General features: G+C 44.8%; 3 protein-coding genes and 1 pseudogene across 10 annotated transcripts; 2 read left to right on the top strand and 2 right to left on the bottom strand.

Moving 5' to 3' along the window:
* The first annotated feature begins 44,401 nt into the window (after positions 1-44,401).
* On the top strand, positions 44,402-51,378 carry LOC126086234 (sialic acid-binding Ig-like lectin 11). Its single transcript, XM_049902397.1, has 11 exons — positions 44,402-44,480; positions 45,246-45,848; positions 45,943-46,227; positions 46,527-46,574; positions 46,711-46,974; positions 47,216-47,263; positions 47,379-47,636; positions 47,721-48,005; positions 48,205-48,304; positions 49,193-49,274; positions 51,193-51,378. Exons 1-11 carry the CDS (start codon positions 44,402-44,404, stop codon positions 51,376-51,378), a joined length of 2,238 nt encoding a protein of 745 aa, XP_049758354.1.
* A 5,735-nt stretch (positions 51,379-57,113) lies between these two features.
* On the bottom strand, positions 57,114-116,340 carry VRK3 (VRK serine/threonine kinase 3). Of its 7 annotated transcripts, none has more exons than XM_049900375.1 (16): positions 116,242-116,340; positions 112,704-112,766; positions 105,004-105,176; positions 102,157-102,306; positions 100,722-100,781; positions 98,257-98,487; positions 95,415-95,491; positions 90,059-90,125; positions 87,067-87,151; positions 86,420-86,525; positions 84,297-84,389; positions 82,243-82,375; positions 75,835-75,955; positions 61,256-61,314; positions 59,781-59,940; positions 57,114-57,472 (listed from the first exon to the last, which is right to left on the bottom strand). In XM_049900375.1, the coding sequence occupies exons 3-15, from the start codon at positions 105,140-105,142 to the stop codon at positions 59,792-59,794; spliced, it is 1,470 nt and encodes a 489-aa protein (XP_049756332.1). In that variant the 5' UTR covers positions 105,143-105,176; positions 112,704-112,766; positions 116,242-116,340; the 3' UTR covers positions 57,114-57,472; positions 59,781-59,791. The 7 variants fall into 7 exon arrangements, with proteins under 7 accessions (XP_049756332.1, XP_049756331.1, XP_049756329.1 ...); XM_049900374.1 differs by having other exon boundaries at positions 59,768-59,940; positions 105,004-105,143; XM_049900372.1 differs by having other exon boundaries at positions 105,004-105,143.
* Positions 116,341-116,730: 390 nt separating this feature from the next.
* Positions 116,731-136,413, top strand: ZNF473 (zinc finger protein 473). 2 transcript variants are annotated; one of them, XM_049901307.1, is made up of 5 exons: positions 116,731-116,943; positions 121,033-121,195; positions 125,993-126,119; positions 128,189-128,278; positions 132,150-136,413. In XM_049901307.1, exons 2-5 carry the CDS (start codon positions 121,187-121,189, stop codon positions 134,555-134,557), a joined length of 2,634 nt encoding a protein of 877 aa, XP_049757264.1. In that variant the 5' UTR covers positions 116,731-116,943; positions 121,033-121,186; the 3' UTR covers positions 134,558-136,413. The 2 variants fall into 2 exon arrangements, with proteins under 2 accessions (XP_049757264.1, XP_049757265.1); XM_049901308.1 differs by lacking the exons at positions 116,731-116,943; positions 121,033-121,195 and adding an exon at positions 125,224-125,312.
* Positions 125,123-125,612, bottom strand: LOC126085705 (60S ribosomal protein L29-like; annotated as a pseudogene).
* Positions 136,414-144,179: the final 7,766 nt, after the last annotated feature.

Here is a 144,179-nt window from a genome sequence, read left to right as displayed (position 1 = left end):
GGCAGTTCTACTCTGTCCTATAGGGTCGCTATGAGTCGGAATCGACTCGATAGCAATGGGTGTGCTTTTGGATTTTTTTATGTCCCTGGTGAGATATAATCCTAAGTATTTTATCTTTTTAGAGCCTATTATAAATGGCATTGATTTCCTGATTTCCTTTTTGAAGTTCTCTCTGTTGATGTAGAGGAATCCAGTTGATTTTTGTATGTTGATCTTGTGTCCTGCTACTTTGTTGAATTCTTCTATTAATTCCAGTGGCTTTCTTGTATAATCTTTGGAGTTTTATATGTATAGGTTTGTATGATCTGTAAATAGGGAGAATTCTACTTCTTCCTTACCTATTCGGACACCATTTCTTTTTCTTATCCCATTGCTTTAACTAGCACTTCCGGCAAAATGTTGAATGAGAGTAATGATAAAGGGCACCCTTCTCAAGGGGATTTCTTTCAGTCTCTCTCCATTAAGAAAAATATTTGTTTTTTTATAAACATCTTTTATTGTGTTGAGGAATTTCTCTTCTGTTCTTATTTTGCTGAGGGTGTTTATCAGGAACGAGTGTTGGACTTTAGCAAATGCCTTTTGTGCATTGATTGAGAAGATCATGTGATTCTTTTCTTTTGCTTTGTCTATGTGGTGGATTACATTGATTGATTTTGTAATGTTGAACTGTCCTTGCATATCAAGTCTATTCTGACTCATAGCGACCCTATAGGACAGAGTAGACCTGCCCCTAGGGTTTCCAAGGCTATAATCTTTACAGAAGGAGGATGCCATGTCTTTCTCCCGTGGAGACCTGGTGGTACAGTGGTTAAGCACTTGGCCGCTAACTGAAAGGTACCACCAGGTCTCCTTAGAATTCAACAGCTTATCAAAAAAATAATACATCATGACCAAATGGGATTCATACCGAGTATGCAAGGACAGTTCAACATTACAAAATCAATTATCACCTCTTCAATTTCTTCTTTTATTATTGGTCTTTTTAGTTTTTCTACCAGTTTGTGTTAGTTTAGGTAGGTAGTGTGTTTCTACAAATTCGTCCATTTCCTTTAGGTTTTCAGACTTGTAGGAGTATAGTTTTTCATAGAATTCTGTTAGGATTCTATTTCAGTTGCTTCTGTTGTGGTATTACCACTCTCTTATTTGGGTTATTTGATTCCTCTCTTGCTTTTCTTTTGTCATTTTGGCCAGTGGTTTGTTGATTTTGTTGACCCTTTTAAAGAACCAACTTCTGGTCTGGTTGATACTATTGTTTTTTTGTTCTCTATTTTATTTCTGCAGCAATCTTTATTATTTCCTTTCTTTTGGTGACTGTGGGCTTCTTTCGCTGCTCTTTTTCTATTTGTTTGAGTTGTAGGGTTAATGTTTTGATTTTGAAGCTTTCTTCTTTTTTGATGAGTGCGTTTATCGCTGTGAATTGACCTCCAAACACTGCTTTTGCTATGTCCCAAAGATTTTGGTAAGATATGTTTTCATTCTCATTAAACTCTAGGAAATTTTTCATTCCATCTTTTATTTCTTCTGTTACCCAGTGGTTTTTAAGGGAGATGTTGTTCAGTTTCCATGTATTTGGCTTTTTTCCTCTTGCTATTCCTGTTACTGATTTCTACTTTTAAAGCATTGTGTCAGTGGGGGTTCCAGGACACCCCACAGGAAAAATCTGCGGATGCTCAAGTCCCTTATATAAAATGGCATGGTATTTACATATAACCTATGCACATTCTGCCATATATTTTAGTTCATCTCTAGATTACTTATAATAGATAATACAATGTAAATACTATATAAATAGTTGTTATACAGTACTGTATTGCTTAGGGAATAATGACAAGACACAAGGCAAACAATGCTCAAAAAATGAGTGCTGTAGTATCTGTGAAATGATGGGAGGCTACAGCAGGGTATGCCTACATATCATTTCATTCAGGTGGATTCAGCACAGTGCTTGGCGTGAGGTATTTTGCTTTTCAGAACCTTCCTTTTTTTTTTTTTTCAAATATTTTCAACCTGTGGTTGTTTCAGTCTGCAGATTTGGAACCGCAGCTATGGAGGGCCTACTTTTATGACATTATGGTAAGAGAAGGTGCTTTGCATTATTTCAGTCTTTTGAATTTCATTAAGGTTTGCTTTGTGGCCTAAAATGTGGTCTATTTTGGAGGATGTTCCATGTGTTTTGGAAAAGAATGTATACTTTGCTGCTGTTGGGTGGAGTGTTCTATATATGTCTATGAGGTTGAGTTTGTTGTGATGTTTAGATCTTCTGTATCTTTATTGAGTTTCTTTCTAGACTTTCTGTCTTTCACTGAAAGTGGTGTGTTGAAATCTACTATTATTGTGGAACTATCTATTTGTATTTTCAATGCTGTTATGGCCGTGGCTTGACCATTTAATCATTATATAGTGTCCTTCCTTATCTTTTATGCTGTATTTTGCTTTAAAGTCAATTTTATCAGATTAATATTACCATGCCTGCTCTTTTTAGGTTATTGCTTGCTTGTTATATTTTTTCCATTTTTTGAGTTTTAGTTTGTTTATGTCTTTGTGTCTAAGGTGTGTCCTTGTAAATAGGATATTGATGGATCATTTATTATTATTCATTCTGCCACTCTGTCTCTTTACTGGTGCACTTAATCCATTTACATTCAGTGTAATTATTGATAGGTATGAGTTTACTGCTGTCATTTTGTACTTTTTTTGTGGTGTCGACATTTTCTTTGTTCTGCTTAATTTTTTGTGCTGAGTTCTTTTTGTTTGTGGATTTTCTTTTCATTTCTTTTATTATCGATTTTGTGTTTACTGAGTCTTTATGCTTTTCTTCTTTTTTATTTTGATGGTAGGTTTGTTAACTTTCTTTGTGGTTACATTGAAATTTACCTTTATCTTCCTAAGTTCAAAATGGTCTTTTATTTCTTGATATCACCTTGACTTCCCCTCTATATGAAAATTCTATAACTACACTTTCGTGAATGGAGATCTAGTGTACACACACTGGAAAACACACCACAACCTTGGTCTCATGGTTAAATCATGCAAACTGTAAGTTCCAGCGCCACCCCTTATGTTCCGCTTAACTACCACAAGACAATGAAACATAGGTAAAAGAAACTATAGTCTGTGGGGTGAAAATGAAGATTTTATTCCCTGTGCCACTCCTTCATAGAGCTTCATGTGTGAATAAGGAGCCCCTAATACATCTTCCCCATGTTGATGTTCTTACTAGGTGCTGTCAAGTCATTTCTGACTCATATCAACCTCATGTACAACAGAACCAAACATTGTCTGGTCTTGTACCATCCTCACAATTGTTGATATACTTGAGCTCATCATTTTAGCCACTGTGTCAATCCATCTTGTTGAGGGTCTTCCTCTTTTTTGCTGAGATGAAGTCTCACCTTCTTTGCTTCTAAGGAGTATTCTGGCTGTACTTCTTGCAAGACAGATTTGTTCCTTCTTTTGGCAGTCCATGAGATAGTCAATATATACCATAATTGGCACATAATTCAATTTTTCTTCAGTCTTTGTTATTCGTTGTCCAGCTTTTGAATGCATATGAGGTGATTGAAAATACCATGGCTTCAGTCAAGCACACCTTAGTCTTCAAAGTGAGGTCTTTGTTTTTGAACACTTTAAAGAGGTCTTTTGCCATAGATTTGCCCGATTCAATATGTTGCTTGATTTTTTGACTGCTGTTTCCATGGGCATTGATTGTGGGTCCAAGTAAAATAAAATCCTTGGCAAATTCAATGTTTTCTGTTTATCATGATGTTGTTTATTGGTCCAGTTATAAGGATTTTTCTTTATATGGAGGTGCAATCCATACTGATGGCTATAGTCTTTGATCTTCATTAGTAAGTGCTTCAAGTCCTCTTCATTTTCAGCAAGAAAGGTTGTGTCATCTGCCTCTCACAGGTTGTTTATGAGTTTTCCTTCAATCCTGATGCTGCATGCTCCTTCATCTAGTCCAGGCTCTCAGATTATTACCCAAGCCATGGTGTTTTCAATTGCCTCATATGCATGCCAAAGCTAGGTAATGAATAAGGAAGACCAGAGAAGAATTGATGGCTTTAAATTGTGGTGTTGGTAAAGAATATTGTATATACTATGGACTGCCACAAGAAGGAACAAATCTGTCTTGGACGAAGTAGAGCCAGAATGCTCCTTAGAAGCAAGTATGGTGAGACTACCTCTCATATACTTTAGACATATTATCAGGAGGGATCAGTCCCTGGAGAAGGACATCAAGCTTGGTACAATACAGGGTCAGCAAAAAAAGAGGAAGACCTTCAATGAGATGGATTGACAGTGATTCCAACGATGGGCTAAAGAATAACAACGATTGTGAGGATGGTGCAGGACAGGCAGTGTTTCATTCTGTTGTACATGGGGTTGCTATGAGTCGAAACTGACTCAATAGCACCTGATGACAACAACATATAAATTGAATAAGTATGATGAAAGGACACAACCCTGATGCACACCTTTACTGACTTTAAACCATGCAGTATCCCCTTGTTCTGTTTGAAAGACTGCCTCTTGGTGTATGTACAGGTTCCTCATGAGCACAATTAAGTGTTCTGAAAATTCCGTTCTTCATAATGTTATCTATAATTTGTTATAATTCACAGAGTCAAATGCCTTTGCATAGTCAATAAAACACAGACAAATGCCTTTCTGATATTTCCTGCTTTCAGCCATAATGCATCTGACATCAGCGATGATATCTTTCATTCCATGTCCTCTTCCGAATCTGGCTTGAATTTCTGGAAGTTCCATGCTGATGTACTGTTATAACCACTTTTGAATGATCTTCCGCAAAAATGTACTTGTATGTGATATAAATGATATCGTTTGATAATTTCCGCATTCCATCGTTTTCAACAAAGGAGTGCTGCACTGAAAGTGCCCACTTGCCTATGTCAAAAAATTTGGAAGACAGCTACCTGGCCAACCGACTGGAAGGGATACATATTTATGCCTAGTCCCAAGAAAGATGATAAAACCGAATGTGCAAATTATTGAAAAATATCATTAATATCACATGCAAGTAAAATTTTGCTGAAGATTATTCAAAAATGGCTGCAGCAGTATATTGGCAGGGAGCTGTCAGAAATTGAAGCCAGATTCAGAAGAGGGCGTGGAGTGCGAGATATCATCACTGATGTCAGATGCATTATGGCTGAAAGCAGAGAATACCAGAAAGATGTTTGCCTGTGTTTTATTGATTATACAAAGGCATTTGACTTTGTGGATCATAACAAATTATGGATAACATTGCAAAGAATGGGAATTTTAGAATACTTAATTGTGCTCATGAGAAACCTGTACATAGATTGAGAGGCAGTTGTTCAAACAGAACAAGGGGATACTGCATGGTTGAAAGTCAGGAAAGGTGTGCATTAAGGTTGCATCCTTTCATCATACCTATTCAATCTGTATGCTGGGCAAACAATCTGAGAAACTGGACTATATGAAGAAAAACAGAGCATCAGGTTGGAGAAAGACTCATTAACAACCTGCGATATGCAGATGCCACAACCTTGCTTTCGAAAGTGAAGAGGACTTGAAGCACTTACTGACGAAGATCAAAGACCACCGCCTTCAGTACGGGTTATACCTCAACATAAAGAAGACAAAAATCCTCATGACTGGACCAATAAACAACATCAAGATAAAGGGAGAAAAGATAGAAGATGTTAAGAATTTCATTTTACTTGAATCTACAATCAAGACCCATGGAAGCAGCAGCCAAGAAATCAAAAGATGCATTAATTTGGGCAAATCTTCTGCAAAAAAGATCTCTTTAAAGGGTTAAAGTGTAAAGATATTGCCTTGAAGACTAAGGTGCACCTGACCCAAGCCATGGTGTTTTCAATCACCTCATACGGATGCAAAAGCTGGACTATGAATAAGGAAGACCGAAGAAGATGCCTTTGAATTGTGGTGTTGGCAAAGAATATTGACTATACTGTGGACTGTGGGTGGACTGTCAAAAGAATGAACAAACCTGTCTTGGAAGGAGCACAATCAGAATCATCCTTAGAAGCAAGGATGGCGAGCCTACGTCTTACCTACTTTGGACATATTATCAGGAGGGAGAAGGACATGATGTTTGGTAGAGGATCAGTGGAAAAGAGGAAGACCCTCAATGTGATGGACTGGCACAGTGGCTGCAACAATGGGCTCAAGCATAACAACGATTGTGAGGATGGTGCAGGACTGGGCAGCGTTTCTTTCTGTTGTCACTATGAGTCTAAACCGACTCAACGGCACTTAACGACAACGTAAAAATGGTTAGTTTCCACAATGAGTTGCTCTCTTATATAATCAGTTTTAGAAATTTAGAGACCAAAATATGGACTCTAGGTCCATATATCAGGTTCTTGTTGCTGGGGTTATATTCTCCCTAAATCATTTCAGTAGATAAAATTAGAGTGTGTATATATGTATATGTACACATTATTCATAATAGCCTCAAACTGGAACAAACCCCAATGTCCATCAACTGGTGAATGGATAAGCAAAATGTGGTACATTCATACAATGGGATAGTATTTGGCCACTGATACACACTACAACGTGGATGAACCTTGAAAACATTATGAGAAAAGACAGCTATGAAAGATCACATTTTGTATGATTCTATTTATATAAATTGTGCACGATAGACAGGTCCATACAACCGGAAAACTGGTTGCCCAGAGCTGGTAGTTGAGGAGGGAAGGGGAGTGACTGCTAATGGGCACAGGGTTTCTTTTTGGTGATGAAAATGTTCAAGGTGTGGTGATGGTGCTTGTTGCCCCACTCTGTAAATAACTCGTTTATTTGTTTTTAACATTCAGTTGTCTACTTTAAATGGATGAATTGTATATTGTGAGAATTGTATCTCAATAAAGCTGTTATTAAAAAACTGAACCTTTAGAAAAACTTGCAGGGCAGAACACATGAAAGTTAGGGGTTGGGCAATTATTCATTAACCTAAGAGTTTGAAAGGAATAAAAATGAAAAATTTAGGAGAGGAAAAAGATTAGAGCTCTCCTACAAGAGAATTTTTTTTTTTTTCCAAAAGAGAATTATGTTGTGACAAAGCAAGGAAAAAAATCACATTTGTGGTGGTATCTTTCAGGTTGGATTCTCTAACATAGAAGTTATTATTTCTATTTTTTATTTGAATACAAAGGCCTGAATCAAAAATAAAATAATTCTTAAAATCCAGAACCCTGCTACTCTAGGCACACACAAAAATAACATCCTATGGATTTTTCTTAAGTCCATAATCTGCTAAGCAGTGGATTCAGGTCTGCAAATATCTGTCTTCTGATGTCCTCATCTCCATATTAACATTATGAATCTCACAAAGCAGTAATCACCATTGTGTTTGTATCTGTTTAAACATAGTGTGTGCAATGACAGAAAGTTCAACTTAAATTGACCTAATGATAAAGAGAGTATCCTGGCTCAGGTGAATGAATGGGCAAGAGATAGGACTGACTTTATATGAGGCTGATCCATTGGCTCATGTGATGATGTCACAAGGATTCAGTATCACTCCATGTCTCCACCCTGCCTTCCATAATGTTGTCTTCATTGTCAGAATCTACATAGTCTAAAAGGCAAGCCTCACATCTCACAACAGACCACCCAGAGAAGAAAGAGAGCATCTTCTGATACCTCCCAGTGAAGAGAAGGCTCCTCAAGTTGTCATACTGACGTGGAATTGATACAAGCTCATTTCCTGGCCACTCCTGTTGCCAGGAGGTTCAGTGAGGCAGACTAGTGTAAATAAATCATGTCCAACACCTGTAGTTGCAATTCAGGTCAAACTCGACTAAAGAGTATGGTTAAGAATCAGGTAAAAGTGAGTTCATGAAGGAAATTCAAAGAACTTCCCTGTAGGTGGTGGTCTCTATACTTCTTAAATATGTAGGGCTCTTGAGCAAGAGATGTCATCTGTTGCCTGCAGGATAAAATCTAAGCTCATTAGCTTAGTGTACAAGACTTTTCACAAGCTAGCCCCAGCCTACCTCTTGAATCAACTCCTCATCACAGCCACCATGCACACTGCACTGCATCCACACTCTTTCCTCCCTCTTTTCCTATTTCCCTGGTGTTGTCTGGGCTCTAGAACCAAAATCCTACTCCTTCAGACCCTTCTTTGATACTAACTCTTCTGTGAAGACTTTACCAGCCTCACTTGCCTCCAAGGTCTAATTATCTCCTCCTTTGTGATCTGAATACAATTGTTACATTTCTCCTTTATAGCATTTATAATAATAGCAAAGATGATGATGATGAAGATGACAATGGTAATGTAGGTAAATGCAATTTATCAGACATATCTAGTATGATAAATATTCTGGGACCTGTATGTGTGCTTTAAATCCATCATTTAATTTAATGTTGTCAGTCCACTTTAGCTGGGCTACAGCTGAGAAACATGGAGTAGCATCAGGGTAAACACGGAAGCATTCAGGAGTTAACAGTCATGTATTGAGTATCTCTGAGCACACAATGACGCACATAATAGACACAGACCCTGCCCTCATGGGGTTTATAGTCTATCAAAGTGACTAAAATGAAACTAGAGTTTTTTTATTCTAGTATAATATATATAACAAAAAATTTGCCACTTCAACCATTTTTACATGTACACTCAGTGATACAAATTTTGTTCACCGTATTTCACAAGCAGCAACACGGTGATTTTTTAAATACAACTATGATATGTGTTCTAAGGAAAAATTTGGGGGATTTAGGAGTGTCTATAACAGAATCCTTTGACCTAAACTTGAGGGAATGAGAAAGTCACAGAGAGCATTCCTGAGAAAGTAAAAAAGTGAAGTTCATGTCAAGGTCAGAAGATTGATGAGAAGTTGCTAGACAAATGGGAGGTGCAGAAAAAAATCCAGGCAGAAAGAAGAGTTAAGAAAAATAAATCTTTTTGTGGCAGTAACTTCACTCAAATTTAGGAAATACTGAATATAAAATTTCAATGAATTTTTCAACATAAATCCCAAGACTTCACAGCCTTGAATTATAGCCCCAGATAACACGGCATTAATTATCCCTGCCAGTGTTGTAATAAAAGAAGTTTGCGAGGAACCATCTGAATGTAAAAAAGTAACCCCTCTCTTAGCGAAAAAACAAAGGTGCAGGGAAGTGATTTGACTTGGCCAATGTTACATAGGGAGCCACTATGAACCCTAAGTCTGCATGATGGAAAAATGCCATGTTTTTCCCCAAAGGTTTCTCTGTTACCCTGTGTGGTAGCTCTTCATTTAAATTTCTTCCTGCACAGCTTAGCAGAAAAATCCTTGAGAACAAGGAACCTGCCAAATCCATCTTCATATCTCCAGCATCAGGCCCAGCTTCTGATCGTTTATGGACTTGAATGTTTCGGTTGTATTGTTAACAGTAACGAATATATGAATGTACACCAATATAGGGACCAGTCCAGGGTTTAAATGAAAAACAAAAACTAGGAAAGGAGAAGCTGTCAAAGCTCATAGGGGAGAGAAGCGATTGAGGAAGTCACATTCATTGAATGTGCCTAAATTCATGGACCACTGTCAGTGTACTCTTTACCTTGTGAATGTGTGGGTGTAAGACAAGCAACAATATCCCCACCCCAGATAAATGACTTTTGTATGTACATATGTCCTGAATCGCTTATGTACGTTGTTCCTGTCTGAGTCTGCAATCCTTTCTTCCATCCAGGAGCAGCCTTTGTGAAGGAGCACTACTGGCAACTCCAAGCCAGGATATGGGACCTGGGTGGGGTTCTGGACAATCTTCAGAATAATGAGGTCCTCACGGAGAGTGAGAAGGAGCTGGTGGAACAGGCACAGACACAGCAGAAGAAGAACGAGACCCTGTTAAGCATGGTACAGAACAAAGGGGAACGAGCCCTGGAGTTGCTCTACAGGAGCCTCAAAGAAAGAGACCCTTACCTTGTGACCGACCTCAGACACCCAGACTTGTCACCTGACTCATGTTTGGTTTTTGCCTCTGATTCCTGGCAAGTAACCTCTAAGTCCTTGGAATATCCTATTTCATATGAGTGTCTTTGTTTACCTGGAGGCCTTGAATCTGCCAGAAGGTCCATGATAGCTTTGTTACTAATGGTGGGGACTTAGGCCAATGGGGTATCAGCTTGAATTCTGGAGTGACTGGAGACTAAGGTCATCCATCTGGGTCTACATGAGCAACCTCCAGTAAAAACTCTGGACATCAAAGTTTTCGGTGAGCTTTCCTGGTTGGCAATACTCCATGTATGTATGATTCTACTGGGAGAGGACAAGTGGCAGCTCCACAGCTGGAACTCTCCTGGATCAAGCTGTGGCCTCTTGCAAGTTTTTAAGACCCCAGGTACTACCCAACAAACTGGGAGGTGGGACAGAAGCATTAAACATGTTATTAGGCCAGTTAACTGAGATGTCCCATGAAGCCATAACCCTAAACCTCCAAACAACAGAATCAAACCCCATGAGGTATTTGGTTGTACATAATCAGCCTCAACTGCTATTCTTTTTTTTTTTTTTTGTCATTGTTGCAAATATGTCTATCACACAAATTTTGCCAATTCAACTTTTTGTAGGTGTCGAACTTATTGATGGCACTTTGTCTTAGTTATCTCATGCTGCCATAACAGAAATGCCACAAGTGGATGGCTTTAACAAAGAGAAATTGATTTTCTCACAGTCTAGTAGGTTATAAGTCCAAATTCAGGGTGTCAGCTCCAGGAGAAGCCTTTCTCTCTCTGTCGGCTCTGGAGGGAAGTCCTTGTCCTCAATCTTCCCATGGTCAAGGAGCTTCTCAGGTGCAGGGATCCCAGGTCCAAAAGATGCGCTCTACTCCTGGTGCTGCTTCCTTGGTGGTATGAGGTCCCCAACTCTCTGCTTGCTTCCCTTTCCTTTTATCTCTTGAAAGATAAAAGGTGGTATAGGCCCCACCCCAGGGAAACTCCCTTTACCTTGGATCAGGGAGGAGACCTGAGTAAGGGTGGTGTTACAATCCCACCCTAATCCTCTCAACATAAAATTACAATCACAAAATGGAAGACAACCATACAGTACTAGGAATCATGGCCTAACCAAGTTGATATACGCATTTTGGGGGGGGACATAATTCAATCCATGACACACTTAAAATAACTGGCTGTACAACCCTACCCTTAATCACTGTGATTTTTCTGTTCTCATAAACTGCAACTCAGTGCTCCATAAGCAATAACCCTCCCTGTTCCCCTCCTTCCCACACCTGGTAACCACTAATAAACTTTGGTCTCTATATGTTTGCCTTTTCTTGTCTTTTTATATACTTGAGCTCACACGATATTTGTTCTTTTGTGATTGACTTATTTCACTCTGCATAATGTCTTCAAGTTCCATCTATATTGTAGCAGATTTCTCCTACTGGTTGAGTAGTATTTCAATGTATGTATGTACCACATTTTTTTTATCCACTCTTCTGTTGATAGGCATTTAGGTTGTTTCTACCTTTTGGCTATTGTGAATAGTGCTGGAATGAACATTAGTGTACAATGTCTGTTTGAGCCTCTGCTTTCAAGTCTTTTGTGTGTTTACCTAAGAGTGGCATTTCTGGGTCATTCTGGAGCCCTGGTGGCACAGTGATTAAGAGCTTGGCTGCTAATCAACAGGTCAGCAGTTCCAATCCAGCAGCCGCTCCTTGGAAAGCCTATGGGGCAGTTCTACCCTGCCCTACAGGGTGGCTATGAGTCAGAATTGACTTGATGGCAGTAAGTTTAGTTTGGTTTTTTATGGTAGTTCTATTTTTAGTTTTTTAAGGAACTGTCAAGTGTTTTCTACAACAGCTGTGCCATTTTACATTCCCATCTGCAACCATAATGTTGTTCTCCAGAGATTGATACCTCTTGATAACATGTCCAAAATAAGCAAGATGAAGTCTAGGCCACCCTCACTTCTAAGGTGCATTCTGGATGTACCTCCTCCAAAACAGACTGCCAAAAGAACTGCCAGGGGTATTGGATTGGCCACTGAACATTCTTGGAGAAAAGGTAATTCTCATGCTTGAAAGATAAAAAGTAAACTTGGGAATAATTTTATTATTTTTGAACAACATGAAAGGGCAGATGGTTGGGTAACCTGATGAAATGATTCCAGTAATGCTCTCCGTTCTTAGGTTTTTCACAGATTCACGATATGAGTTAACGGAGAGGCAGCTGTTTATACAGTAAAACACAACAAAGCAACTTACCAGTCAGAGGATGCTGTGAGTGGCTTTGTTTTCACGAGATAGCCCAGAAGAGAGGCTGGTGCTCTGGACATGCTGGGCCCTCCTGTGGTGTCTGAAGAGAACACTCACCATGTGGACATGGATCCAGATCATGAGGATCACAAAAAGGAGATCTCGAATCATCATGGCACTTACACATGCTACCGAATGACCATGCTCAAAATCGTTATCTTTACAGTATACTTAATGGAACCCAGACCCAGCAACAGTGAGACTTGTATTGGCTTCAATGCTTATGATGATTCTGATGTAGATCAGCATGTTGATGATCCAGAAGAAAAGGAAAGAGGGAAAAATGAATGTGGCCGTGTTTACCATAATGGACAGCAGAGTCAAGACAGTAATTAGAACAGTCTGACCCATATGGACTTATGGTGTTGGCTGCTTAGTCATGGTGTCCCTAGGAGTAAAATAGATAGGAAGTCTACCAGGTATTTACTTGATGTGTGCAAACAGATGAGTTTTAGGTCAAGTGAACAGCAGTCAAATTAAAATCACCAGAATAGAGAGTCACGGCCCCTCAATCAATTCCCAGACTTGAGTGAGTTTACAAACCCACAACCACTTGACTGAAGGTGAGACTGGGTCCCATTGAGGAAGGACTCCAATACACTGCCAAAAACTTAGACTGTTAATCTTTCTCCCAGGCTTCCTCAAAGGAATCTATGGCCTTTTACAAGAGTGATTGTTCTTTGGGGAAAAGGAAATAGTCAGATTTTTCAGGGATTATTGGATACTGGCTCTGAACTGACACTAATTCCACCAGACCCAAGATGTCACCATGGCCCACCAGTCAGAGTGGGGGCATATGGAGGTGAGGTTGTTAATGGATTCTTAGCTCATGTCAGTCTCACAGCAGGTCCAGTGAATCCCCAAACCCATTCTGAAATGATCTCCCCAGTTCCAGAATGCATAACTGGAATAGATATACTCAGCAACTGGCAGAACCCCCACACTGGATCCCTGACAAATGGAGTTTAAGGGCTTCTTTGGAAGGAAAAGCGAAGTAAAAGCCATTAGAACTGCCTCTACCTTGGAAAATAGTAAACCAAAAGCAATATCACATTCCTGGAGAGACTGCTGAGATTACTGCCACCATCAAGGACTTGAAGGATGCAGGGGTGGTGATTCCCACCACGTCCCCATTCAATTCACTTATTTGGCCTGTGCAAAAACAGATGGCTCTTGGAGAATGACAGTGAATTATCAAAAACTTAACCAGGTGGTGAGTCCAATTGCAGCTGCTGTTCCAGATGTAGTCTCATTGCTTGAGCAAATTAATACATCTCCTGGTACCTGGTATGCAGCTACTATCTGGCTAATGCCTTTGTCTTCATATCTGTTTCAAAAGAACATCAGAAGCAGTTTGCCTTTAGCTGTCAAGGCCAGAAATATACCTTCAGTTGCCTGTCTCAGGGTTACATCAACTCTCCAGCCCTATGTCATAATTTAGTCCTCAGGGACCTTGATCGCCTTTCCCTTCCATGAGACTTCACACTGGTCCATTACATTGATGATATTGTACTGATTGGACCTAGTAAGGAAGAAGTGCCAATGACTCTGGACTTATTGGTAAGACATTTCCACACCAGAGGGTGGGAAATTAATCTCACAAAAATTCAGGCACGTTCCATCTCAGTGAAATTTCTAGGGGTCCAGTGGTGTGGGGCATGTCGAGATATTCCTTCTAAAGTGAAGGAGAAGTTATTGCATCTGGCTACTCCCACAACTAAAAAGAAGGCACAACGCCTGCTGGGCCTCTTTGGTTTTGGAGGCAGCATATTCCTCATTTGGGTGTGCACTCAAGCCTATTTATCAAGTGACTCTAAAACTGCTAGTTTTGAGTTGGGTTCAGAACAAGAGAAGGCTCTGCAACAGGTTCAGGCTGCTGTGCAAGCCACTCTGCCACTTGAACCATATGATCTGGCTAATCCAATGGTGCTTGAATCTGTGGCAAATAGAGATGCTGTTTAGAGTCTTTGGCAGGTCCCTACTGGTGAATCACTGCACTGAACCTTAGGATTTTTGCGCAAAGCCCTGCCATCCTCTGCAGATAACTACTCTTCTTTTGAGAAACAGCCTTTGGCTTGTTACTGGCCTTAGTAGAGACTGAACGCTTAACCATGGGACGCCAAGCCACCTTGCAACCTGAGCTGCCCATCAGGAATTGGGTGTTGTCTGACCCACAGAGGCATAAAGTTGGACACGCACAGCAGCACTCCATCATTAATTGGAAGTGGTATATACAAGATCAGGCCTAAGCAGGACCTGAAGGCACAAGTAATTTGCATGAGGAAGTGGCCCAAATGCCCATGGTCTCCACTCCTGTCACATTACCTTCCATCTCCCAGTCTGCACCTATAGCCTTGTGGGAAGTTCCTTATGATCAATTGACCCAAGAAGAGGAAACTCATGACTGGTTGACAGATGGGTCTGTGTGATATGGAGGCACCACGAAAAAGTGGACAGCGGCAGCACTACAGCCCATTTCTGGGAACTCCCTGAAGGACAGTGATGAAGGGAAAATCCCAATGGGCAGAACTTCAAGCAGTGCACCTTGTTGTTCACTTTGCTTGGAAGGAGAAATGGCCAGATGTGTGATTGGGTACTTGTTCATGGGCGTGGCCAGTGGTTTGGCTGGATGGTCAGGGACTTGGAAGGAACATGGTTGGAAAATTGGAGACAAGAATTTATGGGGAAGAGTTATGTGGATAGACCTCTCTGAATGAGCAACAGAAGTGAAGATATTTTTGTCTCATGTGAATGCTCACCAAAAGGTGGCCTCACCAGAGGAGTATTTTAACAATCAGGTGGATAGGATGATGTGTTCTGTGGAAACCATTCATTCTTTTTCCCTAGCTACTTTCATCATTGCTCAATGGGCTCATGAACAAAATGGCCATGGTGGCAGGGATGGAGTTTATGCATGGGCCCAGCGATGTGAACGTCCATTCACCAAGGCCAACTTGGCTACAGCCACTGCTGAGTGCCCAATCTGCCAGCAGCAGAGACCAACCCTGGGTCCCCAATATGGCACCATTGCTCAAGGTGATCTGCCAGCAATCTGGTGGCAAGCTTATTACATTGGACCACTTCCATCATGGAAAGGGAAGCATTTTGTTATTACTGGAACAGACATTTACTCCGGATAAGGAGTTGCCTTCCCTGCATGCAATTCTTCTACCGAAACTACCATCCATGAACTTACAGAATGCCTTATCCACTGTCATGGTACCGCATACAGCATTGCCTCAGATCAAGGGACTCCCTTCACAGTAAATGAAATGCAGCAGTGGCCCCATGCCCATGAAATTCACTGGTTTTTACCATGTTCCCCACCATCCTGAAGCAGGTGGCTTGATAGAACTATGGAATGGCCTCCGAAAACACAATTATGGCACCAGCTAGGTGGCAGTACCTTGCAGGGTTGGGGCAATGTTCTCCATGAGGCTGTATATGCTCTAAACTAGAAAAAAAAAAAAGAGTCCAATATATGCTGCTGTACTCGCATAGCCAGGATCCATGGACCCAGAAATCAAGGGTGGAGATGGGAGTGGCACCATTCACTGTTACTCCTCGTGACCCACTCACAAGATTTTTGCTTCCTTTCCCCACAACCTTATGCTCTCAGGTCTAGAAATCTAAGTTCCAAAGGCAGGGATGCTCCTACCTGGAGACACATTACTGATTCCATTGAACTGGAAGCTAAGAATGCCACCTGGCTACTTTGGGTTCCTTATGTCTCTGGGATCAACAGGCAAAAAAGAGAGCTTCAGTACTGGCTGGTGTGTTTGACCCTGATTACCAAGAGGAAATTGGATTGGTATTACATAATGGAGATAAAGAAAAGTATGTCTGGAATGTAGGAGATCCCTTCGGGTGTCTCTTAGTACTACCACGCTGTGTAATTAAGGTCGGTGGAAAACTACAGCAACCCAATACCAACATGAAGGAATGAAGGTTTGAGTCACTCCACCAGGCAAAGAACCACAACCAGCTGAGGTGCTTGCTGAGGGCAAAGGGAATACAGAATGGGTGGTGGAAGAAGGTAGTTCTAAATACCAGTTACGGTCACATGACCAGTTACAGAAACGAGGACTGTAACCGTTTTGAGTATTTCTGCTTTTTATGTGTGCATCAATATTTTTGTTTTCTTCACTTATAAAACATAAAATGTAAATGGAGATAGTGCATTTTCGGTTGTACCTGTGTTAGTTGTATCATGTTGGGTGCAAGTGTGACTTTGTAATCATTTTTATTCAGAGGTTACATATGGTTTGGGGAAATGTGTACAGGTGCCAAGTTCAGAAAGGGTGGACTATGATGGTTAAGATTATGTGTCAACTTGGTTGGGCCATAATTCTGAGTGTTTTGGCAGTTGTATAAAGCTGTAATCACTTCCCTGTTGAGATTTGATATGTGATCACCCCCATGATGGGATCTGCTGAGTGGTACCAGCAGGGGCGGTGCCTGTGATGGCTCACCACGCCTCAGCCTTCATCTACCCACCCACTGCTGCCTATATCTTCCTGCTCACCTTGCCAGGGCTTTTGCTTATTCTAAATCCTGCATATGGCTCCTGTTTGTCTGATCTCCATTTCTTGGGACTTGAGCTAGCAGCTTGCTTGCGGATCTTGAGATTTGTTGATCTTCAGAGCCTGCTACAGCCCTGCTCTCTGGCCTGCCAATCTTGGGTTCTCCAGCCCCTCCAGCTACGTGAATCGTGAATCGAGAGAATTGTTTTTCCTGCCCCATGGACTTGGGACATTATAGCCTCTAAAAACTGCATGAGCCATTTTCTTGATATAAATCTCTCTCTCTCTCTCTCTCTCTCTCTCTATGCTTTACGGGGTATATGCTTTACTGGTTTTACTTCTTTAGAGAACCCAGCCTAAGACAATGGGGTGACCCTGCTGGTATTTGAATATCAGTGGCATAAGCTTCCAGCATCACAGCAACATGCAGCCCCCCACAGTACGACAAACTGACAGATGCCTGGGGACAGGTGACCGTAGTTGGATGGATTTACATCTGGGTTCTCAATTCTGTTCCATTGGTCAATGTGTCTGTCATTATACCAGTACCAGGCTGTTTTGACTACCGTAGCTGTATAGTAGGTTCTGAGGTCAGGTAGTATAAGTCCTCCTACTTTATTCTTCTTCAGTAGTGCTTTACTTATCTGGGGCCTCTTTCCTTTCCATGTAAAGTTAAAGAATCCTGTTGGTATTTGGATCAGGATTGCATTGTATTTGTAGATTGCTTTGGGTAGAATTGACATTTTCAAAATATTGAGTCTATTTGTCCATGAGCAGGTATGTTTTTCTGTTTATGTAGGTCTCGTTTGGTTTCTTGCAGTAATGTTTTGTAGTTTTCTTTGTAAAGGTCTTTTACATCCCTCTTGGTTGATTGTGGCCTTTAGATCTTCTGTATCTTTGCTGAGTTTCTTCCTAGATGTTCTGTCCTTTACTGAGAGTGGTGTGTTGAAGCCTCCTACTATTATTGTGGAACTGTCAGTTTCTCTTTTCAGTGCTGTTAGAGTTTGTTTTATATATTTTGGAGCCCTGTCATTCAGTGTGTAGATATTTATTATGGTTATGTATTCCTGGTGGATTGTCCCTTTAATCATTATATAATGTCCTTCCTTGTCTTTTATGGTAGATTTTTTTTTTAAGACTTTTATCTGAGATTAGTATTGCCACTCTGCTCTTTTTTGGTTGCTGTTTGCTTGATATATATTTTTTCTATCCTTTGATTTTTAATGTATTTATGTCTTTATTTCTAAGGTGTCTCTTGTACACAGCATATTGATGGGTCCTTTTTTTTTTATCCATTCTATCACTCTCTGTCTCTTTATGGGTGAATTTAAGCCATTTACATTCATTATGATTATTGATAAGTGTGAGTTTATTGCTATCATTGTGTACTGCTTTTTTGTGGTGTTAATGTTTTCTTTGTTCCTCTTACTCTCATGTGCTGAATTCCTTTTTTGTGTGGATTTTTTCCCCATTTCTTTTGCTTTTGTAGATTTTGTGTTTACTGAGACTTTACGTTTTTCTTCTTTATATTGATGAGTAGGTTTGTTAACTTTCTTTGTGATTACCTTGAAATTCACCCCTATCTTCCTGAGTTTAAATCAATCTTTTATTAGTTGATATTGCCTTAACTTCCTTTCCAATTGAAAGTTCTATACCTACACCATTTATTCCCTGTTTTATTGTTCTGACATTATTGTCACTTACAGGTTGACCTCTCTGGTTCCCTGTTGTAAATCTTTTAGTTTTGTCTTATTCTTGAGAGCTCATTACCTAGCTTGGTATCTGGTTGATGCTATCTTGTGTCCTAGATTCAGGTTGTTGTCTGATGTTTTTGGTTCTCTAACCAAAGGACTCCTTTTAATAATTCTTGTAAGTTTGATTTGGTTTTTACATATTCCCTTAATTTCTGTTTATCTGGAAATGTCCTAATTTTGCCATCATATTTTAGTGAGAATTTTGCAGGATATATTATTCTTGGTTGGCAGTTTTTTTTTCTTCCAAGGTTTTATATAGGTCATCCCATAGCCTTCTTGCCTGCATGGTTTCTGCAGAGTAATCAGAGCTTAGTCTTATTTTTTCCCTTTTGTATGTGACTTTTTGTTTTTCTCAAGCTGCTCTCAGGATTCCTTCACTGTCTTTGGTTTTAGCGAGTGTGATTACAATATGTCTTGGTGATTTTCTCTTGAGGTCTATCCTGTATGGGTTTGTTGAGCTTCTTGGATGGTCTGCTTTTCATCTTTCATGGTATTAGGGAAGATTTCTGTCAGCAAATTTTCAATGATCCTCTCTGTTTTCTGTTTTTTCCCTCTGTTCTGGAACTCCAAGCACATACAAATTTTTGCTTTTGGTTATGTTCCACATCTTTCTCAGAGTTTCTTCATTTTTCTTCATTCTTTTCTCTGATTTTTCTTCAAAGAAAGTGGTATCCAAGGATTTGTCTTCAGTTTTGCTGATCGTGTTTTCAATTATTTCAAATTTGTTCCTAAAGCCTTCTATTGCCCTGTCCATTTCTGAAATCTTGTTTATCTTTTTTATTTTCTAATTGCTGTCTTTGTATGATTTCTAGTTGTTTATTTATTTTGACATTTTGTTTCTGCATTATTTTCTTGAATTCCTCCATTGCTTCATCTGTGTTTTCCCTGATTTTGTCTGTATTTTCCACGACTTTGTCTATTTTACTCTTTATTTTTGTCTGCATTTTCCTTCATCTCTTAGAGAACTGTGAATATTAGTTTTGAATTCCCTATCAGGTAGTTCCAGTGCATTTTCTTCTACCGGAAGGTCATCTGGTGTTTTATTATGATCACTTTCTGGAGCTATCCTGTCCTGTTTTTTTATGTTTTGATATTGTCTGCTGTCTCCGGGACTTTCAGGAATTATTTTCTTCATTTATTGATGGTAGATTTGTTGTTTCATTTTGATTTTTTGTCTTATTTGGTTATGTCTCAGTAGGCAGGCTGGGTATGTTTTGTTGCTAGCTCACCTGTGGCATAATACTTCTCACCATCTTGTCAAAGTAGGCAGGGCTGGTCACTTAGCTATGGTGCAGTAGAGAGGGTAAGTGGGGGTGGAGGGGTGGGGATGGGTAGTTTGTGGCACAAACTCTGGCCAATGAGGAGGTGCCAGGGAACAGTGCAGGGTGGGGCCCGGGGAACCGCGTTGGTGCCGCATGGGGGTGTGGCTCTAGGTGCACTGTGCAGATAGGCAGGAGAGAAGGGAGAGCATGTGATGTACAGAACTAAGCCAGTGATTGAAAGAAGAGAGAGAAACAAAACTGAAAAAGGCCAAAAACGGAGGAAAAAAGGTAAAAGAAAATAAACTTAAATAAAATGATGGCATGGTAGGATTCAGCAGGTGGGGGCAAGGCAGGCCTGGCAAAGCCTTGTGCCGGTGGCTTTCTAGCTGAGCGGTGTGGCTCAGCCTGTCAAGAAGGGGCATGGGTGGCACATGGGGCTAGGTGGGAGGGAAAAAGAAAAGGAAAGAGGGAAAAGAGAGAAGAAAAAAAAAAAGAATAATAAATGTAAATAAACAAATGAAAATGGATATCACAACAGAACCACCTGAAATTAAAAGACTCATATCAGATCACTATGAAAAATTGTATTCTAACAAATTTGAAAACCTAGAAGAAATGGACAAATTTCTAGAAACACTACTACCTAAACTAACACAAACAGAGGTAGAGCAAATACATGAACCCATAATAAAAGAAGAGATTGAAAAGGTAATTTAAAAATTCCTAACAAAAAAAGTCCTAGCCTTGACAGCTTCACTGGAAAATTCTATCAAACTTTCAGAGAAAAGTTAACACCATTACTATTAAAGATATTTCAGAGCATAAAAAGGATGGAATACTCCCAAACTCATTCTATGAGGCCAGTATACCCCGGATACCTAACCCAGGTAAAGACACCACAAAAAAAGAAAATTACAGACCTATCTCTCATGAACTTAGACACAAAAATCCTCAACAAAATTCTAGCCAGTAGAATTCAACAACATATCAAAAAAGTAATTCACCATGACCAAGTGGGATTCATATCAGGTATGCAGGGATGGTTCAACATTAGAAAAACAATTAATGTAATCCATTACATAAATAAAACAAAAGATAAGAACCACATGATCTTATCAACTGATGTGGAAAAAGCATTTGACAAAGTCCAACACCCATTCAGTATAAAAACTCTCAACAAAATAGGAATAGAAGGAAAATTCCTCAACATAGTAAAAGGCATTTATACAAAGCCAACATCCAGCATCATCCTAAACAGAGAGACTTGGAAAGCATTCCCCTTGAGAACAGGAGCCAGACAAGAACGCCCTGTATCACTACTCTTATTCAATATTGTGTGGGAGGTCCTAGCCAGAGCAATTAGGCTAGATAAAGAAATAAACGGCATCCAAATTGGCAAAGAAGAAGTAAAAGTATCTCTATTTGCAGATGACATGATTTTATACACAGAAAACCCTAAAGAAAACTACTGAAACTAATGGAAGAGCTCAGCAAAGTATCAGGATACAAGCTGGATTTCTCTACAGCAACAAAGAGAATGTCAAGCAGAAAATCACCAAATCAATACCATTTACAATAGCCCCCAAGAACATACTTAGGAATAAATCTAACCAGACATGTAAAAGATCTATACAAAGAAAACTACAAGACATTACTGCAAGAGACCTACAGAAGTGGAAAAACATACTTTGCTCATGGATAGGAAGACTCATTATAAAAATGTCTATTCTACCCAAAGCGATCTATAGCTACAATGCAATCCTGATCCAAATACCAATGACATTTTTTAATGAGATGGAGAAACAAATCACCAACTTCATATGTGAAGAGACAGAGTCCCTAGATAAGTAAAGCATTGCTGAAAAGAACAAAGTGGGAGACCTCACACTACCTGATTTTAGAACATATCACACTGCCACAGTAGTCAAAACAGCCTGGTACTGGTACAACAACAGATATATAGACCAATAGAACAGAATTGAGAATCCAGACATAAATCCATTCACATATGAGCAGCTGATATTTGACAAAGGCCCCAAGTCAGTTAAATGGGGAAAAGACAGTCTCTTTAACAAATGGTGCTGGCATAATTGGATATCCATCTGCAAAAAAAAAAAAATGAAACAAGCCCCATACCTCACACCATGCACAAAAACTAACTCAAAATGGATAAAAGACCTAAATATAAAATCTAAAATGATAAATACCATGGAAGAAAAAATAGGGACAATGCTAGGAACCCCAACACGTGGCATAAACAGTATACTAAACATTCCTAACAATGTGCAAACACCAGAAGAAAAACTAGATAAGTGGAGTTCCTAAAAATCAAACACTTATGCCCATAGAAAAACTTCACCAAAAAAGTAAAAAGATTACCTACAGATTGGGAAAAACTTTTTGGCTACGACAATTCCGATCAGCATCTGATCTCTAAAATCTACATGATACTGCAAAAACTCAACAAAAAAAGACAAATAACCCAATGAAAAAATGGGCGAAGGATATGAACAGGCAGTTCACCAAAGAAGACATTCAGGCAGCTAACAGATACATGAGGAAATGCTCAAGATCACTAGCCATTAGGGAAATGCAAATCAAAACTACAATGAGACACCATCTCACTCCAACAAGGCTGGCATTAATCCAAAAAACACAAAATAATCGATGTTGAAGAGGTTGTGGAGACACTGGAACACTTACACACCGCTCGTGGAAATGTAAAATGGTATAACCACTTTGGAATTGAATTTGGCACTTCCTTAAAAAACTAGAAATAGAACTACCATATTATCCGGCAATCCCACTCCTTGGGATATATCCTAGAGAAATAAGAGCCTTCACACCAACAGATATATGCATACCCATTTTCATTGCAGCACTGCTTACAATAGCAAAAAAACGGAAGCAACCAAGGTGCCCATGAAAGGATGAATGGATAAATAAATTTGGTGTATTCACATAATGGAATACTACACAATGATTAAGAACAATGATGAATCTGTGAAACATAATGTGGAGGAATCTAGAAGACATCATGCTGAGTGAAATTAGTCAGTTGCAAAAGGATAAATATTGTATGAAACTACTATTATAAGAACTTGAGGAACAGTTTAAACACAGAAGAAAATATTCTTTGATGGTTACGAGGGTGGGGAAGGAGGGAAAGGGGTATTCACTAATTAGATAGTAGACAAGAACTATTTTAGGTGAAGGGAAAGACAGCACCCAATACAGGAGAGGTCAGCACAACTGGACTAAACCAAAAGCAGAGAAGCTTCCTGAATACAACTGAACACTTCGAAGTACGGGATAGCAGGGATGGGGGTCTGGGGACCATGGTTTCAGGGGACGTCTAGGTCAACTGGCATAAGAAAATGTATTAAGAAAACATTCTGCATCCCACTTTGGTGAATGGCGTCTGGGGTCTTCAACACTAGCACGTGGCATCTAAGATCCATCAATTGGTCTCAATTCACCTGGAGCAAAGGAGAATGAAGAACACCAAAGAAAAAAAGGTAAAGATGTCCCCAAGAGACAGATATACCCACTGCTGTTGAGTTGATTTTGACTCATAGCAACCCTACAGGACAGAGGAGAACTGTCCCATAGAGTTTCCAAGGAGCAGCTGGTGGATTCAAACTGCTGGCTTCTTGGTTAGCAGCTGTAGCATTAACCACTACACTACCAGGGCCACATAAACCAGAGACTAGGTCAGACTGAGAACGGAAGAACTAGATGGTGCCCAGCTACCACCAATGACTGCCCTGAAAGGGAACACAACAGTGAATCCCTGATGGAGCAGGGGAACAGTGGGATGCAGATCTCAAATTCTCATAAAAGACCAGACTTAATGGTCTGAGTGAGACTGGAGGGACCCCAGAGGTCATGGTCCCCAAGCCCTCTGTTAGCCCAAGACTAGACAGGGATTGGACTGGACTATAAGACAAAAAGTGATACTGGTGAGGAATGAGCTTCTTGGCTCAAGGAGACACATGAGACTATGTTGGCAGTTCCTGTCTGGAGGCGAGATGAGAAGCCAGAGGGGGGCAGGAGCTGAATGGTTGAATGGACACAGGGAATACAGGGTGGAGAGGAGAAGTGTGCTGTCTTATTAGGGGGAGAGCAGCTAGGAGAATATAGCAAAGTGTGTATAAGTTTTTGTATGAGGGACTGACTTGATTTGTAAACTAAAGCAAAATAAAAATAAATAAAGCAGAAAAAAAATAAAACCAACGACACCTATACACACACACACACACAAACACACACAGGGGGAGTTAGCCATTGAGGGTGGAGTGGAATTGGGGTGGCAGTGAACTGATGTCTCTCTCACCAGGTGACACAGCATGGCCTGTCAGGAATGGGTGGGGGCAGAGCAGGGTCTAGGTGAGAGGGAGAAGGAATAGGGAGAAGGGAGAAGATAAAGAAAAATTAAAAATATCACATTGAGGGAGCTCATCTGTAGAGGTGGTGCAGACCCAGGGAGACCATGTGCCAAAGGCTCTCCAGCCAAGAGGCACAGCACCGCCTGCCAAGAATGGGGGTCTGGTACACGGGGCTAGGTGGGTGGGACAAAGGAAAGGAAGGAAGGGAGAGAGAGAGAAGAAACAACAGCAAGAAAAAACAAAACAATAAATTGATAACATGGTGCTGACGGAGCTGGTAGGCGATAGTGGAGCAGACCTGCGGAGGCCAGGTACAGTGACTCTCCACAGCTGAGTGCAGTATAGCCGCTCAAAGAGGGGCAAGGTTGGTGCACAGGGCTGGGTGGGCAGAAGAAAGGAAAAGAGAGAGAGAAGGAAAAGAAAAAGAACAAAGCAAACAAACCAAAAAATCACAGCCTGTCAAGAAGGGGAGGGGATGGCACATGGGGCTAGTTGGGCAGGAGAAGAGAAAGGAGGGAAGGGAGAGAAAGAGAAGTAAAAATAAATAAATAAATAACAAACAAAAAATGTTGCTGAAGGGGCTGGCCAGTGGGAGCAGGGTGGACCCAGGGGGCAGTTTGCTGGTGTCTCTCTGGCTGAACAACTATGGTCTGTGGGAAAGCAGTGGAGGCCTCATACAAGGAAGAAGGGCATGGGGGTTGGATACCATGTATCCCTGGGTGTTCCGTCTCCTGTTGGGAGCTCCATGGGGTTGCCTTCCCATACTCCTTGTCTGCATTCCTTGGTGACTGAGATTTAAGATGACGAGACTGCATTAGCTGGTAGGGACCTCCACTCCATAGCTCTCCTCATTCTCTGTTCTCTGTCACTTTCTTATTCCATTCAGTGCTGGATCGAGTTCTTTATTCCTTTATTTGATGCTTAGGGTTCCAGCATTGACGTCCGTATCTCTTTTACTTAGTTTTTCAGGTCTTTGCTGCAAAGGGACAGCATGGTCCCATGTTGGCTCTGCCTCTCTAAACGTAATCACTTTTGAAATATAAAAAGAGCAGATTAGGCAGAGAAGAAAGAAGCACAGATGGGGAAGACAGATGCCACATGGAGATCATCAAAACATGGAGGAACGGAGGCTGAAAAGATACAAGGATTTACCCCCAGAGCCAACAGAGAGAGAGAGAGCCTTCCCCCTAGAGCCAGTCCCCTGTATTCAGACTTCTAGCCTCCTAAACTGAGAAAATAAATTTATGTTCATTAAAGCCACTCACTCATGGTATTTCTGTTATAGCAGCACTAGGTGACTGTCATGGATTGAATGGTATCCCCCAAAAATGTCTGTCAACTTGGCTAGGCCGTGATTCTCAGTAGTGTGTGATTGTCACCCATTTTATCATCTGATGTGATTTTCCTGTTTATTGTAAATTCTATCTCTATGATGTTGATCCCCCACGAGTCTGTCAGTTTGTGGTACTGTGCGGGCTTTAATGTTACTGTGATGCTGGAAACAATGCCACCCGTATTCAAATACTAGGAGGGTCACCCATGGCAGAAAGGTTTCAGTTAAGCTTCCAGACTAAGACAGACGAGGAAGGACCCAGAGGTCTACTTTTGAAAAGAATTAGCCAGTGAAAAACTTTATGAATAGCAGCAGAACACTGTCTGATACAGTGCTGGAAGATGAGCCCCTCAGGTTGGAAGGCATTCAAAATATGACTAGGGAAGAGTCGCCTCCTCAAAGTAGAGTCAACCTTAATGGCGTGCATGCAGTCAAGCTTTCAGGACCTTCATTTGCTAATGTGGCATGACTCGAAATGAGGAAAAACAGCTGTGAACATCCATAAATAATCGAAACACAGAATGTACAAAGTGTGAATCCAGGAAATTGGAAACTGTCAAAAATGAAATGAAACACTGTCGTGGATTGAATTTTGTTCCCCAAAAATGTGTGTATCGATTTGGCTGGACCATGATTTCCTCTGTGTGATTGCCCGCCATTTTGTCGTCTAATGTGATTTTTTAATGTGTTGTAAATCCTGCCTCTATGATGTTAATGAGGGGGGACGGGTGGCAGTTGTGTTGATGAGGCAGGGCTCAATCCACATTGGATTGTGTCTTGAGCTGATTTCTTTTGGGATATAAAAGAGAGAAGCAAGCAGAGAGACAGGAGGACCTCATACCACCAAGAAAGAAGCACTGGGAGCATAGCGCCTCCTTTGGGCCTGGGGTTCCTGCACTGAGAGGCTCCTTGACTGGTGAAGATTGATGAAAAGGACTGTCCTCTAGATCTGACAGAGAAGAGAAAGCCTTCCCCTGGAGCTGATGCCCTGAATTTGGACTTGTAGAGTACTAGATGGTGAGAGAATAAATTTCTCTTTGCTACAGCAGCACTAGATGACTCAGACAAATGCATAAACATCGATATCCTAGGCACTAGTGAGCTGAAATGGACTGGTATTGGCCACTTTGAATCTGACAATCATATGGTCTACTATGCCGGAAATGACAGCTTGAAGAGGAATGGCATTGCATTCATCCCCAAAAAGAACATTTCAAAATTTGTCCTAAAGTACAATGCTGTCAGTGATAGAATAATATCCATAAGCCTACAAGGAAGACTGGTTAATAAGACTATTATTCAAATTTATGCACCAGCCACTAGGCCAAAGATGAAATCGAAGACTTTTACCAACTTCTGCAGTCTGAAATTGATCAAACATGCAATCAGTTTACATTGATAATTACTGGTGATTGGAACGTGAAAGTTGAAAACAAAGAAGGATCAGTAGTTGGAAAATGTGGCCTTGGTGATAGAAATGATGCCAGAGATCACATGAAAGAATTTTGCAAGACCAGCGACTTCTTCATTGCAAATACCTTTTTTAACCAACATAAACAGCGACTATACACGTGGACCTCACCAGATGGAATACACACGAAACAAATCACTACATCTTTGGAAAGAGAAGATGGGAAAGGTCAATATCATCAGTCAGAACAAGGCCAGGAGACAACTTCAGAATAGACCATCAATTACTCATAGGCAAGTTCAAATTGAAACTGAAGGAAATTAGAACAAGTCCACCAGAGCCAAAGTACAGCCTTGAGTATACACCACCTGAATTTAGAGACCATTGCAAGAATAGATTTGATGCATTTAACACTAATGACCAAAGACCAGACAAGTTGTGCAATGACAACAAGGACATCATACATGAAGACAGTAAGAGGCCATGAATAAGACAGGAAAGAAAGAAAAGACCAAAGTGAACATCAGAAGAGACTCAAACTTGCTCTTGAACATCAAGTAGTTCAAGCAAATGGAAAAATTGATGAAGTAAAAGAGCTGAACAGAAGATTTCAAAGGGCAGCTCAAGAAGCCAAAGTAAAATACTATGATATGTGTAAAGAGCCGGAGATGGAAAACCAAAAGGGAAGAACATGCTTGGCATTTCTCAAGCTGAAAGGAAAATGAAGAAAAAAATTCAAGCCTTGAGTTGCAATACTGAAGGATTCCACAGGGAAAATATTAAACGACGCAGGGAGCATCAAAAGAAGATGGAAGGAATACACACAGTCACTATACCAAAAAGAATTGGTCAATGTTCAACCATTTTAAAATAGCATATGATCAGGAACCAATGGTACTGAAGGAAGAAGTCCAAGCTGTACTGAAGGCATTGGTGAAAAACAAGGCTCCAGGAATTGACAGAATATCAGCTGAGATGTTTCAGCAAACAAGTGTAGCTCTGAAAGTGCTCACTGTCCATGCCAAGAAATTTGGAAGACAGCTACCTGGCCAACTGATTGGAAGAGATCCATATTTATGCCTACTCCCAGAAGAGGTGGTCCGAAAGAATAAGGAAATTATTGAACAATGTCATTAATATCACACGCAAGTAAAATTCTGCTGAAGATCATTGAAAAGCAGCTGCAGCAGTATATTGACAGGGAGCTGCCAGAAATTGCAGCCCGATTCAGAAGAGGATGTGGATCCAGGGCTATCATTGATGATGCCAGATGGATCCTGGCTGAAAGCAGAGAATACCAGAAGGATGTTTACCTGTGTTTTATTGACTATGCTAAGGCATTCAGCTGTGTGGATCATAACAAATTATGGATAACATTAGGAAGAATGGGAATTCCAGAACACTTAATTGTGTTCATGAGGAACCTGTACATAGATCAAGAGGCAGTTGTTCGAACAAAACAAGGGAATACTGCATGGTTTAAAGGTGTGAGTCAGGGTTATATCCTTTCACCATACCTATGCAATCTGTATGCTGAGTAAATAATCCCAGAAGTGGACTATATGAAGAAAACAGGGCACCAGGGTTGGAGGAAGACTCATTAACAACCTGCATTATGCAGATGACACAACCTTGCTTGCTGAAAATCAAGAGGACTTGAAGCACTTAGTGATGAAGATCAAAGACCACAGCCTTTAGTATGGATTGCACCTCAACTTAAAGAAAACAAAAATCCTCACATCTGGACCAATAAGCAACATCATGATAAATGGAGAAAAGATTGCCATTGTCAAGGATTTCATTTTACTTGGATCCACTATCAACACCCATGGAAGCAGCAGTGAAGAAATCAAAAGACGCATTGCATTGGGCAAATCTGCTACGAAAGATCTCTTTAAAGCGTTGAAAAGAAAAGATGTCACTTTGAAGACTTAAGGCACCCCTGGCCCAAGCCATGGTGTTTTCAATTGCCTCATATGCATGTGAAAGCTGGATGATGAATAAGGAAGACTGAAGAAGAGTTGATGCCTTTGAATTGTGGCCTCAGCAAAGAATATTGAATATACCATGGACTGCCAAAAGAATGAACAAATCTGCCTTGGAAGAAGTACAACCAGAATGCTCCTTAAAAGCAAGGACAGCAAGAGTACCTCTCACATACTTTAGACATGTTATCGGGAGGAATCAGTCCCTGGAGAAGGACATCATGCTTGGTAAAGTAGAGGGTCAGCAAAAAAGAGGAAGACCCTCAATAAGATGGATTGACACAGTGGCTGCAATAATGAACTTAAGCATGACGATTGTGAGGATGGTGCAGAATCAGGGAGTGTTTTGTTCTGTTGTACTTGGGGTTGCTGTGAATTGGAACAAAGAACAGCATCTAACAACAACAACAACACGATTTGATGAGGTGGAATTAGCAGCAGTTATGTTAATGAGGCCGGGCTCAATCTATAAGATTAGGTTATGTCTTAAACCAACCTCTCTTTTTTTAATTTTTTATTCTTTTGTCTTTTTTGGGTTATGTTTACTTTTTTTAGTGAAAGTTTATAGCTCAATGTAATTTCTCATTCAATAACTTACACACATATTGTTTTGTGACATTAGTTGCAATCCCCACAATGTGACAGCACATCCTTACTCCCACCCCGAGTTCCTTGTGTCCATTCAACCAATTCCTGTCCCTTCCTGCCTTCTCATCCTGCTTTTGGACAGGAACTGCCCATTTGGTCTCGTATATCTAATTGAACTAAGGAGCACATTCTTCGCATGTATTACTTTTTGTTTAATAGTCGTGCCTAATCTTTGTCTGAAGAGTGGGCTTCGAAAATCGTTCCATTTCTGGGCTATCAGTGCATTCAGGGGTTCCTCCTGTCTCTGGTAGACCATTAAGTTTGGCCTTTTTATGTGAATTTGAGTTCTGTTCTCCATTTTTCTCCTGCTCTGTGTGGGACTCTCTGTTGTGTTTCCCGTCAGGGTGGTCATTGCTGGTACCTGGGCACCATCTAGTTTTTCTGTTCTCAGGCTGGTGGAGTCTCTGGTTCATTTGGTCCTTTAGTCCTTTGGGCTAGTATTTTCCTGTGTCTTTGGTTTTTCTTCATTCTCCTTTGCTCCAAGTGGAATGGGATCAATAGATGTATCTTAGATGGCTACTGGAAAGCTTTTAAGAACCCAGATGTCACTCTTAAGCCAATCTCTTTTGAGATAATTGAAAAGCGAGCAGAGACACATGGAGGCCTCATACCACCAATAAAGCAATGATGGGGGTGGATAATGTCCTTTGGACCCGAAGTTCCTGCACTGACAAGTTTCTAGACCAAAGGAAGACTGACGATGGGGACCTTCACCCAGAGCTGATAGAGCTTTCCCCTGGAGCTGGTGCCCTGGTTTGGACTTCTAGCCCCTGGACTCTGAGAGAATGGATTTCTCTTTATTAAAGCCAACCACTTGTGGTATTTCTGCTATAGCAGCTCTAGATAACTAAGACACTAACTAAGAAAGAGCCCTGGTGGCACAATGGTTAATCATTCAGCTGCTAACTGAAAGGTTGGTGGTTTGAACCTATCCAGTGGCCCTGTGGGAGAAAAGACCTGGCGATCTGCTCCTGCAAAAATTACAGCCTAGAAACCTCTATGGGGCAGTTCTACTCTGCCCTATAGGGTCGCTATGAGTCAGAATCAACTTGACAGCACCCAACAGCAACATATCTCCTTAAAGTCCTCTTGACTGTGATAATTTCTCAAATGCTCCTTGTGGTTTTTGGTCCCCCCCCCCACTTTTATTCCTTTTATTATGATAAAATTATATATAACAAAACATTTGTCATTTTGACTTTTTTTTTTACCTGTGGTAAAAATGAACATAAGAAGAGATTTGCCAACTCAACAATTTTTAAATGTTTTATCAGGAGGGACCAGTCCCTGGTTGGTAAAGTAGAGGGTCCCTGAAAAAGAGGAAGACCCTCAATGAGATGGATTTACACAGTGGCTGCAAAAATGGGCTCAAAGATAGCAAAGGTTATGAGGATGGCACAGGACTGGGCAGTGTTTCCTTCTTTTGTATATAGGGTCACCAAGCATCATGTCTGACGCTGGCACCTAACAACAACAACAACTTCAGTGACACCGATTACATTGTTCGGTCAACATTTTTTTACGAGTACAATTCAGTGACATTAACGATGTTCACCATGTTTGTTTCTTGTTTTTGATGGCCTTGACAGTGTTGAGAAGTACCGGTCAGGGATACTGTAGGATGTTCCTCTACTAGGATTTGTCTGATGTTTTTCATCATGATTATACTGAGGTTATCGGTTTTGGGTGAGGAAAACCACAGAGGTGAAGTGCTGTTATCCATTGAATTATGTCCCCCAAAAAGATATGCTCATAGTCCTACCTGTGAATGTGACCTTATTTAAAACAGCGTCTTTGCAGATATAATTAGTTAGGATAGGTCATACTGGAGTAGGGTTGGTCCTAATCCAATATGACTGGTGTCATTACTGGAAGAGGAGACAGACATAGAGGGAAGACGGACATGTGAAGACAGAGGGAGAGACTGGGGTGAGGCATCTACAAGCCACGAAACACCAAGGATTGCCGGGAACCACCAGAATCTGAGAGAGGCCGGGAAGGATCCTCCCCTAGAGCCTTCAGAGAGAGCATGGCCCTGTCAACCCCTTGATTTCAAACTTCTAGCCTCCAGACCTGTGAAATGATAGATTTCTATTGTTTAAAGCCACACACTTTGTGGTACTTTGTTTTGATAAAAACAAAAACCCAAACCCATTTCCATCAAGTCGCCTCCAAATCATGACAACCCCAAGTGTGTCAGAATAGAACTGTGCTCCGTGGGGTTTTCTTGGCTGTAATCTTAGAGAAGCAGATCACCAGGCCTTTCTTCTCTGGCAACACTGGGTGAGACTGAACCACCAACCTTTAGGTTAGTAGTCAAGTGCAAACCATTTGTGCCACCCAGGGACCTTTAGGAAACTAAGACCTCACCTATTTCCCATGAGCGTCCTACTCCTGGGGCTCCCCTCGTGAGGTCCTGGCCCAGGGGGCCCCCTGCTGGTCTTGGGCAAGTTCCGCACCTCTCTGACCTATTGTTTCCATCTGCAGAAGAAGAAATAGGAAGAGGCAGGTGATCTCTGGGGAACCTTGGGCTGCTGAGCTTTCTCTTCTGCGGCCAATCCCTTCCCCTCCCCGCCTGGGGCTTCCTGTCAGAGCTTCCTTCCCAGACAGACAGAAGGACCCAGAAGCCAGAGGGTGCCAGGTCCAGCTCCTCCAACTGCAGAGGTGCCCCCGCTGCTGCTGCCACTGCTGCTGCTGTCGTGAGGGGTTGAGTGTGCTGACGGGTTGAGTGTGCTGGGGGCTGGGGGTCACAGGCAGGGTCTCGGTCTTCCACTAAAGCTCAGTCTCTCCCAGGGGCCCAGAGTATGGATGACAGATATCAGCTGCAGGTGCAAAAGTCAGTGATGGTGCAGAAGGGCCTGTGTCTTCATACCCTGCACCTTCTCCTACCCCCCAGATGGCTGGAACCACTCTGACCCAGTTCTTGGCTACTGGTTACAGAAAGGGGCCTATAACATCAATCACGAACAGGATACTCCAGTGGCCACGAACGACCCACGTAGGGAAGTGAAACAGACCAGAGACCGATTCCAGCTCCTCGGGGACCACTGGAACAGAAGCCGCTCACTGGTGATCAGAGATGCACAGAGGGAGGACAGGGTCCCATACTTTTTTTGGGTGGAGAGAGGAAATCATGTGAAATTTAGATTCATGAAATACACGATGTCCCTGGGAGTGACAGGTACAAAGCTGGCTTGAGCAGGGATGGGCTGGGGAGTCACTGTGGTGGATGGGCCCCAGTGTGGGGCTAAGATCCCCCTCTCCTGCCCCAGGCCTGACATAGAAGTCTATGTCCCTGAGACCCTGGAGCAGGCACACCTGGCGACACTGCTGTTCCCCAGGGATTTTCAGGGCTGTCCAGCCCCCACGTTCTCCTGGTCAGGGGCAGCCATTTCCTGCCAGGGAGCTGGACCACGAGCCTCTCTCTTATCAGCACTCACCCTCACACCGAGTCCCCGGGACCACGACATTGAGCTCACCTGTCGAGTCGACTTCTCCAGAAATGGCGTGAGCACCAGGACGACCGTCTGACTGAATGTAGCCCGTGAGTTTAGAGGCAGGACTCTGGGGGGCAGGACAGGCTAGGTGCACAGGGAGGTGAGAAATCACTGCGGCAACCAGCAGGGGGAGGCTGCCTTTGCCCTGGAAGTGACTGAGGTGGCTCTGGTCCTCTGGGCACAGCTGTGTCTGCAGGCTGGCTGTCCCTGGTCCTCCCTGGGGCATCACAGTGTCTTTCCTGAGGTGTTCTCTCTGATTGTGGGTAAAGTGCTCCCCTCAAAGCTGGCTCACAGTCTTGTTGCAGACGCCCCGAAGGACCTTGTCATCAGCATTTCTTGGGCTAAATTGTCAGGTACCAGTGTGTGTGTGGTGGTGGGGGGTAAGGGGAATGGTGATTTGAGTGGGAGCTGAACCAGCCCATTTGGGGGAACAAAAGGTTTTGGGGTGCCTAGGGAGCTGCTGCAAAGGCATTTGACTGCGTGGATCATAACAAATTATGGGTAACATTGGGAAGAATGGGAATTCCAGAACACTTACTTGTGCTCATGAGAAAACTTTACATAGATCAAGAGGCAGTTGTTCGGACACAAGGGGATACTGATTGGTTTAAAGTCAGGAAAGGTGTGCATCAGGGTTGTATTCTTTCACAATACCTATTCAATCTGTATGCTGAGCAAATAATCCTAGAATCTGAACTATATGAAGAAGAACGGGGCGTCAGGATTAGAGGAAGACTCATTAACAACCTGCGTTATGCAGACGACACAACCTTCCTTGCTGAAAGTGAAGAGAACTTGAAGCACTTACTAATGAAGATCAAAGACCACAGCCTTCAGTATGGATTGCACCTCAACATAAAGAAAACAAAAATCCTCACAACTGGACAAATGAGCAACATCGTGATAAACAGAGAAAAGATTGAAGTTGTGAAGGACTTCATTTTACTTGGATCCACAATCAACAGCCATGGAAGCAGCAGTCAAGGAATCAAAAGACACATTGCATTGGGTAAATCTGCTGCAAAGACCTCTTTAAAGTGTTGAAGAGCAAAGATGTCACCTTGAAGACTAAGGTGAGCCTGACCCAAGCCATGGTATTTTCAATCGCATCATATGCATGTGAAAGCTGGACAATGAATAAGGAAGACCGAAGAAGAGTTGACGCCTTTGAATTGTGGTGTTGGCTAGGAATATTGAATATACCACGGACTGCCGAAAGAACGAACAAATCTGTATTAGAAGAAGTACAACCAGAATGCTCCTTAGAAGCAAGGATGGCGAGACTGAGTCTTACATACTTTGGACATGTTGTCAGGAGGGATCAGTCCCTGGAGAAGGACATCATGCTTGGCAGAGTACAGGGTCAGCGGAAAAGAGGAAGACTCTGGATGAGGTGGATTGACACAGTGGCTGCAACAATGAGCTCAAGCATAACAACGATTGTGGGAATGGCTCAGGACCCGGCAGTGTTTCGTTCTGTTGTGCATAGGGTCGTTATGAGTTGGAACCAACTCGAGGGCACCTAATGACAACAACAGGGAGCTGGCGCTCCTCCGTGCAGCTCTCTCTCCTCTCTTTCTAGCTCTGGAACCCCAGGGAAATGTCTTACATCTGGAAAGTCCAGAAAGGCCAGTTCCTGCGGCTGCTCTGTGCAGCTGACAGCCAGACCCAGGCCACGCTGAGCTGGATCCTGGATGACAGCATGCTCTCCTGGTCCCCTCCTTCAGGGTCTAGAACCCTGGAGCTGGAACTGCCTCTACTGGAGCCCAAGGATGCGGGGCATTACACCTGCTGAGCAGAGAACAGGCTGGGCTCCCTGAATGCCACTCTGTGTCTCTCTGTGCAGAGTGAGCACCAAGGGGCTTCACAGTCATCCCCCTCCCCCAGTGACCTCCAGCTCACCTGCTGAGCAAACAGTCCCCTGTGGCTAAGCGGAGACCCTGCCTCTGGGCTTAGATGCCCGTGGGATCCAAAACCTCTGTCCACCTGCTGGACATCAGGGCATGGTGGGGTGAGGCCTGGGTGCGTGTGGTCCCCATGCAGTGATGCAGGAGGGATCTGGAGAACAAATGTCCTGTCCTATTGCGAGCAGGAAGGACCTAGGGATGTGGTGTGGGAGGTGACTCAGTCTTCCTCCCGCTCTCCCGCAGGGACACCAGGGCCCATGGCAGCTGCATTCAAGTCCCTGCTCCTCTGCCTCTTCCTCACCTTCTCCATGTGAGCACCACCCCAGGAGGAAAGGAGATGTGGAGAGGGAAGGGGCCAGGTAGCTGAACCCCAGAACCTCAGTTCTGGAGAGACCCCAGTGGGTCAAAGGTACCTGTGGCCTGGCAGGAGGATGAATTGGTGGTAAGAATTTCCCACGTCACCCACCTGACTCAAATGTCCAGGATGGAAAGTCCCAGCTCTCATCAGGATGTCTCTGGGGGAGTCTTGCCCTGTCCCACCTCAGCCACCTTCTAGCCCCTTGAAAGGGAACAGAAGGTCCGTCTACCCACTGCCCTGATCTGGCCAACTGAGAGGCTCTCTGCTCTCTTCACTCAGCGTGAGATCCCACAGGAAGACAGCCAGCAGTGGGCGTGGAGGACCCAGGCACCGAGGATGCAGACACATTCACGGGTTAGTCTCTCAGGTGAGTGACACAAGCGCCTTACCTCCCATTGTCCCAGCTGGACACCTTCCCCAGGAAGGCCCCCATGATTGCATAGTCAACATTGAGCTGCTCATCTTCTTCCCCAACCCACTGCTCCTGCTGGGTCCCAGCTCGCTAATGACTTGTTCGACCCCAGTCTCTCAAGATACAAACCAGGGTGTCGTTCTCCACTCTGTCTTTCCTCCCCTCTCCCAGACCCAGTGAATCACTCATATTGCCTGTCCTTCCTCCTCAGCATAGCTCATGTCCATCCTGACTCTGGTCATTCCTGCAGCTCCTAACTCTAACCCTACATCCCGTCTCCCTCCATACTATGATTCCAGGTGCAGTTATCGTTCAGTTCCTGCAAAGTGTGAACACTGACGTTACCTCTCCTTGGCTGAAGAGTGAGGAGCAAATGCCACATCCTGGATTTCAAGGCCTCACATGACCTGCCCCTGCTGGACCTCGCAGCCAGATCCTTACCTCCCCCTGCATCACCAGTGTCTCACCACACCCAACCCGGCCAAGCCCTCTTGTGTCTCTACGACTTTGCACTGGCAGTTCCTTCTCCTGAGATGCCCTTCCTTCCCCATTTCTGCCTTTGTCTTGTTTATCCTTCAGATTCAGTCTTCAATGTCAACCAGTTGTTTGTGTGTGTTTTTGTATGTGTGTATACATTCATATGTATGTATGCGTGCATGTATATGTATACGTATGTGGGTATGTATGTGTGCCTGTGTGTATATGTATGAGTGTATACGGATGTATGTATATATATATGCATATGTGTATGTATTTGTATATGCATATACTTGTGCATATGTATGCATGTATACGTGTGTGCATGTATGCTTGTATTTTCGCATGTTTATTTGCATGCATGTATGTGTATATGTAGGTATGCATTATATATGTGTATGTATGCATGTATATTTGTGTGAGTGTATGTGCATGCATGAATATGTATGTACAAATGTGTATTATGTGTGTTTATATGTGTGTGCATGTGTGTGTAACATTCCAGGTATGATTTTGATCAAAGGAGCGAAGTAATTTATTCTTAGACACCTTCAGCAAGTATTATTGAACACCTACTATGTGTGGACACTGTCCTAGGTGCCAGGATCGCACTGTGGACACAACTTCAGAAACCTCTGTCATCTAGTAGCTGTCATTCTGGAGACAAGGACAGAGATAAAAAGCAATAAATAATAAACAAAACTAGAGCTCGGTGGTTAATGACATGTTTGGAGAATAACAGCGCAGGGACAGGGGTGGAAGGCATATGGGGGGAGGAGGGTTCCATGTTCCATAGCACAGGGCTGAGGGAGGAGAGGAAGATGGCTCTGTGTGCCTAAGAGCAAAGAGTCGCAGAAGAGAGCAAAGAGGAAAAGTGGGTACAATCGCTCTGAGGAGAAGCTCCTGCCCTGCTGTGTAAATAAGCAGGGCAACATTTGAAGCAGGGAGGCAGAGGGCCGTGGGACGGCTGGGAGGATGGTGCAGGCCGTGAGAGGCCTTGATGGCCAAAGCAACAATCCAGCAGCCTTTGAGGAAATGTCATTGGACTTTCATTTTAACAGGATCCCCGTGGCTGCTCTGCTAAGAACAGGCCAGAGTGGGACAATGGCAGTCACAGAGACTGGAAAGGGGCTGTAGACCCAAAATGGAGGCGGCTCAAACCAAAGAGGCAACGTTGGTGGTAGGATATATTTTTGGATATAATTTGAAGATCAAGCTAACAGGATTTTCTAATGAATGTGGAGATTAAGGAAAGATAAGTGCACAAAGATGATGCCAAAAGTTTGCCCCTGGGCATGATTTCACACAAAATGGCAGAGTAGGAAGCTCTAAGAGCCCTGGTGGCACAGTGGTTAAGTGCTTGGCTGCTAACTGAAAGGTCAGTGGTTTGAATTGTTCAGTAAATGCCTGCTGTGGGTCAGACAGGTTCTCCCTCCTAGAGCTCACCTCCTAGATGGGGAGGACAGAGCATAAACCAGATTCCCGGCCCCTCACAGGGAGGCCTCCTGCCTTTGCTGAAGGGCCATGGCTCTGGGGTGGGCATCCTGGGTGTGGGTGGGAGGGGTCTGAATCCCTACCACCTGCCAGTTGTGTGATTTTGGGCTATTTGCTTAGCCTCTCAGTGCCTCAGTTTCCCCTGCTATAAAATGGGAACAATATCAGCACTTACCTCATAGGGCTCTTATGAGCCTATCAAGGATTTAATTGTGTCCCCCAAAAATAACTCTCAACTTGGCTAGGTCATGATTCCCAGTATTGTATGACTGTCTACCATTTTGTCATCTGATGTGATTTCCCTATGTGTTGTAAATCCTATCACTATGATGTAATAAGATGGATTAGTGGCAGTTGTATTGATGAGATCTACAGGTTAGATAGTGTCTTAAGCCAATCTCTTTTGAGATATAAAAAAGAGATGCAAGAAGAGAGACATGGCGACCTCATACCACCAAGAAAGCAATGCCAGGAGCAGAGCGCATCCTTTGGACCTGAGTTTCCTGCACTGAGATGCTCCCAGACCAATAGAAGACTGATGACAAGGACCTTCCCCCAGAGCAGACAGAGAAAGAAAGCCTTCCCCTGGAGCTGATACCCTGAATTTGGACTTCTAGCCTACTGAACTGTGAGAGAATAAGCTTCTCCTTGTTAAAGCCATCCACTTGTGGTATTTCTGTTATAGCAGCACTAGATGACTAAGACAGAGCCTTAAATGACTTAACATTTAAAGCACTTAGAAAGGGGGCCTAGCATATGTTTGTTCAATCAATTGTCAAAACCTTCCACTTGTGGACTGCAGGTCTAACTGCCTCCATGAACTACTACTTAATACCGCCTTTGCCATGAGACCAGAAAAATGGGATGGTGCCATCCTATGATTTCTGAACCCAATAGATGGCTCCTGGTCAAAGGGAAGAAAAATGAGGCACAGAATTTAAAATTCTTATGGAAACCAGACTTACTGGCCCTGTTGTGACAGCGGAACTGCCAAGTCTATTGCCCTGAGATAATCTTGAACTGAAACTATACCATAAAGTCACCTTTGAACCAAACAACAGTTTAACTCTACTAGTAAAGAATGTCTGCCCTGAGCAATGCACTCTTTTAAAGAATTATCTATATGAGATCAAACTGACAACAGTAACTCGGAAACACAGAGCAGAAGTTTAGGGGACAGAGTCTGATTCAATGGTGGTAAACAACATGGGCAGAGATAGTGAGACTGGTGACACACTACAAAGAATGTAACTGTCTTAGTTATCTAGTGCTGCTGTAACAGAAGTATCACAAGTGGATGGCTTTAAAAAACAGAAATTTGTTCCTTCACAGTGTAAGAGACTAGAAGTCTGAATTCAGGGAGTCAGCTCCTGGGGAAGGCTTTCTCTGTCGGTTCTGGGCGAAGGTCTTTGTCATCAATCTCCCCCTGGTCTAGGAGCTTCTCAGCCCAGGGACCCTGAGTTCAAAGGACATGCTCTGCTCCTGGCACTTCTTTCTTAGTGACACGAGATCCCCCTTCCTCTCTGCTCCCTTCTCTCTCCTTTAATCTCTTGTAAGATAAATGGTGATACAGGCTACACCCCAGGGAATCTCCCCTTACACTGGATCAGGGCCATGACCTGAGTAAGGGTGTTTCATTCCACCCTAATCCTCTTTAACATAACCTAATCTTGCCTCATTAACCACACGCAGAGATTAGGACTTACAATACATAGGAAAATCACAACAGATCACAAAACGGTGAACAACCACACAATACTGGGAAGTTGACACATATTTTGAGGGGACACAGTTCAATCCATAACAGTAACCAATGTAATTGAACTGTACATGTAGAAAATGTTGAATGGGTGTATATTTTCACCAAAAAAAAGAAAGAAAGAAATTCTCATTCTGCAGAAGAAAATGCTGAGGACCAAAGTCTGAGGAGTGAATACACAAGACCAACTTTTTTTTTTTTTTTTTTTTAACTCCCTGGGAGGAGAACTCGGAGCTGAGTCCAGGGATTCTGATGCCCAGTCCTGGCCCTTTTTCTCCCCACACTGCCCAAGGTAGGAGTGAACCCAGCTTCCTTCATACCACTGGGGGCTGCCGGACCCCAGGGCGAAGTCCTCTATCAGAGCTGGGGTCTCAACCAGACACAGGCCAGGGCCAGAGTGGACCCTGTCTCTGGGCTAGTGGAATAGACAGTTGTTATTGTAGTTTGCTCCCATGAAGTCGTTCCCCAACTCATGGCCACCCCATGCAGAACAGAACGAAATGCTGCCTGGCCCTGTACCATCCCCATGATTGGTTACAGATCAGACCGTTGTGATCCACAGGGCTTTGTCTTAGGCTAGGGTCTCTAGAGAAGCAAAACCAGTAAAGCATATAAATATATACATAGAGAGAGAGATTTATATTAATGAAATGGCTCACGTAGTTGTGGGGGCTGGAACATCCCAAGTCCATGGGTCAGGATAGAGGCTTCCCTTGATGCACATAGCCACAGTGTTGGCAAACCCAAGACCAGCAGGTCAGAGAGCAGGACTCTTCCTCACAGACTGTGAAGATCTGAGGATTGATGAATTCCAAAGATCATCAGGCAAGACCTCAGGTAAGCTGCTAGCTCAAGTCCCAAGAACCGGAGGTCAGATGAACAGGAACCAGCTGCAGGATCCAGAACAAGCAAAAACCCACAAGCTTTGCCAGAATATCTACTTATATTCAATGCAGGCCACACACCCAAGGAAACTCCCTTTCAACTGATTATCTACTCACAGCAGATCCCATCATGGAGGTGATCACATAATATCAAATCTCATCATGGAAATGATCAGCCAAGTTGACATACAACCTTAACCATCACAGTTTTCATTGACTGATTTTTGGAAGTAGATTGCCAGGCCTTTCTTCCTAGTCTCTCTTGGTCTGGAAGTTCCACTGAAGCCTGTTCAGCATCACAGCAACATGCAAGCCTACCTGAGTGACAGGTGGTGGTTGCACGTGAGATGTATTGGTGGGAATTGAACCCAGGTCTCTGGCATGGATGGTGAGAATTCTACCAATGAACCACCATTGTCTCATGGAATAGACAGACAAGTAAGTATACCAGCTGAATCTAACAGACTTCACCTAGATTGCAATAAGAGCTTAGAGGTGAAGTAAAGTGAGCTGGCCCATAGTGTTTACGGAGCTCCACTGCCCTCCCAGTTCGGCATTGTGAAGAATCATGACATGAGGAATAGAACAAAAATAAAAAGCACTCGGTAAACAAACAAACAAGCAAACTCTCTAACCAGTGTGAGGTCTCAGGCAGCATTTAAACTCCCTGGACTCCAGTGTGTTCATCAGGAGGAAGAAGCACTGAACTAGGATCTAGTACAAATTGAGGGCCTATGGCGCAATGGTTAAGCTCTTGGCTGCTAACTGAACGGTCTGTGGTTTGAACCTACCAGCCGTTTCATGGGAGAAAGACCTGGCGATCTGCTCCCGTACAGATTACAGCCTAGAAAACCCTATGGGGCTGTTCTACTCTGTCATATAAGGCCGCTATGAGGCAGAATTGACTAGACAGAAAACGACAACAAGACTCCTTCCGTTTTCTGTAATTCTCTGCTCTCCCTCCTCATGGAGATTAGAATCAAAGCCAAAGTTAAATATTAAAATACCCAAAAGGATTTGTTAAGCATTAGGAAGAAAACCTGGCAATTTCCTTCTAAACTCTGTCAGATGTTGCTACAGAAGTATTTACTTGTGATTAGCATTTCCCATCAGGAGTCCCTAGGTGGTTAAGCATGGGGCTACTAGCTGAAAGGGTACAGGTTCACACACACCCAGAAGTGCCTGGGAAGAAAGGCCTGGCAATCTGTGTCCGGAAGGTTATAACCATTCAAAGCCCTACGGAGCACAGGTCTACTCTATACATGCGCGATCACCATGAGTAGGAATCGAGTCAATGGCAATGGGAACATTTGCAATCCGTGGACTTTGAGTAAAGGAGTTGTCCCTTGATAATGTTGGTGGGCCTCACCCAATCAGTGCAAGGCCTACAAGCCAAAAATTGAGGTTTTCTAAAGAATTGTGCCTCAAGATTGTAACATAGAAATCCTGCCAGAGCTTCTAGCCCACCACCTCCCTATGGATTTCTGCCTCAGGTATGCTGGAGTTTCCAGCTAGCCATCTGACCTATGGGTTTTGGATTTGCCAGTCCCCACAACTGGGTGAGCCAATTCCTTAAAATAAATCCCTCTCTATCTCTACATTTTTATCTTCTTTTTGCTTTATTTCTCTGGAGAATTGTGACTAATACAGAAGGTCAATTTTTTGTTGTTGTTAGTTGCTGTCAAGTTGGTTCTAACTCATGGCAACCTTATATATAACAGAATGAAATGTTGCCCCATCCTGTGCCATCTTCACGGTTGTTGGTATGTTTGAGTCCATTGTTGCCGCTCTTGTGTCAGTCCATGTCATTGAGGGTTTCCCTTGTTTTCACTGATCTTCTACTTTACAGGCTTCCAGAAGAACGAACAAGGCAATCTTGGAAGAAGTAAAGCCAGAATGCTTCTTAGAAGCGAGGATGGTGAGACTTTGTGTTGCTTACTTTGGACTTGTTATCAGGAGGGACCAATCCCTGGAGAAGGACATCATGCTTGGTGAAATGGAGGTCAACAGAAAAGAGGAAGACCTCTAACAAGATGATTAGACACAGTGGCTGCAACAATGGGCTCAAATACAGAGAAGATGGTGAGAATGGCACAGGAGAAGGCAAGGTTTCCTTCTGTCACACATAAGCTCACCATGAGTCAGAGGGTGGCTCTACAGCACCTAACAACTACTCACCAAACATGAGGTCCTTTTCTAGCGATTGGTCTTTCCTGATGACATGTCCAAAGTAAGCGAGTCTAAGTCTCACCATCCTTGCTTCTAAGGGTTCTGGTTGTATCCCTTCTGAGACTGATTTGTTTGTTCTTTTGGCAGTCCATAGTATAGTCAATATTCTTATGGGCTTGTTTTCAGTTAAGCAGAAATTGAAAAGATTACTCAAATCAAGAAAAAGCCACCGAGTTAGGGAGAGAGGACTCACAGTGCAGCTCCTGACCCACTTCCTGGGCTGCTGTCCTGGGAGTACAGGCCTACAGGTGGATGACATGGCAGCTATGGGGTGGAGAGCAGCTGGGGGAGGCAGGGACCTTGGGCTGACAGGTCACAGGCGCGCCATGCTCTGCTCATGTGGTGTGGTGTCCTGAGGTAAAATCTGCACCATTTAGTTCTAAGTAACAAAAATCACCTCATCTTTGGGGGACATGTGCATGGGAAGGGAAACTTGGTTATTTGGTTAAAAATGAGAAGGAACTGATGCTTTCTTTGTGAGTTTTGAGTTATTTTCATGCTATTTCCTTTCATGATTTTGTGATAAAATCAGCAATCTTCCTCCTCAGTAACTCCCTGACACAGACAAGAGCTGGGTCCATTGAGTGCAGGGGCCCCACAGAGAATGCTGAGCACTGGTCTGTGGTGTCAACAGATCCAGGCAGGGAGGCAATGTTTTCCTCTAAGTTAGGGAGAGAGTGACTCTGTGCACTGCAGACTGCGGAGGGAAATGGACTGTGTCTGGGTCTCTGGGTGGTGCAAACAGTTGAGTGCTAATCTCCTCACCAAAAGTTGGTGGTTCATGTCCACCCAGAGATGCCTTGGAATAAAGGCCTGGCAATCTGCTTCCAAAAGATCAAAGCCATTGAAACTTCCATGAATGTAGAAGAATTCTCATCAAAAGGGGGGAAAAGCAGAACAGAATTTCAAATTCTCATGGACTCCAGACTTTCTGAAGCCATGGAGGCTAGATGAACCTCTGAAACCATGGTCCTGAGATAATCTTTAAACCTTAAACCAAAAAATATCCCCCGAAGTCTTCTTAAAATCAAAGAATAAAACCCAAACGAAACTAGTTGCTGTCGAGTCAATTCCAACTCAGAGCAACCCTATAGGACAGAGTAAAACTGCCCCATAGTGTTTCCAAGGAATAGCTGATGGATTCAAACTGCTGACCTTTAGCTCTTAACAACTGTACCACCAGGGCTTCAAAAATCAAAGAATAGTTTAGCTTCACTAGTAAAAGATATCTGCCTTGAGCATTATGGTCTTTAAAGAACTGTCTATATGTAATCAAAGTGACAACAGCAACTCCATAGATAGGAACCTCAGGGGGCAGTGAGTTTACATTAATGGGGGAGGAACAACTCAGAAAAGGAGGGTGAGAATGGTTACACAACTTGAAGAATGTAATCAGTGTCACTGAATTGCACGTGTGAAAACTGAATTGGTGTATGTTTTGCTGTGTATATTCTCAACTACCACAACAAAATTAAAAAAGAAAAAAAAACAAGGATCACATTTCTACTCTGACACACGAGGTCACCAAGAATTGAAGTTGGCTTGACAGCAACTGGTTTTCTTAGGCAGGATATCCCAGGGGTTTAGAGGTTAGCTCCCAGGAGCCGGACAAGGGCTAGTCCTTTCTTTGGAACGTGCAGGATTTGAACACCCAAGTCTGTTGGGTTCACCCTTTTACTGCACATGGGCCAGCCTGAGGGAGTGGGAGAAAGTGAGGCAGAGAAACGAGAACCTGGGGTCACCTGGACCTGGGTTTGAGGCTCCTGGGCCTCTCCCCAGGAAGGCTGGGGAGACCATGGGGCCGCGGGTACAGAGCTCCCGGGAAATGCCAGGCACGAGGGCCCCTCAGTGCTGTCTAGAGAGCTGTGCCCAGGGTGGGTCTCATGGGGGAGGTTCCTGGTCTCTCTTTTTCATTCATTCATTTGGTATTTATCAAGCTCCTCCTCCATATCAGGCCTTGTTTTGGATTGAATTTTGTGCCTCCCAAAAATATGTGTTGTACATCCTAACTCTTGTAACTGTGGATGGAGCCCTAGAGGCCCAGTGGTTAAGCATCGGCTGCTAACCAGAAGGTTGGCAGTTCGAATCCACCAGCCGCTCCTTGGAAACCCTATGGGGCAGTTCTACTCTGTCCTATAGGGTCCCTATGAGTCGGAATCGACTCCAGGCACCCAACAACATGTCTCCTTAATCTCCTCGTGAGTGTGATGATTTCTCAAACGGTCCTTGCAGTTTTTTCCCCCTTTTTTCTTTTCTTTCTATTGTGATAAAATTATATATAACAAAGTATTTGTCATTTCAATTTTTTTTTTAACCGTGGTAAATATATGCATAAGAAAAGATTTGCCAATTCAATGATTTTGACATGTTCTAACGGTAAGGACCTGTCCCTGGAGAAGGACATCTGCTTGGTAAAGTACAGGGTCACTGAAAAAAGAGGAAGGCCCTCAACAAGATGAATTGACACAGTGGCTGCAACAATGTGCTGAAACATAGCGATGTTTGCGAGGACGGTGCACGACCTTAAGTACACCAGAACGAAACACTGCTGGTCCTGCGCTATCCATGGAAGGAGAAGTAGAAGAGGCAGGCGATTCCCCAGGAACCTTGGGCTGCTGAGGTTCCTCTTCTGTGGACAGTCCTTCCCCTCCCTGCCTGGGGCTTCCTGTCGGAGCTCCCTTCTCAGAACGACAGATGGACCCAGAAGCCAGAGGCTGCCAGGTCCAGCTCCTCCGACTGCAGAGAGATGTGTCCACGACTGCTGCTACTGCTGCTGCTGTTGTGGGGGATCAAGTGTGTTGGGGGCTGGGGGTCCCAGGCAGGGGCTGGGGCTCCCATTAATCCTCAGTCTCCCCTAGGGTCCCTGGATCTAGATGACAAATACCAGCTGCAGGTGCAAAAGTCTGTGACGGTGCAGGAGGGCCTGTGTGTCTTCATACCTTGTACCTTCTCCTACCCCCCAGATGGCTGGGACCACTCTGACCCAGTTCTCGGCTTCTGGTTCAAGGAACAGGCCAATCCCAAGTTGGATCCTTTAGTGGCCACAAACAACCCAAAAAGGCAAGTAAAACCTCAGACTGCAGGCCGATTCCAGCTTGTCGGGAACCCCCAGAATGGCAGCTGCTCCCTGGTGATCAGAAACACACGGAAGAGGGATACGGCCACGTATTTCTTCCAGGTGGAGAGAGGAAATGGTCTGAAATATAGTTTCTTGAAGAACAAGCTGTCCCTGCAAGTGACAGGTACGGACCTGGCTAGAGCCAGGATGGGCTGGGGAGTCACGGCTGGGAGCCCCACGGTCTGGGGCTAGGATCTCTCTCTCTCCCTCTGCCCCAGGCCTGACACAGAAGCCTGATGTCTACATCCCTGACACCCTGGAGATGTGGTGCCTGACGACACTGTTCTGTGTGTTTCCTCGGAATTCTGAGGGCTATCCAGCCCCTAAGTTTTCCTGGTCAGGGGCGGCTGTCTCTCCCCAAAGAGCTCGACCACGAGGCTCCCTCTTCTCAGAGCTCACCCTCACACTGAGATCCCAGGACAACACCACCAAGCTTACCTGTCAAGTGGACTTGTCCAGGAATAGCGTGAACACAGCAGGGACAATCCGACCCAGTGTAGCTTGTGAGTTTGGGGGCAGGACTCTGGGGGTGGGGACAGGCCAGGTGCACAGGGAGGTGAGAAATCGACATGGGAGCCAGTAGGCTGGAGCTCTAGAGGGTCCATGGGAGGAAAAGCGGGTCCTGGGAAGCTGCCTTCGTCCTGGGAGGTGACTGGGACAACTCCAGTCCTCTGATCACAGCTGTGTCTGTGGTGCTGGCTGTCCCTGGCCCTCCCTGGGGCATCACACTGTCTTTCCTGGGGTGCTCTCTGTGGTTGTGGGGAAACGCTCCTCCCAAAGCCTACTCACAATCTTGCTGCAGATGCCGCAAAAGACATTGTCATCAGCATTTCCAGGGCTAAAGCATCAGGTCCCGCTGTGTGTGTGTGTGACGGAGGAGGGGCGGGGGTGGGACAGTATTTAAGCAGGCACTGAGCCAGTCCATTTTGGGGAACAAAAAGGTGAGCTGGTGCCCCTTCCTGCAGCTCTCTCCCCTCTCTCTCCAGCCCCAGAGCCCCAGGGAAACATCTCACATCTCGAAGTCCAGAAAGGCCAGTTCCTGAGGCTGCTCTGTGCTGCTGACGGCCAGCCCCCAGCCATCCTGAGCTGGGTCCTGGACAACAGGGTGCTCTCCTGGTCCCCCCTCTTGGGCCCCAGAACCCTGGAGCTGGAGCTGCCTCCAGTGGGGCCGGGGGACACAGGGCACTACACCTGTCATGCAGAGAACAGGCTGGGCTCCCAGGAGTTCTCCCTGGACCTCTCTGTGCAGTGTGAGTGTGAGCGGGGTTGGTTTCCAGAAGGGGGGACGGTTTGGGGGCCAGGGCTCTGGGGACAGGGTGTCAGAGCTGGAAGGGATCCTGTCCCCAAGGTGATGGCAGCAGACTTCCTACCTGTCTGGCATGGTTTTTATCTGGGGCTCAGCAATCCCCCCCTCCCCAGGCTCGGGAAGCCTCCCTTTGCCCACAGGAAAGCCTCTGCCCGCCTTGAGCTGGGCCCCCGCCTCCCTTTCAGACCCTCCAGAGAACCTGAGAGTGATGGTGTCCCAAGCAAACAGGACAGGTATGAAGAAGGGACAGAGAACCACATTGTGGGCCTGGGTATCTGGAACACTGGTGTGAAAGAGGGTCCCTGTACCCTCAGTTCCATGTCTATCCTGCCTTTCCCTGCCCCCCAGTCCTAGACAACTTCAGGAATGGCACATCCCTCCCAGTCCTGGAGGGTCAGTCCCTGCGCCTTGTCTGTGTCGCTGACAGCAGCCCCCCAGCCACGCTGAGCTGGGCTTGGAGGAGCCAGCGTCTGAGCCCCTCACAGCCCTCGGACCCTAGGGTCCTGGAACTGCCTCGGGTACAGAAGGATGATGAAGGGGAGGTCATCTGCCAAGCTCAGAACCGGCTGGGCTCCCAGCACACCTCTCTGCGCCTCTCCGTGCTCTGTGAGTGTGCGGGCCCCTGGGGGCAGGAAGCCCAAGTCCTGGGTGGGAGTGGCCGCCGCTGAGTCCTCCCCTCCCTCCGCACAGACGCCCCCCAGCTACTCAGCCCTTCCTGCTCCTGGGAGGCCGAGGGTCTGCACTGCAGCTGCTCTGCCGGAGCCCGGCCGGCCCCATCCCTGCGCTGGCGGGTTGGGGACTGGCTGGTGGAGGGGAACAGCAGCAACGCCTCTGTCACGGTCACCTCCTGCTCCGCCGGGCCCTGGGCCAACAGCTCCCTGAGCATCCGCGGGGGCCTCAGCCCTGGTCTCAGGCTCCACTGCGAGGCTCGGAACGACCATGGCGCCCACAGCGTCACTGTGCTGCTTCTGCCAGGTTGGGGGGTCAGCTCGGGCTGGGGGGGAAGGAGTGTCAATTCTAGAACTTGGGGCAGAGGACCTGGGGCTGAAGGGAAAGGGTGCGTTTGGGGTTGAGGGCTGGGGGCTGATGAAAAGGTGAGCTCACATTCTGTGGGAGGAGGGGACTCCAGGGGCCTGGGGCTCAGAGGGAAGTCGTCCTAAATCCTGCTTGTCAGCAAGGAAACCGGAGCGTGGAAGAGAATTTGTTCAGGCAGCCTTCATGGGAGCTGGTCTTGCCGCCTTGCTCTTTTTCTGTTCCTGCCTCATCTTCCCCATGTGAGTGTCCTCCCTTTGGGTGGGAGGGGGTTCAGGCCCTGGAGTCCCTGAGAGTCCTAGATGAAGGAATCTGAATGATCCAGTGACTGCTATGAGAATTGGGTCTTGGGCCAGAGATTCAGAAAGCCAGTTTCCGCAGTCGATTCCAACTGGTGTCGACCCCATGTGAGCCAAACCATTTGTGCCATCCAGGGACCTAGGAACTTGAAACCAAAAACCAAACTAGTTGCCGTTGAGTCAGTTCCAACTCACAGTTGTCATCAAGTTGACTCTAACTCATGGAGACTCCATGTGTGTCAGAGTAGAACCGTGCTCCACACAGTTTTCAATCATTGATTTTCTGGAAGTAGGAGGCCAGGCCTTTCTTTCAAGGCACCTCTGGATGGGTCTGAATAGCCAATTTTTGGTTAGCGGTCAAGCTTTTTACTGTCTGCACTACCAGGGACTCCTAAAACATTAAGCTGCTGGCAGAGATTCATAGAGTCCCTGGGTGGTACAAACGGTTAAATGCTCAGCTACTGAAAGGTTGATGATTCGAATCCACCCAGAGGTGCCTCGGAAGAAAGGCCTGGTGATCTGCTTCTCAAAAAAAATCAGCCATTGAAAACTCTGTGGGGCACAGCTCTACTCTGACACACATGGAGTTGCCATGAGTCAGAACTGACTCCATGGCAGCTGGGAAGAGATTCAGAGCAGGGGTAAATTCCCACTCCTGAGCCCAGCTTTCCAGGAGAGAGCGTGTGTTCTCCTAATAAAATTCATCAGGCTAGACATAGTGCCCACACCACTCCCAGCCTGGGTCAGCCCTTCTAGCCTCTTAAGCAGGGAGCAGTAGTCTTAACCCAAGTCCTGAGCCAGTCGCCTGAAGGTCCTGGGCTCCTCCCTCAGGGTGAAGACCCGAAGGAAGAAGGCAACCAAGACAGCACCTGGAGGATCGGATGCCCCCTCTGTCTTGGGAACCATTGCGTGGGTGAGTGACGAGTCCTCTGTCCATGGAGGTCCCATCTGGTTACTTCTCCCAGATGACCGTCACCAGGCTCCTCTGATGACTTAGGTTATCATCTTGCCCCAATAGGCTTTTTCTCCTGGGTCCCCATCGACCCAGTTGCCCAGTCCAGGAACCCAGGAGTCACTTCCCTGTGCCTTCTGTCTTGTCTCCCAGAGCTGGATGATCACCAAGGCCTGCTGAGCTCCAACTGGGCCCTTCCTGTTCCCACCTCCTCGCTTCTGTCTGGACCCCTGGCCCACTTTCTCCCTGCTTCCCCAAGACAAAAAGCCAGAGGGATCTCCCCAGAATAATTACTGTCAACTATAAAGTTCAAGAGTCCCCAAGATCACCATCACTTCTGACACCAACTATAAATTTGGAGAACAGTAGACCACCCCACTTCTGATACCAATTGCAAATTTGAGATAACTACACTGCTACCCTCTCTTCGGACACCAACTGCAAATTTGGGGGGCCCAAGCCACCCTCAGCTCTGACACTAACTGCAAATTTGGGACCCAAGACCACAGTCACTTCTGATACCAGTTCTTCACTGCACACCCTCTTGTCCCTGAGCTTACATGCCTCAGGCTCCTCCGTATTGCCTAGAGAATCAAGCGCAGACTCCTTAATTCCCATCAAGGCCTGATGGGGTCTGACTTTAGAGGTGTCTCACCTTCCCTTCTCCCTGTCTCCCACCCACTATGCCCCCACACTGTGTCCCAACTACAGACATGCCTTGCTGCTCCCAGGTAGCTAGTGACTTTTTGTGACTTTGCATGTGCTAGGAGCCCTGGTGGTGCAATGGTTAAGTGCTCGGCTATTAACCTAAAGGTTGGCAGTTTGAACCCACCCAGCAGCTCCGCAGGAGAAAAGACTTGCCTATCTGTTCCTGCAAAGATTACAGCCTAGGGAACGCTGTGGGACAGTTCTATCATGTGGGGTCGCTAGGAGTTGGAAATGCTTGACAACGGGTTTGGTTTTTTTTGTAATACAGTTTCACAACTGCATCCAGATACCTGAACCTGTGAAATACTGAGAGCTCCCTGAAGGTAAGGTCCCACAAAACCAAAACACATGGGGTCCCCATGAGTCAGAAACTAACAACAACAGTACCTCCCCAGTGGGTTTTTGGGAGGATTTTATGAGACTGGCAATTGATCAGCAAGGACCAGGCGTTGTTGTTGTTGGCTGTGGTTGAGCCGATTCTGACTCACAGTGACCCCATGTGAGAGTAAAACTACCCAGTAGGATTTCCTGGAAACCCTGATGGCATAGTGGTTAAGAGCTACAGCTGCTAACCAAAGGGTCAGCAGTTTGAATCCACCAGATGCTCCTTGGAAACTCTATGGGGCAGCTCTTCTCTGTTCTATAGGGTCGCTATGAGTTGCAATCAACTTGAAAGCAACCGATACGGGTACAGTAGGGTTTCCTAGGCTGTAATCTTTTCAGAAACAGATTGCTACATCTTTCTCCTTTGGAGGCACTGGGTGAGTTCCAACCACCAACCTTTGGATTAGCAGTTGAGCACTTAACTGTTGTGCCACCAAGGTTCCTTCCACAAAAACTCCAACCCCATTGCCACTGAGTCAATTCAGACTCATAGTGACCCAACAGGGCAGAGCAGAACTGACCCATAGGGTTTCCAAGGAGCGGCTGGTGGATTCAAACTGCTGACTTCTTGTTAGCGGCCGAGCACTTAACTGTTGCACCACCAGGGCTCCTTAGCCAGGCACTATTACTCTTAAATGTTTGTTAGATGAATGAGGGTCTGGCAAATGTTTGTGTAATGAATGAATCAAAAACCAAATGCTTGGTTTCCAGGTTTGCTTGTGGAACCTGCTTCCTTCTCCTGGCCCCCATTACCCTACTTCAATCCCCTTCTCCCCCCTCCACTCAGGGTTACCAGCAGGAGTCCCGGCCAGGCGGCTCCCCAGATTGCCCACCCCCAGATGTGGCCACCCCTACCTCTGGAGAACAGCAGGAACTCCATTACGCCTCCCTCGTCTTCCATGGGCTGAGGCTCCGGGAGCCTCAGGAGGCTACCAGCACCACGGAGTACTCGGAGATCAAGATCCATCAGTGAGGACTCGCTTAGGGCCCAGGACTTCCCTGGGAAGGGACACTTGAGGGGGATTCCTGAGTCAACAACTCTTCACATGAACAGATATAACTACCGTATGGATGTGGCGCAGTGGTTAAGCACCAGACTGCTAACCGAAAGGTCGGAGGTTCAAACCCACGAGCTGCTCTAGGGAAGAAAGATGTGCAGTCTGGTTCTGTAAAGATTACAGCCTTGGAAACCCTATGGGGCAGTTTTACTCTGTCACATGGGGTCTCCATGATTCAGAATCAACTAGACGGCACCTGACAAGAACATGTGAATTTCACAGTGTGGGGACAGACAGAACTGGGCTCAGCTTTCAGTCCCATCACCAACTAAGAGCAGGAGTTTGAGCAAGTCACCTCACTGCTCAGTTTCCTCCTCTGTCAAATGGGCTTAACAAACCTAAGTCACAGGGTTGTCATGAGGAGTCAGGAAGTAATTAACGTGATGCATCTGTTATGGATGGAATTGTACCCTGCCCCCCGCCCCGCCCCAAATATGTGCTGGAATCCTAACCCCTACACTTGTGGACTGAGCCCTGGTGATGCCAACGGTTAGGGGTTAGGACTTCAATATAACTTTAGGAGACATGATTCAATCTGTAACACTGGGGAATCCAACCTGTGACATACTATCCATTAAATAACATTTGAAACTTAATTTTTAGGAATATTTATCAATGAAATTGTTGTAAAGTTTTAGTGTTCAAAAAAGTGTACTAAAAGTATATGCCATTCAGACAAAGACTTGTACATGAATATTCACGGCAGTACTATTCATAATAGCCAAAAAGTGGAAACAATTCAAATGTCTGTCAACTGATGACTGGATAAACAGATGTGGTCTACCCATACAGTGGAATATTATTCAGCCATAGAAAGGAATGAAGTAGTGATATATGCCTCAACGTGGATGAACCTTGAAAACATCATGCTATGTGAAAAAAAGCCAGTTTCAAAAGGCTACACATTGTATGATCCCATTTATATAAAATGTCCAGGATAGGAAAATCTATAGAGACAGAAAGTAGATTTATGGTTGCCTAATTTTTTTTAAGCCTGGGAGGAATATGGGCATTGGAGGATAACACCTAATGGGCACAAGTTTTCTTTCTAGGGTGATGAAAATGTTCTAAAATTGATTGTGGTGATGGTTGCAGAACTCTGTGGACATACTAAAAATCATTGAATTGTACACATTTAAATGAGTGAATTGTATATTCTGTGCCTGGTATCTCAAAGTTTTTATTTGAAAATTTTAATTTTAATATTTAACCTGTCCCTTATATTTCAGGAGAGACTTTTTTTTTTTTTTTAACTATTATTTTACCATTTTTGGTGAAGGTTTACACAGCACTTTAGGTTCCCATTCAACAATTTCTACCTAAGTTGTTCAGTGACATTGGTTATATTCTTGACAATACATGAACATTCTCATTTTTTCTGTTCTGGTTGTTCCATTAATCTAGTTTCTCTGCCCCCTTACACTCTCCATCTTTGTTTTAAAGTAATTGTGGATTCTTTGGTCTCATATAGGTGATTTTTTTAAAAGGATCACAGTACTTAGAGGTGATATTATTTTTTGAGCCAATTTGTTATTCAGCTACCAGGTGATCCCTGGGGCTAGTTTTGGTTCAAGGTTTGAAGAGCATCTCAGGGCAATAATCTCTGGGAGTCCTCCAGTATCAACCAGTCCAGTAAGTCTGGTTTTGTTTTTAGAAATTTGAGGTTCTATTCCACATTTTATTCCCATTCTGTCAGGGTCCATCTATAGTGGCCTTGATTAGAATGGTTGGTAGTGGTAGCTGGGCACCATCTAGTTCTTCTGGTCTCAGGGTAGATGAAGTTGTGGTTTGTGTAGACTATTTGTCCTGTAGACGAGTTTCTTTTTTGAGTCTTTGGTTTTCTTCTTGCTCTTTTGCTCCAGGCAAGTAGAGACCAATAGTTGTATCTTAGATGACTACTCACAAGCTTTTAAGAAGGAGTGCCTTTTTATTTTGGAACAACTCTGGAGTCACCGGGAATTGCAAAGAAATGTACAGAGAGGTCCTGTTCACCCTTCACCCAGCCTCCCCAATTATTAATATTTTGCATAACAGTAGTGCAATATCAAGACCAGGGATTTGATATTGGTGCAATCCATAGAGCTTATTCCGATTTCACCAGTTACGCATGCATTCATTTGCACGTGTGTGTGCATCTTTGTAGCCTGTCACCCACCAGAGGTGAATGTGAACTGCTTCTAATCCTCCTTCTTGATGAGTATGTAAAGAATACACTCACCGGATCAATAGCCATGTTCTGTGTTACCAGAGGCTGAATTAATCTCTTCTATTTTTTTTTTTTTAATAGTAAAGACACCACTTCTGTGACAGTAGCTGCAACTGTTGCTACCAAACCAAAACCAAAACTCATCACCACTGAGTTGATTATGACTCATAGCAACCCTATAGGACAGAGTAGAATTGCCCCCATAGGGTTTCCAAGGAGTGGCTGGTGGATTTGAACTGCCAACCTTTTGCTTAAGAGCCAGGCTCTTAACCACTGGGTCACCAAGGTTTCTTGTCACTACCAAGAGTTCATAATAGTCAACTCTTTATTCTGCCACAACCAGTTGGGCTTATCCAGGGAGGCATCTTTATCTCCTACCTCTTGTTGCTGTTAGTTGCTGTCATGTTGGCTCTGACTCATGATGACCCCATGCACAATGGAATGAAACAATGGTTCTGCACCATCCTCACGATCACCAGTGTGCTTGAGTCCATTGTTGTGGCCACTGTGTATTTTGAGCACCTTCCAACCTAGGAGGCTCATCATCCAGCACTATATTGGACAACATTCTGCTGTGATGCATAGGGTTTTGTTGGCTCATTTTTGGAAGCAGATTGTCAGGCCTTTCTTTATAGTCTGTCTTAGTCTGGAAGCTCTGATGAAACCTGCCCACCATGGATGACCCTGCCGGTTTTTGAAATACCGGTAGCATAGCTTCCAGCATCACAGCAACACGCAAGCCACCACACTACAATACACTGAAAGGTAGGTGGTAGTAGCTCTTAATTCTCAAATCTAATTGTTCATCAAGTGCTAGCCAGCCTGCCTTTGCAATCTCCCCCCAGTTCCTCCCTTCCTCCCACCACCTGCACTTTCCTACTGTCCCGGCCCAAGCTTCAACCACATGGGTGTGGATAGTGCACCAGTGTCCTCCATGGTCTCTGTGTATCCAGTCACTCCCTGTGTGCACATAGGACTCCTCACATCCCTATGCTGACCACGCCCCATGTTGTTGTTTCTTTAGGAGTACTTATCACAATCTGAAATAGTCTCATTTAAATACTATCTCCTTTTACTGGAACTGGTTAGATTTAAAGGCATGAATGACTCTATTTCCAGTAGTAAAGAAGGCACTGGTAGTCCATGGCATGATGTGGCAAGATATGCAAAATATCACCAATGGACATTCTAAATCAAATACTTAGGAAAGACAAGGTTTTGAGTGATCATGTATTTGATACATTAGAACATTTTTGTCAAACTGACAAGTATAATGACATTGACTGGTTGATCCTACTTTTGATGGACAAGGTGGAGAAAGAACAGGATAAGCTCAGGGCTTCAAATTCCTGGCTCATGTGCTGCATAAAGAATCCAAAAGTTGCTATGTGTGGTCTGAAAGAAAATCTTATCTGCTGTTCACAGAGCTAAGTCACAGAGCTTAGATTGCTGAAAACCAAACCCAGAGGTCTCATCCTACAAGTGGCTGAATTGCAACACCAATTGAATTCCCAACCTCGCAAGGTGTCTGAGGTTAAAGTGAGAGCACTGACTGGGAAGAAATGGGATTCTGAAGCTGGAATGGGGACATATGGGCAGATACCGATGAAACTGGGGGCACTGAGTCCCTAAATTATGTTCAGTCATCTCTGCTAGTAGTATCCGCCCTTCTGCCCCCATCTGAGGAGATTAATCCAACTTTGCCTGAGGAAACTGTAATGATCTCCCATGAGGCAGATGTCTTGAAAGACACTGCTTATTGTCCTCAAGACCCACCACCACCACGCATCTCTGCTTCTAGACCTATAACTAGACTCAAGTCCCAGCAGACCCCAAAAAGTGAAGCACAAAGTGTGGCCCATGAGGAGGTGCACTACACTCCCGAAGAACCACAACCAGCTGAGGTGCCTGCTGAAGGCAAAGGGAATGTGGAATGGGTGGTGGAAGAAGGTAACTACAAATACCAGCAACAACCATGGGACCAGTTGCAAACTGATTCACAAGAATGCTCATAATAATTATATATACATAAAAAATAAGTACATACATATACATAGTTTATATATATAAAATATCTGTTTTATTTTCTCTCTTATCCCATTACTTATCATAAAACATAAGCTTTATTAACTCTGCATCCTCTCTGGAAAATGGGTAAGTACTTTTCATTTGTATGCAGGATAGTTGTATCATGTTAGGTGGAAGTATGACTTTGCTCTTGTCTTTGAGATTAAACATGGTTTAAGGAGATGTGTATGTGTGCCTAGTTGACAAGGGGTCGACTGTGATGGTTAACTGTATGTGTCAACTTGGCTGGGCTATAATACCCAGTTGTTTGGTAAACCATTAGTCTAGTCACTGATATAGAGTAGTTATACGTGGTTAAATCACCTAGCCTCAACTAAAACAGATTACCTTCCATAATGTGGGTAAGGCTTAAGCAATCAGTTTAAGGCCTTAAGAGCAAAAAAAAAAGTGAGTTTCCCTAGCATGTGTTCTGCCTTCAGACTATAAACAGACATTTGCCAGAACACTCTTATTCTTCCAGTTGCCTGACCTATGAATTTTGGGATGCAAGCCTGCCGGAGTCTCCAGACTATCGCCTGACCAATCAATTTTGAACTTGCTAGTCCCCCACAAAAACATGAGTCAATCTCTTAAAAGTAAACCAACCTCTCTCTACGTATGTATCTATAGCTAACTAGTTCTGTTTCTCTAGAGAGCCCTAAGTCATTCTGGTATGTCTTGTTCATTCGGTATCCCCCATGCAGCACAATACACATCAGACAACACACATTGAATAAATACGTGCTGAATTTTGCTGAATAAAAGGAAGATGAAATATGGGAGAGAGGAAAGGCAAACGGATGGAAGAATGAATGGATAATGAATGGATGGATGAAAGTATGAATGGAGGAATGGCTAGATGAAAGAGGGAGAGTGGGAGCAGGGATGGATGCATAAGTGAAAGAATGAATGGATAAATGTCTAGATGAAGGTTTGGACAGATGAATGGAAGAGTGACTAGTTGGATAAAAGGATGAATGAGTAGATGGATGAAAAGAGGAAGAGTGGATGGGTGGGTGGATAGGAGGGTAGATGGATGGAAGGGATGGATGTAGGGACAAATGGATGGATGAGTAAATGGAAGAATGGATGGAGGAATGTCTGCATCAAAGTTTGGATAGATGGATGAAATAGTGAATGTCTGTACGAAAGGGTGGATAGATGGTTAGATGGATGGTTAAGTGGAAGAAGGGATGGAGAGCTGTCTGCATGAAAGTTTAGATAGATGAATTAAAGAGTGAACAGTCTTATGAAACGTTGAAGGGAATGAATGGGTAGATAGATGAATGAAGAAAGGCTGGGTGGATGGACAGAAATAAACTAGGAGCTAAAATTTTCCCAGAGGAACTTATTTGGCAGATGACAGACTCCTCCAGCTCAAATCAAACGATTTATTATCAAAGCACAGTGATGGAAATGGTAGGTAGGGTCCCCACTGACGGGGCCAGCCCCACCCTCGCCCGTGGGTCAGGAGTCTCCATCCACACCCCAAGCAGCTGGTTGGAGACGAGGGTTAAAAGTACAAGACAATCAAAAGGAGGAGATTCACATTGTCTGGGGTGTATCTGTGAGCTCCCTGAGGCTAATCGGTGTGCAGAGCACCACATAAGGAAACAGCACGACTGCACGCTGAAGGTTCTCTCTAGAAGCTCATCTGTGATTAAACAGCAGGCCATGAATCACATTTCTTCTTTTGTCTGTGTCAAACTGCAAGTTCAGGGAAGTTCTGGAAAGTTCTAGAAGACAAGAAAAATGGCTTTTGGTATCCTGGTCATTCAAGGAACACCCCTAAAGCCCCTGTGTGCCAAGCCCTTTGTAGGCACCGAGGACACCGTCATGAACAAGACGGATGAGAAGCCCTCTTGGAGTTTCCAATGTGGTGGAGGTGCTGAAAATTCAACAAACGTTTCTTGGCTGGGACAGGGAGATGTAGTGAGAGAGCGGGTGGGCAGGAGGTGGAGAGGCACTTCACTGGGGTGATCAGGACAACCTCAGGGTCTGAGGGTCAGGTGTGAGAAGGTGTCGGTGAGCAAAACAAAAGGGGAAAAGCATTCCAGAAAGCGGGAATGGCATGGGCAAAGCTCCAGAGGTGGGACTGAGCTCAGCCTAGTCTAGAATCCTAGAGGAGGGTGGTGGATGGCGAGGGGTGGTGTGATGGGGAAGGGGCAGTTGGGCTGGCGCACAGTGGATGGGAGTGGGGTGGAGGTTGGGACAGCATGGCTGGCTGCAGAGTAGGGCGAAGGGGAGGCCAGGTTATCTACAAAGCCAAGGCACAGAGCTGCCATCAATCAAACACAATTCTTCAGGTTACTCGGACACCACTGGGCTCCTCAGACAGTGTGTCCCCAACTACTCGGTGGTGATCATTCCATCCTAACTAAACTTGCCACTGCTTAAGTTGAGCGTATGTGAAGCTATAATGATCCCAGAAGGGGCTGTAACATGTCGAGATTTTAGAGTTTCATTGTACTATGTGGATAGCAAAATAATGTTAGGCAGGTGTTACGGATTGAATTGTACCCCCAAGAGATATGTGGAACTCCTAATGCCAGTACCAATGAACGTGACCTTGTTTGAAAATGAGGGCTTCCTTTTGTTATGTTTATGACGTCAAACTGGAATAGGATGGGTCCTAAACCTAATCCCTTCTCAGTGGTGTATTATAAAGGGGAGTGCAGACACAGAGAGACACACACAGGGAAGACAGCATGTGAGGATCCGTCTATAAGCCCAGAACGCCAAGAAATGCCTGGGGCTACAGAAGCTGAATGAGACCAGGAAGGACCCCTCCTAGAGAGGGCGGAGAGAGTGCACAGCCATGCTGATACTCTGTATTCAGACTGCTAGCCTCCAGAACTGTGAGAAAATAAATTATGTTCTTTATAGTTACCCTCTTGTGGTGTTTCTGTTACAGCAGTCCTAGGAAACTGAAAGAGGGGGTCAGTACTGACAGGAAGATGGACTCATTCATTCGGTGGTGATAGGTGTTGAACATCGGGCGTGAACAGCTAAGTGGACAGAGGTGTCTATAGACAATATCTTTTTTTGTTTTCCCTTCTTTTTTTAAACAGACGATATCTTGATGCTACTTTCAAGGCCCTGAAGCCAGGCATGCCTGAAGCTTCCCCCTTGGAATTTTCCAGCAACAAGAACTGATCAATTCTGCCTTCTCTTCAAGCCAACTTGAGTCGGGTTTCTGCTAGTTGCAATTACTGGGGTTTGGAAAGATCAAGAGTTCCATGAACAATCGAGAGTCTAACGGTGAAACTGGCCCCAGCTGTAAACATACAATAAACCAAATCCATTGCCACTGAGTTGATTCCAACTCTTAGAGACCTTATAGCACAGAGCAGAACTGCCCCACAGGGTTTCCAAGGAGTGGCTGGTGGATTCAAACTGCCGAACTTTTGGTTAGCAGCCTGAGCTCTTAACCACTGTGCCACCAGGGCTCCAAACATCCAATAGTATATGTATGTACATTAATATTCATTTTCAGCACTATTCACAAGGGTCAAAAAGTGGAAACAACCCAAGCGTCCATCTACAGATGCGTGGATGAACCAAATGTAGTCTATATATGCAACAGACTACAACTCAGCCATAAAGAGAAATGAAGTTCTGCCATAACATGGATGAACCTTGAAAACATCACGCTGAGGGAAATGAGCCAGTCACAAAAGGGCACGTATTATATGATCTCACTAATATTAAATACCTAGAGTGGGCAAATGTATCTATTTAATAGTGATTGGTTGCAACAGGTGGGAGGGACAGAGAAAAGGAAAAGTCATTGTTGAAGTAGCATTGAGTTTTTGTTTATGGGGATAGAAAATATTGCAATGGATATTTCTCATGGTTCATAACATGATGTAACTGGTCTCACTAAATGTGAAAAATATTCAGATGACAAATGCTGTGGGCTATCTACATTTTTACAAAAAAAAGGATCTGTGAAGCAGACCTGTGACTCAGAATGGAATACTGGTCAGGGCTGGGGAAGCGGGCAGGGAGTGCATGGGGTTCAGACTCACGGTCTCTTCCCACCTGGACACCACCTATGGCACCATGTGCAGGTCCACAGGGTCGTAGGCTGACACCCGCAGGTCCTGCAGCAGGGCTTCCAGAGTGTTCCTCAGCATGGTGTAGGGTGGCTTCTCATCATATTTAAGGGCCATCACCACCTTCAAGTACTCCTGCAGGGTCTCTGTGGACAAGATACCCCCCGCCATGAGAGAGACCTGAGTGGTGTAGCCAGTCCAGAGCCTGGGAGGGGTGCTCAGAGGGGACAAAATATTGACAAAATTCTTTAAGCACCAACACAGAAAATCTCCAAGATCTATTCTTCTTAAATGAGGAAAAAGGCAACTTGGAGACCAACATAGGTTATATGGTTCCATTAAAAAATATATATATGTCAGAGGAAGAAGGAGAGTCATGAATAGGAGGAGGAAATGGAATGTGAGGCTAACTGCCTCCACAAACAACAGCCTCCTTCATCATGAGACTAGAAGAGCTGGATGGTGCCCAGCTACAATTACTGAACATTTTGACTAAAGAGTCTATAAAAGGATCCTGATCAAAAGGGGAAAATGCAGAAGAGAATTTTAAATTCTCATGGAATCCAGACTTTCTGGAGCCATGGAGGCTCGATGAATCCCTGAAACTACTGCCCTGATATCATCTTTAAACCTTAAACTTTAAAACCAAAAATATCCCTTAAAGTTTTCTTCAAACAAACAGTAGTTTAGCTTAATTAATAAAGAATGTCTGCCTTAAGCATTGTGCTAAGAACTATCTACATGGGATCAAGCTGACAATAGCAACTCAAAAGATTAGGTAGGAAACTTAAGGTGCAATGAGTTTATGTTAATGGGGAAGGAAAAACTCGGAAAAAGAGGGTAAGAATGGATGCACAATTCGCAAAATTTAATCAGTGTCACTGAATTGCACATGTAGAAACTGTTGAACTGGTGTATGTTCTGCTGTGTAGATTCTCAACGATGACAAAAAATAAAATAAATTATGTAAGAATATGTAAGCGTTGCGCTGTTTTTAAAGAACTGTCTGTATAGTATCAAGTTGACAACAGCTACTGGGTTTTTTTACTGGGTTAGACAGGAAGCTTAGGGAGTAGTGAGCTTATGTTAAAGGGGGAGGACCAATTTGAAAAAGAAGGGTGAGAATCGCACAACTCAAAGAATGTAATCTATCTCACGTAATTGTACATGTAGAAATCATTGAACCGGTATTGTTCTCAACCACAAACAGTAAAATAAATTATTAAAAAATATATACGTATATGGTTTTTGATGTTCTTGCTGTTGTTCAGGGACACTTCTGGGTTTATTTTATATGAAGGTTTTGGTTTTTCTCCAATGGGCACATGTTACATGTGCAGTTTGAAAAATTCTAATAGAGAGAGAAAACAAAGGCATGTGATGAGAGGCAACCCCAGAATTGGCCTGAGCCAGCCTGGTCCCACCATGGCCCCACCTGTCCCCTCACTCTGCAGGACATACCTGAGGGCCTGTTCCATCTGCTGCACTTCTCCACGAGGGACTCTGGGTTGTCCAGGAACCTGGTAGGACAGAGGGGGGTGTGAAAAGTCTTTCGGGAAAGGGAGAGCCGCTTTCTTAAACAGAATGTCTAAACACACACACACACGCACGCACGTATAGCTGTTGTTGGCTACCATCCAGTCAGCCCCTGACTCATGGCCGCCCCATTCCCAATGGAACAAAATGATGCCCAGTCCTGTGCCATCCCCATGAGTGGTTGCAGACCAGACCGTTGTGATCCATAGGATTTTCAAAGGATGATTTTTGGAAGTAGGTCATCAAGCCTTTCTTCCTAGTCTGGCTTAGTTTGGAAGCTCCACTGAAACCTGTTCAGTATCATAGCAACGTGCAAGTCTCCACTGACAGATGGGTGGTGGCTGTGTATGAGGTGCACTGGCCAGGAATAGAACCCAGGTCTCCCACATGAGTGGAAAGAATTCTAACACTGAACCACCACTGCCATATGTATACAGTAAAACCTGTGAAAGCTGGAACCTGTGTAACGTGGAAGCCTGTCAGAGAAGGAAAATTCAAATATTTTCCACTAATAGGATAGAAAAGTGGTAAGACTGCACCCTGTCAAAGATGAGAACTTGCAAGACCTGGAAAAACAAGGCAGTCCCATCAAGTTCCAGTTGTCCCAGGTTTCACTGTATATGCACAACAAACATATATACACACACAGGTACACACAGATATACACACTTATATACATATTGCCATGTGATAGATCACTTTTGTGTGGCTTTTCTTGCCGTGGTCTTGCGACTACTACAGAATGTTTGGGTGGGACTATGCAAAGAAGGTGTTTATGGCCCACCAAGGGGATGAGACAGCCTGCTAATACAAATAAGGTGCATGGAACCCCTGTGGGGGTAGAACTATGCAAATAAGGTGTTTTGAACCCTAATGAAGGGATTGGCCAGTTGTGTCATTCTGCTAGGCTTAAAAAGAGAGCCAATCCCTGAGCAGAAAGGGGACCTCACTATCACCAAGAAAAACAGATGGGGGCAGAATGTGTCTTTTGGACCTGGGGTCCCTGTCCTCAGGCTCTCCTAGACCCAGGAGACAGAGAGTGCTGTAACACTGGAGACAGTGAGAGAGAGCGAGAAATAGCAGCAGAGAAACAATGGCAGCAGAACCAGGAGACTGATGCGAGATGGTGTGGTGGGCTTTTTGGCCTACAGACCAGGCAGCTACAGTGGGTGTACCAATACATGGGGCAACAGAGCTGAGAGTCTTTGGGCAGGACGCTTTCTGGCAGAGTAGGGTGTCCCCACGCACTTATTGTTGGAGCTAAGAAGCTTTGTAATGCTTCCCCGAGCAGGGCAGATCCCAGGCCAAGGGCCGAGGGGCCAAGGGCCAGAGAGAAGCCTGCCTTCGTACATGGCTGAGAAGAAGGTGTCCCAATCAAAGAACTGTATCCTGAGTCAATCCTGATCCTGAATTGTAACCTGCTTCTTCCCTAATAAACCCCACAATTGTGAATATTGTCTGAGAGTTCTGTGTGGCCATTTCAACGAATTATCAAACCCAAAAGAGATGTAGAGAGTGCCATAGGAGGGACGGTTGGTATCAGATTTGGTAAAAAGGTTGGAGAGAGGAGACATGCCTGACCCCCACCTCAGAGCAATCAGCCTTGGACTGATGTTCATTGTGACTCTCCTCCCTTCTGAATTTAGAGGTCAGATGTCCCCACATTGCACCATTTTTATACAAATATATACACGTATACACATACTACACACATATACAGATCATATATACACATGTGTACATGTATCAATGTGCCTGTATACATGCATATCCACAGATATATACACAGACTGTATATATGCATACACACACCACATACACATACATAGAGATATATACACATATATATACACACACACTGATACACGCCTGAGACTTGTACACAGGTGGCCTTGGGGAATCCACCTGGCTCTCTCCCTTCTATTCATTCATTCTGCCATGAACCAGAATGGACAGAAAATGAACACTTGTTTGGTAAGTGGGAAAAGGATATGCACACCAGTAAAAAGTCCCAGAGGAGGAAGGCATGTCGGGGGGCCAGAGTGAGGAGAGGGGCAGAAAACGTTCGTTTAGCAACACTGCCCCTGGTGGTCCTGGTGGTGCTATTGCCTCAGGTCACTTCCAGGCTGAGTTAGTGAGTCTAAAAAGAACATCCTCAACCCTCTCCCAGGAGCCCTGGTGGCACCGTGGTTAAGCACTTACTTGGCTACTAACAAAAAGGTCAGTGGTTCAAACCCACCCAGCGGCTCTGAGGGAGAAAAGACCTGGAGATCTGCTCCCGTAAAGATTGTTGTCGTTAGGTGCAGTAGAGTCGGTTCCGACTCATAGCAATCCTAATGTACAACTGATGAAAACACTGCCCGGTTCTGCACCATCCTCACAATTGTTGTTATGCTTCAGCCCACTGTTGCGGCCACTGTGTCAATCCATCTCATCCAGGGTCTTCCTCTTTTCCGCTGACCCTCTACTTTACCAAGCATGATGTCCTTCTCCAGGGACTGGTTCCTCCTAATAACATGTCCAAACTACGTGAGATGAAGTCTCACCATCTTCGCTTCTAAGGAGCATTCTGGCCGCACTTCTTCCAAGAAAGATCTGTTCGTTCTTCTGGCAGTCCGTGGTATATTCAGTATTCTTCACCAACACCATACCTCAGAGGTGTCAACTTTTCTTTGGTCTTCCTTATTCACTGCCCAGCTTTCACATGCATATGAGGCAACTGAAAACACCACAGCTTGGGTCAGGCACCTTAGTCCTCAAGGTGACATCTTTGCTTTTTAACACTTTAAAGAGATCTTTTGCAGCAGACAGGCTGTAAAGATTACAGCCTTGGCAGCCCTGTAGGGCAATTCTACCATTCTACACGAGTCAGAATTGACCTGGTGGCAGTCACAACGGGTTCAGTCCTCTCCGTGGGGCCTCTGTGTCTGTGCTGAGGAGCAGTGGCTTCAGAGTTACTGTCACTTACATTGACATCAGTGATATCAGAACGACTGCAACGACCTGTTTTATTTACTCTTCACCACCTAGCTGTGACATTTTGGAAGCGTATTACTAGGCCTTTCTTCTGAGGCACCTCTGGGTGGACTCGAACAGCCAACCTTTCGGTTAGTAGCAGAGTGTGCTCTCTTGTTTTTGAGAATATACACCAATTCAACAACTTCTACATGTACAATTCAGTGATACTGTGCAACCATTCTCACTGTTCTTTTCTGAGTTGTTCCTCCCCTATAAACATAAGCTCACTGCCCCCTAAGGTTCCTATCTAAACTTTCAAGTTGCTGCTGTCAATTTGATCCCATAGAGACAGATCTTAAAAGAGCACAATGCTCAGGGCAGACATTCTTTACTAGTTAAGCTAAACTGCTGTATGGTTTAAAGAAGACTTGAGCGGATATTTCTGGCTTGTGGTTTAAAGGTTATCTCAGGGCATCTGCTTCACTCTACTACTTCATTGTCTGTCTCCCCCGCCCAGACTGTCAGCTTCCCGAGGGCAGGGATTTTTGTTTGTCTTATGGACTCCTGTGTCCCCAGGGCACAGAACAGAGCCTGGAACATAGCAGGTTGTGGACAAAAAACTAAGTCTGGCTTTTTGTCTTTGGTTTTTGAAAATGTTATGTGCTGTCCAGTTGATTCTGACTCATAGCGACCCCATGTAACAGAGTGGAACTGCCCCAGAGAGTTTCCTAGGCTGTAATCTTCACCGGAGCAGATCGCCAGGTCTTTCTCCCATGGAGCCACTCCCAAACCCAATGCCATGGGACTGGATGGGTTCTAATCAGCAACCTTTCAGTTAGTAGCCCAGCACTTAACAGTTGCTTCACCAGGGCTCTTTTTTTGAAAATAGCAATCAAGGTGCTCTTTGTCCTTCTAAAACAGCAAGGCCAAGCTTTGTTGTTGTTAGGTGCCATCGAGCGACTCATAGCGACCCCATGCAGAGGAAACACTGCCGATCCTGTCCTTCTCCGTCCTCACAATCGTTGTTATGCTTGAGCCTATTGTTGCAGCCACTGTGTCAATCCATCTCGTTGAGGGTCTTCCTCTTCTTCGCTGACCCTCTACTTTACCAAACATGATGTCCTTCTCCAGGGACTGATCTCTCCCGACAACATGTCCAAAGTACGTGAGACAGTCTCACCATCCTTGCTTCTAAAGGGCATTCTGGTTTTACTTTTTAAACAAGTATAAATAGGTAAGGGCTACAGAGGTGCTTAGGAGCCTTGATGCCACAGTGGTTAAGCACTCAGCTGCTTACCAAAAGGTCAGCATTTGAATCCACAGCTGCTCCACGGGAGAAAGATGTGGCAGTCTGCTCCTATAAAGATTTACAGCCTTGGAAACCCTATGGAGCAGTTCTACCCTGTCCTATAGACTTGCTATGAGTGAGAATCGACTGGATGGCAGTGGGTTTTTGGACACAGGCCCTTAAACAAGTGTAAATAAGTAGGGGGCTACATAGGCCCTACCCTGGCTACAGGCATCAGGAAGGGAGGAGGGCATGATGCAACATGGATATTCACTGATTGGACTGATCACAACTATACATTAAGGCTCCATTCCCAATGACCAGGGAACTCTGGACTTTTGGGGATTCTTAGTATTGGAAGCCTCATGCTGGGACCTCCCCTAGAGCTTGCCTGATATATCTCTGTGCTTTTATCCTTTCTGGTTATAATAAATGGGCAAATATAAGTAGTCTCTGTGAGTTCTGTGAGTCATTCTAGCAAATTAGTAAAACCACTGGTGTTTGCCTATTTGACAGGGGTTGGAAGGACAGATTCCTAACTTGTGGAGACACAGGTCTGGGTGGTTAGGGTCTGTTAAAACAAAAATCATATTAAGCCAGTAACAGAAATTGAGTTTACATAATGTATGATTTGCATATCAGGGTAATATTTTGACTAGAGAGTTAAACATCTTCCGAAGATAAGAGAACCTCGAGACACTCTTCTTATACCAAATCTTACCAGCACTGCCATGGAAAAAAGGGTGGGAACAGAACCGATAAACAAATTTGTGGTCAGAAAGGATTTTCACATGGAGCTATGAAGAACAACTAAAATAATTACCGATTTACCCTAAGAATAACTCCTAGTCTGAGCCTATTTCCAGAAACTGACTGAATTCTTCAAAAGAGCATAATACCCAAGGCCAAAATGGTCTTATTAGTTTATCCAGACCTTTGTTTGACTCAAAGGGACACCCAGGAACCAATTTCTCCAAGGTTCAAGGTCCAAAAGGACAACCAAGGGCGAAGTGCCTAGAGGACACCCCAACTCCATGGACCCAGAAATCTGGATTCCAGGAGAATTAAAACAGTTTCTCAGGTCAGAGAGAGGAAGTGCCGCGTGGGTGTCTGGCATCAGAATGACGAAGTGGGAACGTGGGGATATGAGTTAGCTTCATATTTTGAAAATCAGCCTTATGTCGGCTATTATTCAGGCAAAGGTGCTCAATATGTATTTGCTGGGTGAAGCCTGCTGTGTCTGGCTACCACCAATCAGCCTTTCTAACACTTGGGAAACTCTCGAGTCGAGATGAAAAGGCCCTTCTCTGAGTCTGGGCCTGGGTTTGAGCCCAAGCACCTCTCTTTAGTAGCTGTGAGGCTGGGGTTGATTACCTGAGCTCTCAGGTAAGGCGCCCACTCACCTGAGAGGTATTACAAAGGTGATGTGGGGAAGCACAGGCGCAGCGCCCAGCAGAGACAAGCATAGGAGAAATGTTATCCTCAGACAGGGAAAACGTTATAGATTAAATTGTGTCCCCCAAAAACACATGCTGTAAACCCTACACCCCTGTGGTAATAATTCCATTTGGGAATGGGTTTTCTTTGTTATGTTAATGTAGCAGTATTAGTATGGAGTGTGTCTTAAGTCAATCTTTCTTTAAAAAAAAAAAAGCCCACTGCCATCAAGTCGATTCTGACTCATAGCGACAATCTTTCTTGAGATATAGAAAAGCAGATTAAGCAAGCAAGCACAAAGGGAGGGGAAGATACAGGCCATATACAATTGACAAGGAACCAAGGAACAGAAGCTGAAAAGAGACAAGGACTTTCCCCCAGAGCCGACACAGAGCTTTCCCCTAGAGCTGAATTCGGATTTCTAGCCTCCTCAACTGTGAGAAAATAAATTTGTTTGTTAAAGCCACCCACTTGTGGTGTTTCTGTTACAGCTGCATTAGATAAGTAGGTCAGAAGCCCACCTCTAACAGGTCATTACAAGCAGGTCAAAGGTGATGGAGGACATGTCCCTCCCTCGAAGCATGTACAAGCACGGCACCTGATCTAGCCGGGGCCAGGGCGGAGCTGCCCTGCAGGGGCGGGGGGGCATTTGAACTGAAACCTGAAGGAGAATGAGACTCAGAGAATGGTAACCATTTGGACCAATCACAGCAATGCCACATACTACCCAAGGACAAGAATAGATTAAAGCAAGCTGATTCAGGAGAAGTACAGGTAGTCCCTGAGTTATGAACAAGGTTTGTTCCAAAGTCTGTCTGTAAGTTGGATTTGTAGGTAAGTAGGAACAGGTACATACGGATCTTATTTAGCTTCAGTTAATCAAATGTCTTAGTATATAGTATGTATTTTACCTGTCTATGCATATAAAACTTAAGAAATACTTTCAAACTGCTCAGTGTTTTCATGAGCCTCACAAAGTAGTGCCTGCATTCCTTATTACAAATCATTGCATGTATTTAACTCAAATTTTTAATATATGTAGTGGGCTTTACGGCAGCCCATACTTAAGTATGAGTTGTTCATAATTTGGACGTTCATAGCCCAGGGACTGCCTGTGATCAGAAGTGATGAACTAGCTATGCAGCTAAAGCTCAAAAACACAGTGTTGGCACAACTCGAAGAATGTTATCAATGTCACAGAAAAGTACATGTAGAAACTTTAATTGGTATGTTTTGCTGTGCATTTTCTCAACAACAACAAAATAAATTATTAAAAACAACAGTGTTGAGTGAAAGAAAGCAAGAGACAGAATGAGATTTAGAGTACAATGTCATTTATGCAAATTAAATGCAAATGACACCACCATCTATTTCCCAAGGACACGGATACATTTATACAGACGTATCTAGAAGCCAGAGGCAGAAGTAGTGAACTAGACGCACATATAGTGATGACGGGGCTGAAGTTAAAAAACACAGTGTTGTGCGAAAAGCACTCAGAACAGCTGAGATTTGGGAAAGGACATCATCTACGCAAATCAAACACACACACTGCCAACACTATGCATGTCTGTATTGTGTGCCACCAGGGCTCCATATATATACATATACGCATATACATAGACATACACACATATATACATACACATATAAAAAAAAAATTTTTATACATACGTATATTTACAATTCAACAATTACATGTATAATTCAGTGACGATTACACTCTTCATGTTGTGCAATCATACTGTTAGCCTTTTCCAGATTATTCTCCCACCGTTAACATAAAGTCAGTACCCCCTAAGCAGTGCTTCCCCTTTTCTCCCTCCCTCCCCTACCCTATAGTTGTTGTTACTGGGTGCCGTGGAGTCAATTCCAACTCATAGTGACCCCATGTGACAAAGCAGAACTGCCCTATAGGGTTTCCTAGGCTGTAATCTTTACAGGAGCAGATCACCACGTCTTTCTCCCATGTAGCCACTGGGTGGGTTTGAACCGCCAATCTTTCGGTTAGCAGCTGAGCATTTAACCACTGCACCACCTGGTAACCACTAGTAATCTTTGACTTCTATATATTTGCTTATCTCATATAAGTGAAATCATACAGTATTTATCCTTTTATGACTGATGTATTTCACTAAGCATAATGTTTTCAAGGTTTGTCCATGTCGTAGATTAATCAGGACTTTATTTCTCTTTATGGATGAGTAGTATTCCATTAAGGAGCCCTGGTGGCACAGTGGTTAAGTGCTCAACTGCTAACCGAGAGGTCGGCGGTTTGAACCCACTAGTTATTCCATAGTAGAAAGACCTGGCAATTTGATCCCATAAAGATTACAGCTTAGAAAACCCTATGCGGCAGTCCTACTCTGGCCTACAGGGTCACTATGACTCAGAATTGACTTGAGAGCACACAACAACAATAATATTCCATTGAATGGATATAACATATTTTGTTTATCCATTCATCAATATAATTTTAAGGATACAAGTTCATCTAAACAAACCTGCCAGTAGAAGTAATATTAAGCATGTCTGAGTAGGTGCCTGTGCTTCCAAAGAGGCTGGAGATGAGGAGGGCAAAGTAAAATGAGAGTGACACAGCAGTAGTGTCGAAATGAAATGACCCACTGACACAGCGCGGCACACTGAGAACTGTGAAGTACGGTGACTCAGTGCTTTTCACTGGAGGGTTCGCCTCTTCCCAGCCCACACTCCTTGGATAATCTCATCCTCTCCCAGGGTGTCTGCTGACAACTAAACGCACCCCAAGAGCTGAGCCTTCAGCCCTGACCTCCCTCCTGTCCTCCAAATATGGAGTCAACTGCCTCCTTAACAGCCACTCCTGGGTGAGTCTTAGGCAACTCTCACCCTCCAAGTCTATCCTGTAATCTTGCATTCCCACCTCAGGCCTGCAGAGCTTCCGCTTCTTGCCCAGCTATTCACTGTCCATGGTGCTGAACTCCATGCTCTCGCACCTCCTTCTGTAACGCCATCTGCTATCCATGGTGCTGAATTTCATGCCCTAACACTTCCCCTTTGCAGGAAAAAACCTGCTGTCCACGGTGCTGAATGTTTAAACCAGAAGCGGCAGGAGCCCTGGTGGCAAAGTGGTTAAGTGTTTGGCTGCTAACTGAAAGGTGAGTGGTTTGAACCCACCAACCACTACACAGGAGAAACATGTGGCAGTCTACTTCTGTAAAGATTCTTACGTTGTTGATAGGTGCCGTTGAGTCGATTCCAACTCATAGTGACCCTATATACAACAGAACAAAACGCTGCCTGGTCCTGCACCATCCTCACAATCATTGCTGTTTGAGCCCATCATTGCAGCCCGTGTCAATTCATCTCGTCGAGGGTCTTCCTCTTTTTTGCTGACCATCTACTTTACCAAGCATAATGTCCTTCTCCAGGGACTGGTTCCTCCCATTAACATGTCCAAAGTACATGAGATAAAGTTTTGCCATCCTTGCTTCTGAGGGGCACTCTGGCTGTATTTCTTCCAAGACAGACTTGTTCGTTCCTCTGGCAGTCCATGGTACATTCAATATTCTTTGCCAACACCATAATTCAAAGGCACCAGTTCTTCTTCAGTCTTCCTTATTCATTGTCCAGCTTTTGCATGCTTATGAGCCAACTGAAAATATCATGGCTTCAGTCAGGAGCACCTTAGTCTTCAAAGTAACATCATGTTTACCAAGACTTTAAAGAGGTGTTTTGCAGCATATCTCCCCAATCCATCATTTGATTTCTTGACTGCTGCTTCCATGGCTATTGATTGTGGATTCAAGTAAAATGAAATCCTTGACAACTTCAATCTTTTCTCCATTTATCATGGTGTTGCTTATTGCTCCAGTTGTGGTGATTTTTGTTTTCTTTAGGTTCAGGTGTAATCCATACTGATCTTCATCAGTGTTTCAAGTCCTCTTTGCTTTCAGTAAGCAAGCTTGTGTCATCTGCATATTCCAGGTTGTTAATGAGTCTTCTACCAATCCGGACACTACCTTCTTCATATGAGGTTATATAAAAAAAATATTGCTACTAGGGTTCCAGTTTATACATGCATGTGTTTATTCCAAACAAAATGTGTTTAAACATGTCTCTGTGATCAGTGGATGGATGCAGACAAGTTCTCTCAGTAATACACTTGTCTCAGTATCGTTACAGTGCCTTTAAAAGAAAAAGATGCTTTTTGTCCCAAGGAAAAAATGATTTTGAGGTCAGGGCTAGTATGAAATTTTTAACAAAAAGGTGGATATCTTCCCAATTCATTGAAGCTTTGCAACAAGTCTATGGGAGCGCTGCCCCACACAAAACAAGTTTTTAGATGGACCAAGCATTTTAAGGAAGGTTGGGAAGACCTCAAAGATGGGCCAAGAGAGAGAAGACCACTCGAGTTATGGAGACTGTTTTTTGGAATTCCAAAGGGATAATCTAATAAATTTTCTCACAAGACACAGGATGATCACAGGGACTTATTATAAAGAAGTTTTAAGAAAGCAGAAAACTGCATTGGTGAGAAAAAGACCACGAAAGTCACGCCAAGGGATTTTTTTTTCCATCATGACAAATGTTCCTGCTCATTCTTCAAGGGTAGCAAGGGCTGTCCTCTGAGAATTTTGTGGGGAAACTTTACCCCATCCACCCTACAGCCCTGATCTTGCCCCTTCAGACTTCTTTTTGTTCCCAACACTCAAAAAACATTTAAAAGGAACAGGATTTGAGTCCCTGAAGGATGTCGAAACTGCCATTTTGACATAGTGTAAATTGAAGAACTCAGAATTCTTCAGGGAAGGGTTACCAAAAAAAAAAAAAAAACTGAACCCACTGCCATCAAGTCGATTCCGACTGATAGCAACCCTATAGGACAGAGCAGAACTGCCCCATAGAGTTTCTAAGGAGCGCCTGTTAACCATTTTGTTAGCAGCCATAGCTTTTAACCACTATGCTACCAGGGAAGGGTAGATAGATGGAAACACCGCATTCAGAAGTGTACAGGCCTACATGGAGGGTATGTCGAGAAACAATAGCTTTACGTTTTAATATTTTTGTTTAATAAAAGTTTATATGATTTTGTTGCAATGCTTTTTGACTTACCCTCATATAGTCCAGCTTTTCGGGATTATGTGCTCAGCATACAGATTGAGTAAGTATGGTGAAAGGATACAACCCTGATGCACACCTTTCCTGATCTTAAACTACACTGTGTCCCCTCGTTATGTTTAAAAGACTGCACCTTGGTTTATGTACAGGTTGCACACAATTACGTGCTCTGGAATTCCCATTCTTTGCAATGTTACCCATAATTTGTTGTGATCCACAGTGGAATGCTTTTGTACAGCCAATAAAACACAGATAAACATCTTTCTGTTATTCTCTGCTTGCCATTAAGATCCACCTGACATCAGCAATGATATCCCTGGTTCCACGTCCTCTTCTGAATCTGGCTTGAATTTCTGGCAGTTCCCTAATGATGTAATGCTACAACCATTTTTGAATTATCTTCAGCAAGATTTTACTTGTGTGTGGCATTAATGATATTGTTTGATAATTTCTGCATTCTGTTAGATCATCTTTCGTTGGAACGTGCACAAATTTGGATATCTTCCAGTCAGTTGGCCAGATAGCTGTCTTCCAAATTTCTTGGCACAGACAAGCAAGCACCTCCAGTGCTGCATCCATCTAAGGAAACATCTCAACTGGTATTCCGTCAATTCCTGGAGTCTTGTTTGTCACCAATGTCTTCAGTGCAGCCTGGACCTCTTCCTTCAGTACCATCAGTTCTTGATCATATGCTACCTGCTGAAATGGTTGAATACTGACCAATTCTTTTTAGTACAGTGACTCTGTGTATTCCTTCCATTTGCTTTTGATGCCTCCTGCATTGTTCAATTTTTTGCCCACAGAATCCTTCAATATTGCAACTTTAGCCTTGAGTTTTTTCTTCAGTCCTTTTGGCTTGAGAAATGCCAAGCTTGTTCTTCTCTTTTGGTTTTCTAACTCCAGGTCGTTGCACATTTCATTACAATTCTTTGTCTTCTCAAGCTGCCCTTTCAAATATTCCATCCAGCTCTTTTATTTCATCTTCCTTCCATTTGCTTTAGCTACTCGATGTTCAAGAGCAAGTTTCAGAGTCTCTTCTGACATCCATTTTGGTCTTTTCTTTCTTTCCTGTCTTTTTAATGACCTTTTGCTTTCTTCATGTATGATGTCCTTGATTACAGCCTAGGAACCCTATGGGGCAGTTCTACTCTTGTCCAACAGATTCGCTATGAGTTGGAATCATCTCAACAGCAACAGGTGTGTGTGTGTGTGAGTTATATGCAGAAGACTTGGTGGTGAAATGGTTAAGTGCTCTGCTGCTAACTGAAAGGTCTGCAGTTCGAACCTGCTAGCCACTCTTCAGGAAAAAAGACCTGGCAATCTGCTCCTGTAAAGATTATAGCCTAGGAAATCCTATTGGGCAGCTCTACTCTGTCACATGGGGTCACTATGAGTTGGAATCAACTTGACAGCACAAAACCACAACATTCTGTGTCAACATGACTAGACTCTAATTCTCAGTGGTTCAGCAGGCACTATGTAATCATCTTTCATTTTGTAATCTGATCCAAGCAATCAGTTGGAAGGTATTATGGATTGAATTGTGCCCCTCAAAAATGTGTGCTAACTTGGGTAGGCCATGATTCCCAGTATTGCATGGTTATCCATCATTTTGTGATCTGATGTGATCATCCTGTATTGTAAATCCTACCTTTATGATGTGATTGAGGCAGGATTAGAGGCAGTTATGTTAATGAGGCAGGACTCAATCTACAGGATTAGGTTATATCTTGAGTCAATCTCTTTTGAGATACAAAACAGAAAATTGATATAAAAGAGAGGAGACTTCCCACCACAAGAACGGCCGGGAGAAAAGTGTGTCCTCTGGACCCAGGGTCCCTGAGCTGAGAAGCTCCTAAACCAGCAAAGATTGATGACAAGGACCTTCCCCCAGAGCTGACAGAGAAAGAAAGCCTTCCCCTGCAGCTGACACCCTGAATCTGGACTTCCAGCCTCCTAGACTGTGAGAGCTTTTCTTTTTGCTAAAACCATCCACTTGTGATATTTCTGAGGATAGCTAAGACAGAGTTTCCTTGGGGCTATGGTCTGCCTCCAGTATATAAATGGATGTTCTGGCAAAGCTCACTCTCTTCCTCAACGCTGCACTCTTCTCATTGCCTGACTTCTGGTTCTGGGGATATAAGTCTGCAAGTGTTTCCAGCCTGCTACCTAACCTACAGATCTTGGATTTGCCAACCCACACAATCCTGTGAGCCAGCAGAGGTCTCCAGCCTGCCACCAAACCCATGGATTTGGGATACGCCAGCCTCCAAAATTGTATGACCCATTTCCTGGAAGTAAATCTGTCCCTGTATATTTACACAGTAAAACCTGTGAGAGCCGGAGCTTGATGGGACTGCCTTGTTTTTGCAGGTCTAGGAAGTTTTCCACCTTTGACAGGGTGCAGTCTTATCACTTCTTTATCACTCTCTATTAGTAGAAAATATTTGAGCTTTCTTTCTCAGACAGGTTTACACCTTATGCAGGTTCTGGCTTTCACATGTTTTACTGTACAGGTAGTCCCTGATGTTAAGACATAATCGAGTTATGACAAACCGTGCTTACGACCATCTTTTTTTTTTGTACATCTTATCATTAGTAATATGTACTACATACAGTATTGCAGTTTATAATTTGCTGATGTTATCACTCTCAGATGTTCACTCTCAACTGTTCAATTTTATGATTTACTGTTCAAAACAATGCTGTATAGATTTAGTTTTCTAAGCTACATCAGGGGCTTCAGTTGCTTGAAAACTTAGACCCAAACGCTGATCACTTTGCTAAAGTCAGTAAGGCAGATTTGGAAAGTAGTGAGATGTTGCCGTGAAATATATGAAGGAATAAAGAAAAGAACCACACGGACAAGTCTCACTAAATTTCCCACTAGAAATGCCATCCCCATCCCCAGGAATAATCCAGATGATCCAGAACCTTCCACAAGTGGAGCTATTACCACAACTGACAAAACGCCAATAAATCGTCCAACTCTTCTTCATCATCAGAGTAAATATTTATGATTTGTGTTTTTTAATATTGATAAGTATCAAAATATATCTAAGCTTACACGTAATGTTTCCAACTCCCAGAGACAAAGATTGAATTTATAAAGGCAATAATAATGAAAGTAACTGCTAATAAAAGGCAATAATAACGACAACTAGGAAAAAAAAAAAAAATGAGGTAACTGATTTACATCAGACTCAACTCAGGACAGAGTCATCAGAACGGAGCTCTGTTATAAGTCAGGGACTACCTGCATATATGTTTCACTGATTTTGCTCCTCTAGAAAACTCAGATTGAAATAGCAACAACCTTATTTGAAGCGTGAACCCTGACCGGTTGATGGTGCTGGCTAAGGCAGAGCCCAGGCCTGATCTGCTCGCATTCTTGCCCTGAGAACCAGTGAGTCCTGGTGCCAAAGCCCGGTGAGCACTTCCTCTGGGCAGATTCTGTGTTAAGTCCCGTGTGTATCTGCCTCCCCCATCTTCCCACATCCCCAGGAGGTGGGTGCTGACAGGACCCCCTCTCACGGAAGAGGGTACCACCCCACCAGGATCAAGGACCCTCTGGGCTGGAAGGTGAGCCCAGGCGGTGTGTATCTGGGACCCACGGCCTCGTCCACTGGGCTGGACGGCAGAGCGCACATCCGAGGGCCACTGACCCCTCCTTCCTATCTGGTTCTGAGCTTCCGTCCCACCTGCCCCCCGCCAGACTCACTTCTCCTTCAGCTTCATGATGTCGTCAGTGTTGGGGAGGCAGTTTGTCCACGGCAGGCACCCATAGAGCCACTTGAGCATGCAGTAGCCCAGGGTCTGGAGGTCACTGCGGCGGGAGGGCCCTGGGGAGGAAGGGGAGGCGACTCAGTTGGATGCTCCACTCACTGTCATATCCATGCCCTCCTGACTGTCTGCCTCTCAGCCATGCACTCACTTCAACCATCCAAACACATGGCTTGTCTTATCCATCCCTTCATTTTCCATTCACCCTGATGGAGAATGGTGAAGTGCTCAGCTGCTAAGTGAAAGGTTGGTCGTTCAAACCTACCCAGCTGCTCCTCAAGATAAAGGTCTGGAGATTTCCTCTTGTGAAGATTACAGCCCAGGAAACCCTATGGGGCAGTTCTGTTCCATCACATGGTGTCTTAGTTATCTACTGCTGCTATAACAGAAATACCGCAAGTGGATGGCTTTAACAAACAGAAATTTATTCTTCCACAGTCTAGAAAGCTAGAAGTCCAAATGAATTCGGGCACTAGCTCCAGGGGAAGGCTTTCTCATTCTGTTGGCTCTGGGGGAAAGTCCTTGTCATCAATATTCCCCTGGTCTAGGAGCTTCTCGGCACAGGGACCCCAGGTCCAGAGGACAGGCTCTGCTTCCCCTTTTTTCTTGGTGGTATGAGATCCTTATCTCTGTGCCTGCTTCTCTCCATTGTAGCTCTGGTAAGATAAAAGGTGATGCAGGCCACACCCTAGAGAAACTCCCCTTACACTGGATCAGGGCTGTGACCTGAATTATCCTCTTTACCATAACCTAATCTTGCCTCATTAACCACAGGCAAAGATTAGGATTTATGACACACAGGACAATTACATCAGATCACAAAATGGATGACAGTCACACAATACTGAGAATCACGACCTCGCCAAGTTGACACATATTTTGGGGGGACACTATTCAACCCATGACACATGCGTTGCTATGAGTTGGAATCAACTTGATGGCACCCAACAACATTCTCAATTCTCTTATTGTCTCAATTACTCCTGTTCACTCTCCCCATACTTTTTTCACCCACTCTTTCCCTAGCTCACTCTCATCCTTTCACCCTTTCATTTCATGCACTCACTCTTTCAAATGGTCCTTTGTGCCCACTGTGCCGGGCCCCAGGCTTCATTCTGCAAACCCAGACAAGTGTTTACTTAGGTCCCGGCCCTTGCCAATTGTTACAGATTGAATTGTGTCCCTCAAAAACATATGCTGGATTCCTGACCCCTATACCCGTGGATGGGAGCCCTGGCAGCACAGTTATTAAACAGTCGGCAGCTAAGTGAAAAGTCAGTGGTTCAAACACACCAGCCGCTACATGGGAGAAAGATGTGGCAGTCTACTTTCGTAAAGATGTCAGCCTTGGAACCCCGTGGGTCAGTTCTACTCCGTCCTGTAGGATTGCTATGAGGCAGCATCAACTTGATGGTGGTGGGTTTTAGGATTTTAAAACTGCAGATGCAATCTCATTTGGGAATAGAGTTTTCTCTGTTATGTTAATGAGGTCATATCCATGCAGAGTGTGGCTTAAACCTAGTGACTTTTGAGATATAAAAGAGCAGATTAGACACAGACACAAGCAAGCACACATGGGGAAGAGAGATGCCACATGGAGATGGCCAAGGAACTGAGGAACTCTGGAACTGTGGAAGCTGAAACAATGATCTTCCCTCAGAATTGACAGAGAGAGAGCCTTCCCCCAGAGCTGGTGCCCTGAATTTGAACTTCTAGCCTCCTGAACTGTGAGAAAATAAATTTCTGTTCTTTAAAGCTACCTGCTTGTGGTATTTCCATTATAGCAGTACTAGGAAAGTCAGACATGCTGTAATAGAAATACCACACGGGGTGGCTTTAAAGAACGAAATTTATTTTCTCACAGTTCAGGAAGCTAAAAGTCCAGATTCAGGACGCTGGCTCAAGAAGACTTTCTCTTTCTGTGGGCTCTGGGGGAAGGTCCTTGTCTCTTTTCAGTGATCTTCATGTGACGTGTATCTTCCCCCTCCTTTGTGCTTCCTTCTCTGTGCTAATCTGCTCTTTTTATATCTCAAAAGTCACTGGCTTAAAACACACCCTACAGGATATGGTCTCATTAACATAACAAAGAAAACTCCATTCCCAAATTATATTACATCCACAGGTATGGGGTTTAGGACTTACAATACATTTTTGGGGAACACAACTCAATCCATAACATGGCAGCACTGAGTAAATGAGCGAGCAGTTGAGAGGGGAAGATGTTCCTGGTGTGTGGGTTGACCTGAGCTACAAAGGAGACAGAACAGCCCAAGAGGTTACTCAGGGAGGACACCAAGCCCAGCCTAGTCAGGTCAGGCAAAGGAGACTTTATGGCTTGAATTGTGTCCCCAAAAATATGTGCGGTAATTACTAACCCCTATACCGTTTGTTTTTTTTATATATACCTGTGGTTAAGAAGCCTGGGTGATGCAGCGGTTAAGAGCTCAGCTGCTAACCAAAAGGTCGGTGGTTCAAACCCACCAGCCATTTTACGGGAGGAAGATGTGGCAGTCTGCTTCTGTAAAGATTACAACCTTAGAAACCCTATGGGGCAGTTCTACTCTGTCCAATACAGTCACTGTGAGTCGGAATCAACTAGATGGCAGTGGGTTTGGTCTATACCTGTGGTTATGATCCCATTCGGGAACACGTTTTCTTTGTTACATTAATTAGACCGTATTAGTGTAGGGTCTGTCTTGAGTCAATCTCTTCTGAAATATAAAAGAGATTAAACAAACAAGCAGAGATGGGGGAAGACAGATACCACACCACATGAAGGTCACAGAGGAGTGAAGGAACAGAAGCTAAAGAGACAAGGGCCTTCCTCCAGAGCTGACAAAGACGGAAACCCCTCCCCTACAGTCAGCGCCCTGAATTTGGACTTCCAGTTTCCTAAACTGTGAGAAAATAAATTTCTGTTGATTAAAGCCACCCACTTGTGGTAGTTCTGCTACAGCGGCACTAGATAACTAAGACAGAAACAGAAAGTGTCTTTGTTTTCCTCAAGCCTCCTAGTCACAACATTCAGACAACTCCTCACATAAGCATTCACCAGACACCAAGCATTGACGAAACCGGGCCTTCTACCAAAAGACACTGGAGGCACAGATGCTGCTTCTGCCCTCGGGGAGCTCATTCTGGTGGGGGGACGTGAACAGGCATGTGGGTGGTTTTTTTTTTTGTTTGTCTATTTCTAAATGTAACAGTATTAGAGAAGCATCAGGCTTTATTAGATGTAATACTGGAACTAGAGCAAAACCGGCACAAAGATGGCACCACGGACCCACGATAGATACGTCCTGATAGAATGGGAGAAAATGTGAAACAGGATCTCATATCCTAAAAAAAAAAAAGAAAAAAGGCAGACCTACTGGACTGATTGAGACTAGTGAACTCCCTGAGATTCTTTTTAAATAAATCTTGAACTGAAACTAGCTCATGAGATCACCTTTTAGCTAAATAACAAAATGGCTCACAAAATAAAGAATATCTCCCGTTAAGTACTGTGCCCCTTTAAAAAATCCTCTATATAAGACCAAACAGTCAAAAATGATTTTAAAACAAAGATGAGAAAGTAAGGAGGCAGGGAAACTAGATTAATGGAAACAGAACGACCAGAACAGAAATGATGAGGATGTTCAGGTACTGCGAGGAATGTAACCAACGTCATCAAACAACTCTGTGTACAAACTGCTGTGTAAAACCTTCACCAAAAACACAACGAGATATTATTAAAAAAAAAAAAGAAATGGCATCATGGACTCGCCTCAACAGAGATGGGCTCTAAGCTGCTTTCCGGCTTGTAGTTGACGTGGGAGGCCTGAGCCACCCTGTACGCTCACATTCACAAACACACAAAGGGAAACGTGGAAGAAGCACAAGCTGAGTCATCAGCCAAAATGCAATTGTCAGTCCTGATGCTGTCTCAACAACGGGAGCAACCTAGTAGTGAAGATTTCTCTCCACCCAGCTCTGACTAGGTTTTCTGGCAGAAAAGACAGATGCGAAGTCAACAAGTAGCTACCTCGCAGCGTGAGATGACTGTTTTTTCTTTTTTAATTATTCGTTGATTTTCTGTTGTTGAGAATACACATAGCAGAACACACACCAATTCAGGTTTCCACATGTACAATTCAGTGACACTGATTATATTCTTTGAGTTGCGCAACCATTCTCATTCTCCCTTTCCTCATTGTTCCTCCCCCATTAACATAAACTCACTGCCCCCGGTGGTTCCTATCTAACCTTTCAAGTTGCTGCTGTCCATTTGACCCCCATATAAATAGTTCTTAAAAGAGCACAATGCTCAAAGCAGACATTCTTTACTACTTAAGCTAAACTACTGTTTGGTTTTCAGAAGACTTAAGGGAATCTTTTTGGTTTAAAGATTAAAGATTATCTCAGGGCTATAGTTTTAGGGGGTTCACCTAGCCTCCATGGCCCCAGAAAGTTGGGATTCCAGGAGAACTTGAAATTCTGTTCTGCATTTTCCGCTTCTAATCAGGATTCTTCTGTAGAGATCAGACAGTTTCACGCCAACCTCCCAGGCCCACAACACTGAGCAGTGACAACTGATTCTTGTTAGGGCACGTTGGCAGGAAAAAAAGACTCAGATGTGTCCCCAAGTCATGAGAGATTACAGGCTGTTCGCAGCAGCCCAGTGTGTGTGTTGTAATAAAATGTTGACACTTCATTTAGTGTGCCAAATGAGGTAAATTCATTTCCAGAATACTCAATTAATCAGCACATCACGTTCCTTCACCTTTCCACATAGACAGGCATTTGCCATATAATGAACATATGTACATATTTGTAAAGATGGCAACTTAGACTCTTTAATGAAGGAGCCTAAAATATGCCTAAGCAGGTAGACTGCACAGATAAAATGATTATTACTGGCACTGTGACCATCCTTACACCCAGGTTTGAATTTGGGACAGTGATGAGCCCACACGTGACCCCCAAACTTTCTAAAAATCTAAAATGCTTTTTCTGAGAGTCTGGAGTGACTCAGCACAGGGGTGGTTGTGATATAAAGAAATCTAAGTAAGTGGGGCTGAGGCTCCTCAAGGAATCCACCCCGAGTCCTCTCCTCATTCCATGCTCCTTCTCTAGATAATCTCAATCTCTCCCAGGGTGTCGGCTGACAATTCTTATGATACCCCGAGAGCTGAGCCTCCAGCCCCGACTTCCCTACACTACTCCAGATACAGAGCGCCACCTGCCTCCTCAACAGCCCCCCCGAGTGAGTCTTGCCCTGTATCCTGCATTCCCACCTTAGAGCTACACAGCTTTCCTTTGTGTCCAGCTACTCGCTGTCTGTGGTGCTGAATCCCATGTCCTGGCACTTCCCTCTGTAATGGTCACCTGCTGTCCACACTGCTGAACTGCTAGGCTCTCCAAACCACCCCTGTAGCCTACGAGTCGATTCTGACTCATAGTGATCTACAGGACAGAGTACAACTGCCTCACCAGGTTTTCAGGGCTGTAATGTTTATGGAAGCAAACTACACATCTTTCTCCTGTGGAGCAGCTGGTGGGTTTGAACCATCAACCTTTCAGTTAGCAGCCAACCACTTAACCATGTGTGCCACCTAGGGACTCTCCAAATAGATAGGCTGAAGTCCTAACTCCGGTACCTGTGAATGTGACCTTGTTTGGAAATAAGCTCTCTGATGGTGTTAATATATGAGGTCAGACTAGGGTAGGGTGGGTCCTAATCTAACATGAGTGGTGTCCTGGTAAAAGAGGAGAAGGCACAGAGAGAGAGGAGTAATGGCCATGTGAAGATGCTTCTATAAGCAAAGCAATGTCTGGGGCGACCGGAAGCCAGGAGAAACAAGAAAGGACCCTCCCCTAGTGCCTTCAGAAAGAGCATGATTCTGCCAACCCCTAAGTTTGGACTCCTAGCCTCCAGAACAGTGAGTGAAACAATAAATTTCTGTCCTTACGTAAGCCACCCAGCCCGTAATGTTTTGCTACAGCGGTCCTAGGGAGCTAACAGAGTCTCTCCTGTGGCTGGCCATCTGCAATCCATGGTTTTGAACTCCCCCCTCTTTTTTTTTTTTTTTTTTGCCCTTAAGACGATTCCGACTCATGGTGACCCCATGCGTGTCAGACTAGAACTGTGCTCCACAGGATTTTCGATGGCTGATTTTTCCAAAGTAGATCACCAGGTCTTTCTTCCAAGGCACCTCTGGGTGGACTCGATTGGTCAACCTTTTGGTTAGCAGCTGGGTGTGTTAATGTTTGCACCACCCAGGGACCCCTGTGAACCTCCAGAGCTGCCCTTGAGGGAGGAGCACGTGTCCATGGTCCTGAACCCGAGCCCTCCTCTGGCTCTTACCGCATCCCTTGTGCAGGTCCACACTAATGAACTCGAGGTCCCCCTCGTGTTGGCTTCTGCTGCCTTCAATGTAGGCCACATGCTTGCCACCTGGAGAGTACCGGAAGGTGAAGCCGTAGCCTACCATGGTCACCTGCAGATGTAGGGAGAAGCCATACAGTTTGCAGGTTAGGAGCTGGGCAGGACTCACGAAGCCAGAGATTTCAACTGAGGATACAACTTGAAACAACCCACCCATGACAAATGACATATTTTTAAATTATAAAATTAAGGCATGCTCATAGCAAAAAGGCCAAACAGTACAGAGCAGTGCTAAGCAAAAAGTCCCAGACCAACCGTTCCTATTGCTTCCTAAACTCATTATCTAGAAGTAATCCACTAATGTTGTGCTGGTGTTAGTTGCCACGGAGTCAATTCTGACTTGACATATGCAGAGTAGACCTGCTCCATAGGGTTTTTGTGACCTTTTGGAAGTAGATTGCCAGGCCTTTATTTCCTTCCAGGTACCTCTGGGTGGGTCTGGACTGCCAAATTTACTGTTAGTAGCCAAGTGCTTAACTATCTGTGCCACCCAGGGACTCCTCCAGCTCTACCCTTTAGTGGCTGTACAACCTCAGGCAAGTTAGGGAAGCGTCTCTATGCCTTGATTTCCTCGTCTATAAAATTACAATAACAGTCCCCACCTCACACAGGTTTGGAGGTTTTAATGAGTTCAAAACAAAAATTAAAGTCTTGATCTTCCAGATACATAAATAAAGCCAACTATATCGTCTTCTTTTTAGTGGCTACATCTTATTCTATCACACAGCTAGGTGACAAGTGTTGATTTTGTCTATGTGGGACCTACGTCCCCTTCTTCTATATAGAGTTATAGGATCACTCCTCAGTCCGTGTGATGCAGGTGGGGCTCACCTGAGGTTTTCACTGGGGTTGCTGCGTTGAGGGGATCTAAGCCTGACTTTGCTGGGATTTTTTTTTCCTGGATGGTGCAAATGGTGGACGTGCTCAGCTGCTAATGGGAAAGTTGGCAATTTGAGTCTACCCAGCTGTACCTTGGAAGAAAGGCCTGACTTCTGCAAAATCAGTCACTGAAAACCTATGGAACACAGTTCTACTCTGGCACAAAAAGGGGTGCCATCAATTGGAGTCAACTCCATGGCAACTGGGTCTGTTTGTTTTGGGAGGGCTCACAGCAATTTCATCACCAAGAAGGGAGTCTATCGGATAATGAGCAATGCAGAAGCAAAAAGAGCCCAAAGACGGAAGAGACGGCTTCCCAATGAAATGACTTGAGGTCCCAGATTCAGCCATGTTTGAAGCCAGTCAAGTCCTGAATTTTTCCGTTCCATGAACCAAGAAATTACATCCCTTCCCTCCTTTTTTTTTTTTTTTTTGCTTAACCCATGTTAATCTGGGCTTCTGTCATTTGCAACTAAAGAGTCCTGACTAACAGAATTAACTTTGAAACATTAGTCAGTTTCCTACGGGGACAATACGGTTAAGGGATTTCTCATTTTTCTATTACAATCATCGTCGTCAGGAATACCTTGTACGTATACCTTTGAATAGCCCTGTGAATACACGGATAGAATACATTCCTAAAAGAGGAACTGCTGGACCAAGACACAGATGTATTTAAAATTTTGATCGCTAGCGCCAACTTACTTGCAGAGAAGCTGCCCAGTTTACACTTCCATCAGCAGTGGATACAGAGGCCTGTTCCCTTATATCCTTACCAGCAATCAATATTACCATTCTTCTTAATTTTACCCATCCAATAGATGAGAAATAGTATCTAATTTTTACTTGTATTTCTATGATTACTATGCCAATTGAGTACCTTTTCACGTATCTGACTAACTTGTGGGTTTCTTTTTCTATGAACAGCTTTTCCTATTCTTTTTTTACTTAGTTACTTATTTTTTTTATGTATTTGAAGGTACTCTTTGTATATGATGGGTATCAATTCTGTCTGGAATAAACACTGTGAAATAAACTGAGGCTTTGAGATAGGTGGGAATCTGAACCCAAGGTGGGGAGCACCTGGCTCTTACTTGGGTCATGTCGTCTGGATTCACAAAGATATTCTCAGCTGTCACGTTTCCATGAACATACTCGTTTTCGTGGAGGTACTCCAGGGCGTCCAGCTGGGGGAAGAAGGAAGAGAGCATCTGTGAGTAGGAAGACTAACACAGAGACGCTCTGATGCAAAGCCTGGTGTAGGAACTCCCACTGTTAGCCCTGGGGTCATATGGCGCTGCCTGTAACTGAGAGGACAGGTCTGAGACGTTCTCAGTGAAGCATGAGGAAGCCCACTATGACAACACTAAAGCTACTAGTTGGTTTCTATCTAACCCCTGTATCTATCTCTTAGATGATGGCAAACTCAGAAGGTGAAGGGGGTTATTGATCTCCCCTCCCCACAATAAAAAAAAGCCACCTAGCAAGCAGAAATAAATTTAGTTCAGCAGTTTATATTTTTATCTCTAGCTCCGACTTTTCTGCTGAGCACCAGACTCATATATCGATGGAACTTGTTGCTAGTTGCCCTCAAATCGATCCCGACTCATGGTGACCCCATGTGTGCAGAGTAGAACTGGGCTCCACAGGGTTTTCAAGGCTGTGATCTTTTGGCAGCAGACTGCCAAGTAGGCCTGTCTTCTGAGGCACCTCTTGGTGGCTCTGAACTGCCAATCTTCTGGCTAGTGGTCGAGTACTTAACCATTTGCGCCACCCAGGGACTCTTACGTATTGAACTGCCTAGGTGTTAGCTCCACCTGAACATCAAAAAGTCATTTCAAACCTAAAATGTTCAAGCCAGAATTCTAGGTTTTCACGTCCAAACTTGCTCTTCTGGTCTTCCCTGCTCAATAAATAGCTCAACCACAAATCTGGTTAAGCCAGAAGTCACCTTTGTTCCCTCTTTCTTTCTCACAGGCCATATCCAGTTCACCTCCAGCACACCTGAGCACCCACTTCTTACACCCACACAGCTCCTGCCCTGGCCCACGCCACCACTGCTATGACAGGATGACTGTAACAGCCTTGTTATGGATTGACTTGCATCCCCAATCAATTCCAACTCATAGCGACTCTGTAAGAACAAAGTAGAACTGCTCCATAGGGTTTCCAAGGCTGTAATCTTTACAGAAGTAGACTGTCATATCTTTCTCCTGTTGAGCAGCTCGTGGGTTCGAATCACCGTAGGACTTAACACTACGCCACTGGGCTACTTCCCCCCAAAATAGTTGTAAATCCTAAACCTCTACACTTTTGGCTGTAATCCCATTTGGGAATAGGGCTTTCTTTGTTATGTTAGTGAGGCCATACCACTATATTGTGTCTTAAGCCAATCACATTTGAGATATAAAAGAGCAGATTGCGCAGAGAAGGAGCCCTAGCAGCCCAACCCTAAAGCACCTGGTAGCTAAGTGCAAGGTTGACAGTTCAAACCTACTTATCAGCTCTGCAGGAGAAAGACCTGGCAATTTGCTCTTGTAAGATTTCAGCCTAGAAAACCCTATGGAGCAGTTCTACTCTATCATATGGGGTCGCTATGAGCCAGAATCGACTTGATGGCACACAACAGCAACAACAGACACAGAGCAGGAAGCACAGAGGCAAAGATACATGCCACGTGAAGATCGCCAAGGACGGAGGAACAGAAGCTGAAAAGAGACAAGGATCTTCCCCCAGAGCCAACAAAGAGAGAAAGCCTTCCCCTAGAGCCAGTGCCCTAAATCTGGACTTCTAACCTCCTAAACTGTGAAAAAATTAAAATTTCTGTTTGTTAAAGGCACCCACTTGTGGTATCTCTGTTTTAGCAGCACTAGATAAAGGAGCCCTGGTGGTGCAGGGGTTAAGTGCTCAGCTGCTAATCGAATGATCAGTGATTCGAGCCCACCAGCCACTCCACGAGAGAAAGATGTGGCAGTCAGCTTCTGTAAAAGTTACAGCCTTGGAAACCCTATGAGGCAGTTCTACTCTGTCCTACAGGTCGCTGAGTCAGAATCAACTTAATGGCACCTAACAATAGTAGAAGCACTAGGTAACAAAGACAGGACTCTAGAGATCACCCTGAGCACACACTCAGCAAGCACCAAACGCTGTCAGTTAACCGACAAACAGACTGAAACGAAAAGCACCGTGCCCAGGAACTGGGTGGGTGTGTACGTACCAGCCGGCAGGCCACCTGGAACACAGACCTCTCCGGTATGATGTGCTTTGGGTGGTCATTCAGGGCCGACTGGAGGCTCCTACCCAGCTTGGGGAACACCATGAACCTGGAGAACACGAGGCTTGAATCAGGCAGGGCGAGGCAGGGCCAGGGCTGAGCCCACCCAGGGGCAGGAGAGATGAACAAGGAATGGGAGGAACGTAGGCCATCCAGGCGGCTAGATGGTTTTAGTCCCAGGGGGAAAGAAGAAGGGTTCTGGATAGCTGGTGTTATGGATTGAATTTGTCCCCCAAAATATGTGCTGATGCCAAGTGGAAATGACCAAGGAACTGAGGAAGAAAAGCTGAAAGAAACAAGGATTACCCCCCGAGTGGACAGATGGCTTTTCCCTAGAGCCAGTGCCCTGAATTCTGGCCTCCTAAACTGTGAGAAAAATAAATTTCTGTTCATGAAAGCTACCCATTTTTGTTATCTGTGTTATAGCGGCACTAAGAAACTAACACAGCTTGGCACCAACCCAGCTCCAAACTGGGGGGAAGGGAGGAAGAAACTACCCGGCCAGTGGCTCCAGAGTCCCAGTCATACAGAGCACAGGACAGGGGAGAAGGACAAGGGACAGACGGGTGGGTGGCAACGGGGCAGCTCACCTATACTTGTCCTGGTGGACACCAAAACCGACACAGGTGGGGATGGCTAGAAGGGGGGTGGAGTACAGCTTCTTCCACTTGCTCACTGCGGAAAGCAGGGGCTTGAGAAGTTAGAGTTCACCTGCCCCAGGTGCACAGGAACCAGAAATAGAGAGTGCCCAACCCCACACCCAACTCAACCCTTGAGGGAGACTACCTCCTTGTGGGTGGGCTACAGTGAAAGCAGGGTGGGGACAGGACAGAGTAGATGACCCCTGAACTGCCTGTAAACCGTGTCTGCGGGTGACAAGGGTGAACGCTGGTAGCATCTGACAAAGCATATGCAAATCTGGAGTGGAAGAATGGTAGAATAATTCCTGAATTCACATGCACAGCTAATCAGATCAATAAACGCCTACCCTGGCCGTGGTGTCACTGTAATTTGATCCATCTACCTTCCAGGCACTCAGGTGGTAGTACAGAGCCAGGGGTGTCCTGACAAAAGTTTAACAAGTGGCTGCCCAGGGAAAAACTTCCCTGGTTGGTAGTGTTTGCCTATTTCCATGGTGTGACTACCCACCCCCTCCCCCCAAAAAATTCCCATAGAATGATTCCAACACATGGCGACCCCATGTGTCATAGAGTGGAACTGTGCTGCATAGGGTTCTCTTGGCTATAATCATTACGGAAAGAGATCACCAGCACTTTTTTCCATGTTGCTGCTGGGTAGGATTGAACTGCCAACCTTTAGGTTAGTAGTCAAACACAAGAGTTTATGCCACCCAGAGAGGTCTAAAGACTTCCCACCATGGGCAATTTCAAGCTACCAATGTAATATCACTGATTGTGGAGTTGGGAAGAAAAGCACAGTAGACCAGTATATTATGTAGTATTTCCACCATATAAATAAGGAGTTTAGATGGCACAATGATTAAGTGCTCAGCTGCTGACGGCAAGGAAGGTCAGTGATTCGAACCAACCCAGTAGCTGTAAAGATTACAGCCTAGTAAACCCGACGGGGCAGTTCTACTCTGTCACACGGGGTCTGTATGAGTCAGAATCCACTCCATGGCACCCAACAACAACAGCAACAAATCACATAAACACAGTAATCTCAGGAGCACAGATAACAGAAAATACACTAAAATAATTTGGACATACTGAGTTTTGAGAGTGTATTACCTTTGTTTTTAATATAATCTATTTGATTGCAAGTTTACACAATTTAATTTTTTGTGGTATTTTATTATTTTTTCAATTTTATTTACTCTGTTGTTGCTGTTGAGAATATGCACAGCAAAATATACGCCAATTCAACAGTTTCTACATGTACAATTCAATGACATTGATTATATTCTTCAAGTTGTGAAACCATTCTCGGCCTCCTTCTCTGAGTTGTTCCTCCTCTGTTAACATAAACTTACTGCCCAAGGTTCTTATTTAATCTTTCCAGTTGCTGCTGTCACTTTGATCCCAGAGACAGTTCTTAAAATAGCATAATGCTCAAGGTAGACATTTACTAGTTAAGCTAAGTTACAGCTTCATTTTAAAAAGACTTCAGGAAATATTTTTGGTTTAAAATTTAAAGGTTTTCTCAGGGCAATAGTTTCAGGGGTTCATCCACCCTCCACGGCTCCAGAAACTCTACAGTCCATAAAAATTTAAAATTCTGTTCTGCAATTTCCCCCTTTCGATCAGGATTCTTCTATGGAATCTTTAATCAAAATGTTTTGTAATAGTAGCCAAGTACCAACCAGTTCTTCTGGTCTCACAGCAAAGGAGGTACTTGTTCATGGGGGTAACTAGCCACACATTTCATTTCCTCCTCCTATTCCTGACTCTCCTTCTTCCTCTGTTGCTCTAGACAAATAGAGACCAATTGTTGTGCCTTGGATGGCTGCTTGCAAGCTTTTAAGATCCCAAGTACTATGTAATAAAGCAGGTAAACAGAAGCACTAAACATGTTATAAGCCCAATTAACTGGTATGTCCCATGAAACCATGACTCTAAACTTCCAAACCAAGAAACCAAATGCCATGAGGTGTTTGGTTGTATACACAATTTAATTTTTAATTATGGTTGTGTTTAATTACCAGCTTGCAACACTCCTGAAAATTTAATGCTTAACTGTCAAAAATGGTTTGAAGCAGAAACAACTAAAATGTCCATTAATAGATGAACAGACAAACAAAACATAGTCTAGCCATACAATGAAATATTACTCAGTCATAAAGAGAAATGAAGTACTGATACATGCTATAACATGAATGAACACTGAGAACATATGGAGCAAAACAAGTCAGTCACAAAAGGACAACTACTGTATGATCTCAGTTACATGAAATAATATATAGAAACCAAGGATTACTGATGTTTACTGGTGGGAGAGAGAGGAATCTGTTGTTTGGGGGGCACTGGGCTTATGCTACCATATTTTTATGAAAATAATGTGCACCTTCTACATTTGTTTCCCAATCATGTCCTCCCCGCTCCTGCCACCGCCAGTTATTTTCATAAACCCCACTATGCCAATTTTTTTTCACATGTTGCCTTAAGAACAAAATTAGAATAGTGTGCCTACAAAATACCTTGTAGAGAGAGGGCACGGTTGGCAAAAAACATAGAATGTATGTATTATTTGTGTAAAAATACAGTAATAGTGGTGGCATATTTTGGAAAAGGATAGTGAGGATGGTGGCATAACATGAAAAAATGTAACTGATGTCACTGAATTGTAAATGTGGCAGTTGCTGTGCTGGCAGTGTTTCGGTGTGTATATTTTCACCATGATAAAACAAACAAAAAGAGCTGGTACCAGCTGGCCCCAGCATTCACTGTCTGTCCTCGGATGCCGGAGGCCTAAGGAGTAACCAGAGGCAGGTTGTGGGCACAGATAAGACACGGATCTGGGCCTCAGATCCCCATTCTTCCCACACCCACAGGGAGAGGTTGGCTGTCCCTTCCAAGCTGGTACCCAGACTCTCTCCCTCTTTGCCCATTCCCTGCAGAATACCTTGCAGAGGCTTGGCAGCTCGCTGGAAAAAGTTCTGCTCATTGAACAAACGCCCATCCTTGGCATCCTGGTGGAGACCAGAGGAAGAAAAGGCTGTCATACTGAACTCTCTTAGACAAGAGCCCCCAAGCATCACTGTCCACGCATCACTCCCCCGAGCAATGCCAGCAACAACCAGGGCTCGCCATTAAGTCCCCCACATCAGAACTGAACTCCCCGGGGTGCTGCATGTGACACATTATCACAGACTGTGAGTAGTCTCCCAGTACCCAGGCTTCCCCTTTCTTTTATAACAGGATCTACAAGTGTTCCCCAGATGCATGGCCAACAGTGAAAAATTACATTTCCCAGTCTCCTTTGCAGCCAGGTATAATCATATGATAAGTCTGGCCAAAGGGGATGTGTTATAGATTGACTTATGTCACCCAAAAATATGTGTTGCAAATCCTCACCCTTATACTTATGGTTACAATCCTATTTGGGAATGGATTTTCTTTTGTTATGTTGATGCGACAGTATAAGGTGTCTGTTGAGTCAACTTCTTTTGAGACACAAAGAAAAAAACCATTGTCACTGAGTCGATTCCCATCCATAGTGACCCTATAGGACAGAGCAGAACTGCCCCATGGGGTTTCCAAGGCTATAATCTTGACAGAAGCAGACTGCCACATCTTTCTCCTGCGGAGCGGCTCGTAGATTTGAACTGCTGACCCCTCGGTTAGCAGCCGAGTGCTTAATCACTGCACCACCAGGGCTCCTGGAACAGATTAAGCGAGGAAGCAGAGATGGGAGATGACAGATGCCATGTCACATGAAGATCACCAAGGAGGCAAGGAAGAGAAGTTGAAGTGACAAGTACCTTCCCCCAGAGCCAAAAGAGAGAGAGAGAAAGACTTCCCCTACAGCCAATGCCCTGATTTTGGACTTTTAGCCTCCTAAACTGTGAGAAAATAAATTGTTAAAGCCACCCACTTGTATTATTTCTGTCATAGCAGCACTAGAAAACTAAGACAGGACAGGATGTGAGCAGACAACTTCCAGATTATATCCTTAAAGTGTTGAAGCAGGCTCTCCCCTTCTCCTATTCCAGGTAGCTGGGACGCAGACATGACAGAGGGAGCTAGAGCAGCCACCTTGGCCCATGAGACAGAAATCAGGGGTACAAGATATAGAAGCAACAAGACAGAAGAAAACTGGGCCCCTTATTTATGAAACCACCATACCAGCCCAGAAGATTTAGAAAGAAAAAGAGCCAGTTGACTGATAACCAAACCAAACCAAACCTGTTGCTGTCGAGTCAATTCCGACTCATAACAAACCTGTAAGACAGAGGCAGGCAGAAATAAAAACAGGGCTAGATGAGGAAAGACTCTAAGTAACACTTCAGTCTTTGTTAGAAGCCTATACAGATAAGAAACAAAAGTGTAGACAAATGTAAGCAGTGATATGGAGTGTGACAGGTAATTTTACGTGTCAACTTGGCTGGGCTATGGGTTCCCATTGGCTTTGCCAAATACTAGACTTGCTGCTGTTCCACAGTGTACACTAATGCAATCACCTGCCATGATATAATCTAGGTGAATGCAATCATTCAGTTGAAAAAAGTTTCCTTAGGGTGTGTTCTGCCTTCAGATTATAAAGAGACACTCTGGTAAAACTTGCTCTTTCTCTCCACTCTGAACTCTTCGCCTGACCTGTGGATCTTGGGACACAAGCCTGCAGAAGTTTCCACCTTCTGCCTGCCCTACTGGTTTTGGAACTTGCCAGCCCCCCACAATTTTGTGAGCCAATCCCTTGAGTAAATCATTCTCTCTATATATCTCACTGGTTTTATTTCTCAAGAGAACCCTGACTAAGACATGGAGGAAAAACTAAAAATTTCCCAAGGAAATCACTAATACAGACAAGTGTTAATTTTGATGAAGGGAAAGACAATACACAACTCAGAGCAAGTCAGCACAATTTGACCAAGCCAGTTGCAGAAGCATCTTAGATACATCCAAACACCTCGAGGGATTGAGTTACTGGGGCTGAGGGCTGGGGACCATGGTTTCAGGAAATATCTAGACCAACTGGCATAACACAGTCATAAAGAAAATGTTCTTCATCCTACTTTGGGGAGTAGCATATGGGATTTTAAAAGCTTTAGAGCAGCCATCTAAAATACGTTTCTATGGGTCCCATCCTGTCCAGAACAAAGGTGAATGATGAAAACCAAAGATACAAGGGAAGTACTGGTCCAAAGGACTAAAGGACCACATAAACCAGAGCCTCCACCAGCCTGGGCCCAGAAAAACCAGATGGTGCCTGGCTACCACCATCAACCACTCTGACAGGGATCACAATAGAAGGTCCCAGACACAGTGGGAGAAAAGTGTAGAACAAAATTCAAATTCACTAAAAAGATCAGACTTACTGGTCTGACAGACTGGAGGAACCCCCAAGAGTATGGACCCCAGATACTCTTCAAACTCAACACTACAGCCACTCTCAAAGCCCACCTTTCAGCCACAGATCACACGGGCCTATAAAACAAACAAAACACACATGAAGAACACACTTCTTAGATCAATCAAGTATATGAGACAAAATGGGCAACACCTGCCCAAAAGCAAAGACGAGAAGGCAGGAAAGGACACCAAAAATGAATGAGTGGAAATGGGGAACATAGGGTGGAAAGGGGGAGAGTGCTGACACACTGCAGATATTGCAACTAATGTCAGGAAACAATCAGTGTATAAATTTTTGCTCTGTAAACTTTCACTTAAAGCACAAAAAAAGAATTATATGGGATCAAATTGACAACAGCAAATCGAAAGATTAGATAGGAAACTTAGGGGGCAGTGAATGTATGCTAATGGGTGAGGAGCAATTCAGAAAAGGAGGGTGAGAATGACTGTACAACTTGAAGGTAATCAATGTCATTGAATTGTACATATAGAAATTGTTGAATTGGCGAATGTTTTGCTGTCCATATTCTCAGCAACAAAAATAAATTTTTAAAAATTTCCCCAGAATGCAAAAGAAAAAGACAAAGAGATGGCACAGTGACAGAGAAATAACAGGCAATAGGTAAAGGAGACCCAATATACAAATAATTAGTGTTATAAAGAAGAAACAAGACTGGAACCAAAGCAATTACCAGAGATATACTAGAAGAAAACATTTTCAGTGTTAAAGAGTAGAAGTATAGTTTTAAAAGAATCCCTAAACAGCAGGCAAAAATATTGCGGGAAAAAATAAAGAACTAAACATAGTCCAGTTAAATTCAATTTTTTAATATAAAAAATTACCTTCAAAGCAGAAAAAAAAAAATAGGATCCCACAAAGAAAATAAAATCAGGCTTAAACTTATGCTCTATACCTGCGCTGTCCAACGCAGTAACCACCGGCCACATTTACCTACTGAGCACATGATACACGGCTAGGCTGAATTGAGACGTGCCCCAGGCTTTTTTGAAAAAAATACAGCGAAACCTGTAAGAGGTGGAACTTGACAGGACTGCCTTGTTTTTCCTGGTCTTGCAAGTTTTCTGCCTTTGACAGTGTGCAGTCTTATCGCTTTTCCGTCGCTCGTTTTAGTGGAAAATATTTGCATTTTCCTTCTCTGACAGGTTTCCACCTTACATTAGATTCCAGCTTTCACAGATTTTACTGTAATTCACTTTTGTTGTTGAAAATGTACACAGCAAAACACGCCAATTCACCAATTTCTCCATGAAAAATTCAGTGACACTGATTACACTCTTCACTCTTACCCTCCTTTTCTGAGTTACTCCTCCCCTATTAACAAACTCACAGCCCCCAAAGTTTCTTCTCTAAACTTTTGAGTTGCTGCTGTCTCTGATCCCATATAGATACTTCTTAAAAAAGCATAACGCTCAAGTAGCCCAGACTTTCAAATGAAAGAGAAATAAAATTATTTTGCTTAAGCCATTATTAATATCAAGTAATTTTTTTTTTTAATAGCAGCCAAACCATATATTTGTGCCTTGCTCTCCTCCTCTGTCCAATGGGCTTGTAACAGCAACAGCACAGAGGACTGCTATGAGGACTGGAGAACCGATGTGCTGCACACGAGCTCAGAGTGTCCTTGAGAGAGCACAGACAGCACTACCTATCAGTGTGTGGGGGGGACTGAATCGTGTCTCCTGAACAGATACACTGAAGTCCTAACCCCAGACACCTGTGAATGTGGCCTCGTTTGGAAAGAGGGTATTTCAGATATTATCAGTTAACATGAGGTCATGCTAGAGTAAAACCAAAAAAAAAAAAAAAACCCCAAACTCGTTGTCACTGGGTCGATTTCGACCCACAGCAACCCTATAGGACAGAGTAGAACTGCCCCACAGGATTTTCAAGAAGCAGCTGGTGGATTCAAAGTGCCAACCTTTTTGTTAGCAGCCAAGCTCTTACCCACTGTGTCACCGGGGCCCCATGCCAGAGTAAAGTGGGTCCTAATTCAACATGATTGGTACCCTTATGGGGAAACCCTGGTGGTATAGTGCTTAAGTGCTATGGCTGCTAACCAAAGGGTCGGCAGTTCAAATCCACCAAGCGCTCCTTGGAAACTCTATGAGGCAGTTCTACTCTGTCCTATAGGGTCGACTATGAGTCAAAATTGACCCAAAAGCAATGGGTCTGGTTATCAGTTTGGTGCCTTTATAAAAGAGAAGAGACACAGAGAGGGACACAGAGGGAAGACCACCATTTGACGGTGGAGGCAGAGATCAGAGCAATGCTGAAGCTGCGAGCCAAGGAGCACTGGGGCTACCAGAAGCTAAGAGACAAGAAAGGCTCTTCCACTAGAGCCTTTAGAGAAAACCCGGCCTTGCTAACATCCTGAATTCAGACTTTTACCCTATAGCAAATGGTGAGACTTTGGCTTGCTTACTTTGGACAAGTTATCAGGAAAATCCAATTGCTAGAAAAAGATGATTGGTAAAATAGAAGGTCATCAAAAATGAGGGAAACCCTCAATGAGATGGAGCAACAAAATAACCACAATGGATTCATACATACCAATGATCATGAAGATGGCACCAGACCAGACATTTCATTCTGTTATACACAAGGTCACCGTAAGTCCCAACTGAGTTGATGGCAACTAACAATAACAACAACCCTCCAGAACTGTGAGTTGATTCATTTCCACCATTTTAAGCCACCCAGTTGGTGGAGTTTGATTCTGGCAGCTCAAGGAAACTAACCCAGAGGCCAAGAGGGGCACGACCCCGGGCTGTGGTCTCCCACCTGCCCCAGCCCTCAGAAGGGCTCGAAGGTGATGGCGCGTTTGGCAAAGCCCCAGGCCCTCCCCTTTGCGCTGCCCACCCCCCACCTCTAGGGATCCACTCACTAGTTTGAGTGAGAATCTCTGTTTCTGGGGACTCGACTGGAAGGTGAAGGTCGAGGCTGGGGTGGAGTCAGGCTCAGCTGTGGGAGAACAGAGCCAGCGGAAGTTATCACCTGCACGGCAGTCTGAGGCCTAGACCGCCCACTATCTAGGAAGGAGGAGTGGTTATAGGGCCCCAGACAGACTAGGAAGAAAGGCCTGGCAATATAAAAAAGATACACAGCCAAATGGGTATAGCTAGTGAAGTAATCATCTGCAGGGCTGCCAGGGTCCTTGGCCTTCAATTTCTGAGGAAGGAGGAGTGGTTACAGCGTCCCAATTCCCCACGGTCAAGTGCATCCTTGGCTTTCAAGATCTGCTCCTTCCTTCAGCCTTCCTGATTTCAAGTAGGTTCTTTGTTCTCCCTCTTCCTCCTTCCTCTCTCTTCCTGTCGCTGTTTCTCTCACACACACATACCTTGTCCTTCCCCCTTTTCCTCTTACCCTGTCCCCCAATTTCTTTCCAAATCACCGCACCCCCTCTCAGCCTTGTTTCTTTTCCCTCCTTATCTTCCTCTTCCCCCTTTCTCTCTCTCTCTCAATATTCAGCCATACAGAGAAGAGTTCACATAGCAGGCCTCCTTTGAGAGGCTAGCTTGCAAGGTGGCAGGAACGCAGATGTGACAGTGGGAGCTGGGGCAGTCACCTTGACTCATGGGATGGCAGTTCCCTCCATTCTCTAACAGTTAACAGTGGTTCACTCTGCCTAGACTGTTTGGACAAACTGTGGTTTATGCTGAACACATGCTTTCCTTGTGGGAGTCTGGAATTTGGGTATGTGTCAGGTAGAGTGTCATGGGTTGAACTGTGTCTCCCCAAAATATCTGTCAACTTGGTTAGGCCATGACTTCCAGTATTGTGTGACTGTCCACCATTTTGTCATGTGATGTGATTTTCCTATGTATTATAAATCCTGCCTCTATGATGTTAATGAGGCAGAACTCAACCAACAAGATTAGGCTATGTCTTAACTCAATCTCTTTTGAGATACAAAAGAGAGGCCTGCAGAGAGACATGGGGACCTCATACCACCAAGAAAGCGTCAGGAGCAGAACGTGTCCTTTGGGGTCAGGGTCCCTGCACCTGAGAAGCTCCTAGACCAGAGGAAAAGCAACAAGGACCTTCTTCCACAGCCAACAGGAAAAGAAAGCCCTCCCCTGGAGCTGTCATGCTGAATTTGGACTTTTAGCCTACTTCACTGCAAGAGAATAAATCTCTGCTTGTCAACGCCATCCACATGTGATTTGTTACAGCAGCACTAGGTGGCTGACACAGGGGGTATCTAGGTGACCAGCCCCCGGTAAAAACTCCGGGCGCTAAGTCTCTAATGAGCTTCCCTGGGGGACACTTCACACATTTTGTCACAACTCACTGCTTTGGGAATCGGTGAGAGGATTCTGGAAGCTTGCTCCTGGTTTCCCCTGCATTTTGCTCCACATGCCTTTTCCCTTTGCTGACTTTACCTTGTACCCTTTCACTGTAGTAAAATCATAGCTGTGTGTTCAACTATAGGCTGAATCCTGCTAGACTCCCTGAACCTGGGGGTGGTCTCGGGGCGCCCAGCCCACCAGCTATACCCATTTGCCTATATATATTGCCAGATCTTTCTTCCTAGTTCATCTTAGTCTGGAAGCTCCGCTGAAACCTGTTCAGCATCATAGCAACGCACAAACCTCCACTTATTAGATGGGTGGTGGCGGCACGTGAGGTGCCTCGGCCGGTAACTGAAGCCACGTCTCCTGCATGGAAGGCGACAATGCTACTACTGACCCACCACTGCCCCTGTTAACAAATGTTAAGTACTATTAATACTAATACTACCACCATTGTTATCATTTTTTCACGTAATAAAGAGTTGGACCCTGTTTTTTGACATTTGACTGCTGACACGTTTGTTTTTCTGACAGCTTTTAAGTCTTAACCCTTCCTCTCCCCCTCCTGCCCCACATCTGGAGAGCTGATAAAAAAGCCAAGAAGCTCCCTCTTTTGGTGCTGGTGGGAGATTCAAACCATGTAAGACCCTGTTCAGGGGCCCTGGTGGTGAAGTGGTTAAGCACTTGGCTCCTAACTAAAAGGCTGGTGGTTCAAACTCACCAGCTGTTCCATGGGAGAAAAGACCTGGCGATCTGCTACCGTAAAGATTAGAGCGTAGGAAACCCTATGGGGCAGTTCTACTCTGTCCTATAGGGTCACTATTAGTCGGAATTGACTCAACGGCACACAAGCCCCCGTCTACCCATGGAAACCCTCATCCCAACCCCAACCCTAACCAAAATAAAAGCCCCAAACAAGTTTCCTTTCCCTACTCTCTCAAGCCATTTCAAACTTGCTTGACTGGCCTGCCCTGCTCCCCCAGAGACCTCAATTACATAAGTAGTAAACTTTCCCAGATTCTCTTGGTGTGTACACTTGTATGACATCATCAGTCTTGACATCAGAACCGAATTTTAGGTGGGGGACCATGCTGTTTTTGTAGGGTGGCCACAACGATCATCACTGTCCTTATCATGTGGCCACACTAGGCCCACATTCCCCCATGGCAATAGTAGGTGGAGCTGAAGAACTCTTTACACAGTGTACATGCTCTCCATTTGGCCAAAGTCCCCCCACTCTCAATCACCTTACTTCAGCCTGCTGTACTCATTTACACAACCTGCCTCACTCCTGTAGGTGGTAGGTCTGCGATCCTGGGTCTAAGGGAAAGCTGCCTAGAGGCAGATCAGCAGCTGGGAATCCCCCTACCCCTGCTCTACCCCTAAAACAGCCTGACCCAGCCCAGCACCCACCCGCCTAGGGACAAAGTGCACCTTCGTAAAGAATGCCCTGGTCGTCCCTGGTCTGGAGGGATCCCAGCTTCCAATGCTGCCCACTCTTGTCTATCAGCACTGTCCCTGTGGGCAGGGCCTCGAGTGAGGTGGTCACCCGGCTCCGCTTCAGGGTCTGGGGGCTTCGCCGGGCGGTCTGGGGGCTTCGCCGGGCAGTTTGCGGGCTGCCTTTGGGGGTTGGAGGTTTGTTCCAGGTCCCTGCAGGAGGATGGACTAATGAAGAAAAAGCAAATGGGAGTGAGGAGTCAGATGGGGATGAGCAGGTGCTTGGGATCCCATTCATTCATTCATTTGTTCGTCTGTTTGTCCACTCATTTGATAAATGCTTCCTGTGACCTTCTATGAACCAAGCCCTTTGCAGAATGATGCTGGGGACCCAAACAGGAGTGAGACCCAGAACCTTCCCTTGGAAACCCGAGGTCTGGTGGGGGAGTCAGACCTGGACCCAGCCAGTCAGATCTGACCCTGAGGCAGGACAGTCCCGAAGGATATGGGGACCCAGAAAAGAAAGAGACTGACTCCCTAGAGAACTCAGGGGAGACTTCTGGGATGAGAGGACATTTGGTCTGGGTCTTACTGGTTGAGTAGAACGGGTCTTATTGGATGAGTGAAGTTTGATGTTGTTGTTGCTAGTTGCCGTCGAGTCGACTCCGACTCATGGTGACCCCATGTGTGCAGAGTAGAGCTATGCTCCATAGGGTTTTCAAGGCTGACACCTTTCAGAAGCAGACTGCCAGGCCTGTCTTCCAAGGCGTCTCTGGGTAGGGTCAAACCGCCCATCTTTTGGCTAGTAGTCGAGCATCTACCATGTGCACTACCCAGGGTCTCTGAGTAGAAGTTTATTAGGGAGAGAATGGGAATTCCAGACATTTAACCAAAAATATTCTGACATTGAGTTTCTGTTAACAGTGGTGAAATGATTTGGAAAAGGACACCGAGAATGGCTGCACAACTGGAAGAATGCAATCAACGTCACTGAGTTGTACATGTAGAAACTGTCAAGATGGCATATGTCTTGTTATGTGTCATGGACTGACTCGTGTCCCCCAAAAATATGGTTCAACTCTGCTCTGACAGGGATCACAACAGAAGGTCCCAGACAGAGCTGGAGAAAAAATGTAGTAGAGAATTCTAACTCACAAAAAAAGACCAGACTTGCTGGCCTGACGGAGACTGGAGAAACCCCAAGAGTGTGCCCCCAGGCACCCTTTTAGCTCAATACTGAAGTCACTCCCAAGGTTCACTCTTCAGCCAAAGATTAGACAGGCATAAAACAAAATGAGACTAAAGGGACACACCAGCCTGGGGGCAAGGACTAGAAGGCAGGAGGGAATAAGAAAGCTGGTAATAGGAACCCAAGGTTGAGAAGGAAGAGCGTTGACATGTTGTGGGTTTGTTAACCAATGTCATAAAACAATATGTATACTAGCTGTTTAAAGACAAACTAGCTTGTTCTGTAAACCATCTAAAGTACATTAAAAAAAAAAAGGAAAAAATATGTATCAGCTTGGCTAGGCCATGATTGCCAGTATTGTGTTTGTCCTACATTTTGTGATATGATGTAATGATCTTCCATTTTGTGATGTGTTGTAAATCCTAACTCCTATATGTTAATGAGGCAGAATCAGTATCTTGAGTCATAGGCTTACAAGAGGATGTGACTCAAGTCACATCCTTGCTTGAGTCACACCTTTTATGTTACAAAAGATAACACGAGAGAGAAGCAAGCAGAGACAGTGGGGATCTCACTACCACCAAGAAAGAAGACCCAAGAATGGAGCATGATCTTTGGACCTGGTGTCCCTGCGCTGAGAACCTCCTAGACCCAAGAGAAGATGCCAAGACACTTGGAGATCTCCAAAAAATACCGGGTCCACCGATGTTGAAAGCAGACAAGGACATTCCCCAAGAGCTGACAGAGACAGAAAGCCTTCCCCTACAAACAGTGCTGTGTATTTGGACTCCTAGCCTCCTCAACCATGAAAGAATAAATTTCAGTTTATTAAAGCCATCCACTTGTGATATTTCTATTATAGTAGCACTAAATAAACTAAGACATTATGTATATTTTCACCACGATACCAAAAAAAAAAATCCATCCTGAAACATCCTGTGGACCTGGCCCTGTGCAGAATATGAGGGACCAGACTTCGTTACACTAAGGTTTTGCCCTTAAAGGGATCCCATACTGGCGAGAAATTGAGGTGAGTGTGGTGAGGAGACGGACATGGACAGAGGAAAAGATAACTTTACCTTCTGCATTCTTCCCACTCACCCATCCACTCAAGGCTCAGAATGGGAGGAGGCCTCTGGTGTCCAGAGGGTAACAAGGGGGCAAACAGGAAGCACTAAGGGGTCTGGCGGGAGGGAGATGGGTGCACACATCCCTTAAGCCCCCCAGGTCCTGGGCACTGGCTGGACATGGGGCGTATACAAGTAAGCCATACCTGCTCCATGCCCACGAGAGACTCCCAGTCCAGTGAGTGAGGCAGAAAGGGATGTGGAACCTAGAGGGAAACATGGGCTCACATGAGGGTGGTGGCTGGCACAGTAGGAACCCAGACAAACGATACTCCACCCATTCAGTCAGTCAGTATTTTTCAACACTCAACTCTGTGCGAAGTACAGTTCTGGGTGCTGTGCCAAGGTTGTTGTTGGGTGCCGTCAAGTTGATTTAGATTCATGAAGACCCCATGTGATAAAGCAGAATTACCCCACAAAATAATCTTTATGGGGGAAGGAGCCCTGGTGGTACAGCATTTAAGCACTTAGCTGCTAACCAGAAGGTTAGCAGTTCAAACCTGCCAGCTACTCTGTGGCAGAAAGATGTGGCAGTCTGCTTCCATAAAGATTTATAGCCTTGGAAACCCTATGGGGCAGTTCTACTCTGTCCTACAGGGTGCTATGAGTCGGAATCGAATGGCAATGGTTTTGGATTTTTTGGTTTAATCCTTATGGGAGCAGATTAGCTAGGTCTTTTTCCTGCAGAGCAGCTGGTGGGTTCAAACCACCAACCTTTTAGTTACTAGCTAGGAGGTTAATTGTTGTGCCACCAGGGCTCCTTGCTCTGCCAACAGGTTACAAATCACAATATAGTTTACAAGATATGATAAATTCTTGGCCTTATGGAGCTTACAAACAAGAAGCAATATATATTGGTCAAATACCGTATTTAATATGCTTGCTACTGAAAGGACAAAGAGGAAATACAAGGCAGGAGAGAGGGACAGGGGATGTTGTGAGTAGAGGAGAAATACTTTTAGTTAGGGATGTCAGGGAAAGCCTCGCTGAGAACGTAATAACAGAATAAAAACCTGAAGGATGTGAGGGGACACCGATGCAGGAAGAACCACCCAGACAGAGGGAACGACAAGTACAAAGGCTCAGAGGTTTAGAGGGAAGTTGAAGAGAAGCTCTGGAGGGACAAGACAAGGCCTTGTGCAAGCCTACAGCACTCAAGCAAAGCTTCCTAGAGATTGGATCCCTTGAGTGTTGGAAAAGTGGCAGACAAAGAAGAGAGGTAGGAACATCCTGGGCAGAAGGAACAGCTGTAGCCAAGACCAGAAGCTGAAACTCCCAAAAAATATTTCCAAACATTGAGTACTCTGCAGACAGGGTTGTGGTGAGGGTTAAAATGGTAAGGCTTTCAGATGCCAGGCTGAAGAGATTGGACTGTGGGGTGATGAGAACAACAGTCAACTGTCAGCAGAGATCCCTCTGGGGCCATGAGGGACAGACTACAGAGGGAGACTGGAAGATGGCAGGCCAGGGAAGGTGCAGGGTGAGGGTACAGGCAGGAGTGGATGATGGATGATGTTTGATTTGGGGCTGTGGCAGCCTTTTTCCCATCTGGAGTCAGGCCAGACTGACCCCAGCTTGTACCTTTGGGCCTCTCAGACCGACTCAAGAACTCTTCAGACTCAGAACTGTCACTGTCTGAGAAGAGAGATGATGGGGGAGAGATGACAGAGCTGGACCATTTCACTTTCTTGCAAGAGATTTCAGAACTGGAGTTCAGATCTTTCCTGGAGCCTAGAAAAGTAGAAAAAATGCACACTGGAGTCACACAGGCCCTTTCCAGGCACCATCAAACCAGAAACCTTGAGGTCATTCAACCACTCTCATCCTCCCTCAGCACTCCTAGTCAAATGGTGCTTCTTCTGTCATCTAAATATCTAAGCAAACTATTCCTTCCTTTTAGTTATTCTCTCCTCTGTGTCTTAGTCTCTCTTTTATATCTTCTTCCATTATCCTGTCATCCTGTTCTCTCTTCCCAGTAATTTCTTCATATCTATTGTCCAGTTCACTAATTCTTCCTTCAGCTGTGTCTAGTGTGCTGTTTAAAGCTACGCATTGAGTTTCTAATTGCAATGACTATATTATTCATCATTAGAGGATTGATTTGATTCTTTTTTAAATCTGCCTGATCAATTCGAACTAACTTTTGTATCTTTAGTGTATTTTTGATTTCTTCTTTTATTTCTTTAACACATGAAATGCGTTTTCTAAATATTCTGATTTAGTAATTTCAATGTCTGTCATCATTGCAGGCCTGATCCTACAGTTTGTTGTTTCTGCTGATTTTCATAACAGCCTGTTCCTTGGTGTCACTGTTGATTTTTTTACTGGGAGTTGATGTTCCTTGGAAGTCTGCCTGTAGGAATTCTCTGAGCTCTGTCTTTAAAGGGTGTTGCTCAAGAGAAAACTTGTCAAGGGTATGATGACACCAACCTCACCAACTGAAACTAAATTTTCAGCCTAGGTTTTTTTTTGTGGGGCCACACAGATCAGTATGAAATTTGCCTCCAAACTGGTGAAAATATGAATTTTTGGTTATGACTTCCCAGGAGATACAAAAAAAAGCTGGTATATAAGGCAATGTTCATTTTATCATCTGGGATTGCATTTGGCTGCAAGTAACAGAAAATACTACTACAAGAGTTTCAATAAGTGAATGGGTTTATTTTTCTTAGTAACAAAAATTCTGGAGGGGACAGTACAGTATCGGGATGGTGTCCCTCCCCATGATATCATAAGGGACCTGGACTCCTCCTATTTTTCCACTCACTTATCCCTACTCAGTATGTTGTATATGAACTCCCAGCCACGTATGCCAACTTCCTTCTGTGTCCTTCAGACAAGTAAACCCTTTTTGATTTACCAATGTAGTACTTATACTTGGGCTTTACATTTCCTAGTACTGATACTCCATTCATTCAGTTAGTCAATAATGTTTCTCAGCACCCAATCTATGCTAAGCACTATAAAAAAAAAAAAAAATGTCAATAGCAGGTTACAAAACCACAATAAACACAGATTACAAAATATATTAAATCCCTGGCCTTATGGAGCTTACAGACAGGAAGCAATATAAATAGGTCAAATACTGTATTTGATATGTTTCTTATTGATAAGGACCAAAAGCAAACATAAAGCAGAAAAGGGGGACAGGGAGTATTGTGGGTGGAGCAGATGTACTTTTTTTTTCTTAAGTTGCTGTTGTCAGTTTGATCCCATATAGATAGCTCTTTAAAAAAGCACAACACTTATATATTTTTGGGTGGACCTCATTTTTTATTGTTGCTGAAAATACACACAACAGAAGATACACTAATTCAACAGTTTCTACACTTACAATTCAGTGATGCTGATTACATTCTTCAAGTTGTGCAACCACTCTCATCTTTTTCTGAACTGTTCCTCCTCCCTTAACGTAAATTCACTGCCCCCTAAGGTTCCTATCTAAACTTTCGAGTTGCTGTTGTCAATTTGATCCCATATAGACAGTTCTTAAGAGAGCACAATGCTCAAGGCAAACATTCTTCACTAGTTACGCTAAACTATTGTTTGGTTTTAAGAGGACTTCGGGGGATGTTTTTGGTTTAAGATTCTGCATTTATTCTGAAGGGAGAGCCGGCAAGATTTGCTGAAGGATTGGATATGTGTGTTCTGACCATCTTTTAGTCACCCTGTTGGTAAAGCAAAGATTCCTTACCCTAAATAGCAAGAGGAGGCCAAACACATGATGCCCACACTAGACAAATGAGATCGGCAGGAATTTTTTTAGTCACATATACTCACAGCCTGGGTGTTATGTTTGTGTCTCCCCAAAATACGTGCTGGAATCTTAACCTTTATGTCTGCTATGTAACCCTGTTTGGAAATAGGATTTTCTTTGTTATGTTAGAACGTCCCTGGGTGGTACAAATGGTTTGCGACTGGCTACTAACCAAAAGGTTGGAGGTTCAAATCCACCCAGAAGCACCACAGAGGAAACCCTATGGAGCACAGCTCTACTCTGACACTTATGCAGGTGCCATGAGTTTGAATCAAGTGGTTTGTTACGTTAATGAGGCCATATCAAAGCAAGGTGTGTCCTAAACCAAATCACTTCTGAGTTATAAAGAACAGCATAGACAGAGACAAGGAAGCATAAATGGGAGTGGTAGATACCATGTGAAGCTGGCAAAGGAAATGAGGAATGTCAGGGCAACAGAAGCTGAAAGAGACAAGGACTCCCCTCCAAAGCCAACAGACAGAGAGCCTTCTCCTAGAGCCAGTGCCCTGAATTCAGACTTCCAGCCTCCTAAACTGTGAAAAGATAATTTTCTGTTTTTTAAAAGTACACACTTGTATTTCTGTTATAGCAGCCCCAGGAAGCTCCCCAGACACACGTGCATGCACCCACCTGCCCTACCCCAGGGACAAGCTCAAAGCCCAGGCTCTTACCTCGGAAGGATGATGCCCGTGGTTTGACAAAGGTTGGAGACTCCCCGTGCTCCTCTATAGGCAAACATTTTCCACAGTAGGGGCAGAATTTGAACGTTGATTCGATACTTTTGCCACACTCTGGACAGAAGGTGACCATGCTACAACACAGAAGTGGAGGAAGGGACAGGAAGCTGAAAGGAAAACTGCCACTGAGCAGAGGAAGACTTTATACCACCTAAGTTCTCTCTAGTTACAGGTTGCAAAGAGATGAATACATTCCCTAAAAGGAGTCCCCGGATGGCATAAATGGTTAAGTGCTTGTCTTAGTTATCTCAAAAAAGCGTTGCCGTCGAGTTGGTTCCGACGCATAGCGACCCTATAGGACAGAGTAGAACGGCCCCATAGAGTTTCCAAGGAGCACCTGGCGGATTCAAACTGCCAACTTTTTGGTTAGCAGCAGTAGCACTTAGCCACTATGCCACCACTGTTTCCACTCTTAGTTGTCTAGCTCTGCTATAACAGAAATACCACAAGTGGATGGCTTTAACAAAGAGATGGCTAAACACATTTTAAGAGGCTAGAAGTCCAAATTCAGGGCACCAGCTCCATGGGAAGGCTTTCTTTCTGTGTTGGCTCTGGGGGAAGATCCTTGTCATCAATCTTCCACTGGTCTAGGAGCTTCTCGGCACAGGGACCCTGGGTCCAAAGGTCACGCTCCACTCCTGGTTCTTCTTCCTTGGTAGTATGAGGTCCCTCTCCTCTCTGTTCACTTCTCTCTTTTATGTCTCAAAAGAGACTGACTCAAGACACAGCCTAATCCTATAGATTGTGTCCTGTCTCATTAACATAACTGCCTCTAATCCTGCCTCATTAACATCATAGAGAATGCGATTTACAACACATAGGATAATCATATCAGGTCACAAAATGGAGGACAATCTTACAACACTGGGAATCATGGGCTAGCCAGGCTGACACACATTTTGGGGGGACACAATTCAATCTGTAACAGTGCTTCACGACAAATCAAAAGATTGGTGGTTCAAACCTATCCAGATGTGGCTCACAAGAAAGGCCTGAAGATTTGCTTCTGTAAACATGACAGCCAAGAAAACTCTGTGGCCATCAGTTCTATTCTCTAACACATGGGTCACCGTGAGTCAGAATCGCCTCGACAGCAACAGGTTTGGTGTGGTGTTTTTGCTCACCTCATCTAAAGCTTTCTCTCTGCAAGTTGCTTTACTAAAGCACCCCACTGGGAGTACCTAGGTGGTGCAAACAATTAAGTGCTTGATTACTAGCCAAAGGGTTGGCGGCCGAACACACCCACAGGCAACTTGGAAGGCAGGCCCGGCTTTTGAAAGGTCACAGTCTTGAAAATTCTATGGAGCAGTTCTATCCTGTACACATGAGGTCACCATGAGTCGGAATTGACTCCACAGTAACTAACAACAACAGAGGTTCCCTAAGGAACTGGCCACTTCTATAACGGAGTCTCACCCACTGCCTTCAGCCTCTAAGGAGCCCCACTGGTGCAGGGGTAAGCGCTCAACTGCTAACCGCAAGGTTGGTGGTTTGAACCCGCCAGCCACTCTTCGGGAAAAAGGTACGCCCATCTGTTCCTGTAAAGGTTACAGCCTTGGAAACTCTACAAGGCCATTCTACTCTGTCTTATAGGGTCGCTATGAGTTGGAATCAACTTGATGGTAACAGGTTTGGTTTGGGTTTTGGCCTTGAGCCTCTAGCCATCTGTCTGTACTAGGGGTTCAGTACTGGCACGGAGCAGAACAAAGGCAAGGTGAAACTGAAGACCTCACAAGAGATATGCACTGCCTGCGTCAAAGGAGAACTGTGCCAATCACAGTCAACATTGAGGAGAAGGATCCAGCGTCTTCAACAGTACTTGTGATGTTCTTTTCTTACACTGTAAGACGGGTATGGGAGAGACAGTCATGCTCACCAAGTAGTTATATGTTCCCTCCATTGCCCAACTGCCCCTGCAGTTAGGTTGGGGCTACATGTTATGGATTGAATTTTGTTCCCCAAAAGTATTGGAAGCCTAATTTCTATACCTGTGGATGTAATCCTATTTGGAAATAGGGTTTTTTTTGTTATGTTAATAAGGTCCTATCAATGTAGGGAAGGAGCTTTGGTGGCACAATGGTTAAGCACTCAACTGCTAACCGAACAGTCAGTGGTTTGAACCTACCCAGCAGCTTTGCAAGATAAAGACCTGGCAATCTGCTCCCATAAAGATTACAGACAAATGACAAATCCAGTGAAGGTCTAATCCCTAAAATCTACAGGAAAATCCAACATCTCTACAATAAGAAGACAAATAATTCAATTAAAAAATGGGCAAAGGATATGAACAGACACTTCACCAAAGAAGACATCAGGCAGCTAACAGACGCATGAGGAAATGCTCACGATCACTAGCCATTAGAGAAATGGAAGCAAAAACTACAATGAGATACCATCTCACTGCGACCATTACCTGCAGGAATCAAAGAAACAGAAGATAACAAACGTCAGAGAGGCAACAGGGAGACTGGAACTCTTATGCACTGCAGGTAGGAATGGAAAAATGGTACAACTGTTTTAGAAAATGATATGGTGCTTCCTTAAAAAACTAGAAATAGAAGTATCATATGATCCAGTTATCTCACTCCTAGGAATATTTTCTAGAGAATAAGAGCCATCACGTGAATAAATATGCATACCCATGTTCACTGCTGCATTATTCACAATAGCAAAAAGATGGAAACAGGAAACAACCTAAGAGCCCATTGACAGATGAATCGAGATGCAACTATGGTACATACATACAACGGAATACCATGCAATGATAAAGAACCATAACGAATCTGTGAAACGTCTCACAACATGGATGAATCTGGACGGCATTATGCTGAGTGAAATAAGTCAATCACAGAAAGACAAATACTGTACAAGATCACTGCAATAAAAACTCATGAAAAGGTTTACATCCAGAAAGAAACCATCTCTGATGGTTACCAGGGAGGGGAAGGGTGGGAAGGGAAAAACAGTAACTAGACAATAGGTGAGTGGTAACTTTGGTGAAGGGTAAACAGTACACAATACTGGAGAAGTCAGCACAACTTGACCAAGGCAAGGTCATGGAAACTTCATAGACATATCCAAACTCCCTGAGGGACTGAATCACTGGGCTGAGGGCTGGCGACCCGGTCTCGGGGGACATGTACCTCAACTGGCATAACATACTTTATAAAGAAGATGATCTACATCCTACTTTGGTGAGTAGCGTACGGAGCCTTCAGAGCTTGTGAGCGGCCATCTAAGATACTCCACTGGACCCACCCTGTCTGGAGCAAGGAAGAATGAAGAAAATCAAAGATGCAAGCGAAAGATTAGTCCAAAGGACTAATGGACCACAACTACCACAGCCTCCACCAGACTGAGTCCAGCACAACTAGATGGTGCCCGGCTACCACCACTCTTCTGACAGGGATCACAATAAAGAGTCCTGGAGAAAAATGTAAAACAAAAATTCTAACTCACAATAAAAGACCAGACTTACTGGTCTGATACAGACTGGAGAAACCTCGAGAATATGGCTCTGGACACCCTTTTAACTCAGTACTGAAGTCACTCCTGAGGTTTACTCTTCAGCCAAAGATTAGACAGGCCATAAAACAAAATGAGTCTAAATAGGCACAGCAGCGCAGGGGCAAGACAAGAAGGAAGGAGAGGACAGGAAAGCTGGTAATGGGGAACCCAAAGTCAAGAAGGAGAGAGTGTTGACACGTTGTGGGGTTGGTAACCAATGTCACAAAACATTATGTGTATTAACTGCTTAATGAGAAGCTAATGTACTCTGTAAATGTACTCTGTAAAACTTCATGTAAAGCACACAAAAAAAAGTAACAAAAGAAAAGGTGTGGAGCGGAACTCAAATTCACATAAAAAGACCAGATTTAATGGTCTGACAGAGACTGGAGAAACCCCCGAAACTATGGCCCCCGGATGCTCTGTTAACCCAGAACTAAAGCCATTCCCGAAGCCTACTCTTCAGACAAAAATTAGACAGGACTATAAGATAAAAAATAATACTCATGAGGAGTGTGCTTCTTAGTTCAATCAGATACATGAGACCAAATGGGCAGCTCCTGTCCGGAGGCAGGATGAGAAGGCAGGAAGGGACAGGAACTGGTTGAATGAACACAAGAAATCCGGGGTGGAGAGGCGGAGTGTGCTGTCACATTGCAGGGACCGCAATTAATGTCACATAACAACAGCTGTATAAATTTTTGTATGAGAAATTAATTTGAGCTGTAAACTTTCACCTAAAGCACAATTTAAAAAAAAAAAAAACTGATGGTTCCGCTCATAATAATTACGTATCTATTTATTGGAGTGTTGATAATTTTCTTACAATTTTAAAACCATTACTATTCTTGCAAAAAAGATACTTGTTAATTGCAAAAATAACAAATAAGTATAGAGAAAAGGTAAAAAAAAAAAAAGACTACAGCCAAGAAAACCCTATGGGGCTTCTACTCTCACATAGGGTTACTGAGTAGACACCGACTTGACAGGACACAACCAGTGTAGGCTGTGTCCTTGTCTTAGGCTGGGTTCTCTAGAGAAACAAAACCAGCAATGCATATAAATATACAGAGAGAAACTTATATTAAGGAAAAAGCTCATGCGATTGTAGGGGCTGGAACGTCCCAAGTCCTTGAACCAGGATAGAGTCCTTTCCCACCTCACAGAGCCCCAGAAGCTGTTGAACCCAAGATGAGCAGGTTGGAGAGCAGGGATCCCGCTCACAGGTTGTGACGGTTGAGGAATCCCTAAGGTCGACAGGCAAGACTGCAAGGTGTCTCCTGAGTCACGAAGCTGCAGGGGCTGGCAAATCCAAGATAGGAAGGTCAGGGAGCAGGACTCTTGCTCGCAGGCCATGAAGACTGGCGAATCCCAAGATGGACAGGTAAGCTGTTAGCTCAAGTCCCAAGAACCAGAGGTCAGACCACAGACAGCTGTTGGATCCAGAACAAGCCAACAACATTTGCAAGGTGAGCAGAAAGGAAGTAGGCAGCAGAAGGCGGAGAGATGAATGCTGAGGGGCGGTGAACCGCCACAGGCCGCACCACCGCAGTACCACTCAGCAGATTCCATCATGGGGTGATCACATATCAAATTTCAACAGGGAAGTGATCACAACATTATACAACTGCCAAAGCACTGAGAATCATAGCCCAGCCAAGTTGACACACAATCTTAACCATCACAGTCTACCCCTTGTCAACCTGGCATCTGTACACAGCTTCCCAAACCATACATAATCTCTGAATAAACACAATTACAAAGTTATGCTTGCACCTAACATGATACAACTAACACACGTAAACAAAAAATGCACTAGCCCCGTTCACATCTTATAAGTGAAGGAAACAAAAACATCTGATGCACACATACAAAGCAGAAATACTCATAACAATTACTGTCCTCGTTTTTGCAACTCGTCACGTGGCCATAACTGGTATTTAGAACTACCTTATTCCATCACCCATTCCGTATTCCCCTTGCCCTCAGCAAGTACCTCAGCTGGTCATGTTTCGTTGCCTGGTGGGGTAACCCAAACCTTCATTCCTGAAGGGTCTGGGCCATTAGTAGTCATGTGGGAATTGGGTTGGTGTAGTTTTCCACCGACTTTAATCACAGGGCATGGTAGTACTAAGAGACACCCTAATGGGTCTCCTGCATCCCAGACATACTCTTCTTTACCTCCATTACGTAATATCAATCTGATTTCCTCTTGGTAGTCTGAATCAACCACACCAGCCAGTAAGGTAATTCCCTTCTTTGCCTGTTGATCCAGAGGCATAAAGAGCCCAAGGCGGCCAGGTGGCATTCTTAGCTTCCAGTTCAATGGAATCAGTGATGTGTCTCCAGGTAGGAACATCCCTCCCTTTGGAGCTAAGACTTCTAGGCCTGCAGGGCATAAGGTCCAGGAGACAAGAAGCAAAAATCTTGGAAGCAGGTCACCAGGGGTAATAGTGAGTGGTGCTACTCCCATTTCCACCCCTTGTTTCCTGGACCCATATATTGGATACTGGTTAAGAGCATATACAGCCTTCTGGAGAACACTGCCCCAACTCTGCAAGGTATTACCACCTAGCTGGTGCCGTAATTGTGTCTTTAGGAGACCATTCCATCATTCCATCAAGCCAGCTGCTTCAGGATGATAGGAAACATGGTAGGATCAGTGAATTCCATAAGCATGGGCCCACTGCCGCACTTCATTTGCTGTGAAGTGAGTCCCTTGATCAGAGGCAATGCTGTGTGGGGTACCATGATGGTGGATAAGGTGTTCTGTAAGTCCATGGATAGTAGTTCTGGCAGAAGCATGGTATGCAGGGAAGGCACGTCTGTATCCAGAGTAAGCATCTATTCCAGAAAGGACAAAATGCTGCGCTTTCCATGATGGAAGTGGCCCAATGTAAATCAACTTGCCACCAAGTTGCTGGCTGGTCAACTCGAGGGATGGTGCCAGATCGGGGTCTCAGTGTTGGTCTCTGCTGCTGGCAGATTGGGCACTCAGCACTGGCTATAGCCAGGTCAACCTTGGTGAGTGGACGTCCATGTCGCTGGGCCCATGCATAACCTCCATCCCTGTCACCATGGCCACTTTGTTCATGAGCCCATTGGGCAATGATGGGAGTAGCTGGGAAAGAGGATTAGTGGTTTCTACAGAACTCATCATCCTATCCACTAGATTGTTAAAATCATCCTCTGCTGAGGTCACCTACTGGTGAGCATTCACATAAGACAAAAATATCTTCACTTCTTTGACCCATTAGGAGAGGTCTATCCACATACATCTTCCCCACAAATCCTCGTCTCCAATTTTCCAATCATGTTCCTTCCAAGTCCCTGACCATCCAGCCAAAAACCTCTAGCCACATACTGAAATCAGACTTCTAGCCTCCTGTTTTTATCCTTTAAAGCCACCCACTTGTGGCATTTCTATTACAGCAGCACTAAGCAACTAAGACATTACATGACTAGTTCTGGCCAATGGACTGCGAGTGGAAGTCATTTTCTGGCTGAAGAAGTTAAAGGCTGAGAGAGAGAAAACCTTCCCCTAGAGCTGGTGCCCTGAATTTGGACTTCTAGCCTCCTAAACTGTGAGAGACTAAATTTCTGTTTGTTAAGGCCATCCGCTTGTGGTATTTCTGTTTTTAGCAACACTAGATAACTAAGACAAGTGCCTTCGAGCAGGAGGATTGCTGATAGACAGGGGTGCCTTCAGGCACTTGTCGGTGGAACTAAAGAGCTGTACCACTGGCCCATGCAGGAAAGAGGCCTAGAGAAGGGTCGCTGGCTGGCATGGCTGAGAAGAAGTTGAGAGCTGTCTTGGTGGAAAGCTGTCCTGGTTGACAAAGTTGATCGTGATCCCAAGTTGTAGCCTGTTACTTCCCTGATAAACCCCATAACTCTGAGTACGGTCTGTGAGTTGTGCGGCCATCACAATGAATTATCAAACCCAGCAGAGAAGTAGAGAATACTGAGGGCAATCCACAGAGTCAGAAACGGTGAAAAAGTTAAAGAGTAGAGGTATATCTGACCTTCACCTCACAGAAACCAGCTTTGTGCTTACCCTGATTCTGATCGCTCATTAATCTAGGCAAGTTCTGACGCTAGTTTACACCTGGGAAGCTGAAACATACCTTTATGAGGTTACGGTGTGGCCCTTGGGGTCACTGGCCTGCAAATTCCATCTTAACAGTGCCCTGTAAGTGAACGTAAGTAGAGAGGCTGAATCTGACTCGTTTCACGTTTGAGTTAAAGATAATGGTTAATGTTTCCTGCACACTGGCCACATAGCCAGCATGTGCTGGCTTTCTTTCATTCATTCATTCATTTTCTTGCATTCCTTCAGTAATCATTTACTGAGCACCTAACTAGTTGCGAGGAGATGTGGTGGGGCATTGGTTAAGCGCTCAGCTGTTCACCAGAAGATCAGTGGCTCGAACCCATCAGCTTCTCTGAAGGAGAAAGACGTGGCAGTCTCCTTCTATAAAGATTGAAAACCCATCGCTATTGACTTGATTCCGACTCACAGTGACCCTACAGGACACAGCAGAACCACCCCATGGAATTTCCAAGGAGCGGCTAGTGGATTCGAACTGCTGACTTTTTGGTAGCAGCCAAGCTCTTAACCATTGCACCACCAGGGCTTCCATTAGTCATTAAAAAAAAAAAAAATTTTTTTTTAGTCATTAAAAAAACAAAAATTTTTTTTTTAGAGAGATACAAATCAAAACTACGATGCGATACCATCTCACCCCTACAAGAATGGCAGTGATCAAAAATTCAGACAATAAACACTGGTGAGGTTATAGGGAGACTGGAACTCTCATACACTGCCGGTGCAAATATAAAATGGTACAACTACCATGGAAAACGATATAGCACTTCATTAAAAAGCTGGAAATAGTAATACCATACAATCCAGCAATCTCACTCCTAGGAACATATCCTAGAAAATAAGAGCCATCACACGAATAGATATAGGCACACCCATGTTCACTGCAGCATTGTTCACAAAAGCAAAAAGATGGAAACGATCTAAGTGCCTGTTAACAAATGAATGGATAAACAAATTATGGTACACAGACACAATGGAATACTACGCAACAATAATGAACAATGATGAATCTGCGAAACATTTCACAACATGGATGAACCTGGAGGGTATTAGGCTGAGTGAAATACGTCAATTGCAAAAGGACAAATATTCTAGGACATCATTATTATAAAAACACAAGAAACAACCTTTGATGCTTACAAGGGAAGGGAGGGGTGGAGAGCAGAAATCACTAACTAGATAGTAGAGAAGCGTTACCTTTGGGGAAGTCAGCACAGCTTGACCAAGGCAAAGGAAGACACTTAGAGGAACACAACCACAGTAAATACTATAGCATGTACAACCCTACAGGAACAGTAAAAATAAATAATAACTTATAAGCAGATACACAGGCAAACAGGTGGACTGAAACAGAGAAGGAGGACATATGGGAGTATACCCACATACATATATAGGTTGGGCTGTGTATATTTTTACAGACATATTTGTATGTAAAGTTTGTACATTCATATATACAATAGGGCACAAAGAGGCACAGTCATAGAAGCTTCCTAGACACATCCAAATACCCTGAGGGACTAAGTTACTGGGGCTGAGGGCTGGGGTCCATGGTGTCTGGGACATCTAGATCAACTGGCAAAACACAGTTCATAAAATGTTCTACATCCTACTTGGTGAGTAGTGTCTGGGGTCTTAACAGCTTGCAAGTGGCCGTCTAAGATACATCTATTGGTTCCATCCTGTCCAAAGCAAAGGAGAATGAAGAAAACCAAGGACACAGTAAAATATTAGTCCAAAGGACTAACAGACCACATGAACCACAGCCTCCACCAGCCTGAGCCCAGGAGAACTAGATGGCGCCCGGCTACCACCACCGATTGCTCTGACAGAGATCATAATAGAGGGTCCTGGACTGAAAAATGTAGAACAAAATTACAATTCACAAAAAAAGACCAGACTTACTGGTCTGACAGAGACTGGAGGAACCCCCAATGCTATGGCCCCTGGACACTCTTGTAACTCAGAGCTGAAACTACTCCTGAAGTTCATTTTTCAGCAAAAGATTAGACAGGCCTATAAAACAAATAACACATGCGAGAAACATGCTTCTTAGATTAATCAAGTACACAAAATCAAATGGGCAACACCTGCCCAAAAGCAAAGATGAGAAGGCAGGGAGGGACAGGAAAACCAGGCATCAAATGGAAACGGGGAACCCAGAGTAGAAATGGGGAGAGTGCTGACACATTGCAGGGATTGCAACCAATGTCATGAAACAATTTGTATATAGATTTTTGAATGAGAAACTAATTTGCTCAATCATCTATGCCAAGAAATCTGGAAGACAGCTACTTGGCCAACCTACTGGAAGAGATCTATATTTATGCCTATTTCAAAAAAAGGTGATCCAACAGAAGACGGATATTATCGAACAATATCATTAACATCACACGTCTCAGATGCATGTGAAAGCTGAACGATGAATAAGTAAGACTGAAGAAGAATTGATGCCTTTGAATTGTGGCGTTGGCGAAGAACACTGAATATACCATGGATTGCCAAAAGAAAGAACCAATCTGTCTTGGAAGAAGTACATCCAGAATGCTCCTTAGAAGCAAAGATGGCGAGATTATGTCTCACATACTTTGGACATGTTATCAGGAGGCATCAGTCCCTGGAGAAGGACTTCATGCCCGGTAAAGTGGAGGGTCAGTGAAAAAGAGGAAGACCCTCAATGAAATGGACTGACACAGTGGCTGCAACAATGGGCTCAAGCATAACGATTGTGCGGATAGCACAGGAAGGAGCAGTGTTTCATTCTGTTGTACACAGGGTCTCTTTGAGTTGGGACTGGCTCGATGGCACCCAACGACAACAACAATAACAGGAAGGCAAGGAGTTTTGGTTTAAACACCATCCCTATGTGGTACAAACGATTCAGGAGCTTGGCTGCCAATTAAGAGGTTGGACATTGGAGACCACTCAAAGGTATCTCGGAAGAAAGGCCTGGCGACCTACTTCCAACAAACCACCCATTGAAAACCCTATGGAGCAGAGTTCTACTATGACACACATGGGTGAACCTTTCAGTCAGCAGCCGAGCGCTTTAACCACTGCACTACCAGCCTCTCTGAACATCTGCCACTGTCAAGTACTGCACTCCTTATAGACAGTTCTGAGACTTAACAAAAGGGCTCAGGACTAGTCTGCAGTCTTACCGCCAGAGAGCCAGTTGCCTAGGTGACAGCGACAGGCGTCGGCCCCGCCCCCCACAGAAATGCGAAATGACGTAGTTGCCAAGGAGGGGCCTTTGTCAAGCCCCTCATAAGCCGCGCCCACTTCCCCCGTAGCCAGGCCCACCGCCACAAGCCGCGGGCCGGTCATCTCAGCTAGCAGGAGCCTCTCCCATTCTAACCCTCGGACGCTGGGGCTCCGCGTCCCACAAAAGGTCGAGCTGACATCACAGAAACCTCGACCGCGCCAAGGCTACGGGTCTGGGAACACCTCCCAGGGCTTCACCTCCCCTTTCCCTCACCTCTATACTTGGGCGGTAGGGCGGGAGCCCAGGGATATGCGACCAAAGAGACCCCGGGCCTTCCACGGAGCCAGGTACTCACCTTCTCAGTTGCCCCGCGGACACTTCCGCTAGGGACAGAGGCGCTGCGCGCGCATCCTCTGCCCCGAGGCAGGACAACGCCCGCGCAGGCGCTGCTGACTTCCCCACTGCCCCCGGGATATGCCTACCTGGGAACTCCATTTCCCAGACGCCCACTTGGAACACTGCCTGCTTCTATTGCGCATGTGCAAGCATGGAGCCAATGGTAAGGAGCCACGCACTACACGGGGCATCTCTCCACCAATAAGATCAAACTATCGTTTCCTCTCTCAAATCCGCCTCTCATATTCACGCGCCTTTTAGGGAGCCCAACTTCCTCCACAATGCGTTTCCATGCCAACGTTTTGGTTGTCCACTTCCGAAATGGAAAAGGCTTCTAGGAAAGGCGGGAGAATCCTGATTAAGTTGTCCTTCAATCGAGTAAATACTGGACTACAATCCCACCTGGTTTCTACGTAATCTTTTTCCCTAGAGTGCTCAGCAGAGCCTCTAAAAGTGGAGAAAGCCTAAGGGAAGGCGCCCGCACAGCCTCCTGGGAAATGGAGTCTTGGCGCCGGCGCGGAGGATTTTGGGCGGAGTAGCTCTGAGGAGATTCGCGCGGCACCGGAAGTAGCTGTGAGGAGGCGCGAGTGAGAGGAGTTGGGTTCCTGGCTCCCTCGGGGCTGCGGTCGCGTCTGTTAACCGGGCGGACAGCAATCTCGAGGTGCGTAGACGCTTGAGCCGGGGTTGCTGAGGACCCTGGAGGGTTGGGAACCCGGTCCTTCCTGAGGGGGAGAGGGAATGCTTGTGAGGCGACTTCGGCAAAAGCCGCGTCGCTTTCGGGGTGACTGTCTTGGTGGAGTCTTGAACCCTTGTTAAGAGCGTGTTACGGGTTATGCTCTTACTAAAGTGGTTTCCAATCCTCAGTGGCTGTCCTGAGAGCGAGCTTAGTTTATTTTTGGCTGAGGAAACTGAGGGTAAAGGAGGGGGATCTGAAGTCGCTGGGCAAAGCTGGGCAGAGTCTCGAAGGATGAATTGGAGTTTTTCAGGAGGTCCGAGGGATAGCAGTGAATATTAACGCTTATTTGAGCGTTTAGCGTGTGCCAGGCGCTGGATTCAAATTTTCTCTTTTAACTGAAGTGCAGGTCCTTGGTCTGTTATCTGATTTTCCTGGCACCAGGATCATCTTGGAAATCAGAATTTTTCAAATTTTAGGAAGTCGTCATTGTTAGGGGCTGTCGAGTTGTTTCGGACTCATAGTGACCCCTTGTACAACAAAACAAAACACTGCCTGGTCCTGCACCGTCCTCGCAGTCGTTGTTATGTTTGAGCCCACTGTTTAAGCCACTGTGTCAATCCATCTCCTTGAAGGTCTTCCTCTTTTCCGCTGACCCTCCGCTTTGCCAAGCATGATGTTTTCCAGGGACTGACCCCTCCTGATAACATGTCCAGAGTACATGAGACAAAGTCTGGCCATCCTTGCTCCTAATAAGCGTTCTGGCTGTACTTCCAAGACAAATTTGTTCTTTTGGCAGTCCAGGATATAGTCAATATTGTTCGCCAACCCCATAAGTCAAAGGCATCAATTCTTCTTTGGTCTTCCTTATTCGTTGTCCAGCTTTCACATGCATATGAAGTGATTGAAAATATCATGGCTTGGGTCAGGCACACCTTTGTCCTCAAGGTGACATCTTTGCTTTTTAATACTTTAAAGGAGATTTGCAGCAGATTTGCCCAATGCAATACGTCGTTTGATTTCTTGACTGCTACTTCCATGGGCAAAGTTAGAGGGTCTGTATTTTATAATTAGGTAACACACCCCTAGTAGGATCTGGGGCAGTTTTGGGTAATCCACGCTATTTATAATCTTTATTCCATCCAATGTGACTGTTCATATATTTGCTGCAGAATCAGATATTTCTGCAGCAAATATATGAACAGTCACATTGAATGGAATAAAGATTATAAATAGCGTGGTGACAATCCAGATCAAGTTTTGTTGCCAATTTGTGAGCAGAGTTTAGGTTCTCAGAACTTTTTGGATTTTGGAATTGCAGATAAGTGTGTGTCCTATGTTCACCCCATTTTGTACATTTGGAAACTGAGGCTCACAGAGGGTTAGTAATTTATCTACCTATGATCCCATGCTAAGAAGTGGCAAGACTCCCTAACTGAGTGCCCAAGGTTTTCAGTCCCCTAATTGTTCTGACTTGAGTTTCTCTGACATGCTTAGTGACTTTGGGCTTCATAACATCACGGGCATATCAGTTCCATCCCTCCTAGGGTAGAACGTGTATGAGATGTGGACTGAACAGTGATTTGAAAATTGTAGACAAAGGCCTCAAATTCAGATGTCTCTGAGGGCTGGGCAGACAAGCTAAAGGAGAGAATCTGCCTGGGTGAGGGGTGTGTGAGCATTGGGAGCACTTGCTACATCTGAGGGGGTGGCTATGAATGAGCTCCAGTTAACTAACCTTGGGGAGTGCAGGCCCATTGTTGCCAAATCACAGGATTCTTCAGAAGGTGGAAATCTTAATTTTCAGGTGAAATTTTCCAATTTTCAGGTTTGGGCCTACTTAAAAGAATTTTCCTCCACAACTTTCTATCAGTTGTTACTGTGTGGGCCAAATAAAACATGAGTCCCTGGGCGGCAGAAATTGTTAAGCACTGAAAAGTAGGCAGTTTGAATCCACTGAGTCACCTCAGAAGAAAGACTGGTGATCTGCTTCCAAAACATCACAACCATTGAAATCCCTGTGCAGCACAGTTCTACTCTGACACATATGAGGCCGCCATGAGTCCGAATCCACTCAGTGGCAACTGGTTTGGTGTTTGTTTGGGTTTTTTTGGACTGAATAATACTCACGAGTGACAGCTTAACCTCCATCATGTGAAAAAACTCATTGTTCAATAAATGTAAGCACTTACTACGGGTCTACCTCATTCCCTTATCTGCAATCACAAAACCCAGAAAACTCTGAAAATGTAACTCTTTTTTTCTCATAAATTTAGCACTTAAACCTGACTTGAACTGCTGTGAGTTGTCTATAACCTTTAATTATCCTACCTAATGTGAGTATTTATACACTTCACTCTACAAGTATTAAAATGTTAAATTATGAAATGCTGCCTGCACTGGGACTTTAATTAAATATATGGTATATATGTTGTGTCGCCTTTTTAAAGTCTGGAAATTTCTGAATTTCAGGCCACATCTGGCACCAGAGGTTTCAGACTAAAGAATGATGGGCCTGTGTCATTCGTTGTTCAGGAGTCCTTAGGTAGTGCAAAGGAGCCCTGGCAGTGCAGTGGTTAAGCTTTTGGCTGCTAACCTAAAAGTTGGCAGTTTGAACCTACCCAGCAGCTCCGCGGGAGAAAGACCTGGCAATCTGCTTCCGCAAAGATTACAGCCTAGAAAACCCTCTGGGGCAGTTCTCCCCTGTCACATGGAGTCTCTATGAGTCCAAATCAACTGGACAGCACCCAACAACGGCCACAGGTGGTGCAGAACGTTAACACGCTCCAGTGCTAGCCAAAAGGTTGGAGATTGAAGTCCACTCAGAGTTACCTTGGGAGAAAGGCTTGGCATTCTCCTTCTGAAAAAATCATCCATTGAAAACCCCTGTGGAGCACAGTTCTACGCTGACACACATGGAGTTGAAATTGGTCATGGTGGCAGTGACAGCAGCTGTTCATTGTGAAGGTCATCCTGCTGCTTCATTAAGGTTGTCTGATAAGTGCTTTCAACAGTAGCAGCAGATACATGCTATTTGAAAAGTACACGGTGGACGCAAATGTGAGAAAACCCCTGTAGTTTGAGTGTTATGGGTCATGAAATTAACTCAGTGGACAGTAACTCTTAACTGTTCTTTAATGAAGTGGAAGAAAACAGAAAGTGTCCTAGTATATCCTACACTGTAAGAGTGAAGTTGTAAGAATAAGCGTTGTTTCATTAAGCTTTTGTCTCAGTGATCGGTGTATGTGCATCAGTAGTAATGATAAAAGGAGCCCTGGTGACGCAGTGGTTAAAGCAGTCAGCTGCTAAGTGAAAGGCTCTGCAGGAGAAACATGTGGCAGTCTGCTTCCGCGCAGATTTACAGCCTTGGAAACCCTGTGGGGTCGCTGTGAGTCAGAATCAACTTGACGGTGGTGGGTGGGAGTCACGACATGTTGTCTTCATTACTGTGGGTCATGAAAGAAAAATTGAAGAGATAGTGCTGTGGTACAAATAGCAACAATTTTGAACTCATCAATCATCTTGAATTCTAGAGATGATAGTGGGAAATCTCAAGTCTTTGTAGGGGTTCAGTTCAGAGGTTCAGCTTAGGCACATTTGAGACACATTTGTTCTGTCAGATTTTTAAAAAGCACCTACTGTACGCTGGAAACCCTGGTGGTGTAGTGGTTAAGTGCTACGGCTACTAACCAAAGGGTCGGCAGTTCAAATCTGCCAGGTGCTCCTTGGAAACTATGGGGCAGTTCTGCTCTTCCCTATAGGGTCGCTATGAGTCAGAATCAACTCGACGGTACTGGGTTTGGTTTGGGTTTTACTGTATGCCAGGCAGTGTGCTGGTGCTAAGACCCAGCAGTGAGCAGACAGATAAGGTCCCACAGAGGCAACAGACCTTGAACACCAAATCCCTGAAACATGTATTTACTGATGGTGATAAGTGCTGACGATGGTTGTGAAGGTGTTATGTAGGCTCTGAAGCACAATGAAAATGTAAAGTTAGGGGAGTTTCAATAACTACAGTTGTCTTTGCGATTCCTTTAGGAGGACTGACGTTGTGACTCAAACTTTTGGATGTTTTAGGGTCTCATCCAGCATGGACAGGGAGTCAACTATAGGAAGAAGGGAGACTTTCTCGTGGCTCCCTTGTCTTTCCTGCAGCCCTACCAGCCGGAAACATGGAGGGGAAGGAGGAGGAGCTTAAACAGGGACTCCAGGCACTGGGCCCCAGTCAGCTATGACTGAGGTGAGTTGAGGGTCCCTTCATCTTTTTTATTAATTTACTTATTTGTAAATAATTCTTTTGTTTTTGTTGAAAACGTACACAACAGAATATACACCGATTCAACTTTCTACATGTTAGAATTCATTGAGATTGATTACATTCTTCAAGTTGTGCAACCATTCTCACTCTCCTTTTCTGAGTTGTTCTTCCCCCATTCACATAAACTCACTACCCACTAAGTTTCCTGTCTGACCTTTCATGTTGCTGCTGTCAGTTTGATCCCATATAGGTAGTTTTTAAAAAAGCGTAATGCTCAAGGAGGATATTCTTTACTAGTTAAGCTAAAGTATTGTTTGGTTTAAAGAAGACTTCAAGGGATATCTTTGGTTTAAGGTTTAAAGGAGGGTCCCTTCATCTTAATTGACCCTCCCCAAAAGCTGGAGAGGTGGCCTTCCGTTCTTCTGGCTCTCTATTCCATGGCAGCCCTCAAGTGACCTTATTAAAGTAAAGCTCTCATCCTGTTGTTCTCCAGCTCAGTACACCTCCAAGGATCCCTGTTCCTTACGGGATGAAGTCCAAGTTTCTTAGCGCATTCCTGCATGATCTGGGCCCTGCCTACCTACCTGTCGTCTTCTGATGCATCCCCACACTGACCGGGGGTAAAAACGTTAAGCTGTACATTCCAGCTTCCCAGCCTTTGCTCAGACTGTTCCCTTTGGCTTTTTGTTATTGTTGTTCTTGAGAATATGCACAGCAAAACCTACACTAATTCAACAGTTTCTACATGTGTAATTTAGTGAGAATGATAAGATTGTTCCAGCACAACCATTCTCACCCTCACTTTCTAAGTTGTTCCTCCCCCATTAATATAAACTCACTGCCTCTTGGGTTCCTGTCTAATCTTTCAAGTTGCTGTTGTCAATTTGAGCCCATATAGATAACTCTTAAAAGAGCACACTGCTGGAGGCAAACATTTTTTACTAGTTAAGCTAAAGTATTACTTGGTTTTGAGACGACTTCAGGGGATTTTTTTGTTTTGTTTTTTTGTTTATTGTGCTTTAAGTGAAAGTTTACAGTTCAAGTTAGTTTATCAAACAAAAATTTACAAACACATGATTATGTGACCTCGTTGCTCTCCCTATAATCCACTCCTCTTTTCCACCACGGATTTCCCGTGTCCATTTAACCAGCTCCTGTCCCTTTTTGCCTTCTCATCTCACCTCCAGGCAGGAGCTGCCCATTTAGTCTCGTGTACCTACTTGAGCTAAGAAGCACTCTCTTCACGAGTATCATTTTATGTCTTAGAGTCCAGTCTAATCTTTGTCTGAAGAGTTGGCTTCAGGAATAGTTTCAGTTCTGGGCTAACAGAGAGTCAGGGGTCCTTCTAGTCTCAGTCAGACCATTAAGTATGGTCTTTTTACTAGAATTTGAGTTCTGCACTCCAGTTTTCTCCTGCTCCATCAGGGACTTTCTGTTGTGTTCCCTGACAGTGGTCATTGGTGCTAGCCAGGCACCATCTAGTTCTTCTGATCTCAGGCTGATGGAGTCTCTGGCTTATGTGGCCCTTTCCATCTCTTGGGCTACTATTTTCCTTGTGTCTTTGGTGTCCATTCTCCTTTGCTCCAGGTGGGTTAGGACCAACTGATGTATCTTAGATGGCTACTCTCTAGCTTTCAAGACCCCAGATGCTACTCACCAAAATGGGATGCAGAACATTTTGTTAATAAACTTTGTTATGCCAATTGACCTAGATATCCCCTGAAACCGTGGTCCCCAGGCCCCTACTCCTGCTACTCTGTCCCTCGAAGTGTTTGGTTGTATTCAGGAAACTTCTTTGCTTTCGATATAGTCCAGTTGTGCTGACTTCCCCAGTATTGTGTGTTATCCTTCCCTTCACCTGAAAGAATTCTTATCTACTGTATTTATCTAGTTAGTGAATACCCTACTCCCTCCCGTCCCACCCTCATAACTATCAAAGAATGTTTTCACTTGTGTTTAAACCTTTTCTTGAGTTCTTATAATAGCAGCCTCATACAGTATTTGTCCTTTTGTGACTAATTTCACTCAGCATAATGCCATCCCGATTCATCCATATTATTAGATGTTTCACAGATTCATCATCGTTCTTAATCGTATTCCATTATGTGAATATACCATAATTAATTTATCCATTTATCCATTGATGGGCATCTTGGTTGCTTCCATCTTTTTGCTATCGTAAACAGTGCTGCAACGAACATGGGTGTGCATATATCTGATCGCGTAAAGGCTCTTATTTCTCTAGGATATATTTCAAGGAGTGGGATTCCTGGATCGTATGGAAGTTCTATTTCTAGCTTTTTAAGGAAGCGCTAAATTGATTTCCAAAGTCGTTGTACCATTTTACATTCCTACCAGCGTGTAGAAGTGTTCCGGTCTCTCCACAACCTCTCCAACAGTTATTAATTTGTGTTTTTTGGGTTAATGCCAGCCTTGTTGGGGTGAGATGGTGTCTCATTGTAGTTTTGATTTGCATTTCTCTAACGGGAACCCCTGGTGGCGTAGTGGTTAAGTGCTACGGCAGCTAATCAAAGGGTCGGCAGTTTGAATTCACCAGGCGCTCCTTGGAAACTCCATGGGGCAGTTTTGCTCTGTCCTAATTTTTTTTTTTTTTATAGGGTCGCTATGAGTTGGAATCGACTTGACGGCACTGGGTTTTTTGTGTTTGTTTTTAGTGGTTAATGATCATGAGCATTTCCTCATGTGTCTGGTAGCTGCCTGAATGTCTTGTTTGGTGAAGTGCCTGTTCATATCCTTCGCCCATTTTTTAATTGGGTTATTTGTCTTTTTGTTGTTGGAGTTTGCAGTGTCTTATAGATTTCAGAAATTAGATGCTGACTGGATTTGTTGTAGCCAAAAATTTTTTCCCGGTCCGTAGTTTCAGTTATGTTTTCTTGAATTACAGTATTTTTATTTCTCTTATTCCTTTCATTTTGTTTTCTTCTTCAGGTACTCCTGTAACCAGAGATTTGATCTTTGTTTCTTTTCTTTTTTGTCACAAATCCTTTTTATCTCTTTATTTTTTATTTTGAAAAATGCCCTCCCTTCATCACCTATTTCTCTTGAGGCATTATCTGTTATATTTATTTACTTTTGTTATTCTCTGCTTTAGTTTCATTTCTGAAATTTTTTTTTCTTTTATTGCTAATTCTTTCTTGAGTTCTATCCCTAACTTCTGATTTTTTATAATTCTGTTTTACGTTGTTCTTTTATATCTGTCATTTTCTTAATGTTCTTTAGCTTATTTTGAAGTCTAGGTTCCCGTTTTGATCTGCTTTCTAGATACGCCTTTCTGGTGTACTTTTAACGTGTGTGGGATTGTTACTCTGCTCTTGGCGGGTTTGATCTTGATACTTTCGTCTCTCTGATTTTTAGATGAAGTTAGTTTTCTTGAACTGTGGTTGTTAGGTGCTGTCAAGTCAATTTTGACCTCTAGCTAGCCTGTGTGACAGAGTAGAATGGCCCCCATAGGGTTTTCTAGGCTGTAATCTTTACAGGAGCAGATCACCAGGTCTTTCATGGAGCGGAGCAGCTTGTGGGTTTGAACTGCCAACCTTTCGGTTAGCAGCCAAGCCCTTAACCATTGTGCCACCAGGACTTCATTTTTGGTTGAAGTTTGTTTTCTTGAACTAGGGTAGCTTTTCTAACTTTACAGAGCTTCCTCTACTGGTGTGTTTCTGTAGTGCTCAGTGATATATGGCAGCTTGCTTTCTGGGTTTTTTTAGCTCTGTCTGTTCTTGCACTTTGGTCTGAACCATCTCTTTCCTTCCCTTTTTGCCCCTTCCTGCCCAATTTTTTTTTTTCCCCTGCTTCAAGGTTTATTTGTACAAACAGCACAGGAGGACACCAGCCCCATGCAGATGGCAGCCCAGGGGTCACACCACTCCTTCTGTCCTCGAATGGAGAACTCTACTCTGAAGCCTCTGTGAGGGCCTGGGCACCTTTGGGAGCCTGAGCTGGAGCCGGAACTTGAGTGGAGGCCTGGGCTGGAGCTTCGGCCTTACTTTGAGCCTTGGCTTTGGACTTTGGCCGGCAGAGCCTGAGACCCTTGGCAATGCGAGCCCGAGCACGCATCCCAAGCTTGGGATTGGCAATGTAGGTGAGACGACTGAGCTTGCGGTTGACGCCCCTTGGGATCTTGGGCTTGACCTGCTTGGGCTTTAAGAGAGTCTTGATAGCCTCAGTACGTGCATCCATGGCCTTGGCGTTGTTAGCCTGCATCTTCTTCAGGCCCTTCTTGTTGTGCTTCTTGGCCAAGCGCATGTTTCTCAGAAACTTGGGGTCCACCCCCTTAAGAGATTCATATCGTTGTGATCAGGGTTTCTTGATGCCATTTCTGTGCCATTTTCGGGATTGGTTGTGCGTGGTGTGGTTCTTCAACTTGGCCATGTCTGCACCGTCTCCTGCAGCTCCCGAAATGCCAGGGACTGGAAAAAAGGGCCCTGCCCAATTTTTAATCTATTCCCAGAAGTATTTCCTTTAATAAGGAGTTCTTCCCTAGGAGGTAGCTCTGGCGGATCCATTTTGAGAATTTCTAAGGGCTGGACTGCTGTGTGGAGTCCCTGGGTGGTAGTTCGAGTCCACCCAGAGGCGCCTTGGAAATCAGGCCTCGTGATCTACTTCCAGAAAATCAACTATTGAAAACCCTGTGGAACACAGTTCTACGCTGTACACATTGGGGTTGTCATGAGTCAAAATTGACTCAGCAGCAACTGTTCTATTTTCTTATTTTTTTCCAGACCCCAGACCCTGAGTGACTGACAATGTGTTGCCTTTCAGGAGTTTGTGACCCTCAAGGACGTGGCCATGGACTTCACCTTGGAGGATTGGGAGCAGCTGGGGCTGGACCAGGGGGATCTGTTCTGGGACACAGCACTGGACAACTACCAGAACCTCTTCCTGCTCAGTGAGTATCTGCCCTGACCCCCAGGTTCCAGCCCCAGCCTTGCTCGGTACTCTTCCATGTCACCCGCCACACTCAGGGTGAAGTTCCAGCTCCTGAGCTTCTCAGAATCAGCCCAGGGTAATTCTGCCCCTCACAAGGCATTTAACAATGTGGAGACAATTTTGGTTGTCACCGCTTGGGTGAGTGGAGTGCTACTGGCATCTAGGCCAGGGATGCTGCTCAACATCCTACGGTGCACAGGACAGCCGCCATCACAGAGACCCATCCAGCCTCAAACATCGGTAGTGTCAAGGTTGAGAGCCCTGATCTATCCCCCGCCCCTCTCCAGCCCTTTGTTCTTTATAATTACAGAGTAATTCCTCAAGCTGGCACTTCAGGATCTTTGCAGTTCCTCTTCCCTCTGCCTAGAATGCTGTCATCCCTTCCCTGCACTGAGGCTTCCCTTGTTTCAGACTGTAAACTGTGGCCCCGTTAGCACTCCATACCTCCCTCTCCTGCTTACCTTGCTCCGTAACTCCACTGCTTTCTACCACTTATTTCATTACCTGTTTTCCTCTGCTAGAATGTGGGCTTTATGAGGGCAGGAATTTTTTATCTGTTTTTCTCACTGGGGTAGCCCTGGTGCCTAGAACAAACAGTATTTGCTATAGGGCTCAGTACATATCTGTTAAATTAATAAATGAACAAGCCCCAGAAGTTGCATTGTCTGGAGCCAAGTCCTGAGCTTTGTGAGCCGAGCACTTAGAATGGTCTCGTTCTCTCCTCCGGTAATTTCACAAGAAAGTTTGGTTGTTCCTGTTTTGCCGATAAGGGAACTGAGGTCTAATGAGGGGAATTCACCTTCCCATCTGTGATTCACTAGGCAGACTCACAGGTCCTTGGACAAGACCGACTGTGGTTCGGTGCTGCATCTGCAGGGTCTGGAACTCAGGATCCCTCCGTGAAGTGTTGGTTTAAATCAGGGGCTGGCTAACAGCATCCCGCAGGCCCGTCGGCCCACCACCAGCTTTGTCAACAAAGCCTTATTAGAACCTGCCCTTTGCTTACATCTTTTCTGTGGCTGCTCTCATACTGCTACAACAGCAGGGCTGAGTAGTTGCCACAGAGACAGCAGGGCCTCAGGTATTTACAACCTACCTCTTTAAGGAAAAGTTTGCTGACCCCTGTCTAAATAATCAATTTATACCTTTCTCTACTTGATGTGCTGTTACTTATTCTTCCAAATCCATTTCAGAGTATCTTCAGGAAGCTTTTGCTGAGCTCTCCAAGCAGGCAGTTGCTCCCCCAGCCCCGGGGTCTACCTCTGTCACAGCCCTGATCCCTTTTAGTTATAACTTTCTCTCAAACGTCCCTGTCTCCTCCACCAGCCTGGGAGGGCCCCAAGGTGGAGAGGAAGTCCCTGATTCCTCAGCCCAACATTCAAGCCCTATGGTGTTGTGGCCTCTACCCACCCCATCCCCCTGCCCCATCGCCTGCTCTCTGTCCCTGCCTAGGATGCTGTCCAGACACTCAGCCCCTCTCTCCAGCCCCAGGGCCTTTGCACATACAGTCACTTCTTCTGTCACTCTCCTTTCTCTGTTGTCCAACTTATAAATTTTTTCAAGGCTCTATTTAGAAGCTCCCTTTCCTGCCTGGGCTGTGCTAGATTTCTTCACTAGACTAATTGGACTCTGGATCCCCAGCATCTTCCATCACAGGCCTGGCCCTTAGAGGCCTTGGGGTGATGTGTGATACCTGGGTGAGTGAGTGAATTGTGACTGGATGAGGCAGCATATGCCTCTCATCCTTCACAACCCATCTTAGGTCCTTTATACCCCCACCTCCAGGTGTCACAGTTCCTATCACCCTGGATTGTGACCACCTGGGCCTGGGTCTCTCTTCTTTCCCAGGCTGGGAATCCTCCAGGGCAGGGCTGGGCCAACTGACCACCCTGACCGGGCCCACAAGATCTGGCCCACAGGAGGTGTGTGTGGGATAAATAATCAGAGAGGAAAGCCAGAAGGCTCCCACTGAGCATTGGGGCAGACCCACAAGTCCTGGTGGATGACTTTCCCATTCTCTCCCTGCAGACCCCCCCAGACCTAATGTGACCTCCCACCCAGGTGATGGAGAAGAACTGGAAGCCCTGGGAAGAGAAAGCTCAAAAGCAATGGACCTTGGTAAGTGGGGGTGACCCAGGCAGGTGGGGAGGGCAGACCCATCTCCTGCAGTGGCAGTGGGGTCATGGGAATGGCCCTTGTCATACTCTTCATCCTCTGAGCCTCCATCTAGAGGCCCCAGCCAACCCTCTAGCACATCTCCCACACATCTTGACACTCGGCTTCTGGGCTTCACTCTACCATTAACTGGCTTCTGTTTCCTTGTCCCGGCTGAGATGGGGACACTTGAACCCTCACTCTGACCTGCCTACTATGGGTCTGTCCTGGTGCCTTTCCTTCACCCCCTCATTCCTCCCTGCCTCAGGAACAGGGGGGCCTCCCATTCCCAGGGTTGGTTCTCTCCACTTCCTGCCTTATGTGCCCTGAGCACTGCAGATCCCCAGTCTACATATTTGACCCCTCTTTGTGCAGACTGAGCCCTCCTTCCTGGCCCCAAGGGGGACAGCAAATGGCCACATTTGTGAGTAACTCAAACTCAGGCATAAATGTCATCAAGAGCACTCACTCTGCCATCGCCCAGCCCAGGGTTCCTTCAGGTGGGTCAGGTTAGGCAGTGAGGATTCCCGGGGTATCACATTTGGTGATGATCTCCCCAGTGAGAGGAAGTAGAGGCAGGTACCTGGCCTGAAGCACAGGTGACTCTTCTCATCACAGTACTGTTGACATGAGGAGGACTCTGGAACCAGAGGTCGTAGGCGTGGTGCCTGTGCAGTGGAGTCTTAGCTTCTACGCTTCCTGCTCAGCCTCTGTTCTTGGCTCACCTTTTGTGAGCCCTGTGCAGCCTTCTCTTCATCCTGCCAACATTTCTGTGTAGTTAACTAATCCGGGCGCAGACTCCCACCACCTCTGGTTCCTGTTTCTACCAGCTTGATATAGGGGATGGTTCCAAGCTTATGCAGACATACCTTTAACCAGTAACCAGTTACTGTTGAGTTGATTCTGACTCATAGTGGCCTCGTTGTGTCAGAGTAGAACCGTGCTCCATAGGGTTTTCAGTAGTTGATTTTTCAGAAGTCAATTGCCAGGCCTTTATTTTGAGGTGCCTTTGGGTGGACTCAAACTGGCAACCTTTCAGTTAGTAGCAGAGTGAGCACCTCAGCCAAATACCTCCTATATGCTTAATTTCGTACCCTTTTCTTCGTCGGTAGTAACAATCATATTGTTAGAATGTCTATCTCCTTCCGCCTTTAACAGTGCACTTCTCTAGGAATTAGACCTTAGCTGATTCATCTTTGTGTTTCCGGCTTCTGGCACAATGAGGTGCCTGTTACATGAGCATTGATGCATCCCAGGTGGGTAGAGCAGTATGAGCAAAGGTTGGTGAGCAGCATGAACCAGATGTCCATGGGAGACAGAGTAGAGGCCAGCTTGACCATGAAGGCCAAGAGCTGGTTTTGAAAGGCTTTAGTTTGCTCATTTCAATTCCAGGCTGAAAGACAGTGAGCAGTCTCCGAAGTAGTAGATAGATGGTAAGCCAAGAAATTGTAGGAGGAGGAACAGGCTTGGAAAAGGGTGACGACGGTACAGGATGGAGTAGAGTAACGCTGTGTTGGGTGGTTCCCAGAGAGTAGTATAGTGTTATGGATTGAATTGTGTCCTCTCCAGAAATACGTGTTATAAATCCTAACTCCTATACCTGTGGATCAAACCCACCAGCTGCTCTGTGGGAGAAAGATGTGGCAATCAGCTTCCATAAAGATTTCAGCCTTTCAGCCTCGGAAGCCCTCTGGGGCAGTTGCTGTTTATTTGTTTGTTTATACCTGTGGTTGTAATCCCATTTATGAATGGAGTTTTTGTTATGTTAGTATATCAGTATTAGTGTAGGATGTGTCATAAGTCAATCTCTTGAGACATATAAGAGCAGAGATGGGGAAAGATAGAAGCCACGCCTCACGAAGATCACCAAGGGGCCAAGGCTGAACAGAGACAAGGACTTTACAGAGCCGACAGAGAGGGAAAGCTTCCTCTAAAGCCGGCACCCTGAATTCAGATTTCTGGCCTCCTAAACTGTGAGAAAATAAATTTCTGTTTGTTAAAGCGACCCATTTCTGGTATTTCTGTTACAGCTGCACTAGATAACTAAGACATACGGCTTGGGAGTAAGGGTCTGATGGACCTGGATTTGAACCCTAGCTCTGCTGCTCACTTAGTTGTATAAAAGGATAAAAGTGCCCTCCTTACAGGGTGGCTGTAAGGTGTCACTGAGGGTGCGCCAGAAATGCCCTTCCCAGTGAACAAACACACTGTAAATGGGGATTATTCCCCTCAGTGAACATTTCCTGTAGCCTCCAGCACTGGCCCTGAAGATACACAGATGAGCAATGGAAGGTCCCCACCAAAAAGCTCACCATCTGGCCAGGGATCAGACCCAGTGATATATAATTACAACAGCAGGTGGTAAGTGTTCAGCCGTAGTTTAGAGAATACAGGGTTTGGTGCTTAAAGCAGAGTAAGTAGGGTGTGGAGGCAAGTCTTAGTTACCTGTGCTGATAAAAAAGAAATAACACAAGTGGGTGGCTTTACAAGAACAGAAATGTATTTTCTCACTGTTCAGGAGGCTAGAAATCCAAATTCAGGGCATGGCTGTAGGGGGAGCTCCCTCCTGTATCTTTCAGTTTCTAGTATTGTCATTTTTAGTTGTGAGTCGACTCCAACTCATAACAACCCCAAGTGTGCAGAGTAGAACTGCCTCATAGGGTTTTCAAGGTTGTGACCTTTGGGAAGCAGATCACCAGGCCTGTCTTCCAAGGCCTCTGAATGGGCTCCAGCCACCAAGCTTTTGGCCAGTAGTTGAGCTCTTAACTATTCATGACACTTAAGAACCCAGAGCTGCCAGCAGTCCTTAGTGTTCCTGGGCTTGTAGATGAATCTGTCTCCATCATCTAACGTCCTCTTCCTCCTATGTGTATCTCTGTGTCTATTCTATGGTTTTTATAATTCAGAAATGATTAGGATTGTGACCCCACCCTACACTGACCTCATTAACATAACAAACCCCTTACTTCCAAACAGTCGTATTTACAGGTACAGGTGTTAGGATTTCAACACATCTATTGGAAAGACACAATTCCATCCATACCAGAGTATCAAAGAAGCCCCTCAGAGGAAGGTGATACCCAAGCTGGGCATTAATAAGGACACGTAGGTAGGTGAGAATATGCTGGACTCAGGGAACTGCAAGAGTTCTGTGGGGCTGCCACAAAGAATTAGGGGCCAGTACGTATGTACTTCTCCAGATGAGCCACGGAAGGGTTTAATCTGGAGGGTGGTGTGGTCAGATATGTTTATTAGAAAGTCCGTCAGGGCTAGCATGGAGGACTAGAAAGACTGGAGGCCTGGGCCCAGATGGGAGTTGATGATGAAGGAGAGGGGGTGATAAAATTTAAAGGAAATCGGTACCTAAGTTGAGGGAGGTGGGAGAAATGAAGGCTGACTTCTAGAATTCTGGCTCGGAGAATTGGATGGATGGCTGTACTGGGTTGGGGGACTAAGGATAAGAGGAGCAAGATCTTGGGAACAGCGAAGGATAGGGTGGAGGAGAGGAAGGAGATGCATCCTGGAGACTTTAGGGAACTTGCTCAGTAGTTTAGGTATGAGGGTGATGGAGGGGAATATTTGCTGAGAGGATCTCCTTTCCTATTGAAACCTTGCTGTTCCCCATCTTCCATCTTAGACCTCCTGGGAATGTGCTCTTTGATTTCTGTGATGCTGGTTCAAGCCAGACCACCACTTCTGGCCCCTTTTCATTTATCCCCTTGAGTGAGAGACTTGACCCAGGACCCATACTCCCTCTTGTCTACTTTCTCACCCAGCAGTTTCTATTTCTCCACCCTCGGGAACAGGAGACATTTGCACTTTTCATCTCTTTCAGATACGGCTGAACCCAAGAGCTCCCCTCTTAAGCAAGACTTCTTGGAAGAAGGACTATCCCAGGAGATAATGGAGACCTTTTCAAAGGATGCACACTGGTACTCCAGTTTGGGAGAAGCCTGTATCGGTGAGAGCTGGTTAGATAATCTGCTAGGAGATCCTGAGAGTCTTCTGAGGCCTGACTTTGCCACCAACAAGGAAAGTCCCACAAAGTGCAGTAGCCCAGAGCTCAAGAGAGGCTTTAGTCCTAGCTCCTTCCTCTTCACAGGAGAGGATACCATGGTGCATGATCGTCCTGAAGAGAGCCTCACACCAGCAAAGCCTCAGGAATTTCAGAATGACATTGGCTACTGCTCAGACCGGAGCCAACAGGATGATACAGTCGAGGGCAGCGAGAAACCATATAAATGTAGTGAATGTGGGAAAACCTTCAGTCGGAGTTACCACCTTATCCAGCACTGGGTCATTCACACTAGAGAGAAAGCCACCACCATGTCCCAGGACAATGAGAAAAGTTTCAACCAGAGTTCTTGCCTTTTTGTGCAGCAGGTGCCTCACTCAGGCTACAAATCCTGTGTGTGTAACGTGTGTGGGAAAACTTTTAATCAGAATACACACCTCCTGTGGCATCAGAAAATTCACACTGGAGAAAAACTGTGCAAGAGTCAAGACAATAACCACTCGTTCAGTAACAGTGTGCAGCCTGTGCAGCCTCAGAAAACTCACTCAGCTGGCAGACTCTACAAATGTAATGAATGCAGCAAGACTTTCAGCCGAGCCTTCCATCTCACTAGACATCAGAAGACCCACAATCGGAAACGCTATGAATGCGCCAGATGCAACGAGACCTTCAACTTGAGTAAACATCTCATCCGACATCAGAAGACTCATGCTGTAAAAACTACCTCCAAATGTCAGGAATGTGGGAAGGCCTTCAGGTGCAGTGCATCACTCATTGAACACCAGTCTGTCCACACGGGAGAGAAGCCTTACAAGTGTAACGAATGTGGGAAGCTCTTCAGGCATGCCTCAACTCTAAAGATCCATCAGAGGGTTCACAGTGGGGAGAAACCTTACAAATGCAGCGAGTGCGGGAGAGCCTTCTGCCGGAACACTCATCTTAGCGAACATAAGAGAACTCATACGGGCTATAGGCCCCACAAATGTCCTGAATGTGTCAAGAGTTTCAACCGGCCGTCACACCTGATTCGACATCAGTCGACTCATAGCACAGACAAACCCTACAGCTGTGCTGACTGCAAGGAAACCTTCAGCCACAATGAACGCCTTATTCAGCATCAGAAGATCCATACTGTAGAAGCCCCCTACGAATGTCAGGAGTGTGGAGAACGCTTCATTTGCAGCTCAACCCTAAGTTATCACCAGGATGTTCACACCAGAGAAAAACAAGGATTGGATGAGAGTGGGAAGATCTTGAATCAGGACTCACAACCTACAGAGTACCCAAGGATTGGAGAGAAGCTCTACAAGTGTAACAAATGTGAGAAAGCCTTTAGCCGAAACAAGTACCTAAATCAGCATCAGAGGATTCACACCAGGCCGAAGCCTTTTGAGTGTAGCCAATGTGGGAAAGCCTTTAGCCAAAGCAGACAGCTTATTCGCCATCAGAGAACCCACTCTAGAGCAAAACCCTATGAATGTAGCGAATGTGGGAAAACCTTCAGCCGCAGCTCCTCCTTCACCGAGCATCAGGCCACCCACACAAGTGAGTACCCATTTAAATGTAATGAGTGCGGAAAGACCTTCAGCCAAAGCACACATCTCTCAGAACATCAGTTAGTTCACACTGGAGAGAAACCTTTCAAATGTAGCAAGTGTGACAAAATCTTCACCCAGGTAAATTACCTCATTCGGCATCAGAGAATTCATGCTGGAAAGAAGCCGTTTGAGTGTAAAGAGTGTGGCAAAACTTTCCGCCAGAGCTCGTGCCTTTCCAAACATCAGAGAGTTCACACAGGCGAGAAACCCTTCAAATGCAGTGACTGTAGCAAGACCTTCAGCCTGGGCACCCAGCTTACCCGACACCAGAGAGTTCACACTGGGGAAAAGCCTTACACTTGTAAGGAATGTGGGAAAGCCTTCAGCCAGAGCTCATGCCTTTCCGTTCACCAGAGAATTCACACTGGCGAGAAGCCCTACGTATGTGTCGAATGTGGGAAAGCCTTTGCCCAAAAAGCAAATCTGACACAACACGAGAGAATTCACACTGGCAAGAAGCCTTATGCCTGCAATGTGTGTGGCAAAGCCTTTGGCCTCAGTGTCCATCTTAGTCAGCACCAGAGAATTCATAGTCAAGAAAAACCTTATCAGTGTCGACATTGTCAGAAAGCCTTTAGATGCTGCTCAGGCCTCAGCCGACACCAGCGAGTTCACACTCAAAACAAGTAGAAAGTAGCCGTATTTTTCCGTGGCCAGTAGGTGGCAGCAGAGTCACAGATGCTAGCATAGTTCGTCTGAGTTCCAACGTTGAAACCACATTGCATGCTCTCTGCTCCCGAATAAATCTTTTTACTAAAAAATACTTATAAAATTTGCACACGAGTTACATGAAAACACTGAGAACCAATATAGTGTTGGAATTAAAAGGTAGCCTCTGGAGCCAGTCTTCCTGAGCTAAATCCCAACTATGTTATCTGTTACCTCAGTGACCTTGGAAACATTATGGAACCACTCAGGGCCTTGGTCTCCTCATCTGTAAAATGGGAATGATAATAGTTACTACCTCAGCGAGCTCTTGTGAAGATTAATTAGTAAATGAAAAGCACTTAGAATGAGTGTCCAGCACACCAAGTGTGAGCTATAAATATAACATCAATATACTCTTATATTAAAAGGAGAAAAAGAATTGGCAACCTTTCATCTCTCTGTTCACTGCACTTGATATCCTTACTAAATGTTATGCATGGCTATAACTTGAAGTTTTTCTCTGAAATTACCGTTGGCTTAATTTGGTTCTAAAAACCCAACTCCATGCTGTCTTGACTTCTGGTCTTTCCCTTCTTTTCCTCTGTCTCTGCTTTGTCTTAGGTTTTTTCTTAACTAACCCACAGAAAGCCGAGAGAAGCATGCAGACTCATCACACCTAACCTCAAATGGTTGAAACTTTCAACTTTCAACCTCCCAAACCTCTCACTCAAAAAGGGTGCCCCTCCCACATACACACACCACCTCTTCCTATTTACTGCCTCCCCAATTTAAAGCTGTTGGTTAAGTGAGACCCATTTTAGCATGGGAGTTAACAATACCGAAAACACCACTGAACTCAGAAAAGCGGCAGTGAATATTACCACCCAGGAAACGACCTATACAGAAGTGCGTGGTGATTGAAATCGTGTTCTAGGGAAAAGATTGCTGGGATGCTTACCACTCACCAAACATCCAAGGCAGCACTCACTCACCAGGTGTACTGCTGGTGGGTGAAAGGGAAATGAATGGCCTGAAGTTCACAGAGGAGTGCTGCTGGTTGACAGTCGACATCTTAAGATGCTCATGTCACCTATCAAGGTCTGTGGCCACCAAGGATTGTTGGAGAGTCCAGTGAGGAAACATCCTTCATTTTGGAGCCCCCGAGTAAACCATTCACCTTGGGCAAGCATGTTCCATAACCTGAGACTCACTTAATGGAGCCACATGGCCAGCTCCCTCTTGATGGAGCCTCAACTCTGGGCATCTGTGTCCTGCAGGTTAAGTAAACCAGTCATACGTTAGCTGAAGCACAGTGGAACCTCATGAAGACGGTGGACTGACACACTAATCTTTTATATGTTTTGGTGCTTAAAGTTTACAGGTGTATGCTCTGTACTCTTGGGCTTTTGAAACCTTGCACCTTGAGTTTTGCTGGTTGGTTTTGTTGTTTACGCTGTTTGAGAACTTACCATAGGGCCCACACCACAGTGGAGAGCACACTGCTTTTCAAACAGCTAACCCTCAACTCCCTGCACATAGCCCCTGCCCTCCAGAACCCTGTCCAGTCTGGGAAACAGGTCTGTTACACACTAAAGGTATGTGGGAAGCGTTGTGGGGCAGGTCAGAGGTGGGCACCCAAATTGATAGGTTCGTGTTCACTGAGAGTGTTGACACCAAAGAGAGGTCAGAGCCCCTGTGGAAGGTTGGCAGCCATTGGGGGCAGTCTCTGTAATTTGTTACCTCTGTTGCTATGGGCCAGTGCAGACCACCCTCCATGTGTGCATGTTTATTCTCTGATTAAAGTTTTGAGCATGAAAACGTTCATACCTTCTCTCCGCCTGATGCCACAACACACCCAGCCAAACAGTGGGGTTGCAGGGACCCCATGAAACACTCCTGTTCCAGTGTGGGAGGGAACTAAATACACTACAGACAGAAGTGGCAGTTTTTACTTGATAAAAGGGTAACAAACGGGAGAAGAGAAACATGGGAGAGAAGGCCTGTGGCGAGGGGATTGGGGGGATAACATTTGAGATGAACCTTGAAGGGGCAAAGAACAGTGTTATCGGTGAAGGTGGGGATAAGGGCACAGCAGGCAGAGGAAACGGCCTGAATAAAGGCAGGGAAGGGGAAGTGTACCAGGGTTCAAGGTTGACAAAAGATACACTCTAATTGTGCATGAGATAATGCTCTGCTTACATGAAGAAGAGACGGATGAGATTCACTCGTAGATGCCAGTCTCCAATGGCCAGTGAGTCACCCTCTGCAGCCAGTGGAAGGCAGGTGTTCCACAGACACCCCTCATGGTGCAGTCAAGGGAAACCCTGTTCCCTCGCCATGTGAACAGATACAAAAGTTGGGTTGGCCAGGTGCTATATGGTGCCCTTGCATAAGCAAGAGACAGAACGTTACTCTGTGCCCAGAACAGGGGGAAGCCTTCTCCAATAAACAAAAGGGACTGGGAGAGAGAGAAACGCAATGCCTAGCCTCGACAGAATTTTCTGGGCCCAAGGCCTCTGCTTAGCCCGTATGTCAGGTGTAGAGTCCGACCATTTCCCAACAGGGAGAGTGTCTCGTGAGCACTGTGCGCTAGGCTAGAGGGTAAGGTAAGGGGAGGGAGGTAGTGTCCTGACCCACCCTACCAGTGCATCTTTGCCGCGTTACTCTTGAGGGTTGGAATGCTTTGTTCTTAACAAACAAGCAGTATTCACTCATTTCATTCATTCGGCCAGCATTCACCACACATCATCATTGTGCCTGGCTCAGTTCTTGGAGCCGAGGACACAGTGGAGAATGAGACAGGGTCCCTGCTCTTAATGAAGTTTAAAAATCTAGTGATTCCGGAACAACTAAGATAACAGATAATCAAGATAGTGTTAAGGGTAACCACTGCAGTCAACCCAGACTCATGGAGACCCCATGTATGTCAGAACAGGGCTCCATAGGGTTTCCAATGGCTGATTTTTCAGAAGTAGGTTGCCAGGCCTTTCTCCTGAGGCACCTCTGGATGGACTCAAACTTCCAGGCTTTCAGTTAGCAACTTTAACCGTTTGTACCACCCAGGGACTCCCAGTGATAAGAATTATTGGGTACGTCAACTCAGCAACCGCATGTGACAGAGTACAGCTGCCCCATAGTGTTTCCTAGGATGTCATCTTTATGGAAGCAGATCAACAGGTCTTTCTCCTGTGGAGCTGCTGGGTGGGCTCGAAATGCCAACCTTCCGGTTAGCAGCTGAACGCTTAACTGTTGTGCCACCAGGGCTCTTTGTGATAAGGGTAAAAGGTAGCAAAGGCGGGTAATGTGATAGAGAATAACGGGGGAGGCAGACCGCTTTAAGCAGAATGATCAGGGAAGGCATCTGTGAGAAGGTGGCATTTAACAGAGGCTCTTAGGAGGAACCATCTGTGAAGTATCAGAAGAGCATTTCATGCTGAAGGAACAGCAAAGGTAAAGGCTGGAATGAGTCTGGCAGGTGTGAAAAATTAAAAAATTTGAGGCAACTTTAAAGATATCCTTGTAGGGAATGAGTAGCAAGAGGTGTAATGGCAAAGGGAAGGAGCCCTGGTGGCTTGAGGTTTAGCAGTTCTGAACCCGCCCAGAGGTTCTGTGGCAGAAAAGACCTGAAGGTCTACTCCCATAAAGATTACAGCCTAGAAAACCCTATGGAGCAGTTCTGCTCTCACAAGGAGTCACTCTGAGTTGGCATCAACTCGAGGGCACCTAACAACAATGGTGAAGGGAGGGAGGCCAGCGAGGAGGCTGTTGTGCTGTGGGAATGAAGAGCAGTGGGTACGTTCAGCACAAAGCAGAGCTGTGGAATCCGGCCTTAGGGTCTTGAGAGGCCTGCCCACTGAGGCAGTCCCTTAAGAAACTTTTTTGAACCCTGAAGCCAGTACACAATTTACAAATACTGCCATATTAAAAGGAGCTCTGGCGGCACAGTGATTAAACACTTGGCTGCTAACCGAAAAGTCACCTGTTCAAATCCACCAGCCACCCTGCAGAAGAAAAATGTGGCAGTCTGCTCACATAAAGATAACAGCCTTGGAAACCCTCTGGGGCAGTTTTACTCTCTCATTTATAGGGTCACTATGAGTCGGAATCGACTGGATGGCAGTCTGTTTGATTTTTTGGTTGTGGGTCATATTAGAACATCCTTTTCCCTTCTATAGGAAACTCTGGTGGCGTAGTGGTTAAGTGCTATGGCTGCTGACAGAGGTCAGCAGTTCGAACCCGCCAGGCGCTCCTTGGAAACTATGGGGAAGGTTCTGCTCTGTCCTACAGAGTCACTATGAGTTGGAGTTGACGGCAGTGGGGTTTTGGGTTTTCACTTCTATAAGCATTGAATTACATTTCCCCAACCATTTCAGTTCTAGGGAAAGTACACTCTTTTTTTTTCTAACTCCCCTTTCCCCTCAGCACCTGGTAACCACTAATCTACTTTCTGTCTCTGCATTTGCCCATTCTAGATATTTCATATATGTGCAATGAAACAATATTTATTCTTTTGTGTCTAACTTCTTTCACTTAGCATTTTTTCAAGGTTCAGCCATGTAGTGGCATATATCAGAACGTCATTTCTCTTTATGGCTGAGGATTACTTTTTTTTTTTTAATGATAAAATATGTCGGGCGTCCTGAAAAGCATAGAGAGGGTTTCTCAGCCTCGGTACTGTTGGTATTTGGGGCCAGATGGTTCTTTGTTGTGGGCACTGTCCTATGCACTGTGGATGTTTAACAACATCCCCGGCCTCTACTTGCTAGTTGCCACTGGCACATACACCACCCCCATGCCAGTTATGATAACCAAAAATGTCTAGACACTGCCAAATATCCCCTGGCAGGGGGGCAAAATCACCTTACTAACAGGAAAATAAGAAACAGCAGTACTTTGTTTCCTAGGGCTGCCATAAAAAATATCAGAGTAGGTAACTTCAAAGAACAGAAATTTATTTTCTCAAAGGTCTGGAGACTGTAAGTCAGAATTCAGGGCATCGGCAGGTCTATGATCTCTCCTGCCAGCTCTAGGGGAAATATCCTTCTTTGTCTCTTTCAGCTTCTGTAGCCCCAAGTGTTTCTTGGTGTTCCTTGGCTTGTAGACAGATCCTTATGCGCCATCTTCCTCTTATGTGTGACTCTGTTTAAAAGCCTGTTCTGTTTTTATAAGACACTAGACATATAAAATCAGGGCCCACCCTACTGGTAAAGGAGCCCTGGTGTCACAATGGCTAAAATACTCAGCTGCTATCTGAAAAGTTGGTGGTTCGAACCCACCCAGTGGATCTGCAGGAGGAAGACCTGGCAATCTGCTCCCATAAAGATTACAGCCTAGAAAACCCTATGGGGCAGTTCTACTCTGTCCTATAGGGTCGCTATGAGTTGGAATCAACTTGATGGCGATGGGTTTGGTTTTTGGCTTGTGGATGTCTTAAATCAATCTCTTTTGAGATACAAAAGAGCAGGTTAAGCAAGCAGAGGTGAGGGAAGATAGATGCCATGCCACGAAGATCACCAAGGAGCCAAGGCATAGAAGAGACAAGACCCTTTCCCCAGAGTAGACAGAGAAAGCCTTCCCATAGAGCCAGTGCCCTAATTTTGGACTTCTAGCCCCTTAACCATGAGAAAATAAATTTCTGTTACAGCCACCCACTTACGGTATTTCTGTTATAGCAGTACTAGATAACTGAGACACCCCACAGTGGCACTTGACTGCTGATAAAGCACTTTCTGTTTGTAGGATCCCCATGTCCGAAGTATATACTGTGATCCCACCCGGATGGCTGAGGAATCTGAGGCTTAGAGAAGCAAAGGGAAAAAGGATTTTTTTACCCTAAAAAACCTAGTTGTCGTCCAATCATTTCTGCCTCATGGCAGTACGTTGTGTGTCAGAGTAGAAACGTGCTCCATAGGGTTTTCAGTGGTTAATTTTTCAGAACTAGATCACCAGGCCTTTCTTCTGAGGTGCCTCAGGGTAGACTCAAATCTCCAGCCTCTTGGTCAACAGGCAAGTGTACTAACCATTTGCACCACCCGGGGAATCCAGGGATTACCTACAAACACTACACAAAGAGCCAGTCTTCTCACACTGCTTCCCACCACACCACCATTCCAGGCTCCACTGCAGACAGCTTGGTCAGCCAGGTGAGGTCCACTCTACGGAGGATGGGACCCACGGACTTCAGCTCAGGCCTCTCATCATAGGAAGGGAAATCATTAAGCTGAGTCGCCTCTGATGCCAGTGGGATCAGTGGAACGTGGGGAAATTCATTTTTACATGTGGGTTTTCTGAATGTCTCACCTTAGTAGTTAAATTCAGTAATAACATCACCCTTTCCTCATAGGGTCAGGGGTCAGGAACCCAAAGTTCCTGTCTCAGAACACTGGCCACTCTCAGGTTCATCCCTGTGTTTCCCCTTCCGATCTACCACTTCCACCTAAACATCAAAGAATAAATGCAATAACAGAAACCAGCTAAAGGAGCCCATGCCAAGGAAGGATTAAAAAAAAAGAAAGTTACTATCAAGTTGATTCTGTTACGTGATGACCCCATGTGACAGAATAAAATTGCCCCATAGGGTTTTCTTGGCTGTAATCTTTGCGGAAGCAGATTATCAGGCCTTTTTCCATAGTGCTGCTGGTTAGGTTCAAACTGCCAAGCTTTAGGTTAGGAGTTGATCCCAAACTGCACCACCCAGTAAGGCTTCCAGTAAGGCTGTTGTAAGTTTGGTTCTGACTCATAGCAACCCTATGTACAACAGAATGAAACACTGCCCAGTACATCAGACAGTGTTCCGCTACTATTCGTAAGGTTTTCACTGGCCAATTTTTTCAGAAGTAGACTGCCAGATCCTCCTTCTTAGTCTGTCTTACTCTGGAAGCTCTGCTGAAACCTGTCCACCAAAGGTGACCCTGCTAGTATTTGAAATACCAGTGGCAAAGCTTCCAGTATCACAGCAACATGCAAGCCAGCACAGTACAATAAACTGACAGTACGGCCAAGATGGCAAATTCCAACACCTAAGGGGCTGACTCAAAGACAAACAGTCTCACATGTGGGCAAGATAAAAGGCAGCAGAAACATGCTGCTCAGGGCCAAGTCCTCCCCTAATGGCTCAGAGGTGGGGACCCCCTATCAGAAATGATAACCCTGCTAAGAGCTCTTCACAAAAGGCTGGAACTCGGAGCCCCCACCAGTGTGCAAACCAAAATCAGAACTTGGTAGACCCAGCAGCGTTCCCCCTTTACCAGCTGCAGCCCCAAATCCGTGGAGGAAATGCCCTGGTCCTCAACCACCACACCTCCCAGACTGGGTGCAGCTCGAAGTGATGCCAACTGTTACAATTTTCATATTGGTGTCCAAACCAGTCCTGGTCCGTTCAACCAGGATTCTGCAAGGTTCCAACCAAGCTGTTATAGATTGAATTGTGTCCCCAAAAAATATTTATTGTAAATCCTAACCCTCATACCTGTGGTTAGGAGCCCTGGTGGCACAGGAGAAAGATATGGCAGTCTGCTTCCATAAAGATTACAGCCTTGGAAATCCTATGGGGCAGTTCTACTCTGTCCTATAGGGTTGCTATGAGTCATAGTTGACTCAACAACAGGATTTTTTATATCTGTGGATAGGAGCCCTGGTGGCACAATGCTTAAGGCTCTCAGCTGCTAACCAAAAGGCCAGCAGTTCAAACCCACCAGCTAGTCCTTGGGAGAAAGATATGGCAGTCTGCTTCCGTAAAGATTACAGCCTTCCTTGGTCGAGAAGGGAGAATGTTAACTGTTTAATGAGAAACTAGTTTGTTCAGCAAGCCCTCATCTAAAGTACAATTAAAAAATAAAAAACGATTACAGCCTTGGAAACCCTGTGGGGTATACCTGTGGTTATAATCCTATTTAGGAATGGATTTTCTTTGGTATATTAAGAGGCCATATCAGTGTAGGGTGTGTTTTAAGCTAATGATCTTTGAGATATAAAAAGAGTAGATTAGGACAAGCAAGCAAGAAGATAGTGGAAGATAGATTCCAAGCCACATGAAGATCACAAAGGAACCAAGGAAAAAAGACCTTCCCCCAAAACCAACAGAGCAAAACTTCTTCTGGAGCTAGTGCCCTGAATTCAGACTTCCAGCCTCCTCAACCTAGAGAAAATTAATTTCTGTTCACTAAAACCGCCCACTTGTGGTAATCCTGTTGTAGCAGCACTAGGTAACTAAGATGCAAGCTTAAATATGTCTTTGCATTTCATGAACTTTCAGACACCAATGAGACCCACTAAGTCATTGTGTCCAACCAAGACATGTGACAGAAGGAGAAATCCATGCTCAGGGAGGTAAACGGTTTTCCGAGAATGCACACAGAGTAGAAGTAAAAGGATAGTTATCCCGTGGCTCAAAGACCAGTGCCCTGTTCACCCAACCATGCTGACCCCTAGGCACCTGCTTCTAGGATCTTCTACCAGTATGAATTCTCTAGTGTCAAATCAGAGTTGAAAATTGACTGAAGGCCTTCTTGCACTGATTGCACATATAGGGCTTCTCACCTGTGTGAACAATGAGGTGCTGGGTGAGAGTGAAGCAGAGCTAGAAGGATTTCCCACACTGGGAACAGTCATAGGGCCTCTCGCCCGTGTAGATCCTCTGATGCTGCATGAGGTATATGCTCCGACTGAAGGCTTTTCCACACTCAGTTCATTTGTAGGGCGTCTTGCCCATGCGCATGAACTGGTGCTCCAGGAAGGTGGAGCTGTTCCTGAAGGCTTTCCCACATTCCTTGTACTGATATGGTTTCTCCACTGTGTGGGTCTGCTGGTGGTACGTGAGGTGGGCACTGCAGCTTCAGGCCTCACTGCACCGCACACACTTGTAGGGCTTCTCACCCGTGTGTGTGATCTGGTGCTGGATGCGGGTGGAGCTGTGGCTGAAGGCTTTCCCACATTCTTTGCACTCATAGGGTCTCTCTAGTGGGTCCACTGGTGGTGTATGACGTGGACACTGTAGCTGAATGCCTCACTGCACTCCACACACTCGGGGGCTTTTTGCCTGTGTGGGTGATATGGTCGTGGTTGATGGCCAGGTGGTGGCTGAGGCCTTGCCACATGCTGCACTCTTAGGGCTTCTCACTGACATGTGTCTTGCAGTGCTGGGCCAAGTAGGCACTGTGGCCAAAGACTTGCCACAGTCACCACCTCAGAGGGCTTCTCACCCAAATGTGTCAGCTGGTGCTAGGTGATGGCCAAGTGGTAGCTGAAGGCCTTGCCACATGTGCCACACTTGTAGGGCATCTCCCAGATGTTGGCCCTCTGGTGCTGGGCCAGGTAGGCACTGTGACCAAAGGCCTTGGCAAATTCACCACATTTGTAGGGTTTCTCACCCACAGGGACCTACCAGTGCTCTGCAAGGTGTAATTATACAATCTCTCTCCAGTGGAAGCAACTGGATGCTGGGCAGGGTGTGAGCTTTCAACTAGTTTTCCATAGTCCTTGCTCCCAAAGGGTCCACATACAGGATGTGATTTCTATTGTCACAGGAAGTTGAAATGGTGGCTGAAGGCTACCCCACTTCAGGAGGACAGTCTGTGGATTTCTTATCAGCATAATACCCTGGGAT

The sequence above is a fragment of the Elephas maximus genome, chromosome 11, assembly GCF_024166365.1.
Source record: "Elephas maximus indicus isolate mEleMax1 chromosome 11, mEleMax1 primary haplotype, whole genome shotgun sequence".
Classification (NCBI taxonomy): Eukaryota; Metazoa; Chordata; class Mammalia; order Proboscidea; family Elephantidae; genus Elephas; species Elephas maximus.
This window is presented reverse-complemented; position numbering and strand designations above follow the sequence as displayed.

What these genes read in the sequence shown, in the direction of transcription:
- LOC126086234 (XM_049902397.1), top strand. Translation starts at nt 44,402, where the DNA reads ATGGGGCCGCGGGTACAGAGCTCCCGGGAAATGCCAGGCACGAGGGCC. An exon ending in AATCCGACCCAGTGTAGCTT is followed by an intron (nt 46,228 to 46,526) that starts GTGAGTTTGGGG and finishes ATCTTGCTGCAG; the next exon opens with ATGCCGCAAAAGACATTGTC. An exon ending in GTCCCAAGCAAACAGGACAG is followed by an intron (nt 47,264 to 47,378) that starts GTATGAAGAAGG and finishes CCTGCCCCCCAG; the next exon opens with TCCTAGACAACTTCAGGAAT.
- ZNF473 (XM_049901307.1), top strand. An exon ending in CCAGAACCTCTTCCTGCTCA is followed by an intron (nt 126,120 to 128,188) that starts GTGAGTATCTGC and finishes CTCTCCCTGCAG; the next exon opens with ACCCCCCCAGACCTAATGTG. An exon ending in CTCAAAAGCAATGGACCTTG is followed by an intron (nt 128,279 to 132,149) that starts GTAAGTGGGGGT and finishes CATCTCTTTCAG; the next exon opens with ATACGGCTGAACCCAAGAGC.
- VRK3 (XM_049900375.1), bottom strand. Translation starts at nt 105,142, where the DNA reads ATGGTCACCTTCTGTCCAGAGTGTGGCAAAAGTATCGAATCAACGTTC. An exon ending in AGAGATTCTCACTCAAACTA is followed by an intron (nt 90,126 to 95,414) that starts GTGAGTGGATCC and finishes GGTCTCCACCAG; the next exon opens with GATGCCAAGGATGGGCGTTT. An exon ending in CAGATGGAACAGGCCCTCAG is followed by an intron (nt 59,941 to 61,255) that starts GTATGTCCTGCA and finishes TCTTGTCCACAG; the next exon opens with AGACCCTGCAGGAGTACTTG.